We start from the raw sequence: 137,390 nt of genomic DNA on the forward strand, positions 1-137,390 counted from the left end.
TTTACTGAGCACTTACTATGTATCAAGTGCTATGAGAAATGGTCTACATTTTAAAAAAACTTTATTTTGAAATAGTTACAGACTCACAGAAAGCTGAAAAAACAGTTCACAGAGTTCTGTTTGCCCTTCATCCAACCTCCCCTAATAGTAACATCTTATCTAATTGTAGTGCAATACGTGGCCAAGAAATTGACATTGGAACAATACTTTTTAAAAACTTTTTTAATGTTTATTTTTGAGAGGGAGAGAGACAGAGTGAGAGCAGGAGAGGGGCAGAGAGAGGGGAGAGACAGAATCTGAAGCAGGCTCCAGGCTCTCAGCTGTCAGCACAGAGCCCAACATGGGGCTGGAACTCCTGAGTTGTGAGATCCTGACCTGAGCCGAAGTCAGACGCTCAACTGACTGAGCTACCCAGGTCTGGAACAATATTTTTAACCAGACCACAGACCTTATTCATTTTTTTGCCATTTTTTGCATGCATTCACTTGTGTGTGTGAGGTCCCATGTAATTTTAAATCGTGTACAGATTCGTGGAACCACTACCACAATCAGGACCAAGCACTATTCTATCATAACAGAATTCCCTTGTGCTATCCCTTACATTTGTGAGCAACACATGCACGCGTGCACGCGCGCACACACACACACACACACACACAGAGTCTCTGTCCTCTAACGCCACTTCTCCATCTCTATAGTTTCGTCATTTTTAGAATGTCATGCAAATGGCATCATTCAGTGGTTGACTTTTCTCACGTATTACTTATAAATTCACGATCTATTTTGAATTACCTTTTGCACACGATGTGAGGTTTAGGTCAAGTTTTTTTTTTCTTCTGGTGCTTACGGATGTCTAATTTCTCCAGTGCCATTTGTTAAAAAAAAAAAAAAATCATTCTTCTTTTTCTTTTAAGTTTCTTTGAGAGAGAGTGAGAGCAGGTAAGGGGCAAAGAGAGAGGAAGAGAGATAGAACCCCCGAAGCAGGCTCCGCACCGTCAGCTCAGAGCCCGGCAGGGGGCTCAAACTCATGAACCATGAGATCATGACGTGAGCCGAAGTCAAGAGTCAGATGCTTAACTGACTGAGCTGCCCAGGTGCCCCATCCGTCATTCCTCTTTTGAATTGCTTTTGTCTCTTTGTGAAAACTCGTATGGCCATATTTGTAGGAGTCTCTTCCTGGGTTCTCTCATCTGTTCCATTGATCTATGTGTCTATCAGTCCACGCTGTGTTGATTACTGTAGCTTTGCAGTGAATCTGTAGCTATACTACAAGCTTTAACATGAGATAGAATGATTCCTCCCACTTTCATCTTTTTTCAAAATGTTTTAGCGATTCTAAGTCCTTTGCCTTTTCAATACAATTTTAGAATCAGCCTGTCTGTACCTACAAAACCTCTTTCTGGGATCTCAAATTTTAATAATTTTGTAAGTCTTCTTCATTTAGGGGCACCTTTACATGTGTTCTTTGGACTTCACAGTAACCCTAAGAGGAACACACTAGCATTATTTCCATTTCACAGGTGAGGAAACTGAGGCATGGCTAGATTAAATCGTTTGTCCAACACCTCACAGCTAGCAAGTGGCAGAGCTGGAATTGGGACCTAAGCAATCTAATTCTAGAATACACGCTTTTATCCTCTGTGCTATGCTGCTTTTCTTTGAAAATAGTGATTTCATTCAAGAAATATTTATTGAGTGCCTGTTATGTGCCAGGGACTGTTCTGGGTGCTGGGACTACAGCAGCCATGAGTCAAACACAATTAAACTATGGATAAAACCAAATCCCTGTTCTCGTGAAGTTTATTTTCTCAGGGGCGGGTGGGGGTGGGGTGGGGAGGGGAAGAGAACTTACGGAATGAACGCAATCACTGTTGTTTTACTAACGTATTATTTCATTATTGGGTTTATGCTGGGGGCAGTGCCTCTCTTAGTTACAGAGGCTGGGGTCTCACCCAAAAGATACGCCTATTCACCACTCTTACCAACCTTCTGGGCTCTGGAATATCTCTCGGTTGGGACACAGGAACTGGTTGGAAGACCCAGGGAGACAGTAAGCTTAGCCACCAAGAGGAGAAAGCTGTCTAGACATTAGCTCTTGGGTGGTGGAAGATAAGACCACACCTGCTCCCAATATGTGTTCAAAGGCTTGAGAAAACAGGACATATATATGCAAAGTGCTTGGGCACTTGTCCAGTCCAAGAGTGGGCTATAGAGCATTCAAACCAAGCTTGTGAGTAAGTCAGCTATAGGACAATCAGGAGACCAGACCTTTCTGTACTATTTTCTAAAAAACATTTTGTTGAAGCATAGTACACGTATAGAAGAGTGCACAAATCCTAAGTATATACCTTGATGAATTTCCATCCACGCAACCAGCATCCAAATCAAAGAAATAGAACACCACTAGTACCCCAGGAGTCCCTGCGCCCCTTCTAGTCGCTAGCCTCAAAGACAGTTATTATCTTGATTTCAAACACCACTGATTAGTGTCGCCTAATTTGGAACTTTCGATGAGTAGAACCATACAGCATATCCCCTACTGTGTCTGGTTTTCTCTCGCTGAACATTGTGTTGCTGAGATGCACCCATTTGCTGCATGTACTACCCATCTTTGTGCTGTATACTAAGTGTTCCCTCACGTGAAGATACCCTAATTTGTCTATTCTATTGCAAATGGACGTTTAGGTTGTTTCTAGTATTTGGCTGCTACAGATACCTCTGCTATTAACACCCTAGCATATGGTTTTAGTGAACAGGTGTATACAAAAAAATGCACATGGGGTGTGTTCCTGGGAACAGCGTTGCTGGGTCATCCCATATATATGTGATTATGATGAGCTTTAGTAGGTACTGTCAATTTCCCAAGCCACAGCATTGCTTCATACTGCTTTCAACGATGTCTCCCTTATTTTTAGTCAAATCTTTTGTTGAGGACTCCATCCCATTTCATCTACAAACAAACGCTTTAAAATCTATGTTTGGGCTAGAGGATTGGTGAGGGGACAGCAAAGACAGGAAACCTGAAGACAGGGGGAACCTAGGACAGGTGCAGGTGTGTGTGGTCAGCCAGTTCTTCCTCTCTAGATATTCTCCTCCAAGAGCTAAGCTTTAGGGGTCGTGGTTTTGCTTCATAAAATACAACGTTCCTTCGCACAGTTGAATTGAATGGTTTTTCAGTGAATGCTAATTAATTGCCTCATTATTGATCGCCCATTAGTGATTGGGTTAAATCATTAAACCGTAAGCTTAGGTGGAAAGAGACCATGCACGTGTTTCAACACTGTAGCCTCAGATACAATAGAGGTGCCTTAAATGTTAGGGTGAATAAACAAATAAATAAATGAACGAGTTTCCTAAAGCTTCACAACTATGCATCATGGCCTGACGTATCATGCTTGGTTCATTCCGCAGATATTAATCCTCTGACTCAGAATTAAGGATCCAGGCCCTTCTCGCAAGTCTGTCCTAAACACCATGAGACGGTACGTGAGCTCTCTTGGGATTATGCACATAGGATCAGTCAGCTGGCCAACCACACTCCTTCAGGGGGTGCATCCTGGCCCCACCCTCACGGAGATCATGGTCAAAAAGCAGAGGCTCAGAGAGAGAGCCTAGCAAAGAGCATGCACACGCAGAATGCTGCCCTCTCTTCACTGTTCATGAGCACGAACAAAGGGCTCATTTACACAGAGTGTCACATTTAATCCGCTCAAAAGCCCTGTGGGACATGTTGTTATTGTTGTCTTCATTTTAGAAAATAAGGCAATTCAGAGAAGCGCGGTGACTTGTCCATGGTCACAACTAGTAAGTGGTAAAGCCCGCCTTTCGCTTAGATCTGTCTAAACCAAGATCCTGAGATGTTGTCAGTTATGTGTGCATACATCATTTAAAAATTAGGGGCGCCTGGGCGGCTCAGTCGGTTAAGTGTCCAACTCTTGATTTCGGCTCAGATCACGATCTCACGTTTCGTGAGACTGAGCCCCAAGCCAGGCTCTGCACCCACAGTGCGGAGCCTGGAGCCTGCTTGGGATTCTCTCTCTCTCTCTCTCTCTCTCTCTCAGTTCTCTGCCGTTCCACTGCTCATGCTCTCTCTCTCTCTCTCTCTCTCTCTCAAAATAAATAAATAAACCTTAGAAAAGAATTAAAGTTGCTTTGGCTCTCAAGTGTGGTGGCGTTTTATATTTGATTTCAATTAAGTTAAATACATTCTGTACGGAGCATCTACCATGTACGGAAGACCTATGTGTGACTTAAGCTAATATTAAATGCTATTTACTTTCTCTAAACACTCCTTCGGCTTCCCTGGTTAGGAGAAATCTGAGCCCTGAGTGAGAATTATTTGGCGATCATAGCAGAGATGACCTGAAGCCTGAAGAAGTGGGTCTTAAGGGTTCAGAAAGGCCTTTCCAGAAGCAGAGACACACAGGAGTTATGAGGGACGGGAGGAAGATGAGCAGGTAGAAACAAGGCAGGAGAGAAGGAAGCCAGAAATGATTTCCCATCAGAAATTGCTTTGCTTTGTTTTCATGACAGCCTTTGACTTCCCAAAGGCCAAAGAACGCAGGACATACTTGAGGGTCACTGGTAGGTCCTTGCATCGCCGGACTGCAGAGAATATAAACCCTCTGGTCACAGATGATGTGGCCGGCCACCTCACCCACACCTCTGCCATCTGGGTCCCGGTGATGCTGGCTCCTTGTCAGTGCTGCTGGCTGCTGTGACCCTGGGCTGCGGGGGAGGGGCAGAGCAGCAGGTGACGGGAGGACACTGCAGTACAAGGCAAAGCCGTGGGAAGAGCCGCGTTGTCCTGTAGTCCTTTGACAGGCCAGGGGACTGCAGGAATCCAAGGGTGGGGGTGGGGTGAGGAGGTAGAATATCACTGTTGCAGGGCCCTAGCCAGGAAGAAAATGCTTTAAAATTCAGCTTCCTGGCCTGGTTCCCAGCACAGCTAATGCCTGGAACTGACCAGTTGCCTGGAGAGTTTCAATTCTTTATTACATGCAGCTTATGCCTTAGCGTTCAGTTTTCTTTTGCCACTCAGTTTCAGATGGCCCACTGTGGCCTCTGCTCATGATTCAGACTGAAATAGCGGCCTGCTTTGCATGCTCGTTCAAGATACATTTCAGTTCTTGTTTCTTTGAAAAGGTCCTGCCTGGGATGCTGTATGAAATGTCAAGTTCCGGTCTGGTATTCCCCCACGTACCTTCAGGCCTGTAGTGTGACTTTTATGGGATTCCCACTCATACCCAGAATCCCTGCATGTTAATGGGCTTGTCTAATTCAGAAATGGCTGGATGATGTCATGGCCCCATGAGATCATACATTTTCACCTTACATCACCTTCCATGGACTAGCTGGAATCCAAATTACCTAGCCCATCCCATTCTCTATTAGGACATATCTATTACAGACAAAGAGTTATCAAGGCATTATAATCTTCTTCCTACAAAGTAACCAAAGGGACTTGTACAGATTTTTACAATGGTCTGTTCCCCAGACCCACACCTCTGACAGTTGGCTAGTCCTTTCTGATACGAACCCACAGCTGTCCTGAGACCGCTTAAGGTTAAGACTGTGTTTTCCTGTGACGGACATGGATAGATAATGGCTTCCCATAACTTCTGCAATGTCCCCAACATACCCCCTGGAAGTTTTCCCCACATATAAGACCACTTAGATTTTATGACAGCCCTGAGAAGCTTAAGTTCAAAGTTATATGTAAGACATTGGGAACTTAAACTTGGAGATTTTTTTTAAAGTTTATTTATTTAAGCAATCACTACACCCAAATATGGGGCTTGAACTCACAACCCAAGATTAAGAGCCACATGCTCCACCCACTGTGCTAGCCAAGTGCCCGTATGGAAATTCTCAAGACCTTAGTGCTTTGCTCAGGGCTACCTTTGTTGACTTTTCTGGCCATTGGAGCTGGTCATCCCTTTCAGAAATGGATGCTTCTCCTCTGACCCCATTTTTTCATCCCTCCACATTCTAAAGAAGAGTCCCTTTCCAGACATCTATATATTCTTTAATATCCCCTTTATTCAGAAAGCCCCTTTCTGGATGTTCTGAACAAACGACCCAGGTGTGGTAAGAACTGATTACTGATAGGAAAGTCAGGATCCAGAGCGATCAGTCAGAATTAGACAAGGACCCCAGTGAAAAATAAACGAACTTGAACAGTTCACAAAAGAGGAAATATACAGGGCTAAAAGACACGTGGGAAAATGTTCAAGTTCACTAATAACAAAAGAAATGCAAATTTTAAAAACCAGGTACCATTTTTTATCTATCGAACTTGCAAAGTTAAAAAAAGAAAAGAAAAAGAAGAATATCCAGAGCCGACAAGTATGCAGTGGAGGAGCCACCGCCATGCTCTGCTAGGGATTGTATACATTGATACTACTTTTAGAGGGACAATCTAGTGATGCGTATCATTCCGTTCCTTTCCAATTATCCCAAGAAAATGATCCAAAATAGATTAAAAACTTTATTCACAAAGATCCAGTGTTGTTTATAAGACTGAAAAAGAAGCTGGAAACAACTTAGATGTCAAAAAAAGAGATTGGTTGAATACATTTCAGTATCCTCCCACAATAGAACATTAATGCAGCCATCAGATAAGGCCTTTAGTCCAGTTTCTAGTAACATGGGGAAATGCTCTTATTGCGGTGTTAAGTAAAAAGAGAAAAATACCAAATCATATATATGTTATAATCTCAAATATGTTAAAAAAGAAAACCCCAAAACACAGAAGCAAGGAAGGGGATAAAATATACTGACTTATTAACAGTGGTTGTCTTGGGGTATTGGAATCACTGGCAATTTTTCCTTTTCCTTCTTCTTCCCTTTTCCCTCTAATGTTCTATACTGATAATATATTGTCTTTATAATAAAATTTTTATTTGAAAATAATTGGCTACAGAAATCAAGATGTGCAGTCTTGGCATGAGAATAGACCTATTGGTAGAAGAGATTAGAAAGGCCAGAAATAAATTGTTCCATTTATGGTCAATTGATTTTCAATAGGGCATTAAGAAAATTCAAGGGGGAATAATGGTCTATTCAATAAATGGTACTGGGACAACTGGATATCCACATGCAAAAGAGTGAAGCTGGACCCCTTCCTCACATCATGCATAAAAATTAACTAAGCTCGATCATGGACCTAATTGTAAAAGCTAAAGCTATAAAATTCATGCAAGAAAACACAGAAGTAAATCTTCATGACCTTACGTTAGGCGAAACCTTCTTAAATAAGACACCAAAAGCACAGACAACAAAAGAAAAAGGGACAGATTAGACTTCATCAAAATTAAATATTTTTTGTACTTCAAAGAACATGACCTAGAAAGTGAAAAGACAACCCACATAATGTGGGGAAATATTTGCAAATCATATATCTGATAAGGGAATTGTACCCAAAATATACAAAGAACTCTTACAACTCAACAAAAAGATTAATAATTCAGATGAAAAATGGACAAAGATTCGTGTAAACATTTCTCCAAAGAAGATATACAGATGTCTAATAAGAACTTCTTTATTCATTTCTTATTGCTACCATAATTAAAATACCACAAACTTAGTGGGTTAAAACAATACCAATTTATCAGAGCACCTGGCTGACTCAGTCAGTGGAGCGTGTGACTGTTGATCATGAAGTTGTGAGTTCAAGCCCCACGTTGGGTACAGAGATTACTTAAAAATAAAATCTTTAAAAAACAAAACAATGTATTGTCTTACAGTTCTGGAGCTCAGAAGTCTCATATGGGGAGAAATAGAGACTAACTGTTCCTGGGTACAGGATATCTTTTGGGGATGATGAAAATATTTTAAAATGGATTTTGGTGATGGTTGCACAACTCTGAATATACTAAAAAACATTGATTTGTGCATATACTTTAAATATATGGGTTGTATATATGTAAATTATATCTCAATAAGCTGTGAAAAAATAATAAATGAATCCTAGTAGGATCCCAAATCAGTTTAACAATAAATCCAATGCAAACTGGCTTAAAGAGTTAAGGAAATTTATTAGCTCATTTACCTGAAAAGTACAAAGGAAGTAAGGACTTCAAGTGCAGTGTAGTCTGGAGCACCCCTCCCCAGGAGCTAGAGCCCCAAATGTGCATGCCGGTATCCAAGGTGGGGAAGGTGGGATGGATGTTGTAGAAATATCACCCACTAAGGGCAGAGAGAAGAAAACAGAAGAAGGTCAAGTTCAAAGATACATCTTAGTGGGTGCCTGGGTGACTCAGTCGGTTAGGAATCATGATCTCACAGTTCATGAGTTCAAGTCCAGCTTCTGTGCTGACAACCTTGGAGCCTGGAGCCTGGAGCTTGCTTCTGATTCTGTCTCTCTCTCTCTCTCTCTCTCTCTCTCTCTCTCTGCCCCTCCCGCATTCATGCTTTCTCTCTCTCTCTCTCTCTCTCAAAAACAAACAAAAAATTTTTTTTAAAGTTACATCTTAGAGGCTGTGTGCATCAGGCTGAAGCTAGTGAGGGAGTTGTGTGCTAGACTGAGGCTTGAGAAAAACAGCTAAGGACAGTGATAAATGTTCTAAAATAAGATTGTTGTGATGGCTTCACAGCCCTGTAAATATAATTAAAAAACACTAAATTATACACCTTAAATGGTAAGTGAATCATATTTCAATAAGGTTGGTTTTTTTTTTAATGTTTAGAGCAAGAAGATAATTATTAATTTAGCACTTGGGCATAGGATGCTAGATTTACAAGTGACCGAGAGAAAAGGGTGCCTCTCCTATTTAGGGTTCCCTCAAGGAGAATGGAGTTCAGTGTGAAGTCCAAGATGTGGGAAAGATCATAAGCGAGCCTCTGTGTATTTTAAAGGAGTCCAAGACTCCAGAGCCCACATAAGTTACGTCTTAGGGCCCTGAAAGAACTTGTAGGTGTAGTCATTATTTATCCTATAATCTGTGAGAATTATGGAGAATTGGGGAAGAGAATGTTTTTTTTAATTTTTTTAACGTTTATTCATTTTTTGATAGAGAGAGACAGAGCATGAGTGGGGAGGGGCAGAGAGAGAGGGAGACACAGAATCGGAAGCAGGCTCCAGGCTCTGAGCTGTCAGCACAGAGCCCGACACGGGGCTCGAACTCACAGACCGTGAGATCATGACCTGAGCCCAAGTGGGACACCCAACCGACTGAGCCACCCAGGTGCCCCGAAGAGAAGTTTTGAAGATAGGCACACATACAGATTTATCATAAGTGACATGGGGAGGGTGAGAATGGAAGTTCTCCCAGAACCTTTAATAAAATGAAACCTGTTTCAAAGAATGCAAGCTCTGTATGGCAGGGACTTCATCTGCTTGTGCATAACTGTATCTTTAGCTCCTAGAACATTGCCTAACCCATTATAGGCACCCAAATATTTGCTTAAGGTTGAGTGTTGACTTCTTCAGGATAGGCAGTGGGGGAGAACCTGGGTACACAGTGAAAAGCATGGAAGCTAGGCTATACACAAAATGAATCTTGGACAAAAGAAACCTTAGTGAGAGTTTTGTTGTTGTTGTTATAAAATGGTTTTGGATTTGGCCAAATGCTTTTTCTGTATCTATCAAAATAATCATATGGCTTTTCTCCTTTATTCTGTTAATATGATAAATTACATTAACTGATTTTCCAATGTTAAACCATCTTGCATTCCTAGGATAAACCCACTTGGGAAGGCCATGTTATCCTTTTTATGTACTGCTGAATTCAGTTTGCTAGTATTTTGTTAACAATGAAGCCATCTGGGCCTAAGGGAAGATTTTTCATTACCAATCCAATTTATTTCATTGATATAGGACTCTTTAGGTATTTCATTTCTTCTTGAGTCAGTTGTGATCATTAGTGTCCTTCAAGGAATGTATCCATTTCATCAAGGTTTTAAATTTTCATTGGTGTAAAATTTTTCATAATGTTCCATTGTTGTCTTTTTAATATCTGTAGGGTCTGTAGTGAAATCCTCCCTTGTATTTGCACCAAAAACTAAATCTTGGGGCGCCTGGGTGGCGCAGTCGGTTAAGCGTCCGACTTCAGCCAGGTCACGATCTCGCGGTCCGCGAGTTCGAGCCCCGCGTCAGGCTCTGGGCTGATGGCTCAGAGCCTGGAGCCTGTTTCCGATTCTGTGTCTCCCTCTCTCTCTGCCCCTCCCCCGTTCATGCTCTGTCTCTCTCTGTCCCAAAAATAAATAAACGTTGAAAAAAAAAATTTAAAAAAACCAAAAACTAAATCTTGACCCAAGGTAAACAATAAACTATAGTAATATGGAAAAAACAAACAGACAAACCCTAAATCTTGGGACCAGAGTCAGATGTGAAAGTCTAGGCAAATTGCAGTTGGTTACTATGTCTCTTACATCTCCTATGCTTATTTTCCTTCCATTGCCAACCTTGGAGGATCCACTTTAGATTTAATGAAAGCTGCTAGGAAGAAAGGTAGCCTCCAGAAATAGCAAGTAGCAAGCTCGTTGTTGATCTTGGGCAAGATTCTTAGGTAGGTTTGTGAGGGATACAAAAAAAAAAAAAAAAAATGGTGATCGCTGAGAGTCATATATTCACTAAGAAGAATTTGGCTGTAATTCCTAATGGCTATCTATCTACCTCCCTTGACAGCTGGGATTGTTTAAACTAGTATTTACTGTGGCCCTATTTTGGACCATGTGTACCAGGTGCAGACAAAAGAGAGGGTGAGAAAAACTCCCTGCCTTTACCATAGTGAGGGTGATAGTCACTAAACCAGTAAGTGCATGAATATAACTGCAAACTGTGGGAAGCGCTATGAAGGAATTGTGCCAGAGTTTTAACTTAGATTGGGTGGTGGAAGGGGGGAGGAGGCCGTCCAAGGAGGCCTCCAAGAGGAACCCCCGTTGAAAGATGAGTCAGAGTTAGCCTAGGAAATAATGACAGGAAGAGTATTCGAGGTGAGCAGCATGGGCTTGAGTTAGGAAAGTGTTTGCTGAGTTTGAGGAACTGAGAGCAGGCAAGTGTTGCTGGAACGTAGTGGGAAAGTGAGACGCACTGGAGCCAGGGAGGTGGGAGGGTCAAAAACTATGAAAGCTTTAAAGGGCGATTACAGGGTTGCCTTCTATCCTAAGGGCACTAGAAAGCCATTGGTAGAGTTTGGGCAGGAATGTAGCACGATCCAGTTTTGTTTTACTCATTACGGAAAAATGTAAACACATATGACAACAGATACAATAGTATTAGGACCTACTACGGGCCCATGACCAGCTTCAAAAATTATCTTAGATACTTACCTGGCAGGGGAGATACCATGATCATCACGGAGGTGGTTTTCCCAGGGCAAGGCTTATCCATTGCACGCCGGGTGTGCTGACCTCTGCGATTTCCCCAAATGTGGGAAACTCTACCGCATAATTTGTGGTAGTGGGGGACTGCGTTCACACTTTCCCCTAGGGGGGAAAAAAATTACCTTAGAGCCGATCCTCAGGATTCCAGAATAAGAAGTAGAAATTCCTGGGGTCCCTGGATGTCTCAGTCAGTTAAGCATCCAACTCTTGGTTTTGGGTTAGGTCATGATCTCACGATTTCCAGTGTTCGAGCCCCGTATTGGGCTCTGTGCTGACAATGCTGCACAGCCTGCTTGGGATTCTCTCTCTCAGTCTCTCTCTCTCTCTGCCCCTCCCCCACTCGTGCTGTCTCTGTGTCTCTCAAATTAAATAAGTAAACATTAAAAAATAAAAAAAAAAGGAATAGAAATTCCTAGAAATTCTTGATATTATAAGCAATTCTGTGTTTTGTCTTAACGTTTATTCATTTTTGAGAGACAGAGCGTGAGTGGGGGAGGGGCAGAGAGAGAGGGAGACACAGAATCCAAAGCAGGTTTCAGGCTTTGAGCTGACAGCACAGAGCCCGGCACGGGGCTCGAACCCACAAACCGTGAGATCATGACCTGAGCCGAAGTTGGGCGCTTAACCAACAGAGCCACCCGGCACCCCAGCAATTCTGTATTTTTTATAACACTTTATTTACATGCTTTATATTCTTTAAAATTTTTTTAAAAACTTTATTCATTTGAAAGAGAGAGACAGAGCTCAAGTGGCAGAGGGGCAGAGAGAGAGGCAGACGTAGAATCTGAAGCAGGCTCCAGGCTCTGAGAGCTGTCAGAACAGAGCCCAACGTGGGGTTTGACCCATGAACCACAAGGTCATGACCCGAGCGGAAATTGGACACTCAAGTGACTGAGCCACGCAGGAGCCCTTTGCATGTTTTAAGTAATAGTGAATGATTGGGGCGCCTGGCTGACTCAGTCAGTAGAGCATATGATTCTTAATCTCAGGGTTGTGAGTTTGAGCTCCATGTTGGGTGTAGACATTACTTAAAAAAACAAAAAAAATCTTAAGTAACAATAATAATAAGTGATCATGATAATAAACAGTGCACCAGTTTTCTGTGATAGGTATCTACTAAAAGTTTCAGAGGCTTGCTATAAAAAAAAAACAATGTACCGGGTGCCTGGGTGGCTCAGTCGGTTAAGCATCCGACTTCGGCTCAGGTAATGATCTCAGGGTTCGTGAGTTCAAGCCCCACATCAGCCTCTCTGCTGTCAGCGCAGAGCCCACTTTGGATCCTCCCTCCCCCTCTCTCTCTGCCCCTCCCCTGCTTGCACTCACTCAAAAATAAATATTTAAAAAATAAATTAATTAAAATAAGTTAAAACTTAAAAAAGCAATGTAGGGGTACGTGGATGTCTCAGTCAGCTGAGCGTCCGACTCTTGATTTCCATTCAGGTCATGATCCCAGGCTTAGGATCCCAGGATTGGGCCACATGGAGCTCCGAGCAGAGCCTGGAGCCTGCTTAGGATTCTCTCTCTCCCCCACTTGAGTGCTGTCTTTCTCTCTCTCTCGCAAATAAACTTAAAAAAAAAAAGCAATGTCATAAATGCACATTTATCATTATTGTAAACCAACAAATTGTGACAAGATTCTATATTTCGGGGCGCCTGGCTGGCTCAGTCAGTACAGCATGTGCTTCTTGATCTTAGAGTTGTGAGTTCAAGCCCCACATTGGTCATGGAGCCTTAAATAAATAAATAAATAGAATTTAAAAATCTTTTTAAAAAATATTATATATTTCTTTTTTTTTTCTTTTTTTTAACGTTTATTTATTTTTGAGACAGAGAGACACAGAGCTTGAACGGGGGAGGGGCAGAGAGAGAGGGAGACACAGAATCGGAAGCAGGCTCCAGGCCCTGAGCCATCAGCCCAGAGCCCGACGCGGGGCTCGAACTCACGGACCGCGAGATCGTGACCTGAGCTGAAGTCGGACGCTTAACCGACTGCGCCACCCAGGCGCCCCAAAAATATTATATATTTCAATAACATGGAAACATGATCTCTACTTGATATAGTCATTGGTTGATAGAAAGTCCTAAGAGACAATCTAAAAAGTTAACACAAAAGAAACGCCAAATAAAAACTATGTAAAAAATTGAAGGAGGATGCTACAAATATTTAGCATTTAAAAGGTAGCATTCTTGGGGCACGTGGGTGGCTCAGTCAGTTAAGTGTCTGAACTTCGGTTCAGGTCATGATTTCACGTCTGTGGGTTTGAGCCCATGTGCGGCTCTGTGCTGACAGCTTAGAACCTGGAGCCTGCTTTGGATTCTGTGTCTCCCTCTCTCTGCTTCTCCGCAGCTTGTGCTCTCTCTCTCTCAATAATAAATAAATAAAAACTTTTTAAAAATTATTAAAAAATAAATAAGATAGCATTCTTAAAACGAAAATTTTAAACACACAAAGCATTAGTTGCCCTAATAGTCGCAATGTTTGTTTAATGACAGATATTCCAGGTAGAAAAGAAATTGCTTGTGTTTGCATTGATATCAGTTGAATTGCTAAAAACGCACCCAAAAGCATTTGTAAGTTAGGCATTAGGGTTCATGTTGCTTCATACAAGCTCATTTCCATTTATAACAATTTGGTTTTAGTGTTGAAATTGGTATTACTTTTGCAAATTCTGGTTTTAGATCAGTTTCTGATTTCGCGTCAGTGTATTTATTCTGCAACATTCACATCTCCTCTCTTTGCATTTCTTCTGTGCAAGTATTTACAGATGACCATAACCCACAGTGAATATTCAAACGTTTTAAAAAGCACCAATGAGCAAAAAAAAAAAAAAAAAAAAAAAAAGCACCAATGAACGTTATTGAGTAGTATTCAAATAATGCAACGTTCAGATTTCCTGGCACCACACAGAATCCCAGATTGAAGTTGCCAGCTGAAGGACTTAACTTTGACTACAAACCTTGTTACTTCTTGAATCACCACTCACTGGATTTCTGTCAAGCCAGTTGTGCCTCTAAGCTTATTTATATTTATTTTATTTACAAGAATACTTGGCCTGAGCAGCAGACAGAGCCACGAACACCCACTTCTCACATGGCGGTGAAGATAAATGGGCATGGACAGGTGCTTGCTGTTTTTGGAATCGGTAGAGGCCATCAAGACAGTGCAGCCCATTTTAACAGTTTCTATGCAGAACATCATCTTTTTGTTGACACTGGCGGTCTGAGTGGAACACATGGGGGTTATGAGAAATTAAGAAGGAAGTAAAATGGAATTGTTAGGCTGGGTGAGGACTCTCAGAAAGGAGATAGGGCGACAGGGCAAAACAGTCTTGTCTCTGTATAGGAGAAGTGGATAGGGAAAGCGAAAGCGGCTGGGGTGCTGAGGATGAGCCGTGATGGACCTCGAAACATCTTCTGGTAGGATTTCATCAGCACTTGGTTGGGTAACTTTCTCTCGTCACTGGGAAACCTGTGGGACTTTCTCCTCCAAGATCAATGTGGCCCATGCACTTGCTGCTTTCACTTGTTCCTGGTGGTTGTGGCTGTGTGCAATCTGCATTGGCTGCTTCAGGGCTCTCTGACTAAGTTAATCTAGTGGGAAGGTCTCACATTTATCAGTTGGCTCAATTCGATTTCACTCTTGGGTCACTGTTTTCTATGCTATAAATAGGCCAGAAGTAAAGTCCCTTCTTTGGTAGAGTCCCTTACTTGCCACTGTACCCTGACTTTTCCCATAGTTCAAGGCTGAGCTCTTTTTTTTTTTTTTTTTTAATGTTTATTTATTTATTTTTGACAGAGAAAGAGAGAACAAGTTGGGGAGGGGCAAGGGCAGAGAGAGAGGGAGACACAATCCCAAGCAGGCTCCAGGCTCTGAGCTGTCATCACAGATCCCGACGCCGGGCTCGAACCTAAGAACTGTGAGATCATGACCTGAGCTGAAGTTGGACGCTTAACCTACTGAGCCACCCAGGTGTCCTAAGGCTGAGCTCTTCTTATTCCCTTGATCACTGGATGTGTCAAATCTCTTTTTTGTTCAAGTTACTGGTTTTATGTATCCATGCAATGAATTACTATGTAGCCTGTATAACAAAGATGCATTAAGAAAAGGGGACGGGGGTGCCTGGGTGGCTCAGTCGGTTAAACACCTGATTTCGGCTCAGGCCATGATCTCGCAGTTCATGAGTTCGAGCCCCGCGCCGGGCTCTGTGCTGACAGCTCAGAGCCTGGAGCTATGTCTCCCTCTCTCTCTGCCCCTCCCCCGCTTGTGCTCTGTCTCTCAAAAATAAATAAATGTAAAAGTAAAAATAAAAAATCAAAGACTTTGAAGTTTAGAGGGGGAGAGAGACCAGAACACAAAGCAATTAAAGTGCAGTATGATAAATGCCTCAGAGGTATACCTGGGGATGCGTGGAGAGCAACAGGTTAAATATAAGTGGTAAGGAGGAGAGAAGAGGCAGGCAGGAAAAGCCTCTAGAGGTCAGATTCAACAGCAGTCTTTCATTTTCCCTATTTTCCCTAGGTTGAAATGATCTACCACCTAGATTCAACAGCTGTTAACATTTTGCCATATTCACGTAGCAAGCAAAAACAACCAGATACGCAAATGCTAAACCCTCTGAAACTTCACCCCTAAATGTTTAAGTACCCAACTCCTAAACATGACATTTTGCATAACCGTAATGCCATTTTCAAGCATAAAAATTAACATTCACTCCTTTTGATTACCTAACAGCTAATCCGTATAAAAAAAATCATCCCAGGCGTGCCTGGATGGCTCAGTCGGTTGAGCGTCTGACTCCTGATTTCGGCTCAGGTTGTGATCTCACGGTTCGTGAGATCGGGCCCCATGTCGGGCTGCGTGCTGACAGCGTGGAGCCTGCTCGCGATTCTCTCTCTCCCGCTGTCTGCCCCTTCCCCGCGCGCGTGCACACGCTTTCCCTCTCTCTCAAAATAAATAAATAAACTTAAAAAAAAAAAAAAAAAGACGAAAGTGAAAAAATCATCCCGATTTCGCCGAGACGTCTTTCGAGGATTGTTTTCTCTTCCAACCCAGGGTCCAGGCCAGACTCACACACTGCACATGGCGGCAGCGGTTTGGGCTAGGAGAACTTGGTGAAGCTGGAATTCTGTTTGCCAGAAGCTCCTCCCCTGGACGGTTTCAGGTCAGAGTAGGTCAAAAGAGGAATGTGCATGAGATTTGCAAGGCAGAAATGAAGCAGTAAGTATTGTTTCTGAAGGTCATTGTGGTTAGCTGTGGTGACAGTTGCAAACACAAGTGTTAGTGAGCTCAAGCTTGTCCTGTTTTGCTCTGATTAGTGTGCAGAAAGTCTTCCCAGCCGCTGACCCCGTTAGCCAACAGTGGCCCAGGCCCAGCTCCACGTATTTGCTGGTGGGTCTGCAAAGGTGGCGGCTGCATGAGCTTTCTCATCACAGTCCCATGTCAGGGAGATGTGCCTGACGTCCCATATGGGTGACTCCTGATTCCCTGACTTCTCTGCTTGTCCTTCACTTCCCCTGGTCCTTCCGCGACGGTGTTTCTGATAGAAACTCCTCCTCTCACAATTCATAGTGTCTCTGCCTCCCTGACTGCTATGCTTATTGGTACGGGCTGTGGTCTCAGGGAAACAGAATCTTCAAGATGGGAGTCTGGAATTGGTTCTCTGATCTGATGATTTTTTTATTTTATTTTAAGTTTATTTATTTTGAGAGAGACAGTGCAAGCAGGGGAGGGGCAGAGGGAGAGAGAGGGAGAGGGAGAGAGAGAATCCCAAGCAGGCTCCGAATTGCCAGCACAGAGTCAGACACAGGGCTCGAGCCCACGAAACTGTGAGATCATGGCCTGAGTCAGACGCTCGACCAACTGACCCACCCAGACACCCTGATCTGATTAAATTTAAATGTATTAATGACGATCGCCAGTGGTAAAGGGGACATTGGTATTCCATGGCATTTGGTGGCAAAACAGTCACTTAAATTCTTATCTGTAGTCATCTATGATAAATACTTACAGAAGCCAAGCGTTTGTGGAACCAAATATTTGCTGCCATAGAACATTTCAGTTGAAATAGTAGCATAACGAGGCTTGTTGGTTGCTTCTAAGTATGCTGGAGAGTTTGGAGAAAGAAAATGATGAGCTTAGGGCTTTAAATTCCCAGCTTAAGATCTGGGAAAAGGACCAAAAAAAAAAAAAATTCTTTGACTACCCTAAAAGAAACTCTTATCTCTTATAGCCTTAGGGTAAAGATTTCTCGTAACCAAACTAAATTTCTACTTTCAGAGAACTGACCTCCAATAAATATTGAATAACCTAGTAGGGTCTCATGTTAAAAATAAGACATTTACCTGGAAGGAATAAGAACCTGAATCTTAGGGGACATATGGACAGATTCTGATGAAGCTGGAGACCTTAAACTCCACATTCTGCTCACCTTCCTTCAGCAGTGAAAGTATAGTTAATCCTCCCTTATCTGAACAAGTTGTAATGGCTTCCCCAAGGTAGTTGCCTTCCAGGGGACTGCTGATCCTCCTGGAACGTAACCCTACCACCTCTTTTAGATATGTAACCAGATTCAAGTGACAGCAGGCCGTGGTGTGGCCCAGGAGAAAACACCACACACATCACAAGAATATTGAGAGCTTGTCAGTTTCTTTGGTGTTTCACTTTTTGTTTTGACATAACTTAAGCCTTACTGAAAAGTTACACAAGTAATACAACAATTCTCTTTACCTTAAAAAGAAACCTTTTAGGGCGCCTGGGTGGCTCAGTCCATTAAGCATCCGGCCTCGGCTCAGGTCACGATCCCACGGTTCGTAGGTTTGGGCCCCGCGTTGGGCTCTGTGCCGACAGCTCAGAGCTCAGACCCTGCTTCGGATTCTGTGTCTCCCTCTCTCTCTCTGCCCCTCCCCTGCTCGCGCTCCCTCTCTCTCTCTCAAAAATAAATAAACGTTTAAAATCTTAAAATTAAAAATAAGATTTTTAAAAATGTTTATTTACTTATTTTGAGGGGGGATGGGGCAGAGGGAGAGAGAGAGAGGGAGAGAGAGAATATACTAAGCAGGCTCCCAGCACGGAGCCCAACTAGGGCCTTGATCTCACAACTGTGAGATCACAGCTTGAGCCAAAATCAAGAGTCGGGTGCTTAACTGACTGAGCCAACCAGGCACTGCCCCACCTTTTTTTAAAGTAGGCTTCATGGGGCGCCTGGGTGGCGCAGTCGGTTAAGCGTCCGACTTCAGCCAGGTCACGATCTCACGGTCCGTGAGTTCGAGCCCCGCGTCGGGCTCTGGGCTGATGGCTCAGAGCCTGGAGCCTGTTTCTGATTCTGTGTCTCCCTCTCTCTCTGCCCCTCCCCCGTTCATGCTCTGTCTCTCTCTGTCCCAAAAAAAATAAATAAATAAATAAAGTAGGCTTCACGCCCAGTGCAAAGCCCACCCTGAGGCTTAAACTCACGACCCTGAGATCAAGACCTGAGCTGAGATCAGGTGAGATCAATACCTGAGTTGAGATCAAGAGGCAAATGCTAAACTGACTGGAGCCACCCAGGCACCACATATGATTCTCTTTACCTTGAATCAAGACCCCTCAAATGCCAATTTATATTGACAGAAACCTAGGGAATATGTATGAGAATAGATCCTAAAGGTGTTGGATCAGGATGAAAGGAATATAGTTTTGGATTGGGCTGAACGTATTAATATGGGTGCACTAAGCAGAGATTCTAAATTTAATGTATTTGTTCAGGTTGGCTGGGAATGACTCTAATCATTTGCTTTTTTAAAATTTTAATATTTATTTATTTGAGAGAGAGAGAGAGACAGAGCATGAGCAGGGGAGGGGCAGGCAGAGAGAGAGCACACAGAATCAGAAGCACAGAATCAGAACATCCAATATGGAAGAGAAAGGCATCCAGAATGTGAGAATGGATTTAGGTGAAGCCAGCCTCACATACTCCTCGGTAAGATCCCGAGGACACTCCCTTCAGCAGAGAAATTGCATTAGTGAGAAGAACACCAGCGTCACTGAAGGGCTCTGTGGTGGCTCTTCTCTAAAAGCAAAGCATAATCGTGGGAAATGCAGTCATCAAAATGCAGCTCTCTGAATTGATCCAACGGGGACGATGGGATACCAGGGTGTTAGGAGTCAAGTGCAGGCATTTAGTAACTAAGACAAAGTCAGTGTGGCGGCTGTAAAGGACAACAGGGTCAAAGCGGGCATCGGAGTGATGTGGCCTGCAGAGCGTCCGCACTGGCTGGGGGCTCCCAGCGTCCCTCGGGCAGAAATGCCCGGGCAGCCTACTGAAAGTCTTTCCTTGGTTTGAATAAGCGCAGCACCTGCACTCGCGGTGAACAGAAGTCTGACTTCTGACAATCGAGCGAGAGTCCTTCCACAATTCTTAGATTCGGCCCAGTTCATAAACCCCAACCCCCTGCTCTACTGCCGAAAAGTCACTGTTAATGTTCCTCCTGCCCCTTCCCGCACTGCCATTTACCAGGTGACGTTAGGAAGGGAAAACCACCAGATGTGGGGGAGATTACTGAACCGTGGCTCTGAACTGATGCTAATCCCTGGAGACTCAAAATGCCACTGTGATCTGTCAGAGTAGCGGCTTATGGAAGTTAAATCATCTTCGAAAGTTACGGCTTGGCTCCCTCTCTCAGCAAGCCCAGTGGTTCCCAGAACCATCCGATTGTTATTTCCTCAGCTCCAGAAGGTAGAGGTGGGTATGAATTGCAGCTCAGATATACTCAGGAGGTATCTGACTGTATACCCTGAACAGCTGGTAGACTCCCCACATTGGTCCTCTGACCAAGGGAGTAAAGGCGATGATGACAGAAAAGGCCAAGTACAAGTCACTAGAACCGTGTCCACATACCAAAATAGTAAACTAAAGCCAGTATCACATTTCTGGAAGGATTGAGAAGCTGAGTGGCACCAATGAGTTCTTGAAAGATTCAAGGGTGGGGCGCCTGGGTGGCTCAGTTGGTTAAGCATCCGACTTGGGCTCAGGTCATGACCTCGCAGTTGGTGGGTTCGAGCCCCGTGTCGGGCTCTGTGCTGACAGCTCAGAGCCTGGAGGCTGCTTCGGATTCTGTGTCCGCCCTCTTTCTCTGCCCCTCCCCCACTCATTCTCTCTCTGCCCCTCCCCTGCTTGTGCTCTGTCTCTCTCTCTCTCTCTCTCTCAAAATAAATAGGTAAACAGCTTTTTAAAATTTTTTTTAAAGAAATTAAAATTAATAAAAAATGTTCAATGCTTTAGTTACTAATTGCTTTTAAGATACCAGTAATAAACTTTTGCATGTGAACATAACCTTTTTATGAAGAGTAACTAGTTTCCAAAAGGATGAGACGAGTGGGGGAAAGCACGGCTCTGTTTTCTATTTTCGTAAATCCCTTTAACGTCTGGCTCATAGAAGACAGCTAGATTCTCATAACTGATTCGGCATAGTCTATTGCAATATCCCGTATCACGGAGCCTCTGGATGACTCCATAGTTCATTCTTGATGAAACAAGAGTGAAAGAGATAGTTTGGCATTATTTCGAAAATAGTTTTCATCTCACAGACCCTCTGAAAGGGTCCGAGGGGACTCTACGATTCCCAGACCACACCCTGAGAACCCCTGTTATATATAGCATTGGGCCACAAGGTTTTTGCTCTATTTTGCATTTTCTTTCACCACTAATGAATTTTTGTAGCTATTTTTCATTAACTACAAAGTAATTGATGCTCATCAGCTTTGCAGATGTTATAAGGTTGGAAGGGGAGGGGATTATTGTAAAAGGTGACAAGAATACAAGCTGACATGATTTCAGCAGACCAGGATCAAACAGAATTAAAGGTGGAATGACCTGTCTTAACATTTTGCTTTGTTTTTAATTGGTTGCACGAGAACTGGCAGCATAGGCTGGGAAGAACCGGCCTGACAGCAGCTCGTATGAAAAAGACCTGGCAGCTCGTGTCAACCACAAGCTAAATATGAACCAACAGTTTAAACATAACGTTAAGAAGCATCCGTAGGAGCACCTGGCTGGCTTAGTCGGTGGAGCATGCGACTCTTGACTTCAGGGTCATGAGTTCGAGCCCCACGTTGCGTGGAGCAATTACTTAAAATAAATTAATTAATTAAAAAAAAAAAAAAAGAAGCATCAATAGAAGTGTAACCACTGAGCTGGGGCAGACAGGTAGTGTTATTGACTTGGAGGAGAGGTGGGGGAGTCCCCACCTGGATTCTCAGAAAGCACAAGGGGAGGGGATAGGACGCGTGCAGCATTTGTGCTCTGCTAACAATGTGGGGTTTTTTTCTTAACGTTTACTTATTTTGAGGGAACGAGAGCACACGTGAGTGGGGGAGGGGCAGAGAGAGAGGGAGAGAGAGAGAATCCCAAGCAGGCTCTGCACAGTCTGGAGTCTGTGGGAGGTTCAGATCCCAGCTCTGCCACTTGCTAAATGCGCTGCCTCTGTTAAACTCTCTGAACCTCGGTTTCCCCATTTATGGAATCAAAATGATAATATCGTGTATATTAGGAAGATTGAATGAGAAAACCCATGTAAAGTGCTTATCTTAGTATCTGGCACGTGGTAATTGTTCATTCAACATTATTGCATAAAGTATATTTTATATCAGATATTTTTAAAGGGAAACAGAATCCGGAGACATGCCTTTCTGCCTACACACAGGCTGCTGACTTGCTTTGACCGGAGGAGTGGTGTTCGTGCCCACGGGCCACAGGCGGCCCCGTTTCAGAAGAGGAGCTCTGTTCTACATTTGCAGCACCAGAAGTCCCCTCCAGCAGCTTTCCTAGAAGGAAGATGGATTAACGTTTGCTTTGAAATGACAGTTGTTTCACAAACTTTTGCTTTAATTATGAATTTATATTTCTGAGCATATTTACTGAGCTAAGACAACTCACGTAATTCTTTTTTCCTTAATTTTTTTAATGTTTATTTTTGAAGGAGAGAGAGAGAGAGACAGACACAGAGCGCGAGCAGGGGAGGGGCAGAGAGAGGGGGAGACACAGAATCCGAAGCAGGCTCCCTCCAGGCTTTGAGCTGTCAGCACAGAGCCCGACGCGGGGCTCGAACTCACAAACCGTGAGATCGTGACCTGAGCCGAGGTCGGATTGCTTAACCGACTGAGCCACCCAGATGCCCCAACAACTCACGTAATTCTTACTGGATTATGCTTGAAAGCCCCTTTATAGGATGAAATGATAAAATCTAATTGTTTTATTCCAAGACTGTCCTTCAAATAGTCTTTTCTTTCACCACTGACTTATGAGTCCTTCTTTTTTTTTTTTATTTTTTTTTAACATTTATTTATTTTTGAGACAGAGAGAGACAGAGCATGAACGGGGAGGGGCAGAGAGAGAGGGAGACACAGACTCGGAAACAGGCTCCAGGCCCTGAGCCATCAGCCCAGAGCCTGACGCGGGGCTCGAACTCACGGACCGCGAGATGGTGACCTGAGCCGAAGTCGGACGCTCAACCGACTGAGCCACCCAGGCGCCCCATGAGTCCTTCTTTAGCATGTATTAAATTCTAGTTTGGGCAGCCAACAAGTACTTGTAAGCCTTGACTATGGGCCATACTATGGTAGGCATGGGGAAAAATGACAGAGGGTGAGTAAAAACATAGTCCCTCTCCTGACGCCTGGAGCTTTATACAAACGCCGACGTACATTTCCAGGTTATCTATTTGGCTCCACTGGTATCTCTACGACTTTTCGTCCCAGGGCCACGGTCGTTATCATCGTACTTGCCATTTATTGAACAGCTCGTAAGGGCCAGGCACTGTGCTGGGCGCTTCACACACAATATTTCATCGAACATTCATAACAGTTCTATAAATGGTATTCTTTTCCCCAGTCTACTGAACTCAGAAACTGAGGATCTTTCCCAAGGCGACTATACTAGTCCACTGCAGCCGCCATAAATAACCAAATACCACAGACTGTGTGGCGTAAACAATCAAAATTCTTTTCTCACAGTTCTGGAGCCTGGAAAATCCAAGATCAGGGTTCTGAGGTCCCAGAAGGGTTTGGTTTCTGGTGAGAGGTCTATCTTCGGCTTGCAGATGACTGATCGCTCTCCCTGACTGTGTTCTCACGTGGCCTTTCCTCTGCGGCCTTGTGGCAAGTGGGGAGAACCCATCTCCAAATACAGTCGCACCGAAGGTGAAGGCTTCGGCGTGTCAATTTGGGGGGGGGGGACCCAATTCAGTCTGTAAGAGCGACATGTCCAGGAAGTAGTGGCCCCACATTCAAACTTCCTCCAGGCCTGAATTCTTATTCAACGCCGTTTCTGTCTAATAGGGGGAAATCCCATCTAATTACACTTACTTTCTTGAAAACCAGAGAAAACCCAAAACAAAACGAAACAAATCGAAGCATCCTGATCCATGAATTCTTTCAGATGAATTTCACAAATCACCTCGACACGTTCTGCGTTGGAAAGAACCGATGTCTATATACCAACACATCGCTGCATCCGGGAACAGACTGAGTGCTGTCTCAGCAACAGGTGAGGGGAGTCACCTGCTTCTCCTCATCCGCGTCTCACGCACGTTTCTTCTTATTAAGGGTTTTCTGAGACGATTTCTTTGAGCTTAGTGCTTCTCAAGTTTTAATGTACATGCGGTCCCCTGGGGATCTTCTTAAACAGCAGACGCAGCGGCCTGGGGTGAGCCTGGGTTCCTGCATTTCCAACAAGCTCCCAGACGTGGCTGCGGGCGCGCTAGGAACCGTACTTGGAAAAGTAAGGTTGTGTTCTGAACGAGACGGTTTAGTCTAATATTTCAGAACTGGCTACTGTGATTATCCAGAAAAGCTACTGATTTTTATTTGACCAGTTTTGCATACCGTTTCCTTCCCCAACCCAGCAGGTTTCCTTGTGACTGTGGAGGCCGGCTGGAGCAGCCAGGGTCAGGGCCAGGGTCTGGGGAGAGGGGACCGCATGCAGGTGCTAAAACAGTTCTCTGGCATCCCCTGCCTGGAAGTCTGGGCAACCAGGCAGTAACGCCCTTCCCACCCTCACCCTTGCGATGTCACCTTTCTTTTTTGTTTTTAAGTTTACTTATTTATTTTGAGAGAAAGGGAGAGAGCATGAGCACGAGCAGGACAGAGAGAGAGAGAGAGAGAGAGAGAATCCCAAGCAGGCTCCGTCTCACAAACGGTGAGATCATGACCTGAGCTGAGATCGAAAGTCAGATGCTTAACCAACTGAGCCACCCAGGCGCCCCGTGATGTTACCTTTCCGCATGACTTAGACTCAGACCCAGTGTATTGTGCATCTTAGCCTAGAGTATCTGCTCAATGAACACTTGCTGGATAAATGAATCTAGAGCAAACTCCCCCCGACAAATCGTTCTGGCAGGTAGGGAAACTGAGGCCCAGAGAGAGGAAGCAAATTTTTGGAGCTGAGCTATGGGCCTGGCTGGAAAGAGAACTCAGGTTTCCTGCCTTCTATGCAGTGATGCTCCTCGCGCTATGCCTTGAGAGAGTCATCAAAGGGGCGTGGTCTCACTTGAGGAAGGCTCCAGAACCGCACAGCATTAGACCCAGGAGGAGACCTTAAGATCACATTATCCAGGGTTTCTTAACCAAGGTGTGTGTCAGAACCACTGTTTGCACGCCTGGGCCTCACCCCAGAAGAGTCTGATTCAATAGGTCTGCTGTGGGCACGACAGGATCCAAACAATCCCCAGGTGGGTGAATCAGATACACAGCCAGCTTCGAGAACCGCCGTCTGGACCCGATTTCCTTGTTTTACTGAACCGCAGCAGCTGGCTGATGGCCACGCAGCACCATTCCATAGGACTTCCTTGAGACCTGAGCTTCCAGAAGTTAGGAACCATGTCTAATCATGGGCTTCCTGAGCAGGAGAGGGGAGGGGGGAGGGTGACAGAGGGTGAGAGTGACTTGGCAGCCGGACCTGGCATCCCATTTCTCCAAGCATAGCGCCAGGCCAGGAAAAGTCTTGTGTGCGAGCAGGAAAGGCAGTCGTTTAAAGGCTGTAACCTGAGAGATGTGGAAGGCTTTCTCCCCAGCTTTAAAAAAAAAAATCACACGGCAGAGTGATTTAAAAAGCAGAGATCTCTCAAAGAGCCCGCGAGAGAATTCATAGCCCTGCTCCGCCACCAGTGTTAGCAAATTACTTCGCCTCAACCTCAGTTTCCCCACCTGTAAAACGTGGGCATCACCAGGACCCACCCGTAGAACCCAGAGGCGAAGCGTGTGACAGTTGAAGCCAGACTGGCTGGTTCAAATCCCAGTTCTGCCACTTGTCGGCTGTGTGGCTTTTGGCGAGTTATTTAAACTTCTTTGTGCCTCAACTTCATCACTTGTAAGATGACGATGATAAAAGTAATTTCCTCAGAAGGTTGTTGTGAGGGTTGCATGGGTGAGTACCTTTCCCTAACCTCTGAGCCCCGGTGCGTCTTGGGCCACACGGTCCGTCTCGTCTCTGTCTGCGCTCTTCCCGGGCTGTAAATGTCACCTGACTGGTGCCAAACTTATGCCTCAAGCTCCTTCCTTTCCTCTGAACTCTACGTCTGAATATCCGACCGCCTGATAGCCAGCTCCCCACTCTGCTCACCTCAGAGGCAAAACTGGGTGCGTGGAAATTGGTGTAGGCTAGTTTGGGGCTCCTTCTTCCCTCCCCGCTGGCACCTCCCCAGCCACTCTCTCTCCCCACCGCCCGGCCCTAAGGGTCCTCTCTTTGCGGGCCGACCGGGGCTCAGCCCCCCCAGACCGATCTCCAGGACAGTGAGTTCCACGGCCATAAGGCCCGGGCCAGTGTCCAATTTCCACCCACTGGGCTGGTTTGTCAGGCTCAGAGTACTGTGGCTTTCTCCACCCTACCCCAGGCCTGCAAGGGCAAAGGGCCCCACTTTGTTTCTGGGTCAGCCAGCAAGTAAACGGTGATGGCCTCTCTCTGAACTCTTGCTCAGTGGCATGCCTTCAGCACCCAGCCGGGGGCCCTGGAGCATCATGGGACTGGATCACCTGTCCAGAGGACTAGAATTTCCTCTGCCAGAGGTAGAACATTAGTAACGGTGACAGCTGATGCTCATTTCGTTTCCAGAACACCTTGCTTACTTGGAAGTAGGATTCTAAACTCCAGAGACTATTGACTCTCCTGTCATTCACGTGTTCATCCACCCAGTCACCAAACCTCTGTGGCCTGCTGTCCCTGCCCCCTGTGCCCGACACTGTGCGAGGTCATAATCTAGTAGAAAGGCACGTACACGTAGACAGTTGTCTCTACCACAAAGGGTAAGGCGAATGCCCACCCGATCCCACCCCCACCTAAGAAAACAGAAAAAGGCTAAAAAATTACTCTTACTTGAATGACTAGCAAACAAACGGTTGAGCACTCACTAGGCATTGGGCGTTTTCACGTACTGATCGCAGAGCGATGCGCACAATGTTCTGAGGTAGGTGTTTCCTAGTGCGTACATGAGGAAGAGGACAGACTTGCCCAAGGTCACGCAGCTACTGAGAGCCAAAGCTGAGATTCAAAGCCTGTGTTCTTTCTCCTGACCTTGCGGGCAGTCCCAGGGTAAGTACAGCATACCCAAGCCCCAGCAAGCCACCAGGGAGAGTCAGACTCCCCTGGGCCCTACCCAGACTTCCCACCACTTCTCCTCTGACCCACACCTTCATTCCCTCGTCAGTCAGTCAGTCAAAGACAATTACTGAGCCCCTCCTAGCTGCAAAGCTCTTGGGGAAAGAATGAATTATAAATGACTGTCTCAGGAAGCTCTCCACTCAATAGAGCATAGTACATAAAGAACTACAATGCAAAGTAAAAGTAAGAAATACAGGGAAAGTGTTAGATTCGGTTCAAGGGAGGAAATGATTGTTTGGAGTCAGGGGAATCTTGAGGAGGAAGGGACACCGAGGCGGCCCCCGGCCTCGAGGATGTTTAGGTTTGGGTCTGTGTGATATGGGGGGCGGGGGGGGGGGGGCGGGAAACGCCTAAGGAAAGGTGTGGGGGGAGTGGGGCACTCCAGAGGAATTAATTCTCAAGGTTGGAGGAAAGCTCACCTGAAAAGGAACCAGCAGGAAGTTAACTTTGGAAACTCACGGTGAACATTCTATAAATATTTATTGCCTGAAAAACAAACAACAGCACATCTGGGCCGTGTTACAGGGGCCTGAAATGCCAAGCTACAGCACCTGGCCCTTGTTTCCTCGCTAACAGGGAGATGCCCACGTGATTTTCCAATGCCCCCCCCCCCCCCTTTGGCAGGCGCTGCATCCCTGCCTCTCCAGAGCCGGCCCCACACTGTCAGCAGCCCTGTCTCCCACTGCTGTGTCATCATTTACTCTCTTTCAAGTGCCTGGCCCACGCCCAGCAGCCCCCACACTGCAGCCCAGAAAGCTTCCTTCCTGGGGCAGCGGGGCCCGGCGAGTCATTTGGAAACCTCTCTCAGATGAGCTCCGTGATCAAGGTGCTGATACGGCAGGTGGGCCGGCCTCACCGTGTCCCCAATCGCAGAGGTGAATGCGGTGGCGAGTTTCGTTGGCCCATCACCTCCGCCTTGGGCCTGGTACACTTTCACTGCCGCAGATGGGTGTGGATGCCTTTGACAAATGTCATTTCACGATCCTGCTTCAGCCGTTTCCTGCCTTTGCCTGTCAAGGCTGCTCCGTCCTGTGGACCCCACCCTGGGCCATCCGATACCAGGCGTCCGACCTACCCCCTCCTCCCTCCCTCTTCCCTCTATGGGGCTGTGAGGACGTAGACTTGGGCAAGATGAACTTTTTGCCATTTTGTCTGACATCTCGTCTACAACACGCAGGCTAAGCGGCCCACTGGGGGCCTGTTCATCTCGTCCTCGGAGGACAGAGCACCGGGTCTGGAGTCAGAAGAACTGGCTCAACTTCCTTTCTAAGTGGATATACTTAAGCAGCTCATGACATGGACCGAGGCCTGGTTTCCTTATAAATAAAAGAACTGAGAAATCCTGGTTGCCTTTCTCCACGGGCTTGAGATGAGGTTCTCCTGACACAAAGAATGAGAAAGGACTTCATAAACTGTAAATGAATCCGGGAGTGTGACGATGCTGGTTATTAGGTTGTGAAGACTGAGTTCACATTCTTTTTATAAAATTTTTAATGTTTATTTATTTTTGAGAGAGAGAGACAGAGCGTGAGCCTGGGAGGGGCAGAGAGAGAGAGGGAGACACAGAATCTGAAGCAGGCTCCAGGCTCTGAGCTGTCAGCACAGAGCCCGACGTGGGGCTCGAACTCACGAACTGCGAGATCATGGCCCGAGCCAGAGTTGGAGGCTCAACCGACTGAGCCACCCAGGTGCCCCTATATTTTAATTGTTTTAAGTGTTTATTTATTTTTGAGAGAGAGAGAGACAGAGTGCAAGTGGGGAAGGGGCAGAGAGAGGGAGACACAGAATCCGAAGCAGGCTCCAGGCTCTGAGCTATCAGCACAGAGCCCGACGCGGGGCTCGAACTCACAAACCGTGAGATCGTGACCTGAGCTGAAGTCAGAGGTTTAACCGACTGAGCCACCCAGGTGCCCGTCCCCGTTCTTTCTCTAAATGGCACTTTCAGATTTTTATAATTGGGAGTTATTATTATTAAACACAGAAGCTTGTTTAATGCCTGCCTCCCCTCCAGGGTGCAAACTACAATCGGGCACAAGTCACGTTTGGTTTTGTTTCTTGTTGCTTTCCCAGCATCCAGTTCAGTGCTTGGAATGCAATGGAGGCTGAAGGAATGATTTGTGGATAAGTTACATGAGGACCTCTCCACCCACCCATCCTCACTAGAAACATCTACTAGGCTAGACTATCTTGTTTGCTGCTAAACCTGGGCACACAGTAAGCAGTAAATAGGTGTGTTTTTGGAAGTTCGAAATGAACAAATAAATTCCCGCTTCGTTGTGAAGTTCTGTTGCTAAAGACTCTGCTCTGTTTCCCAGATGCTCTGCTACAATCTAAATGCCCAGACAGGCTCTCTATGCCTCTCAGCACCCGCTGTCCTTGCCTCTTGTCCTTTTCCCATGTCCCCCTCTGCTCCAGTCCAAAGTGCCCACCGTCCTCTCCCCAGCACATGCTCAGACCTCCTGCAGGCCTCTGCTGGGCCCGAGGCCTTCCCTTATCCCTTCCGTCAGAGTTCTGCCTAAAGGTCCTTCCTTTCCAAGCCCCTTTAAAAAAGTGGTGTGTCGGGGCGCCTGGGTGGCGCAGTCGGTTAAGCGTCTGACTTCAGCCAGGTCACGATCTCGCGGTCCGTGAGTTCGAGCCCCGCGTCGGGCTCTGGGCTGACGGCTCAGAGCCTGGAGCCTGTTTCCGAGTCTGTGTCTCCCTCTCTCTCTGCCCCTCCCGCCGTTCATGCTCTGTGTCTCTCTGTCCCAAAAATAAATAAACGTTGAAAAAAAAAATTTAAAAAAGAAAGAAACAGAAAAAGAAACGAGGATGCTACATACACCTACAAGGAATAAGTATTATTTGTGAAACGTGTGTGCGTAGGTACTTCTGCCAGCCAGGTTGTGAGGTAAAACGTATTTCTTACCGGGGGCCGTGGTCAAAGTGACTGGGTCACGCGGCACGCTGCAGGTTACCTGGCGGAGCGTAAGCACCACCAGTTGGAGCAGAGGCTGAGACCAAGCAGAGAGGCGCCAGAGGTGGGGGCCAGGCGGGCAGCGTGATCTAAATCTCAGTAGTGCCATTTTGGACCCCGGGGAGGTCGGGTGCTCCAGGGGAAGCCAGCTGTGGGTTGTGGTACCAGCTATGTGAGGGCGTGAGGTGTTAGCCGTTGTTCTAGAGAGGCCTCAGCTGTGGCAGCATCTGTGTGAAGAGGCTGAGAGCGGTGGAGGGGCGGGTTGGGAGCCCCAGGCTGGGACACCGGCTGTGTCGGGGCAAGCCATCCCGTGTGCCAATCCTGTGTAGACTAGGAAGCGGTTCTCAAAGCGTGTTCCCGGGTTGGTGACCCAGCCTCACCCGGACACTTGTTAGAACTGAGACTTCTCAGGTCCCACCCCTGACCTCTAGAAGTAGAACTCTGGCGGGGGGGGGGGGGGGGGGCAGCAATCTGTGATTAACAAACCCTCCAGGTGATTCTGAGGCATAACATTCGAGAACTCTTTTCCCGGGGGTGCCGTTTGGCATTCTCTGCTGCGTCTGAGAACAGCGATGCAGGGTCTGGTCCAAAAGCAGCCTTGTCGGAAACCAGAAGTGCTGGGCCTCCAATGTGGGGCTTGTGATATAAAACCCAGGGTTGTTTCCACAGTTTCTGTGGCACATTCCTGTGCTGCACTTAGGTGGGTGGGAACGGTGGGTTTACCCATCTTACTCGGTCACCTTCCGCACCGCTAGCCTCGGCCCGCACTGGGTTCGTGGATACGGTACATTCATATTTACGGCTCTGCAAATGTTCTCAAGTTGCACGTGTATGTGACAGTGCAAACCTGCATAGGTGTATCTGTTCTGCCTTCTCCGTCCGACAAAGTCCTCCCAGGGCAGAGGCTGAATCCCGCCACCCTTGATCTTCACATTTCCCCTCTGGTAGGGGTTCAGCCCATAGTACACAAACACCTGACCAAGCACCTGACTCACTCTCTAACCCTGGCCACACAGCCCACCCGTAGGCCGAGGTTCCCAAGCACACTCATGGCCCCTGTAACCTTGAGATAACCTTGATGTGCCTACCAGCACCTGCAACCCATTTCCTCCCCGCAGGACACCTACCTGTTACCTAATGAGAGAGGAGCTATGCGTGGGTGCCGCCACTGAGAATCTTTACCACCCCACTTCCTGTGTTGATTTGTATTGTGCTTTTGGGTCCCTGGTGCCTGAGTGAGCTGTTAACACTCACAACTACTTCCTACTAGTGCCTGAAGTTCAATTTCCACGTGTGTGATAATGTGACAAAAATACCTTAACACCTTATGAGTCTTCAGAGGATGGAAGGAAATAATGTGTGTGAATTTAGCACAGCTCGTGGCACATAGAAAGTACCTGACGAACAGCCCATAAAGGGTGTAGGCAGAGTTTTCTCCTCGGAGAGCCAGATGAGTGCCTACCTATCCTTTGCAAAACAATCTCTGAGAGAAGGTTGTGTGGCCTGGGGAGAGATCCTCCGGTCTGGGGTCCGCAGGGTTGCTTCCGACCCTCACTCCGCCAATTACTCTCCCTGTAATCATTCATGAGCGAGGACCCGAGCCTCTGTTTCTTCGCCCCCCACCCCTGTCCCGAAATATGGTCAGGGATGATGCCAATACCTCCCACACAAGGTGTTTTGAGGATTAAATAGGATTAAATGCGAAATGAAGTTAAATATGAAGTGAAATGAAATGTCAAAATTGCAGAGCTTTGTACAACGGTAAATGCTAGGCAAATGTCGTTGTTCTCTTTTGGTGCCTAGAGAGATGCCCAGTGCTCCCCCAAGGTCCACTCACTGGTCGGGGGTGGGGGATGAGGGGGAGGGGGGACCTGGGGAGCTCTGTTCTGAACAGCTGGGAAAAACTCGTAGAAAGAAGACAACAAGACCTCTGTCCAGATCAGAGAAGACAGCGTCTCAGGAAAAAACCCCAACCCATTCCCTGCACCCCACCCTCCGCAGAACAGCTTAATTTTTCTGTGGAATGTGGGAAATGAACTCTAAGACAAGTGATTGTATCTGGTGTCTGAAATAAACAGAAATGTAACCTAATCCACGAACTGTGAAGTCAAATAGCGGAGAAAGACTCACCTGAGCTAACCACAGCGGTCATTTTGATGAGAAGCCTGGAAAATAATTCAGCCTTGGGTAGGCTGCCCAGGGTGTGGGGCTTGGGAGACTACATAATAGAAATACAAGCACGTTGCACGTTGAAATAAAATTTGGGCTGCATGATCTGGAAGCTTTCCTCCTAACCCCACCCAGCCATCTGATTATTACACACTGGTGGAAACCGTGCTGTCCCATCTTTAAAGTCAAGAGATCACTGGGGCGCCCGGGGGGCTCAGTATGTTGAGTGTCCGACTTCGGCTCAGGTCACGATCTCGCGCTCCGTGAGTTTGAGCCTCACGTCGGGCTCTGGGCTGATGGCTCGGAGCCTGGAGCCTGCTTCCGATTCTGTGTCTCCCTCTCTCTCTGCCCCTCCCCCATTCATGCTCTGTCTCTCTCTGTCTCAAAAATAAATAAATGTTAAAAAAAAAATTAAAAAAATAAATAAAGCCAAGGGATCACAGCCTAGGCATTGCCTTCTCTATTTTGGGGGGTGGGGGGTGGGGTGCTAGTCTGACTTGATGGGTTGGAAGGTCATAAGACCATCTTTTCGACCAGAGGCAGTTACTCTCTGAACCTTCTAAGGCAATGTTAGAATTCATGGTCGAGAGGTATGTATCCATTTAGGGCAAACTGAGTTGACCATCAAAGGCCAGTGGCCGGGACAAGTGGGCTCTGGGGACCTGCAGTATGTCCCAGCATCTGGAGAGACAGGAAGGAACATCTGAATGGGTCCACGGTGCAAGAAGCATCAGGAAGTCAAAGGACTAGAAGGGAGTTTGGGGGACAGTCACGGTTCCCTCTGTCCATGAAACCCAGGTCAGCCATTGAGAAGCTAGTAGATACCTCTCTGCCCCACACCATCATGGCTGGAACTACTACCATAGCTTGCTGCTGCACTTAAGAAGCAGTCCTGAGCCTCCTCACAAACTCCTCTTCTGGGCCTGCAGTGCATCATGGGAAATGGGCAACTATAGGAAGAATAGGAGAGCAGAAGGCCCCAAGAGCAATTCCTATCTTTCCCCAGGCACACCCTGACCTCGTGCCTCCTCCTGCTGTCCTTCAACATCATCATCACTACCATGACCACACCCCCACGTATTTTTTCATGCAGTCCTCATTATCTCCCATGCCCCCTAGCCATGCACCCTCCCCTCTAGTCACATCAGGTCTTTAGTCTATCCAAACCTTCAACGTCCGGCTCATGTCCCACTTCTTCCACGAAGCCTTCCCTGGCCTTAGGGAACAATGGGCCTCTAATGCAGGAAGCAGAGCTCCGTGTTTGACGTTGTCCTGCCCATATTTTCCATCGGGACTCGGAGAGACCGAAGAACGGCATGCTTACCTATGTTGTTAACACATCATCAGATGACCGAATCAGGATTTGAAAAGTTGCCCTTCACAGGCTGAGATGATGCAGGAGAACCACCAAAATGAAGTTTGTTAGGCACGTTGTCAAGGGGAGCGGGAGCCTATAGGAAAGCCCATTTTAATCATGGTTATATACGTACGGAGTCTCGAACAAAGAAACTCTTATCTTTGTATGTTTTGTCCTAGACAGATAATATGTGGACCGATAACCAGAAATCACCCAGAGGCTGATGAGGGACTCAGAAATCACGTCCTCTGAAGAATGACTGGAGACACGCAGAATGTGTATTTTGAAGAGGAGAAGACTAATGCGGATGTGGGATCCGTCTTCAGAAGGTGCTTATTAGACAATCAGGACTAAGGCAGTGCCAGGACCCCCGGATGAGTTACAGGGAGATACACTTTGACTCAGCATGAGGAACATGCTTGCGATGATTAAATCACCCTGCCTTAAAACACCCATCTCTTGAGAGGAACAAGTTTCTCACCCTTAGTGATGTTTGTCCAATACCGGGTGACCGTGTGATAAAGATGTAGTGACAAGAATCTTGCATTTGCTGGGGGCAGGGGAGGGGGAATGAGAAGGGACTGGCTTATCTTCCAAATTTCCTTCTGGTTCCCATATGATTCTGTATGCTGTATTCCCTCCTGATCAATGTCCTTAGAAGTGGCAAAAACTAAGTTAAATGTTATCAGTGGTTTGGAGGGGCAGAGATGTTGGGGCGTGGGGCTGGAAGAACGGGGAGCGCTTAGCAAGCGTGGAACACAGGAAACATTGGGGCAGCTTCCTTCTGAGCATTTCAGGACTGGAAATACAGAAGAGGAACTCCCACCCCCTGTCCTCGGGTTCTTCCTCCTTGAAAGCAGTTGCCGAAGGCGGTGAGCGAATGAAGAGGGAAAGACAGGCCCCAACAGCGTAAACAGAAGCCTGGGTTCCTCAAGTTGTTGAAATCCAAGAAAGCTGTGTCTGTTGGGGGTGCAGCGGGGGTTATAAACGAGGCGAATAGGAGAGAAGGAGGGGGGATGAATATGGAGGAAAAGGTGAAGGAAGGCACTAGAAACGGTGGAGTCCCAGCAAATGGTAATCTGGCTGGAAAGGAAGCTGATGACAAGAGCAAAGAAGTGGCATGTCATGTGTGGGTACCCCTGTGCGCACAGTCACTGTTTTCACGACATTGTGGCCCAAGAGAGGAAATGCCCCGCTCCTGGAAGAAAGGGCCCAGAGATGAGGTGTGGAGAGGAAATTGATCTGTGCCTACAAAGGGGCTTCTTAAAGGAAGGGGTCCTCGGACAGGACAGAGTTGAGGGAAACGAGAGGGTCACATGAGCCTGTGAGAGTGGCAGCCTGGTGTATACAGAAAACTCTGAATGTGCCGTGAGGACACCTGGGTTCGGGTCCCCGCTCTGCCACTGGTTAGTTGTGGGTCCTGGGGATGTTCGTCTCCCATTCTGAGCCTCAGGACCCTCCTGTGTAAAACTCTGCTCCAGCTGGGTAGTGGCTGCTGTTAATAATTAGGTGCCAACCAAGTTAATGTGCAGCCGGAACATCATTCTTTTGAGTCAGAAGACGACTCGGTGCCTGTTTACGTTTTTGTGCTGGTAATTCGGGTGACTTTATTTTTGTCTTCCACTAATGTTTTAATGATGTTCCCTTTGAAAGTTTCTAACGTTTCTCTCCAGGACTTGAGCTGGAAAGGGAAGAGGTTTTGCCCTTGACCAGGCAAAAGGATAGCAGCGAGTCGGATGACCAAGCGTCCCCATTGGCCTGGGAGTGAGGGGTTTCCCAGGACAAGGGACTTTCGGTTGGTGGCAAACCGGATGATTGGTCACCCTAGTGGCGAGAGAGGTGAAGGCTTGGAGGTGACTTGGAGAGGAGGTCCTGGAAGGGCTCTCCTCCTGTTCCCTTTCTATGTGGAGTTTCCCTCATCGCCCCACTGACTGGTGTGGTGGTTTTCATTATAAGGTACAACTCCCTTATTGGGAGGTACAGGGAGGAGAGGCGAGGGGCAGCCTTCGTATCTGTCACAAGCCCCATTGAGACAACTATTGCCAGGAAAGAAGCCGAAATGCTTGACTAGCACTGATGCTATGGGGATTTTCCCTTTTTCTTCAAAAAAAAAAAAAGACCCAGTGGAAAAAAAAAAAAAAAAAGCGATGAGTTGTGAGGCAGACAGCGAGCGGGTCCTACGCGGCCCCAGGAGACAGTGCGCAACTCATTTGCTTAAATTTGCAGCTGACGGCTGCCACCTCTCTATAGGCACCAGGCAGAGAGCCTCTCAACATCAGACAGTGACCAGTCTGGTGACATACGGCTACAAGCATGAACTACCCCTTAACCCTGGACATGGACCTTATCAACTACAACCTGGAGGACATGGTGAGTAGAGACAGATGGTCACCCAGACCCCACTTGGAATTCTCAATTTCCTGTGCCCAGGGCTCAGGGAAGAGGGGACAGCTGTGGAGTCCCCTCCCGCTGTGGATCAGCAGAATCTAGACAGGCCCAATGGCACCTGCCTTTGAAGACTGTGTTTCCCCATTCCAAGGAGGAAGCAGATAAGTAGAGTTGTTGCTTTAAATAGACATCCTTTAGAGGGGATCAGAATTTTGGGTTCCAGTCCTGCATCCTCCCGGGCTTGCTATGTGACCTGGAACAAGTCACTTTGCCTCTCCATTCTTCAGAAGAAGGTCCTCCTCTTATCTTTTAGGGCTGGAATAAGGGTCTAGATGGGAAAGCACTTCGGAAGTGTTCTTACTGTCAGGAACCTGGTGCTGTTCCAGGGTATTTATTCATCACTTGCTATATATGATTGTATCATCCGGGCACTACATTCTGTGTTGAATGGAGAATCTGGAGCTCCTGTGTGTCGGCAGGAGAGGGCTCTTTATGAGGATCTTTGGGGAACTTCTTTCCTCCTTTCCTCCCATGGCCAATGGCACTTCTAGGGAAAGGACTTCTCTTTGTGCTACACTCTGGGCTGGATCAGAAAAGATCCAAATCCTTTCTCCCGATGCCCACTTGCTTTCCTGACCCTAAACTCACCCTGAAATGTTCTCCAACACCCTTCAGTTCCACCGGCTGGAATCCATGCCGGAACTCTACCAGCTGGGTTCCCAGCCGTGCTTGGAAAAGCCCGCCCACTTGCGCAGATCCCAGAGCTAGGAAGCCGCCGAGAATGTGAGGGGAAGAGCTACTTACCCCAAGTCTGGTCCCTCAGACCCAATCAGATAAAAGCAGAGCCAGAACCATCAGTCTAATCCGACCTGCCGCCTAGCCGGTGGGACCCAATACAAAATGAAAACGCAGGGCCCCTTGTTCAAAAATTATTAAGAATTTCAAGATAGCGATCGCAGAGCACTAAACCGAGCGTGGAGCTCTTCTAAGTACAGGGCCCGGCGTGACGGCACAGGCCACATGTCCATAAAGTTGGCCCCGAGAGAAATGACAGACTCTGGGCAGTACCCTCAACCGGGCTAAAACCCCACTGCCCTGACAAAATGCCAACCTCCCACCCTGGCCCCCAGTCTTGGCCCTGGCCTCACCCGAGTAGGTTAGTGGATGTTTTCCTCTGCCTACAGCTTTGAGCTGACCACGAACCCTGACCCAGTTGGACGCATAGTAACCAACCCAAGATCTGGCCACTCCTGGCTTCTGAGAAACCGCAAGAGTTTCCCCTAACTGCATGCGCCACTCCACTGCGTGACCTACTAGAGACAGGTGGTGGCAGAGGGCAGGGGACAACAGGGCGTGTCCCATATATTAAAGACCACCAGCAGCCCAGGGAGAGAGACCCGACTACTTGTTACGAACTGAGGGCCCTTGGCCACAGCCAGGTGTTGGTCATCCTGTCTTCCCTTCCGCCTCTTGAATTCTGAGATCAACTCCAGCCACTTGAAATGTCCATTTTTAAAAGAGGAGCAGCCAATCCCCACGAGTGGCGGACCCACACAAAAACTCCAGATGGCTGACTAAGCACAAGGAGCCAGGTCCCTGGGGTGGGTGTACCAGGGACCGATCCTGCTAGGAAGGCAGACCTAGGCAGACCCAGAAAAGTCTCTGTCCACAGGAACCTTGATCTTGACAGCCCCGGGGCCTGGGCTGGGGGACCTACAGGGGCTGGGCGTAAACCTCACCTCCAGCCCCACCACACCAGGGGAAGCTGCTAAAAAGCAGGACGAATCTGGTCCAACCCCAGGACCTGGACTCCCCTATCCTCTCCTCAGTGATGGTCCCCCCAAAACATTTCACTGTGGGCAGAGCATCACAGGCTACAAAGCCTGTCCACGTGTATCACCTCATTTCATCAAGGTGTAAGGAAGAGGAACCAAAACCAGCCCAGGCTGTCTCGGGCCATGCGTTGGGAGAGGGGAGGATCCCCCACCCCAAATAGGTCAAAAGTCCCAGAAGAATCCCAGTGGAGAGGGCCCCAACTGGAGGTGATTTGAGGAATCAGAGATGAGGGAGGTCCAGCCTGGGGAGGGTTCAGTGTTGGGGCGAATCTGGGCTCAGACATACAGACCGCAGTCTCCACCGGGAACTCTTGCCTTCCTTAAGGACACAGATCCCACCCCTCTGACAGAATGGCATAAAAGTGGCCACGGATTAGGCCCTGAGAATCAGGAGACAAGAACGAATAGTCTTTCAGGAATGACCGGACAAAATGTTTCAAGTGGGTGCTGACCCACGAGATGGTTGCTGTACAAAACCTAGGGTACACATCTACCTGTCCCTCAGACTGGGTGACTGTCCCCAAAGTGTAAATTGACTTTGGGGTGCCACATGGGGACCCTCCCCCAAAACCTAAAGATTCAGCGCAAAGATAGAAGTAGCTTTGGAGCACCTGCATGGCTCAGTTGCTTAAGCGTCTGACTCTTGGTTTCAGCTTAGGCCATGATCTCGTGGTTCGTGGGTTCGAGCCCCGTGTCAGGCTCTGCACTGACAGCTGGGAGCCTGCTTGGTACTCTCTCCCTCTTTCTCTCTGTCTCTCCCTGCCCCTCTCCCTCTCTGCCCCCACTCGTGCTCTCTCTCTCTCTCTCTCTCTCTCTCTCAATCAATCAATAAACATTAAAAAAAAACCAAAAACATAGAAGTAGCTTAAAGTCTCCCCCCAGAACCACATCCGGGGCAGTACCATGTTCCTAATGGCCAAAACCCTGGGTACAGAGGAAAGAGGAGCCTGGCGGCTTCACTTCTGAAGGAGGGGAGGGGGGAGGGGGGAGGGGGACAAACCAGGCCCCACATCTCTTCTTCCTTCAAGTGGCAAGCCAGAGTCTCAGATGGTCTTTTGGGAGTGTGGACCCTCAAAAGGAAGAATGGGATCAGGGACACAGACCCCCCCTTCGTACCCTTAGCCCGATCTCAATCCTCAAGCCACTGAAGGCTGGAAGGACAGATGCCCGGCTGACCCCATTCACAGCTCTTGCCTCTTGGTTGGGAATATCCAGACAAGGGCACAAAAGGAGACAGAACCTGTGGGTGCTGCCTAAGGCCAGAGCAATGACCTGCGTCTCTGTGCAGACGCATCCTGCGGCCAGTATGACTCAGGCCCCTGGGCTCCCGAGGTTCTGCCCAGATGAGCCACGGCACTCAGCAGGCCGGCGCTCTCTGGGGGGCTGAACGCCAAGGCTAGTCTGGCCACAGGACAGACAGCTAGAGAAGCGAAGCTCCCCCACATGTGCCGAGCTACCTGAAGATCGTGCTCATCCTTGGGCAGAGCACGACAGCCCGAGAATCCGAGCATCTGGGAGCTGTGAGTGAGGGGCACTCGAGGGCAGAGCCCAGTCTCCCGTCCAGGGCTGGAATCCCTTCCCAAATACTTGAGCTCATTCTTCCTCCTCCCAGGGGACCCCAACCCACCGTGGGAGAGTTCTGTCTGTGAGAAGCTCCTTTCTCCTTTGACTGAAACACCCAGCCCCCAGCCTCTGCCCATCCCTCCCCATCTGCCCTCGAGAGCCTCAAACAGTGAGCCCGTCCCGCCCTCTTGCCTATGGTGGTTCTTCCAGTCCTTGAAGAAGGCATCTGTCCTGGGCTCGGGTCTTCTTCTCCCAAGACTCTGCACCCCGGTACCAGAAAACTTCCTCCCAGGGTGGGGATTTCCAGACCCCTCAGCAAACCGGTCACCCTTGTCCAGACCAAACAAACTGCGATGGTGTCAGCTGCCCACCTACAGGTTTCTGTTCACCTAAGTAAGGTGACGGGAGCCTTTCTGGCAGCCGCGTCACCCTGTTGACTCATCTTAAGCTAGCAACCAGCAGACTCTCGGGCCTTTTTCTTCATCAACTGTCGGTAAGCCAGGTCTTCCCTAACTTGTCCCCCGACGGTTGAAATCTTAAACCCGAGTCTAGGTCTCTATATTTTCCCCAGTCAATTCCATCTGGTCAGCTTGGGCCTCTAGTTCCAGGCTGTGGAGGACGCTGCATTGCCTGGAAGGGTCCCCCAGCCGTGTCAGCTGAGACAGGGGGGAGAGTGTCAAAGGGGGGTGAGGGTCCGGGACAGACTCCGGAGGAATGCCCCGGTTAGCCCCTGCCCCACCAGCTCACACAGCCTAATCAGCAAATGTTTGCTAATCCTCACGCTGGCCAGTGCAGCGCCCCGATGCACCTGCTCCCCTCCTCCCCCCCTGCCCATCCTCTCTTCTCCTCAACACCAGAACACAGAATGTTCTAACTCCTCTCGCCCTGTCCCCGGTGCTCAGAGCAATTTCTACCTGGATTCCTGGCTCACTGCTCAGCTTTATCCTGCTCATCAGGTCTCCTTGCCTTCTCTGGGGCATGAGCCCCCGGCCTCTGTGCAGGCTCTCTGCTGGGTACCTGCCTAGGCCACATGCCCTCGTGGCCTGGCCTGGGCACGTGGCTGTGTCTCTACACGGTGCGCGCTGCTGTCAGAGTATGTGTGTGCCTGAGGGCCCCGGGTTCCTGCAGCTTTTGATGTCAAAGAATGAGTAAGCGCTAGGCCAGATTGCCTGCACTGAGCTCCCTCAGGGTGTGAGCCTTGGAGGGTTCCCTTCTGCACCCCACTCCCCAACGTATTTAGGATTCGACGTATTTAGGATTAGGTTCCTCATCTTCCCACCGGGCCAGAGTCAACCTTGCCTCACTACCTCTCTCCATGGTTCGGGGAGGGGTGGGGTGACTGATCCCCTAGGTATGGGAAGTGGCTTTCACATGTGCCACTTCTGAGCCCCCAAAATGTCTGTTTGACACCTCCTGCTGCGATGTACTAACAACTCCCAGCACCCCTCAAACCGGCTTCCTCCCATGTTGTTGCCCTCCCTGCCCGAGCACTTTTCCAAACAAATACCTCTTGGCAAGAAGGAAAAGATAGCTCCCCTCAACCCTCTTTGAAACCCAGCTTCTCAGGAGATGGGAGTTCTAGGGTCCTGGGGGCACCTCCCACTGCACGGATGTTAAATGGGCAAGAAACCAATCAGCCTGGATGCTTTAGAGGGTAAGGATTTGAGTGGTTCTCATAAAGGGCCTCCGGGGTCAGGTAGGCGGGCTGTACCTACACCGGCCAGACGTTGCCCAAGGGGCAGTGGGCCGCCAGGCTCCCCCCCAAAGGTAGGCGGAGTCCAGCCCCATTGACTGCCCCAGGCCCCGTATCTCTTCGCCCCCTGGTCTGAATTGCTTTGCTCACCACTCACCTCACTGTTTCCCCCGTGTACCTCCTGGTCAATTCCAATAGGAGTCAACGAGCATACTGGAAATAGCTCCCGGTATGGGGACAGAACCCAAGATGGGCTCTAGGCTCTCAAGGGTATTGGGAGGAGGCAGGAACCGAGGAAGGGTGAACAGAAGTGTTTGAGTCTCTGCAGAGGCACAGAGAGGGACTTGCCTCAAACTTTGGAATACAAGGGCCCCCGGCCCTCTCTGAGAAACTGCTCTCAGCGGTAGTAACGACACAGAGAGGGGTGCCTGGGTGGCTCAGTCAGCTAAGCGTCCGACTCTTGATTTGGCTCAGGTCACGATCTCACAGTTAGCGGGATCGTGGGATGGAGCCCTAGGTCAGGCTCTGTGCTGACAGTGCAGAGCCTGCTTGGGATTCTCTCTCTCTCTCTCTCTCTCTCTCTCTCTCTCTCTGTTCCTCCCCCTGCTCTCTCTCTCAAAGTAAATAAAGATGAAAAAACTTGGTTAAAAAGACGCAGAGAATGTAAGAAGAGAATCTAGTTCCAAGCTAGGAAGGAGGGAGGTAGGAAGGTGGGGCTGAGTGGGACCTTGGAGGAAACGTAGGCATTAATGAGACAGGCAGTCGTGGGGAGAAAGAATTGTTCTGTAAAAGGTAGAGTTGGAGCAAAGTCTTGGAGACGGGAATGATGAACCTGGAGGACAGGGCGCCTAAGGCGATAAAGTAGAAGGCGAGGCTTGAGAAGTTGGAGGAATATACATTTTGTAGACACGTCAAGCCCCCGTAGGGGAGTTCAGACGTCACCCTGCAAGCCCATGGTTTTCAAATGAAAGTAGAGCTGGTTTTTGTTTTTTTTTTTTAATTAAACGAGAGCTTCTGTGTGAAACACCACACGAGACAAGAGTGAAGAAGTTTGGTTCGAAGCGAAGGAGAGGAGCTGAGCCTCCCCCTCCCCCCCCCCCGCCCCCCAGCCCCAGGAAGCCCTGCAAGGACAGTCCCTGGATAGGATCACGCTGTGTGGAGTGCCCTGCAATCGGATCTGAAATGTGGCCGTGTGTGTCAAACCTCTTTCCCTAAGAGAACATGCAGTTAATCTCATTTCTTTTTGAGAACTACATCGTATTCTGTTGTGTGAATGCACGGAGAGCTGGCTTACGCCAATCTCCTGTTGAGTAAGTGCATCACAAACATGACTTCTTATAATTGGCTTTGCTATTAAATGTGAAACCGGGCGAGGGGGGTAAAGGTGAAAAGCAAACCACTGCTTACAGGTAACCGGGGACCAACGAAGGACTTTAAGCAGGACACTGATGGGATCTGCGGGTTGGAAAATTCCTCCTGTGTTTGGCGGATGGACAAGGGTGGAGAAGTTGCTGGCATGGGGCCATGGAGGCGGTAGGGTGAAGAAGGGCTGGACTGAGGCTGTGGCAGAGGGATGCTGGGGTGGGGGGAGGCAGAGGGCTCTGCCATCGCACCGATGTATCCCCCACCCCTTTCCCCCAGACCCACTTGCCCCGGGGACCAGAAGGAAAGACACAGGTTGGGGACCTGGGTCTGCCCACTGAGAGCGAATGTGTGACCCACAACTGGGGCCCCTGGGTGGCAGCGTAACCATCTCCTGCCTTGTGCAAGACCCTCACTCTCCTGGAAGAAGGGCAGTGTGAGACCATCTAGAGCTTCTGGGCAGAGTATCCTGTCCCATCCTCTGCCTCCCCGGGGCTCATCATTTATAGAAGTGTCTTTTTCAACCCACATAAGTTGGTTATAATTGGTTTGAAACCATGGGGAGGGGGCCGGTGGGAGGGGTGGAGAACAGGGCTGGGAAGTGAGGAGGAGCAGGTGCAGGGGGACAGCTGCGAGTGAAAGGTATGAAAACAGACACCGTGTCTTCCTTTGCGGTTAGCTGGGTAAACAACCTGAGCGCTGGTGGGGTGGGGTAAGGGGGGAGGAGGAGGGGGGGAGGAGGAGGAGGAGGGGAGGGGAGGAGGAAGGGGAGGAGGAGGAGGAGGAGCTTCCAGAGACAAAGTGGGCGGCGCATCACCCTCTCTTGGAACAGCAACACTCCTTCCTCTCTTCTGAAGCCAAGAAGGAAGCAGAGGAGGGAGCTCCCGAGTGATGGGCAGGAGCAGGGAGGGAAGCCCAGGCAGGGCTGCGTAGTGGTGGAAAAATCGGCTCTGGAGGGAGATCAACGTGGGTTCAAACACACCTGACCTTTGTAAGATAGGAAAATCACAGGGACGCCTGGGTGGCTCAGTCGGTTAGGCGTCTGACTTCGGCTCAGGTCATGATCTCACAGCGAGTTCGAGCCCCGTGTCAGGCTCTGTGCTGTCAGCTCAGGAGCTCAGGAGACTGGAGCCTGCTTCCGATTCTGTCTCCCTCTCTCTCTGCCCCTCCCCTGCTCGCTCTCCGTCTGTCTCTCTCTCTCTCTCTCAAAAATAAACAAACAGTAAAAAAAAAAAAAAAAGACAGGAATAGCACATACCTGAGCTTGTTATGCGGAGTGAACAAAGCAGGAGGCTAGCGCTACAATTTCAGCTACAGTGAAGACATTCAGGAACAGGGAGACGCATCAAGAGGAAGCCCGTAGGCCACACCAGCAGCTGCCCCCTCAGCAGGATCTTAGGTTTTAGCGCCCACTGCTCTGTTGGGAATTGGAGCAGACGGCCCCTTGCCCCAACCAGACCCATTTCCAAAACTGAAGTTCCAATTCCATGCCGTGAGCCGGCGGCCTTCCCTACCCGAGGACACGTAAACTCAAAGCACCTAACAGGTGCACAGCCCTTTAGAGTCCGTGAAGCCACGCATCTCCTTCCATCTTCGTCACCACCCCGCGAGGAATCAGTCCCGTTTACAGTCGAAACCTGCAGCTGGAAAGGGCAAAGCAATTTGTTCGTGGACACACAAGGGGAGGTGGGGATTTGGTCGGTGGGATGTATCGGGAGCCCAGGGACAAAGGCAGCGTGGGGGTGGGGAGGACAGGAGAAATCTACAGGGGACTCGGGGTCCCCCTGTGAGGGGGAAGATGGGTCCTCAGTTCCCCGCCCTGCTGTCTCCTTGCCCTTGCAGTACAAGGAACTAGGCAACTACAGCGACAGCACGGAGAGCCCCACGGTGGAAAATCACCTCTGCTCCACAGCGGAGGGGCCCCTCCTGTCCTCCTTCAAGGCCGTGTTCATGCCCGTGGCCTACGGCCTCATCTTCCTCCTGGGGATGATGGGCAACATCCTGGTGCTGGTGATCCTGGAACGCCACCGGCAAACCCGCAGCTCCACCGAGACCTTCCTGTTCCACCTGGCCGTGGCCGACCTCCTCCTGGTCTTCATCCTGCCTTTTGCCGTGATCGAGGGCTCCGTGGGCTGGCTCCTGGGCACTTTCCTCTGCAAAACTGTGATCGCCCTGCACAAGATCAACTTCTACTGCAGCAGCCTGCTCCTGGCCTGCATCGCCGTGGACCGCTACCTGGCCATCGTCCACGCCGTCCACGCCTACCGCCACCGCCGCCTCCTCTCCATCCACATCACCTGTGCCACCATCTGGCTGGCGGGCATCTTCTTCGCCTTGCCGGAAATCCTCTTCGCCAAAGTGAGCCGCCTCCATCGCAACGACTCTCTGCCGCGCTGTACCTTCTCTCAGGAGAACCGAGCTGAAACCAACGCCTGGTTCACCTCCCGCTTCCTCTACCACCTCGGGGGCTTCCTACTGCCCATGCTGGTGATGGCCTGGTGCTACGTAGGAGTGGTGCACCGGCTGTGCCAGGCCCAGCGGCGCCCGCAGAGGCAGAAGGCGGTCAGGGTGGCCATCCTGGTGACGAGTGTCTTCTTTCTCTGTTGGTCGCCCTACCACGTCGTCATCTTCCTGGACACCCTGGCGAGGCTGAAGACCGTGAGCAACAGCTGTGAGCTGAACGGCTACCTCTCCGTGGCCATCACCATGAGCGAGTTCCTGGGCGTGGCCCACTGCTGTCTCAATCCCATGCTCTACACGTTCGCGGGCGTCAAGTTCCGTAGTGACCTGTCGCGCCTCCTGACCAAGCTGGGCTGTGCCGGCCCCGCCTCCCTCTGCCAGTTCTTCCCTACCTGGCGCAAGAGCAGTCTCTCTGAGTCAGAGAATGCCACCTCCCTCACCACCTTCTAGGTCCCGGCCCCCTTCGTTTCTGCTTTCCTTGGGGGATGCGGTGTTACTGGAGCCCCTTCCACGGGACCTGGGATCCTAAGAGCTCGCCGTGGCCTGGCTGTGTCCTCACATGGGGCAGCTGGATGAACCAACCCCTCTCTCCAGGACATCCCTGCCATCGCTTCTTCCAGCCCCAGGGCTGGGCTGCAGGCCGGGGAGGGGAGGCAGCCCACAGGCAAGAGCAGAGGATACCTGCGCCCGGTTGTATCCCCCGGGGCTGAGATGACCCCCCCCACACACACACCTTGTTTCATCTTAACCATTGGAAGCTCAAGAAACAACTTTTACTTCTGCCCTGGCCCATTGCGGAAGTCAGTCCCCTCCCAGAATGCACTCCGTCAGCTCAGGGACCACCCACCTGCACCACTACCCACCTCTCCTCTCGCCCCACCTGCCGAAAGAAGCTAGAGGCTGAGCACCGGGGGATGGATGGAGGTCAAGGCCGAGGAAAGGCCAGCTGGCAAAAGAACATGGCCTTAATGTCTCAGTCACTAACAAACACAGACGTTCTGCCGGGCCACCAGCCCTGCAGCATCTTGACCAGGCAGGAAACTCAGACTGACCCAATCCCGGAAGCTGCTCCTGGCCCTGACCAAAATGGCCCCGGGCCAGCCCCGCGTCACTGGGCCCTGGGAGGTCTGCAGACTGAGGGCAGACTCCAGGCGCCCTCAGAGACCAGCCAGCCAGTGTCCTACAGAAGAAAGAAGGCCCAGCCAGCAGAGAGAAGCCACTGACAGGAAAGATTCTCCTTCCTTAGCCCCAAGGAGGCGCAAGTAAAAACCAAGGCCTGCTGTCTTCTCTGCCCAGCGTAAAGAGGGCCAGGGGCAGTAGGGTCCGGGGTCCCGGCGGGTCTGGACACTGATAAGGAAGGAGGCAGTCCGTTCCTTCCCGCCCCCCTCTCTGCAAGCTACACAGCAAAGGGGTCGCAATCGCACGGAGGGAGCACTTCGCCGAGAGTCAGAACGGAGATGGAGACCCGGCCCCCAGAGAAGGACGACAGACTGAAAGGGGCTTCTGGGGGTCATCACATCCAGCGCCCTGCCTGCAGGCCAAACCCAGAGCTTGCCTGTCTCTCTGGGCCTCAGCAAGAGCCATGAGGCATCCCCTTCGTCTAGGCAGGGTGAAAAGCAGGCCTGGGCAGGGAAGTCCCCGAGCCTCAGGAAGCCAAGCCCTGCCCCTGAGAGGATACTACTCAGATGGAACCAGAGGATGCTGCTCCGTGCCTGCCTGCCCAGAGAGGGCTCTCCCTCCCTCCTCCGCAGCCTCTGGGCTCGCCAGGGCGGGATGTCCGGGACCCCAGCACTTGCTGAGGGCACCTCTGGGTTGCCCGGTCCCGCTCAAGGCAGCTGGCCAAGCTCCCCGGGAGGCCCCCATGGTGGAAGTCAGAGCTTGTGACCCCAGGAGGGAGGGCTGTATCTTCACCGTAGGACCCTGGGAAAGCCCCCGGAGCCCCGCTTTTTCTCTCCCAGCATCCAACAGTAAGCTGGGCAGTCGAGTAGCCAGACACAGAAGCAAAAAGGCAAGAGGATGGATTTTAATTTTCTCTTTTTAATAAAAAGGCACCTATAAAACAGGTCAATACAGTACAGGCAGCACAGAGACCCCCGGAACAAGCCTAAAAATTGTTTCAAAATAAAAACCGAGAAGATGTCTTCACATATTGTATTTATATATTTATATTTATATATATATATTTATATAATGGTACAAAATGGCTGGGGGTATGGCCATGGATGGAGGGAAGTAGGCTGGCCTGTGGAGTTCACCTTGGAAAGCTAGTCTGGTGGCGGAGATGGGAGAAGAGAATGGGGAGGGCATTAGGCCCTTTGCGGTCTGACCCCTCTCTCCTCTGGGCAGGAAACACTTAGAGTCAGTTTGGGGAGTCTTGGGTCAGGGTGGGGGGGGGGGTGGTTCATGGGTACAAGGCCCAGGTTGAGGCAGGGTGGGCAAAGCGCCTGGCAGGATGGAAGCTAGGTGGCCCCCAAACACAGATGTCGGGGCCCTGGCCCTGGGCCCCCGGGAAGGTGCTGGGGGAGGCAGGGGCCTGCAGCCAGCCGGCCCCAGAGGAAGCGCTTGACCTGGCTGACGGTGGACTGAGGACAGCACCAGACTGGGAAAAGTGGGGCGAATTCCCTTTGTATCACAGCTGCCAATGCTAGACCAGACCCTGCAGATCAGGAAGGCTGGGGATGGGGCCACGGCAGAAGACCCCTGGTCTAGAAATGGCCCTCGGCCCCGGAGGCGGGCCACAGAAGGCCAGGGAACTGCCCTGCCATCTCACAAGGCAGGAAAGGAAGTGAGAAAAGGAGAAGTGTTTTACTCCTGGGGCCAAGGGGGCAAAACACTGAGTCTGTATGGCTTCAGCTCTGACCAGAGGCAGGTGGGGAGTTTTGGGAACGAGCAGGGGACTGAGGGGGAGGCAGTGGCTGCGCCTGGGCGGGCACAGAGCCCTGAGCCCGGGGCAGGGGGACCTTGCCGGTGAGAAGGCAGGCAGAGAGGAGGCGACAGGAGGCCCCCTGCTTTTCCAACACTTTCTCTAATCCATGCTCAAAGGACGGAGGCTGGAGAGAGACAGATCTCCTCAGCCAAACCCTTTTCCTTCCGCCTTTGGTGATAGGAAGTAGGTGGCCGTTCCTGGAAGAGACGGGGCCTGGGGGTCACCTGGCCCAGGGCTACCGCAGCAGGCACAGGACCACGCGGACCACCGTGCCACCACCCCCTGGCTCCACTCAAGGGGGCCACACAGCCTCCACCTCTCCCTCCTTTCCTTCATCCCACACTGGGGAGGGAGGACTTCAAGTTCTGGCCAAGGTGTAGCAGCAGGGGATACCAGCCATCCATAGCTGGGAAGCCAGGGCCCCGCGTCGCCTGTGCGGGGCGAACACACACGCCCGTGCACACAGTCTCCTGAATCATTCAGCAACAGACAGACTGCCACTCTGGGAGGCCTCAGCCCGGATGGGGCTCTCCAGGAGGAAGCCTCGGTGGTCTGACCTCAGTGTAGGTGCCGGGCTATCTTTCATTTCACCGTTTGGGGAAGGGACCGGAATGGTATCCTTACCGACCCAGAGACAATGCAAACACTGGGTACCTGTGTCAGACTGCATGGTCCTGAGTCCAGGAGAATGGAAGGGGCAAGAATTTGAAGAGGGAGGGAAGGGTTTTCTTTTATCCTTTTTTCTTTTTTGTGACTTCTATCAAAACACAGAAATACAGCACACACACAAACCGGCACAAAAGCGCAGCGCTCTATTTACAGCTGCGGCTGGCACCTGCCCACCTGGCCAGCCGCCTGCAGGGAGGGGTGGGAGAGGGGGTCAGCCACATCAGCAGGGAGAGGAAATGAGGCAGGAAGAGACAGAAGGAAAAACAGGTGGGAGCAGAGAAACCAAGAGGAGAGAGAAGCTCGCGGCAGAAAGGAAAGGGACAGAGTGGGGAGACCTCCTCCTCCCCCTCTCCCCCCACGGACGCGACACAGGACTCCGAAAGCACAGCTGCAGAGGGTGGGTGCAGAGAAAGAGGGAAGGGAGAGGCTCCATAGGACTGGGGAGGAACGGGCGAGGGGCAGTCCCGGTGGTGGCCGAAATGGAACCCCAATCCAAAACCCCCCACCCCGCTCTGTCACTTCCCCTTAAGCTGCCAGCACATCTGGTTTCCACAAAATGCCACGCCCCACACAAGCCCCTCCCACCCCCTCCACCCCACCCCTTGACCCAGGCCATCCCAACACTGGAGGGGAAGGAACTTTCTTAAGGTTATCATATTTGCAGTATCGCCCCAGCTCCGGCCCCGCACGGGGACTGCTAGAAGGGCAGGTTGGCCATGCTGCCCGGCGCCGGGAGGTAGCCCATCTGGCTGTCCAGAGACACGCTGCGCTGCCGCAGGGGATGGGACACCATGAGGTTCTGCTGGGGCGGGGGGCCCATGAGGGAGCCCTGTGGGGACAGCATGTGGGGGGGCTGGCTGTAGACCTCGCCCCCCACGCCCCGTTGCTTCATCAGCATGAAATTCTGCTGGGTCATGAGGCCTTGCGGAGGCGACATGACCCCCTGGTGCAGGCCGTGGGGCACCATGCCCTGCTGTGGGGGCACACCTGTCCTGCCCAGCAAGGACATCTGTCCGGGGTGGCACATGGACATGTTGAGCCCCCGCTGGACGCCCTGCTGGCCCGGGAGGTTGGGGGGCCGTGAGGGGGTCTGCTCCGCCATCATGTTCTGCAGGTTCATGAGATGCAGATTGGGGGGCTGGGCCTTGGGGGGCTGGTTCTCGCTCTTGGGGAAGTACTGGAGGGTGCTGCTTGGCTTCTCAGAGGGGATGATCCTCGACAAGTCGAACTCAGGGATCCCCGTCGGGGTGGGCCGGATCACCTCGCTCAGCTCGGGGTCGTTCAGCACTGATGCCACCCCGGGGAGCACGCCCGGCGGGTAGGCGTCGCCCATGCGCCCAGCCATGCCTTTGCCCATCAGGTGCTGCTGAGGGGGCATGGGGCCGGGCGGCTGGCTAGGCAGGTCCTCTGGGGGCAGGGGCATGCCTGAAGGGTAATGCTGCTGCAGGCCAGGCCCCCCACCCCCACCCCCACTGGGGGCCATGGCACCGTGGGGCTGCTGCAGCCGAGGAGGGAAGGGCATCATCTGGGAGGAGCTGGGCACAGGGCCGCAGGGGGCATTCAGGGAGTCTGGGCCCCCTGGAGGCAGCATCATCGAGTTTTGAGGGGGCCCTCCTGTCCCCTGCGCATTGGGGTGCAATGGAATGTTGGACCCCAGAGGGGTAGGGGAGGGCAACATGGTAGGTGGGGGTTCGTGGGACAGGGGCTGCTGGCCTGGCAGGTTCATGCCCATGGGGCTCTGGGCAGCAGCCGAGTTCAGGTGCATCTGGTTGGGCTGGTTATTGCTGATCCCTGTGGGGAGAGAGAAAAGAGGGTCAGAAGCTGTGTGCACCCAGCTGTGAGAGGGTGCAGAACTCAGTCCTTCCCCACTCCCCAGCCAGGCTCATGCCAGGAGGGGTAAGGGGCCTCCACCGTGGGCCTGTCCTGGCTGCAAGGGCATGGACTTGAGGCATTCAAGTTAGAAGCCAAGAGACCCAAGTTCTGGCCCAGTTTGCCATGGGGTCATCATTGGATGTTGGAAAGACCACTGGAGTGCTCTGGGCTTCGTTTCGCTAAATTGACGACAAGCGGGAACTTGACCCGGGACGTCACACCCCCATACCCAGGGCCCACTGGAAGCACACGAAAGCCAGCATAACCACAGGGGTGACTGCTGGCCATGGCATCTCTTCCCGTGCCCGGTGCCCACACCAGCTCTTCTCCTTGCGGCCCCCTTCCCGCCTCGCACCTGGCCCAGAGCCCTGCGGCGGTGGCGGAGGGGGGAGCAGGGGCCGGTCGGGCAGCAGCTCGTCGTCAGAGGTGGCGATAGTCTTGATGGCATTGTGGTAGAGCGGGGTAGAGCTGGGCATGGCGTACTTGGACATCTGGGACATCATCAGTGACAGGGGGTTCTGGGAAGGCGTGGGGTCTGGGGAGGAAGTGAATGGCAGGCTGGGGTTCATGAGGCCGCTGGGAGGGTTGGCGGGAGGCGCTGAGGAGCTGCTCCGGGGGCCGCTAGGCGGGAGGGCACCTACAGAAGCGGGGAGACAGAAAGAGCGGGAGTGACCGGGGAGGGGAAGACGAATTGGGCTGCTCACGTTGTGGGTGAGGGAAAGGCCAGCTCCCGAATCTCCCGACTCCTCCAAGCGCACCTCCGTTCCAGTGTTCTGCTCAGCACGCTCAACGTGGACCCCCGCTATCACTACAGCCCACCCGTCTTCAAGCAACTCCTGCAGCCTCAGGGGCCCAGACAGTGGGGAGACCCCAAGTATGAACCGCTCAAAACGCCTGGGAGATCACCACGGCGCTCCCTGCGGAAGCTCACGCCCAGCTGGTGACATGTGCCCCTTAAGCAGAGCCATCCACCTCTGCGCCCGGATACAGACGCCTTCACTCACTTGCCTGCCCCAGCCCGAACACGCCCCCCGACCCCGGGAGGTTCCCAGTGCCAGAGTCCAGTGCCTCCCTGCCTGGCCTGGCGGACTTACCCTGTTCCATGTTGCCCAGGGTGGTGGAAGAGTTCATGTTGAGAGGCGGCTGCTTGTTCTGGGGGACCCCAGGGCTGGGCATGGCTGTCTTGGGTGAGGCGACCCAGCCCGGAGAAGGCACCGCCATGGAAGGAGACTTGAGCCTGCTGGGCGAGCCAGTGGGCGAACGGACACTGAGAGAGGAGCTGAGGACCTGGGGTGACTTGAGAGGTCCCGGTGGGTTGGCCGAAGGCAAGGGCACCATCTGTGAGGGAGTCTGGGGTGATTTGAGGTTGGCAGAGGGCGATGTGACCAGGGGTGAGTGCACCTGGCTAAGGGTGGGCGACTTCAGGTGCCCCATGCCTGGTGAGCCCATCTGATTAATACTGATGGTGAGGTCTGAAGGCCGTCTGCCCAGCCCCCGACCGGGGGCCGAATGCACGGACCCGGGAGGATTGGACGCGGGGGGCAGAGGCATGTGGCTGAGCCGGGTGGTGCCCACATTGCCCATGGGCATCGAGCTCTGGTCAGGACTGAACATGTCTTGAGTATTGCCCATGTCCTGGGGCATGGCTTGGTAGGGTCCCTGGCCCCCAGAGAATCCCTGCTGGCCCTGGTTGGGAAACTGTGAGGGCATAAGCATCTTCTGCGGGCCACCCATCATGCCACTGCTGTTCTGGGCCCGCACCCGGGCCATCTCCTCAGGGCTGAGGCCCTGCGGCCCCATCATGTCCCCCGGGCCCCGCATCTTCTGCGACATCAGCATCTGCTGCTGTGGGGTCATCTGGACGTTCAGGTTCATGTTCATGTTCATGTTCACATTCATGTTCATGTTGAGGTTGCCTGGCCCCATGGGAGGGTCCACCTCTCTCAGCCCAGACTGCCCCATGGGGGGGCTCAGGAGGCCCCGGCCTCCACCAAACTCCATGCCCATGGGGGTGCCCGCCAGGCCCTCGCCACCAGCCATCTGCCCGGGGAATATGGCCGGATCCATCTGCCGATGCGCCTGCATCATCCGCTCCATCTCCATGCCCTGCCCCATGGCGCTGCCTGCCATGCCCAGGGGGCGTTGCATGCCCATCGACCGCTTCTCCAGCAGCTGGTGCCGCAGTAGCTCCTCCCGGACCCGAGGGGTCATGAATCGCTCTGCTTCGCCCTGCCCCCCTGGGTAGGGCACAGCATTCTGGGCAAAATTGCCGGGGCCCCCCATGGGGGGCAAGTCTTCGGTCCAGCCCATACCCGGCCTCACAGGCCTCTGCATGGCATTCATGGGCACCTCCATGGGCATACCCTGCATGCCCCCAAACCCAGGCACCCGTTGCATCTGGTTGCCGGGGAAACGGGGGCCGGGAAAGGGAGGTCCGCCCCGGAGCTGCATGGGATCTTGGACGTCCATGGGTCCCCGCAGCTGGGCACCCATCCCTGGTGGCCACTGATCCCCAGGCTTGCTGTGGTAGGGAGGCGGCGGCCCCCTCACCATCATGCCCCCCATGCCCATCATGTCCTGCAAAGGGCGGCCCCCGTGCAGCCCAATCTGCTCCTCCTTCCGCCGCTTCTCCTCGTAGTATTCTTCCTGCAGCTTGCGCCAGGCCACCTGCTCCGGCGTCAGGCTGTCCTGACCCAGCCTCTGCATCATCATGTTCATCTGTTGCCCCATGTCGCCGCCCGGGGGGTGCCCAGGCACTTCATGCTCCAGCGGGGGGCCCCCTAGGCTCTGCGTCTGTGAAATCATGGACTGCAAGGGCTCCTCGTACTTCTTCAGCCCGCTGGGAGGGGCCGCAGGGGGCTGCTGGGGGGCGGGAGGGGCTTGTGCTGGTGGGCCCCCCTCCACGGCTCCTCCTGGGGGCCCCTTGAGGAAGGGCTCGGTCTCCCCGCTGCGGAGCAACAGCCGCTCAATGTCTCGAAGCGTCTGGAGGGAGCGCTCCCGATGCTCCAGCTGCTCCTTGGACAGGCCTTCCGAGCCCACCAGGCTCCGCTGCCCGTTCCCGGTGGGGGCGGCCTCCCCCAGCAGGGCAGGGCCCGGGGCGCTGCCGGGGTCTCCTCCAGGAGGCAGCGGGTTATTGGCGGTGGCGGCTGTAGGGGTGTTGGGGTGGGTGCCCCCGGCGCCACCGCCCGTGCTGGCGGCTCCCACGGAGTTGGGTGTCAGGTCCTGACCGGTGTCCTCGGGAGGACCCTCCGAAGGCAGGGCGGGCGGTGCGCTGCCAGGGGCGGGGGGCGGCGGGGGCGGCGGCAGTGGCTGGGGCTGCGGCGTGCCTGCTGATGGCGTGCTTAGGGGTAGCGGTTCTGGGGTAGGTGGCACTTTCGGGGCCTGCAGGACGACAGAGGCAGAGTGTGAGACAGCTAAGGGGATGCGCCGGCCAATCCTCCTGTTCACAGAGGCGCCGCACCCACCTGGTCCAGCTTGGCCCGGGGCACGTTCTGCTGGTGGTAGGTGAGGATGGAGTCGGCCCGGCCCTGAAGCACCGCCTCAGCAGCCCTGCACGGGAGGGAGGGTCGGGCACAGAGAGCTCAGAGAGGGGGCGGGAGGGAGCCCCTGCCCTCCCCCAGCCCAACCTAAGCCTGGCTCCCTGCAGCCACACACTCAGAGCTGAGGGGCACTGGGGAAAGGGAGCCGGCTCGGCCTGCCCCGAGGCACTTACGTGTTGGCCAGGTGGGTGGTGAAGACGTACACGTACTGCGAGGGAGGCTTTCCGGGGACGCCCCCACCCCCGCCCCCAGGGGCATCAGGCCGGAGGCCTGGCGGAGGCCCGTGGGGGGCGCCTGGGGCGCTGCTCTCGCTGAGGGGCAGTTGGGCGGCTTGGCCGGGACCCAGCTGTGGGGCCGCCATGGCTGGGTCTGCTACATTACAGTCTGCTCGAGAGAGGAGAGAAACAGGGTAAGCAGCCCAGATTCAGAAAGGAGAGCCAGCTGGCACTCCCCACCACCCCATCCCAGAGATGCCCAGGGACAGACGGGCTCACTGTTCTGCAGCTCGTGCCGGCAGAGGCCGTTTGTTGTCACACTCTGGCGGTGTGTGTCTGGCTTCTATGCTTACTTGCCCGATACCAGTCCTTGACCACGACGGATAAATTGTGGGGAGCATACAGAGCCGAGGGGGAGGGAAAGTATGACCCCTCGCAAACAGGCTCCTGTGTGCCTGGCATTCTGCAGGATACTTACAGATGTGATTCCATCTAACCACAACGTCCCTGGGAGGGAGGTGTCACACACCCTACTTTACAGAGGAGGAAACGACTTTGGAAGGATGACATTACTCACCCAAGGTGACACAGCCCATCAGTGCAGAGCTAAAGTTTGAACCCAGGCAGGGACTGCAAAGCCCTTCTCTGAGCCACGCACTATAGCGTGTGTGTGTGTGTGTGTGTGTGTGTGTGTGTGTGTGTGTGTGTGCGCGCGCGCGCGCGCGCGCGCTCCAACGGTGGGGGTGATGGTAGGAAGAGGCCAAGAGGCTGTACAGATCGATGATTCAAACGATGAATGGTTTTGCAAGCGAATCCACCATTAACGGATGTTATGACCTTATGAACATGATAGTCCGTCCCCTTAAGCCTCAGTTGTTTCGTCTACACAATGGAAATACTAACTCCCACTCTGCACAGGAGGCAGGCCAAAGAAAACTGTTTTTACGGTAACTTCAGAACTGTGTCACAAACTAAAAAAAAAATCACTCCAAAAACAGAGTTATGAAAGGCTGGCATAGTGGATGCGCTCCCAGGGTAGACGGACCACCCTGAGTATGGACTGAAGTTTGTTCCACGGTCACAAAGTTGATTCTGAGTCCTAGCCTAAAAAAAAGATCTACATGTGGTCATTAATGGGACTAGGTAAGTCAGCCGACCCATTCCCACACCAAGAAAAACAAAAGTTAGGGGCGCCTGGGTGGCTCAGTCAGTTAAGCGTCCGACTCTTGATTTCAGCTCAGGTCATGATCTTATGGTTCGAGGGATCAAGCCCTGCATCAGGCTCTGTGCTGACAGTGGAGCCTGCTTGGGATTTTCTCTTTCCCTCTCTCTCTCTCTGCTCCTACCCCGCTCCTTCACGCTCTCTCTCAAAATAAATAAACAGACATGAAAAAAAGAAAGAAAAACAAATTTTACATAGAATGACAGAGCCAAAAGCTTGGGGGCCCAGGGAGGGCTTGAGAGCTGACCTCAATGTGCAGGGTTGCCCTGGGGAAGAGGAAAGTGCATATTTGGTATACAGAATTAGGACTCCCAGGTACAAGTTAGGGGAGGGAGGCAGGCTTTATTCCAATGAGGAATTTTCTAGTACAATAAGAACAATAGCAAAAGCTAACTGCTGTAAGTGTTACACATAACTATTCATTTTCTCTTCATACCAACCCTATGAGGTAAATACTTTTACAGATGGGACAACCGAGGCTCTTTCCCAAATGTACACAAATAACAAATGGGAGACCCGGAGTATGAACCAAAGCGGTCTGACTGCACTCTGTGCTACTCACCTCTACATTAGACTGCTCCCAACCTAAGAATTTGGGAATCTAATGACAGAACTGAAACAGCAACAGTGGTTGCCTTAGTTTGGGGTATTGGAAGCTATCAATTTCTCCTTTGTATTTCCCTGTTTCTTTCAATGTTTCTACATTCTGGCAGTCTAATGTTATAAAAGTGAACGAGGGTGGTGGGGGGGCTGAGGGTCCTGGGAGGCAGTGACCAGCCCCAGCTAACCCTCAGGGGTTCAGTGGGGCTCATGGACCACCTGGGCGGGGGTGGGGGGGAGACTTGGGACCAGATGACCTTTAAACTCCCAGACAGCTGCAGAGGCTTCTGTATTTAATCCCATCCACCGACACGGTCCATTCATTCCACAAACATCTGCTGAGTCTGTTTCCTCCTCTGCAATAGGCATCCTAAGAACACCTACTTCATGGGGCTCTAGGGATTAACTAAGACAAAGTAGCAAAGTAGCCAGCACATTCTTTTTCTTCCTTCTTTGTAGGGTCCCAGCCCTTGAGAAGTTCACAGTTTAACATTTCTCTGGCTGGCTTCTTCTGCATTAAGTTGTTTCACCCCTCAAACAGGTGTAATCTTGGAGGGGGCCGACCAAATAAACGCGTATGGGCTTCCCAAGGGCAGGACAGTATCTGGTTCTCCCCATTACGTGAGCAAGGCCCAAATACACACTGATCAATACAATAATGAGAGGAAGGGGCATCCACCCACACCCACTCCTCGTCCTGGTGACGCACTCTAGGCATTTGCCAGGAGTCAATTAGAGGTTGGGGAAGGGTGCCAGAGACACAGCCACTGTCAGCTCACACCCAGGCTTAGCGAGACTTCACGAGCAGAGCCAGTGTCTGGCTCCCAGGGATGCAGGACCCTCGCCACCCTCCCTCCACTGACCAGTAGGTGGCAGCAGAGGCCAGGAATTCACGGGAGGAGGTCTAGGTGGTGTGGCCAAGAGGGGCCACCCCACCCTACCTCTGTCCCAAGGAAGAGGGGGCCACTGAGCACCTGGAAGGCAGGGGCTAAGCTGTCACATCGCGGAAGGGACAGAGTGACAGGTAGGATGGGAAACAAGTAGCCTGGGCTCCTGACCCCTGCTCCTTGCCCAGACTCAACCGTCTAAAGCCCTAGGTGAGGAGAGGGAGGCTCCCTCAGGGCAGCCATCCCCCAGGGGCACAATGGGCCACAGCATCCTGGGATCAATGGGCACTCACTGTGGGTGGCCCCAATGGGCTTGTCGTCCTCCTCGCTGTCGGGTCCTGAACACCATTCGTCCCCACTGTACGGCTGCTTCCGCTCCAGCACACAACGCCGCTTACTCCGGGGTGCCACCTCTGCCCGGGCAGGACAGAGCAGGCAGGGGTCAGAAGGAATGCCCAGAGGCCCTGTCCTCCTACACCCAGGGTCTCCACAGGCCCATTCTCCCAGATGCCCCACCCCAAGAGGGCAATGCCCAGGACATGGTGGGCACTTTGCCAGCCCTTGGCCCCCACCACACCGCCATTTGTTTCTGATTTCTCTCTCCAGCCCCGCTGCCTGTCTCCCTTCCCCCACCCAGCACCAAGCACAGCATAATCCCCAACCACAACTGGTTCTAATTAGGGCTGGGGGGGGGGGATGGTGAGGGAGGGGGAAGGCGCTGCTACTCTTCCAGGCCCCAGAGCCTGCTCAAGCGCTCCCACCAGCTGGGATACTAGGAGGTTCCTAGGAGGTGTGTGGGTCTGCTCCTCACCCCAGAGCACCTCCCTCTCCCCCTCTGGAGGCTCTGGTGGGAAAGCAGAAGAGCAATGAGGCTGACCGGAAGCCCCATCACGCTGGGTGGCCCCTCCATGGGTGGCACCTAAGGATGAGAAATCTCCACCCTGGCCAACCCCACTCCTGAGAGAACGACCAAGTTGGTGGGTATAATGGGGGTAAGAGAAAGGCGACCCTGCATAAATGCTGGAGAGAAGCAAGTGACAGGAATCAGGCAAAGAGGGCGGCAAGCTTGGGCCTTGGACTATGGAACATGCTGGGGTCTTGGGGACCAGGAAAAGGGATACCTTTGGCCTCTGAATCCAGGGATGGGGTCCCAGCCTCTCGCTGCTCTCCAGAGTCCACAGACACGCTCCTCTCCCTCTTCACCTTGCCCTTGAGCGAGCTGAAAGGGGGCACCCCTGCCTGGGGGTTCTTCAGACTTGAGTTGCTAGGTGAGATCTGGTTGGCCTTGGCCCCATGGTTCCCCGCCCCCACGCCCTTCGAGCCCAGGTTGCAGGTGGGTCCTTGGTTCACATTCTGGTGCTGGGATTGGGCCCCGCCATTCCCTGTCTTGCCATGATTGGTCAACTTATTTTCTGGGTGCATTGGCTTGGCTGGGGCTGGGGGGCAGTGGCCGCGTGGGGAGAGCGGCGGGCTCCCTGGAGCTTCTCTCCTCCTGGGGTGGGGTAACCTGGGAGAAGGTGGGAGAGACATGAAAAGTTAATCTTGCTAGGGGCCTAGCGCACCTGACTTTGATGCCCCATCCTGCCTCACCTGGTGGTAGTGGAGGTGGGGGCTGAGTAGCATCTTAAGACCACCGGCTATTCCCTATCTCCCTCCACGGTTTCTCAGACAAGGGCTGAGGTCTTTCTCCACGTTGGGGAGTGAAGATAGGGCAACCCCCTCCACATCTCAGACCCCACGATTCAAGTGGACACCAGGGCCTTGGTTGGCAGAATCCGCCCCCACCCCCAACATCCATCACACTGCAAGCCTCCATGGCAACTCCCCTCCTCTAGCACCTGACCAACACTTAAACAACCTCTTTTAGGGTTTGCTGTTTTCAGACTCCTTCCAAGTTCCTACACCTCAACTTTCATGTGCCCCTACACCAGCAGGTAAGGGAAATGGGACCTGAGGGTCATTGTTCATGCCCCAGCCCCCTGCCTCAGGGGAAGTGGGGAAAAGCACACTGGAGAGTAGTGCCCACTGATCCAGACAGCTCCCCAGAGCAGGGAGGGGGGGAGCCTGAAGGGGGTCCACCGGCAGGCCTGGCAGGCAGGCAGGCAGGAGCAGGAGGAAAGGGGGAGGGGAGTGGCGTGTTAAGCAGAATGGAGTGAAGCTGGAAGCCAAGGATTCCTGCAGCCTAGGCTGCGGGCCCTTTAAGCTCCAGCCCGCTCCCCCCACCGCCTCCCCCTCCCCGGAGACCTATTAATAGCCGCTGGAAAGATCACATCACGGGAGAGGATATTTATCCCCCCTCATTCCACACCAGCTCAGATTTATTTCAGCTCTGCTGTCCTGCTGCTGCCGCCTGGCCCTGTCTGCCGGCTTCTCCTGGGGAAGGGGAGGGAGGCAGGCACCGCCCCTCCCTCCAGCTCCCACCCCCGGCTAGACTGAGGCCAGAGGGCGCCATTGGACCCGACAGTGAGGTGGGCGGGGGTCTGCTCAAACCGTTTTTTTAGGAGGCAAGGGCTGGAAGGGACTGGAGCAGCAGTCCTAGCTGATTGCCATTCGCCTCTGTCCCCTGGGCCCAGGCACTAAGGCCGTGGGCTCCTGCCTCAGGGCAGGCCTTCCCATTCTGACCCCCCTTTAGCCCACCGGTGGCCTGGAAGCCAAGTGCCCACAGGGCTCACTTTCCAAGCCAGCACCGCTCAGCCCCGTGACCACTGGGCCCTTCCCTTCCCCGCACTCCGCACACACACTTCCCGCCCTCCACGACACCCACACACCTTGTCTTGTTAGCCAGGATCCTCATGGCTCCCACACACAGTGGGGCTACGGCCCCTGTGCGTGCCCAGGGCCCAGCCAGGTACTCGGTACTGGAGCACGGACTGCAGCAACAAGCCCCAAAGAGAAAACTTGTGACTTGGGGAGGGGGTGTGAGAAGGGGAGGGGTGACGGGAGGACCCAACAGCCCTGGGACTAGGGAACTAGAGAGGGTAAGGTGGGAATGGAAAGGGAGGACTACTAGGTGGGGTCTCTATCCTGGAGGCCGGTCCTATCCCCATCCCTCCCGCACCTTACCCTCAGGGAGCTTGCAGTCTCTGGCAAGCACACACCCCACACCCCCCGCCCCACCCCGGGCCGCTGAGGCAGAAATCACTAAAAGGATAGGTTGCAAAGGTGCCCGCGTGGGGCTGCCAGGAGGTCTGCTCTAGCCCCCTGGGGGACTCCCGCTCCCAGGCACGCCCCTCACCCGGGGTGGGGACCTCCTCACGCCCCGCCCCCAGGGCGCCCGGGGCGTGGAGGGGGCCGGGGTGGGGGCAATGCCCCGCCCCGCCCCCAGCTCGAGGCCTAGCCCGTGCCCATTCCAGCAGGCCCGGGCGGGCAGCTAGAGGCCTGGCGGGGCCCCGGGGCTGCAGCTGGGCTCTTCTGGAGACCAGTAACGCTGGCTCAGATTCCTCCCCGACCGCAAGAATGCAGGAGCCTCCCCTCCCCCCCTCCCGCCCCTGCACCCCACCCCGCCCCCTTCGGCAGAGCCCGAGCGGAGAGGCAGAGCGAGCGAGGGAGCCAGCGAGCGAGCGAGGGAGCGGGAGACGGACAGGACTGCAGCGTGCCTCGCCAGGCCCCGCACGCGCCGCACGGACAGACAAACGGCCAAGTGCGGCGATGGGCGGGGCGCGTGCGGCGGCGGGCCGAGGTTCAACCTAGCGCTGGGCGCCGCCTGGCAGGGGCTCAGAGACTCACAAGCACCCAAACTGACTCACACACACTCACAGCACACACGTGGACGGGAAGACAAAGACACGCACGGAGCCCAGGAAACTAAAGGCGCGCCCACGCCGACCCCGAGGAGGTGTGCTGGAGGGCGAGGGAGGCGCTGGCCCAAGCAAGAGCACGGAATCAGCCTGGGGCACCCGCGGACGCCCAGGCTGCCCGACAGCAAGAGAGGGAGCGTGCCGACTCATTGAACAGATGAAAAGACTGAGGCCCGGCCACAAGGGAACCATGGAAAGTTGAGCCTGATAATGACAAAGAACCACGCGCGTGCGCGCACGCACACACACAGACACACACGCACACGGGGCCACAGATACACCAACAAACAGACTTACACAAGCACCACCGACGCCCCACCCAACCGCCCCCTACCCTGCCCTCCCCCGCCCCACCGACGGAGTGGGGGAGGGGAGGAGTCTTGGGCCTAGCTTTGCCCTCGTGATAGGCCCAGCCAGACACCGGTACACATTCTCGCCGCTCCCTGGAAGGCTGCTGGAGGCTGGGCTGGAGCTGGAGGCGAGGCGAGGCTCCCTCCCACCCCCCCGCCCCCGTGATCCTGTGGAAGTCTAACCCTAATTTAACCCCAGGCATATTGGCCTTCCCTGCTCTAGCTCTGTCTCCGGGAAGAGAGGCTGCTCAGGGGAAGGTTCCAAAGTCCAGGGCCTGGCTGGGAAGCCGCCCGCTGCCAGCCCGCATCTCCTGCAACAGGTCAGAGCAGGAACAGTTAAAGAGTGGGGCTGGAGAAGGCACCTGGGCTTAGGGACAGGCCCGTGGCTGACAAGTCTCGAGCGCTCCCTTTCACCACCGCGCTGATCCTCAAAACTACCTACCACCCAACGGGGACAGTATCCCCATTTCACACCCTGGAAACGGAGATTCGGGAAAAGGGTCTGGGTCATGTGACCGGTATGTGGGAGCGCCGAGACCCCATTCCTGGGGTGTTTCTCCGCACTGCAGCGTCTCCCCCCCCCCCTTTGGTGTCATGACGACGCATCAGGGCCTGCACCATATCGGTGGGCTTCTCACAGGCCACCTACTGGGCCCGCCCCCTGTGGGGCAGAGGGGCAGGGCGAGGGCCACCCACTACCTCCTGTGTTTACTTCAAATGTTGGGACCTGTAATAATTTGGGAAGGGGCTGTTAGAAAACTAGTCCTCTCCTGTGTCCCCAGTCAGGCCGGGGCCCCTCCTCAGAAGAATCTCGGAGTGACCCTCCCGACTCCCTCTCGGACTCCACCCCCTCGCTCCCACCCCGCCGCAGGGCGAGCTGAGTCAAGCACAGATGAGTCAGGACTTTCCCATCTCTCACACCTCCCCCCCGTCTACCCCTCAGGAGTCTGCCCCAGCTCCCAACGACCCCTCATCCTCACACGTTCACAGGCCCAGAAGAGACCTGGAAGGCCTGGGGATGGGGGTAGAAGGGCTAATTCCTGGAGGGTGCAGTTTTTCACCACCGAGTAAAGGGGACTTCCCAGCACTAGAGCAGAAGCCCCTGGGATGAGTGAAAGGAAAGGCACCACCGGGCTCTGGGAACAGCGCTGTGGCTCCCTCTTAGAGGGTAGGGTGGGGAGTGGTGACCTGTGCTCACAAACAGGCTTCAGTCACCAGAGTGAATGGCCAGGAGCACACCCTGAGAACAGAGCCCAGGAGGCAGTTGAGACAAAGAACCTCAGATCAGCTGCTTTGCTGGTTGTCTTCCTTGGGGGAGGTGGGGGCTGGGGGGGGGGGGGTAGCCAGCGGACCTGACCCCAGCTGGGGGAGAAGACCAGGAGGCTTCCACGGATGCTCAACACAGAACCGCCACAGGTAACAACAGGCATTCACACACCGGTTGGCAACCTGCTTATTTCCAGCTGCCCCCACACTGGAAGCCCCTGCTTGGTTCACCAGCCAGCCCACCGGTCTCATTGCCTAGCTCAAAACCATCCAAGAGACGCAGTGAGAAAATGGCTTGGGGGCTCCATGCTCCCCCCATACAGTGGGCAGACACCTCTAGAGAGGAAATGGGCTGCCTGGGCCCTCTGTGATGGCCGAAAGGTCAGGGCCCTGCTAGAGCAACAGGGGTAGGATTATTGTCCCCTGGCTCAGGGAGACGCAGCTCCCAAGACAACAAGGTCCGGGTGCCCCTTCCTCCTGGGTGTCAGGATACCTTGGTCCCTAGAAGCTCTCCCCTACCACCCAGGTCACTTCCTCTTCCTGAGGTGGTGACTCAGCCAACAGGGGAGGTCAAGGATTCATACCCCAGCAGGAAATCTGCTCAAGGACCAAGGTATTGCTCTGGGACCCTCTATGGGGACTCGTAGACTCAGAGGCCTTCCCCTTGCCCTAGTTCCTAGCAGCTCTCCCCCTCTCCCCCCACCTCCTGCCAAAGGAGACCATGCAAATCAACAATTTTTGTCTGGTTGACAAACCACCTCACCCCACCTGCAGCCCCAGGGTGACGCCAGGCAACCTCAATTCTCCAGGGACATGGCAACTTCTGGCCCCAGACTACTGTAGTCTGGGGGCTCTGAACAGGGTGCTTCGGGGGGGGGGGATGCTGCCCATTCTGGTGCCCACTGTCCCTTCTGGAGGCCGCAGAACAAGTGGCATTGCCTAGACAAGCTTGAAGTCACCTCACTTGGCTCCTTCAGCCAGTGCCAATGTGGCCAGGCCTTGGGACACAGTCATGCCCTGGCAGTGGGGTGCCCCCAAAGGCTGCTGCCCAATCCCTGGCTGCTCCCTCCCTCGGGGGGGGGGGGGAGGGGGAAGGGAGGGTGGGGGGCACAAGGAAACAAGACAGGGCAGGAAGCCCAGGCAGGCGGCGGGCACTCTGGGCCAGGCACAAACAGCCAACACAGGAAACCACAGCCCACCCCCGCCCACCCCACCCGCCCAAAGCTCTGGGAGAGAGGAGTTGCCAAGAGGCTGGTACCCCGACTGGGGCAAGGGCCTGGGGTTAGCCGGGGGCAAGGCGGGAGCAAGCAGTTCTTCAGCCTTCTCTCTGCCCCAGACCCTACCTGGGGAGGGGGAGAGGAAGCCAGGCTGGCAAGGGACGGTGCTGCCTCTTTAAATCCACCGAAATCCTGAGCTAGGCCCAACCCAGCTCTGGTTTCACAGGAAGGAAAGGAGCTCAGGAGCCAGTAGGGCAGGCGGTGGTGTCTGGAATTAGCCCCACCGGCCCAAATATATCTGGTCTCCGCCTGCCACCCCACTGGCACTTCCTGCCCCCTGGCACCTGCACCACGGTGGGGGTGGGAGAGGGTCTAGGTGCTACTCCCTACCCAGTGGGAGACCCTGGTCTCTGGAGTTGTCCTGTTGCTGGGTACACGTGGGTGGGAGGTGACCTCCCAAAGCCTTCCCAGAAGGGAGGAATAGGCAGGGTAGCTCCCTGAGGGCCCTCACCTGGCCTGTCCTCCAAGGGGTTAATCTGGCCCCTGTTGGGGGGGGGGGGGGGGGGTAGGGGTGGCCTAGGAACCTCCTCCAAACTGCCTGGCGGCTGGGAACAATGGGGCCATTGTGGGAGGACCGGAGTGCGGGCAGACTTGCTGGCACAGCCAGCCAGGCGGGACCTCACCCAAAGCCGGCCTGCCTGCCGCACTGCTCTCTCCCCCAGGTACTGCCAGCGGCCCAGACGTCCTCCCAACCCCCTCCCCTCGCCCGCCTGGCCCAGACCCCTGGCACCAGCAGCACCTGGAGGGCCCTCAAGCGCTGCCCACGTTGACATCCAGACTGCTCTGACCCTACAGGAAGCAGGGGCATGTGGGCCAGGGCCGGGTGGGGGTGGGGACTGACGAGACAGGATGTGTGCCTGTGATCCTCCTGCAGGGAAGACAGGAAGGCCAAACGGGGTTTCTGGTGTCAGTCCTGGCACCCTCAGGCCAGAAGGGCTTAGGGGATTGTGAGACCAGTGACCGGCAGGGTCCCCTGCCCCCGGGCCTCCTTTCCCACACTCATTCCATAAACCTGCTCCCTGAGGAGATCCTGCCCCAGCAGCCTCACCTTCTGGGGTCGGGACACTGGCGGCAGTGAGAGTGATGCAAGGCAGTGAGAACTGGGTTTGCAGTCAGACAGACAAGGTGCCAGTGACATCCCGCCCTTTCTGAGCTATGGGACTTGTCCCTCTGAGCCCGTTTCCTCATCTGTAAAATGAGGATACATTTACAGGGTGAGATACTGGTAGTGAAATAGCTAACAGAACACGTATGACATACTCAGCCCTCAGGAAACCACCTTTGGCCCTGATATCCCCTTCTTTGCCCTCTGCATAGCACCCAGATATGTGGGCATTTGGTAAAGGTGGGCATTTGCCCTTGGAGTATCCAAGGGAACGGGGCCTCTGGACATCATATCAATGGTACCAAGTACAAACGCTTGGCTCTTCCTCTGCCCTTCTGGAAGAGGCCAGCTCCCTCAGCTAGCACTCCCCTGGGTATCAGTAGATGTACACTTGAACCCAGAGTGTGAACCCCCAAAGTGATAACGTTCTCCGCTCTCTTAGCTTCAGGTGTGTGTCTCAAAGCCTCAGGAGGCAAGTGGGAGGGGTTTTCCTTCAGTAGTGGCCTGCATCCTCCAGCCAGGCATCCCTCTCCCCGTCTGACCCCTTGGTAGTATCCTGCAGGGTTTGGGCTGCAGGAAGCTGGGGCCTCCTTTCTTGCCATGCGCATCTTTAAAGGGTGAAGGGTCCAAGAGAGCAAGAAAAGCAACTGGCACAGGCAGTTCTGGAAAGCATGGGTCCAGGGAGAAGACCTGTCCTCTTCTCAACTAGAGAGGGCTGTCCCTCTCAGGGTGGCTCCCCGAGCCCCCAAAGGGTTAACAAGGCCCTAAAAATAACCTGCTCCCAGCAGGACCCGCTGATTGGAACCCTCCAGCCATCTGTTCCCATTTTCTCCTGTTCACATTGGAACATCTGAAACCAGCCCCAGAGCCCCAGCCCGATCCCAAAAATAGCCCCAGCCTGCCCAAGGAACAGGCCCCAGGGGCTGGGCATAGACAGCATGGCCAGCCCGGCAGTGAGGCATGGCCCAGGCCAACTCTGAGCCCTCACTTTCAGGCCCATAGAAGGGAGGCGTCCTCTCTGGTCCCAGAAGGAGGTGATGAGCAGAGCCAGGGTCTCCAGCCCACTCATCTTGGTACCAGGCCAGAGCAACAGGCCCTCATCTTGGTACCGACCAGCCAAGCCCAGGTCTCAGACCCAGGAGCCCTGGGATCCTAGCTCTGCCACATCTTAATCCTCTTTGTCCTGAGATTTGAATACTCGCTCCCCAGAAGATCCAAACCACCCGTCTGCAGAGCTCCCCCTGTTGTGGGTACCCCATGCCTGCTGCCTACTCCTGGGCTCTTCATCCAGAAGTTCCCAAGCCTCAACCCCTCCACTATCTCACTCCTACCCCAGGGCCCACAGGACCCTGCTCACCCAGGGTCACTCAGCATCCCCCCTGCCCCACGGCACACAGGGCTGAAGCAGAACTCTTTCCAGCACTGCCCACACTCAAGCAGCCCAGGAAAAGAGTCCTCTGGCCACGGTGGATGCCAATATGACCCCACCCCACCCCCGGGGGTTCAGGATGCCTCCTCCCTGCCGGCTTGTGTACAGCAGGTGCCAGGCAGGCCCATCTGGGCTTCTATACATATCCCGGGCCTGGGCACTGCTCTGCCACACTTGGGGAAAATGTCCAGGCAGGGTACAGGGAATCTAGGGGACCCTGGACCCTGGGGCAGGCCTCACAGCTGCCATCCAAGTCACAGCTCCACACTGCCATGGCTCTCCCCAAGGAAGGTCCCTGACCTCTTAGGCCAGGAAGGAGAGGAGGCAACCAGTTAAGCCATTTAAGGACAGAATGTAGCGTTTCAGCCTGGTGAAGAACAGAGCAGCAGGGATGGGATGGTGGGAGGGGTGCTAAAGTTGATCTGAGCCAAGCAGCCCGGGGGAGGGAAAGCTCAGCCTGAGAAGTGCTGGCAGACCGGGAGGGACATGTCCTAAGTCCCCCAGGCTCCTCTCTGGGCCTCTGGCTATTTGGCAAACTTGCAACCCAGATGTTGGTGGGCTCCAACAGTGGGGAAACTGAGGCAGCAAGAAAGTGAGTCTGGAAGGGTATTAGAATCCAGGAATCTGAAGTGCTGGAAAGGTTGCCCCCCCCCCCCCCACTCCTCCCACCGGCCATCAGTTCTTCCCTGCTAGAGCACCACTGGGAGGGTCGGGAGGGGAAGGGTCGGGGGTTCCTGCAGAAAGCCGTGACTAATAATGAAGAGAAGCAACTCTAGCATTTATTGAGCACTTGCTCTGTAACATCAGACTGCCCCTAATGCCTCACATGCATGATCTGATTTAATCCTCCCCATAACGCCACAAAAAAAGTACTTTCCTGATCCCCACCTTTAAGGCACAGGGAAGCTAAGTAACTTGCCGAAGGTACACAGTCCAGAATTGGAAGAATCAGGATTTGAACCCAGACCCGCCAGCAATTGGGTTCGTCACCATTTTGCAATACAGATTCACCCTGGATCGGCGTTGACGAGAGAACGGGTGCCCCTCACTCATTCCGCACACACTCCCTCCACGCCTGATGTGCGCCAGGTCCTGGCTAGAGGCCCCCAGTTCCTGCCCAGGGAAGAGATCAAAGAGAGGGCACCAGTCCCCACCCCCTCAGCACAGGTGCCCTGAGAGCAAAGTTCTCTAGGGCCCCCAGTCCTACCCACCCCCAATCTGCTAAGTCCTCACCCATCCTGGTCCCTAATAGTGGGAAGGGAGCCAAGCAAGTTACCATGACAACAGCACAGGGCCCCAGCTGAGAGAGGCCCCTAGGCTGGCGGTGAGTCCGCCGCCCCTCTCACTCACCAGGTGGGGGTCAAAGGTCAAGTGGGACTCACTAGTGAGGGTGGAGTCTAAACCCTGCCCCCACACCTGCTCAGCCACACCTGTCACTGCTCCCCTCTTTTTTCAGGGCTCCAGTTGGAAACAGGACCACTTCCTGCCAGTCCCTGAGGGGTAGTGGCCTCCAGCAGGGAAGGAGGGTGGGGGGATTAGAAGCCCCTCCCTCCTGAGGACAGTCTGAGAGAAGGGCCTCCTCCTGGTCCTCAGCCTTCTCCAGCTTTCCCTAGTCCGTCCAGGAGCCTACAGGCGTGTTTGTTGTGAATTCAGAGAGTTGTTGCTAAGTAAGGAAGGAGGGGAGGGAGGGGAGGGAGGGAAGGAGGGGGGTGGTAGTAGGGAGAGAGCCTCTCTGTGTGTGTGTGTGTGTGTGTGTGTGTGTGTGTGTGTGTGTGTGTCTAGAGGCCAGGGCAGAAACCACATTACGGTGGCTGGTAGCCACCCTGGCTTTGACTCAGCCAGCTGAGGCCAAAGCCGGGACAGAGCAGGGCAAGTACTTGGGATGACCAGGAAACTGTACCTTGCCCTCCAGGGGTGATTGGCCAGGAGCTCCCCACCTCCCACCGGGATGGGATCCAGCTAAGAAAAGGATTGGGACTTTCACTGGAGTGGCGCTTTAACCCTTCCTGCCCCGCCCCGCCCCAAGGCTCCGCAGCTCCCCTCCAATGGGTGTAAGAGAACGAAAGGAGAAGTGGGGGCAGAAAGCCAGGAGGAGGGCGCCCAAGACAAAAAGCCAAGCGGGAGACTCTGGCAGACAAGAGAGCAGCGAGGAGGCTGCGGAGGGCACACACAAGCACACGGAGCTCTCACCTCAGGAGCAAAGTGTGACGGGCTCAGGCTCAAGGGTGTGGTCTGGGAAGGGGGCTCCCTGTGGAGAGACGGTCAGAGCTGGAAGCCCAAGCCAGCAATCTCTGCCCCTGCTCCTCCCATAACCCCAGCCCCTCCCCCAACATGCACACCACATAAACGTGTACACACAGACACACAGCCTGCAGCTCCAGGAAGTCTCTGAGCAACTCGGACACCCCCACCCCCCCCCCACCAACTCCAGAACTTCTGTGGATTGGCTGGGAGCCAGGCCTGACCCAGCTGCTGCACCACACCGCTCCCCCTCCCTATCCTGGAAGCAGGAAAGGAGAAGGCACTGGAAGATGCCTTTGAGAGAGAGAGAGAGAGAGAGAGAGAGGAGGGGCCGATGACTCCCATGACCTGGCCTGAGGTTCTGGGGGAAAGGATGGATGGGGAGACCTGAGGACCCTGGCTTTCAGTGCCCGCCGCCCCCAGGGCTATCCTATGTCAGAGAAAAGAAGGGTGCCTCTCCTGAGCCCCTGTGTGGTCTCTTTGGCTACACCCCTTATCCCCTGAAGACGCAAAATCCCCACTGGCCTCGGTGGGAGGACCTGGGGTGAGAGAATCAGGCTTAGCCGTTCAGTCGGAGGGGGGCTGGGTGAAGCTCCCACAGGCAGGCGGGAGGGAGGCTGGTGGCTGGGCTCAGTTTGTACTGGGGGTCAAAGGGGAGTTCTTTTCCGAAGAATTCTGGGAGAGACGCCAACTAGAGCAAGCTGCTAACCACCCCTCCCTCTCTCTCTCTGCACTGGGGGCAGGGGGGTGTCCCTGCCAACCAGACTTAACCCTGTCCGGACTGTGTTGTTCCCAGGCCCAGGATGGGGGAGTTGGGTAGGAGACTTCCAGTTGAGCTCAACTTCCAGTTCAAGGGGGGCAAGTGTAGAGTTTCTGCCAGAATGAAGCTGGTTGCACATAGCCCCATCTGGTAGCACCCTGCCCTACCGCCACCTGGGTGACTTTTCTAGGCTCATCTCCTGAAGGTGTCTGCGGTGACGTGTGTGTGCGTGTCTCAGAGACAGAGATTGAGAAACAAACTGAAAATTCCTTGCCAAAGCCCTCCCCTTGCTGGGTCACTGAGCACTGTACCAACCTGTGCCTCTACCCCTCCCTTCCTCCCACTGTGTCCTGGGACCAGAGGCCATGGGGGTGTGGGGAAAGGACAGCTTATCCTTCTGCCTACCTCCTGCTGCTGTCTCCACAGGCCCTTGACTCCTACAAACAGCCCCTGCCGTGGCCCTCTTCTTCCTCACTGATTTGACCCAAGTGCTCCTGGAGGGAAGCATCCAACTGTAGCCAGAGATCCCAGGATGAGAAACTGAGTCATAGCGAGACATCAGGGTTTCCAGTGCCTGCATCCCAGGCTGACATAACAACATAACTCTGCTATCACCACCCTTGCTTTAGCCAAAAAAAACACCCCAAAAACCAAAAAACAGCCCCTCTGGCACCACCACCCCCTCCCCGCCCCACTGCAGAGCACAGTCTAATGCAGAAGGGACGGATAAGATTCAACATCAGGAAGGACTTCCCAGGATCCGAGCTACAATGGCAGCTGGCCCCACCCCCAATGCCTCATATTTCTGGGGTGAAACATCACACCCCTAGGATTCCAGCCCCTTCTGTCTTCTGTGAAGGTGGGAAACACAAACGTCTTGTGTCGTTTTACTGTCTGCCCCTAGCCAGAGAAGTCAACTTTCCTGAATCTTAAATTAGCCACCACCAAGCTCCCAGGTCTGATATGGCTGGATGTTCCTCATCCCTGCGGGAAGGAAGTGACTGGGGTAGAGGGGTAATCCCCTTTCCTAGTCCTTTCGGGCACCGGGCCTCCCTGTGACAGCCACCACCGTATCATCAGGTCAAGAAGACGGTGCACTGATAGTTTGGGGATCGCTCAAGATGCTGGGCATCTGCGAGGGGCAGAGGAAGAGAGGCCAGCCCTGGGGATAGTTTATCCCAAAGTCTCCCCACTCCACCACTTTCTCTCCAAGGACCAGAAGCCTTGGCCCCACTCCAGGAAACCTCCCTATCAAGGGACAGAGGACTCCATGTCCCAGGTCGCTGCAGGGAGACCTGTGACGACACACCCCAGACATGTTCAAAGGGAGGAGGAGCGAAGTGAGAACAGAAGCAGAGCACACACGTGCACAAACGCACACACATCCACACACGTACACTCATCAAAGAGACACAACCCCAGGCATACCCACTCCTTACAGATACTCCCCGTAGGTGCAACTGAGACACGGACACAATTCCCAAAGACACACATCCGAGATACCTCCTAAAAAGTAACCCCAAACTCCCTAAGAATGGCTCAAAACCCACAGAGGCTGCCATCCTCATAGAGAATGAGGAGATCTCAAGAATCACAAAACACATGGGCCAGTCACACAGAACTGCTGACAGAAGATACACCCACAGTGGGATACACACATACACTGGCGTGCACGCGCACGCACACACACAGAGTAGTATGCACGTGGCTGAGTGTTAGCACTCAAACTCACACACACATACCCTGGCAATGCACAGCGTGAGGTCAGATTAGAGGACTAAGTTCTGGGCTAGTGGGGAGGAGGGGAGGCAGAGGGGGGTGGAGAAGTACTCAGGGATTTCAAAACAATCTTGGTTTCGAAATGCTGGAAATGCTGGATTCAGGGCCATTCCCAGTTGAGGCTGGGGGGGGGGGGTGGGGAGTAAGGGGGAGGGGAAGACAGGCCGGTGCAGGGCCACCAGCCCTTTGGAGGAGGGGGTTGGACAGAGGGAATCCCAGCCTCCTCTGGGAGAAGGGGGCCTAGAAGAGACACCAAGGTTAGGAGGGGCAGGTGGTCCAGGACCAAGCAGGAAGGGCCTGGGGTGGAAAGGAGGCAAAAAAGGAGAGGGCTCCCCTTTGGCCACTGACTGAAAAAGTAAGAAGACAGGGAGGCCACCCCTCCCCTGAGGAGTGAGAGGAAGAGGGAAGCTGCCTGTGCCCACTTCCCCCAATTATGGGCAGTGGTAAACACCTTCTCCCCTACAGAGTAGCCCCCTGGCTGCCCTTCTCCACCAGCTAGCAGAGCCCCAAGGTGGGCCCAAAGCTAAGGGGTCCGAGAAGGTGGGGGGATAGCTAGGCCCTGCAGGGCTCAGAGATCTTTCCTGGGACCCGAGCCTCCCCATACTCAGAGCAGGGTGGGAGACAGCTGCCTGGGAACCAGGAGCTTCCCTCTTCTTCATGGGGGGGGGGGGGGGGGGGGAGGGGAGGAGGCTTTGGGGAGACTGAGGGAGTACAACACACCCCCGCACCCAGGAAGTCACCCCTTTCCTCCCAGGGCAGCAGAATGCCCTCCATGCCCCTCCCCCAACCTCTGGGGAAAGTCGGCAGTTCTCTCCCAGGGAGGGGAGGTCAGGCCAGGCTGGGGGTGGGGCTCTGGAGGCCTGGCCCTGGCACCCGGCAGAGGAAATTCCAGGCTGTAACTCCAGGCTGCCTTTAGGGCCGCCCATCCAAGTGATATGCAGCACCTCAAGAGTGCTAGTATGGGGGCGTCCTGGGGGCGTCCTCCACTGAGACCCTCAGCTCCCAGCCTCTGGCTACCTAGCCCTCCAATGGGCTCTAGCCCCAGCTCTAGTAGATAAAGGACAGGACCTGGGGAAACTTAGGACTCTCTGGGTGAGCCTCCACCAGCCCCATCCCGGCCCCTTGGCCACTCAGAGCCTCCTTTTCCCAGATCCCCGGGGGGCAGCCCCTACAGTGTGGCTAAGGGTGGGCAGCTGCCAGGGCTGGCAGGCAGGGGCACAGATGCCAAACTACAGCAGCCGGGCGCTCAACAGGTTGAGCCAGTCCCTGGAACAGCCAGCCCCACCCCAGGGAGAGCGGGCCTGGCAGAGGCTCCCTGCCCGCGGCACCTAGCCTGTACCCGCTTGGCTCCCACGGCTGCCCACTTTCCCACGGTGCCATCCCCCTCTGCCCCCTCCCCCCCGGGTCAGCACCCGGGCAGCGCCCAGGGCTCCTGGCGCAAGGAAGGGATGCCATTTCCCCGTCACCCCTGGATGCCAGGCTCTTGGGGTGCCTCACTACCAGCAACCAAGGAGCCCCAGAAGAGCAAGCATGGCATCAGGACAACAAGAACTCCAAAGTGCCCCCCACCTCCTTGCAGGCTTTTCCCGGTCCTGGGGAGACAGGACACTCAGACACCCTGGCTCCCTGCAGCTGCCCCGTCCCCTGGGCGCTGGGGCAGAAGTTCAGCCTGTGGCGCCAAAGGCAGTGTGGGGGTGCCCCCAGCTCCTGTCTCAGACTCCCTGGAGGAGGGGCTGCAGAGCTGGGTGACCGCTGGCCCCTTCCGCTCCTGCCAGAGCTTCTGCTACCTGCAGCGCTGGTCCCTTCCTTCCACCCCACTCCTGGGCTCCACGGAGCTCCGTCCCAGCCACTCCCCCACAGGCAGGCATCCCCCCTTTGCAGGCATCTCCTTTAATCTAAAGCAGGTGCCAGGCATTCCAGCCCTGGCTGAGTCGACACTGCCACCCACTAGGCCTCTGCCCAGAAGGCTACTGCCCTGCTCATTCATGGAAGTCGAGTCCCCAGCCCAGGGCTCCCGCTTAACCCAGGTACCCAGACACTGGGGTGGGGGCGGGGGGCGGGAACTCCCCGGACAGGCACAGGTGCCCAGCACAGGTTCAATAAGCAAGTTCACTGGACCCCACGTTACCACTGCTGTGCTAGCCCCAGATTTCTGTGGACCACCAATCCCTCTCCAGGACTCTGTAATCTCTTCCCGCCTTGACCCTCAACCCCAGTAGTTAAAGACTCCTTTTGAACCTCCACATGGACCTCCACGACCCATCTCCAGCCGTAGGGCCCCTGCTATCCCAAGCATAAGAGTTACTCTGGATCTAAGATTATGCCATTCTATCCCTGACCAGCACCTTCGGAAACATTAAGCTCCCCTTCCCCTAATCAAGAACAACACAGGTAAGCAGAGAACCTCTGAGGGAGGCGGCGAGAACCAGACCGGGTTCTCCAAGGCCAAGGAGCCTGATCTCTTAGGGGAGTGAGCACCTTCCTCCCTTACCAGACTTCCTCGGCCCCTCACCTTCCTTGCCCATTCTCACTGCCCATTCTCACTGGGTCCTGAGGCTTCTATCAGCAGACAATTCACAGATGACACCAGAAAGACAGGGCCTAATCACGCTCTTCCCCTGGGGCCACGAAAGCATGGTCTTGACCCAGAGAAGGCGAGAAGGTGCTGGGGGGGGTTGTGGGGGGCAGCAGAAAAGCCAGGCCCAACAGAAGTGGCTGCTTGCTGGAGAGGCTGAGGAGCAGGGAGAACCGGGGCAGTGGAAGCCCACCCACCCTGGAGGTCTCACTCAGAGAGCTGCCCAGAGGCATCAGTAGGATTCCAGCTGATACAGTGTGCAGACAGCTTTCCTAGGTAAAACAGGAAACCAAGGCCAAAGATCAAGCGGGCCTCAAGCCCCCTATCCCATGGCTCAGTCACATGCCCAGCTCACCTTTCCCAAGCAACACTTTTTCTCTCTGCAGCAGAGCACCCCCCCCCCCCACACCCAGACACAGACACACACCCCAAGCAGCAGACAGACTGAAGGAGGAGGGAGGAGGGGTGTCAGAAAAACCCGGAAGGAAGGAGGCTGGACAGACAGACAGAAGCAGATCCTGGCTTCACTGCTCCAGAGAGACACCCTCCAGACTCCCAGACTGTGAGGGACAGTCTCTTTCTCTGCTCCCAAGAGGGAGAAGGGGAGAGTAGACTTAGTGTCTCCTGAAACCAAATTCCAGTAGCTCTGGGATAGGACATACACCCAGACAAGTGAGAAGCCCTAAGCCTCACTTCTCTTCCCCATATTCCTCCCCCACGGTCTCCGGGGGGACCAAGGCAGAGGGAGCCTCCCCTTAGCAGAGCAGGGACACCTCCAAGGAACTGTGCGACTGCCCCACCCCCCAGCCAAGCCCACACCACTGAGAATCCTTGGCCGGGAGACTCCTCCAGTCACAGCCCCTGCTGCACCTAGGCACTGCTTGGGGGCAGAGGGTAACCCCAGCAATCCCCAATCCCAATGTACCTCTTTCTGGAGGCTCCCATTAGCCAGGGGAGGAGTGCTGGGGTGCTGAGACCCAAGGGGTTGGTGAGCCTGGGAGGGGGACTACATCTCCCAGAAGCCCCCAGGGCAGGGTTGCTGCTCCAGCTGGCCCAAGGCCGGCCTTGTTCTCTGCGCTAGGGTGGCAGGGTCCCCTTATTGCCCCTAAGCCCTCCCCCCTGAGCTCTGGGGCTGCCAACCTGATTGGGGGCCCAAGAGTAGCCACCACAAACCCTGAGGGCGTCCCCCACCCCTTAAACAGCCTAGGGGTGCTTGCCAGAGGGCAACAATCAGACTGTGTTCCCCCTTCCCAGTTCGAACTGGATCTCCCTCCTCGCGCCTCTGCCTGCCTGGCATGACTTTCGCCCTCGGCCCCAGCCCACCCCTCACCTCGCGCCGGTCGGGGGTCCTCACGCCAGGCCGGAGCTGGACACCATGACCAGGTCAGGGTCGGTGACTGGATTGGGGTGCTCCGGGTTGCCAGTTGGAGGTGCGGAGGGGGGCGGGCAGGCGGTGATCTTTTGATGCTGGATGCCTTGATCTCAATACCAGCCCGGGCCGGGAGAGGGTATCCGGGGGTCTCTGGGCGCCTGGGTTCCTGCCTCCCAACCGCCGAGCATGGTCTTGGGCGCCGGACACCGGCGGGAGAGCGTGCACACCCGCCCGGCCCGGGGCTCGGGGCTGGGGTCTCGGCCCCGAACCTCAGGGCTCCGGCTCCTGCTCCTCCTCCCTTCCTTCCTTCCTTCCTTGCTTCCTTCCTCCCTTCCTTCGCCTCCTCCTTTCACTTTCCCCGAGGCCCGCGGGGACGGCGGGCGCGGGGCGGGGAGGGGGCTGTCTGGGCGCTTATTGTTGGTCGGACGCCGAGGGTCCGGGTCGCAGCCCCCGGGCGGCGCGGCGCCGGGGGACCCAGGCGTGCGGGCGTCCGTCCGGCTGGCTCCGGGCGGCGGCGGTGGTGCAGCGGCCCCGGGTCCGGGGCATGTCCGGCCACTGGCTCCGCCGCGCGCCGCCGCCTCCCCGGGCTCCCCTGCGCTGCCGGAGCCTCGCTCGCCCCTCCACTCGGCTCCTCTCCCCAGCCTGAATAAGCATCGGGGCTCTCTGGCTGCCTCCTTCTGCCTTCATACCAGAGCCCGGAGAGGCCCCTGTCAAAATAAGAGCTCCCCCATCTCGCTCGCCTCCTCGCCCAACCCGGCTCCCCCAGCCTCCCAGTGGTCTGACTCGGTAAGGCGCCCGGCCGGCTGGCTAGCGGGAGGCAGGTTGGCCCGGGGGCGGGGAGGGGGTTTCTACCCTTCTCTCCTCCCCATTCCTGAGGACTGGGCACGAGAAGCCCCAACAACATCCCAGGCAACAGAGAGATTTGACAAACCTACCCTCCAATCTACACTGATTGGAAGGAGTGGGAGTTGCCTGGACTTCCCGCAACCCCCAACACACACACACACACACACACACACACACGCACACACACACAAATACTGGGTCCCCTTTTCACTGTACCCACCCACATTCATTATGCACTGAGCATCTCTTTATTCATCTTTCTTTCCTAGTAGATCATGAGGTCCTTGAGGACATAGACTGAGTTTTTTCATCTCAGTCCTCAGCCCAAAGTGAATGCTAAGAAAATGTTTGTGGAAGCAAAATCTTTGTCTTCGCAAAAGAACTCTCTCCTAATCTCAAAGTGCTCCACGCGTGGGTGCATGTGCACACACACACACACACACACACACACACAAGACCCTATAGGAGGATAGATGCAATGAAAAAGAAATTGTAAAGCCCTTTTAAAAAGCATTTCACCAATGTGATTTCGGTGTTCACCACAAGCCCGTGAGAAAGATGTTATGGCCCCATTATATCGGTGAGGAAACTGAGACTTGCATTTGTTAAGGACCTCCTCAGGTTTATACGGCTAGAACGTGAGAAGCCCAGAAGTGGAATTCAGGTCTCCTTATCCCAGGACACTTTCCCTGTATCCCACTGCTCCCACCTAAAATTAATACCAACAAGTAACAAGCAGGGGCTGCTTCAGAAAGAAGACCAGCAAACCTGTTTGCTCCTGATATTCAGTTCCACTGCCCTCTCTCTTCCCCTTCGAATAGATGGTCCCCAGATAGCTCTAGTCCTTACAGACCGCCCTCTCTCCTGACTACCTCTCCTTACATCTATGCCACTCAACCGAGTGCTTACTTAACGTTTTGTTTCTCCTGTATATATGTTTGGTTGCCCCAAAAGATTGAGGGCCCAGACCATGCTTTCTATGCCTCTACATTCCCCACAGCACTCAAATGCTGGGCTCATAGCAGGGCTTTCGTAAACACTTATTTGGTGGGTTGATAGTGCCAGCAGCTGGGGCCTGGGCAAGGTCTGAGGAGGCACAGGTGGAGATGAGGGACAAACCCTCAAAAACAGATAACCCCTGTGTGAGCCTCACATCGGTTTACAAATCATTTTCATGCACATTATCTCTAGATCATGTTTTGATCCAATCAACAAAACTTCCCCAAGTGCCTACTAACTGCTGTGCCAAACACCAAGCTGGGTCAGGAGTTGAATCATCACAACCTCATGAGGTAGGTATTCCCACTTAAAGGAAAAGAAGACTGAAGCCCAGAGAAACTGGGCTCAGGTTTGAAAGATCCTAGAGCCTAGGCAGTAGGCTAATTTCCTCTCCTCTCTCCAGGGTCCTGTGGATATACGTGAGCCACCAAGGCAAAAGGGCCATTTCTCAAACAGCGTGCTGGTTAGAAGGAAGGGCCCACCCCATTTGTGTGGATCAGTCTCCCCTTACATACATGACAAACCACATGGGCTTGTTATGATCCGTTTGGCACAATGCCCGGTTCACAGGAGGTCCAGAAAACTGTTCGCAGGAGTGAGAACTGTGTTGTAAGAGGTCTGTTAAATGTGGTACACAGTAAGTTCAAGCGTATTCGGCATGTCCTGTGGAGCAGCCATGTAGAGCGCTCCCCTGGGTGGGGCTGTGACTCATTGCCCCAGCGTAGGTTCCAGGTCGGGATGCGGAGCTGAGCTCCGAGCAGCCACGAGTTCTGGGTGGAACCCTGGAGCGAGCGAGGAGAGGAGAGGGGCCGGCGGCCCACTGCCGGAATCGAGCGGCTCCCTCTACTGGCGAACTCGGGGAATCACCAGGTGTTTCCGTGTATCTGTGTGTCACCGTGTCACGAGGAGGAGTGTCACAGGTGTGTCAGCGAGTGTCGGTGGAAGTGCCAGCACGGGTAGAGGTGAGTGAAGGTGCCTGCTCATGGAGCAGTGTGGGTGCGACAGTGCCATGCGGGCCTGTCTCTGCAACCACAGAATGTACACACACAACCGTATCATGGAATACAATTTACTTTGGGGCTGGAGGCGGAGGGGGAGTGAGGAGGGCGGCTCTAGGGCTGCATATTATCTGAGATTACCTCGTGAAGTGATTAGGACGAAAGTCGGTTCCAGCTGAGACTCCTCACCAACCTCATACCGATGGGAGGAATTCAGGACTGAAGAACAGTTCTTGGGAAGGCACTCTATCCCCTAAAGGAACTGACGACCCAAGAAAGGGTTAACTTTGAGCCCTACAGTGGCTTCAATCATTGGCTCAGAGCACTGTCAATCAGAGTTCTGGGGCGGGGTTCTCGGGCCGCCTGCGGACTGCCCAGGGCCCCTCGCTTGCCCCTAGACCCCTACATCATTTTACTTCTGGGCTGCGCCCACACCCCTATCTTGGTGGAGACACCTTCCTGGGCCTGGAGGAAGAGCAGATCCGGGCATCCTGGCTTCCCCACTCACTCCAGCTGCCTGGCTTCCTGATAGATGGTGATTATTATATAATAGACCTGCTGGACAGAACCGTGCCAGCGCTCGGAACACTTTGCCCCCTCCTCGAAGCGTGCCCCAAGGTCTGGCACCAGCCGCACCAGAGCCCGCTGCCCAGCTCTGCCGGCTCCCCCAGCACCACCTCCACCTCCGGGCGGGAGACCCCTGGGCCACCTTCCCCGGTGGACCTGGGGCCACGTCTTGGGATGGGGCGGGCGCCAGGCTGGGAGTCGGGCGGGCGCCCAGCAGGTCTCAGTGTCGGCCTGCAGAGTTTGGCTTTACCAGCGCCTCGCCGGGATTGTGGGACCCACCTGGCCCCTCGAACCTGAACTTGGAACTTGGGAGCCAAAAGAGGTGGGGATAGGGGGCGCAGGGGCCAGGGTGGAAAGGGAAAGAAGTTTGGGAAAGGTGCGGGGGCAGGAAAAAGGAGCCTGGGTGAGGGGGCCGGCAGGGGCAGTGGGGGAGGGACTCTTATCCTGACAGGGCTCCCGCCTTCCCCGACTGGAGGGTTTGGAAAAACTGAGCAGGCAGCCAAGGCTTGGCTGGAAATCCTGCAGCCCACCCTCCTGGGGACACAAAGCTGGAGGGCGGAGGCAGGGCGGGGGAAGAGAGCACGACCCCGGGGAGGGCAGGGCCTCTTTTGGGGCTGGGGGCCCAGGGGCCAGGTCCCTGGGGAGGGGGTTCCTGGCGCTGTCTCCCTGCAGTCTGTTTCCCCCTTCTCCTCCACTCCCCCTCTCCTCGCCCCCCCTCCTCCCCCTCCCCGGCTCCAGTCTTGCAGATTGCGGGCAGACTTAACTCCTTGAGTGCCAGCCTGGTGGACTCGGAGGTGGTGACGCTGGGAGGGAGGGAGGAGGGAGGAGACTCCGGACCCCACTCCCACCACTGTTTAACACCTTGTGGCCCGGAACGCAGTCTCGGGATCTGGGCTGGTCAGAGCCCTGGAAGGTTGCCTGGTACTCGAGGAGAGATACACAAAACCCGGCACCCGAGAGCTGCGTAATCTGGCCCATTCTGCTGCCAAATCTTAACCGTCTACACTCCCGCCACCCCAGTCCTCTGTGTCTCTCCCTCCACTCTTCGGCTGCCCTCCCCCCACTACCCGACCCACCAGTCGTTACAAAGGTCCCCGGCCGACAGAAGGCTCGTGAGAACCCGGAAGTCTGGGTTCTGTGGCTGCCCCAGCATTCTCTGTATCCTCTGTGAGGCCCAGCGCGGGTGACCACAACCCGTGCCTCTTTTGCCTCCAGGGGGCTCCTTCACCTTTCTGCGGAGGTAGCTGCCCAACTGAGGCAGGGAATGGTAGCCTCCGCCAGCCCCGGCTGGAACAGGGGCCTGAGTAACTGGAAACCCTGACTTCACCTCCACCCTAGCCCCTTTCTCGGGCAACACCCCCTGCGCCATCAGATTTGCCTTCCAGTTCGGCTCTGAATGACTCTGCCCGAGCAAAGTAAACCAGGCCAGGCAGGAAGGGGTTAACGGAGCTAGCCGACTCCGTGTGAGAGCCAGGTGAGGCACCGCCCATCTTGGCCCTCAGGTGTGTGTGGGTGGGGACGTGGAGGGACACCGACCTAGGGGCCGCTTTTTTGCCCCCTGGTGGCTAGATCTGGCCTAGCAGTTGCAGGCGGAAGCCGCGCGCCGCGCCGGTGGGGATGGGTGGAAAGACTTTGCAGACAGTTAGAGGACTCCTCCTGCGCGAAGAACACTTCCGGAGGGAAACAGAATCCTCTGGGAGAGCTCGTGGAAGCAGGGAACTCCCACAGGCCCTGCCATGTCCCCCTCACTCAGCGGGCTGCCTCAGCCACTTCCAGATCTTTGCCCTCGGGGACTCCACTCGCGGGTCTCAGGTGCCCAGGGACCTGGAAGAGGGAGGGGGGAGTGAAGACATAGGCTCTGTCTCAACCTAATAGAGGAGGTCAATCGTGGGGCGCTGCTCCTCACCTTCTTTTTCTTCTTGTGCCCCCAGCCTTCCCAGAACTCCCATTCCCTCTGGACCCCAGCATCATATTCAAACCTGTAGTCAGGCTTCCGAGCTCCTACCAGCTACCCTGGCACACCTCAGCTTCCCTCCCCTCCAGCCAAGTGGCCCTCTGGGTTTCTCCTCATAAAAGAATCCCTCTTGAGGGATTCTAGGTGCTCACAACCGCTTCCCCTTATCCCCCTCAGGGCTTGAGACCCTTCCTCCCCTCCACCCCAAGCCCTTCCAGGTTATTGAAGGCCTTGTTCTTGAGGGCTTCCTTCCTTCTTTTTTGCTGTTCCTTTCAATTGGCTCACTTCCCTCCCTCTCCCCATTTCCCATTATCCTCTAAGACTTTCTTTCTTTCTTTCTTTCTTTCTTTCTTTCTTTCTTTCTTTCTTTCTCTTTCTTTTTCATGTTTATTTATTTGTTTTGGAGAGAGAGAGAGACAGAAAGTGCATGCATGTAAGGGGCAGGAGGGGCAGAGAGAGAAAGAGAGAATCCCAAGCAGGCTCCGAGCTCACTGCCGGAGCCCAACTCGTGACCTGAGCCGAAATGAAGAGTCAGGCCGACTGAGCCACCTGGGCGCCCCAAGAATTCCTTTTTCTATGGGCACTTCATGCACACAGGGACCCTGACTGACTCAACATTTCCCTTTTCCTCCTGGAATCCTTCTCTGACCAACCCATGGACTTATTCATTCAAAAACCATTTTTGAGGACCTACTATGCACTGGGCACTGGATGAGATGATGAGTATATGTTGGGGAACAAGACAGATGTGTCACCCTCAGAGCCTGCAGTCTAGGTGGGGATGGATGGATAAGTGAACAAGTGATCTCAGTTCATTGTCACGAAGCCTTGGGGAGCATCTCGGAGAGACACCTATCCTGGACTTGGGAGTCTGGAAAGTTTCCGGCTTGGGAGCAACATCTGAGCTGAGACTTACTCTAGCCTAAGGTGTGGTTCCGCCCATGTGAACAGTACATCTCACTGGAGGCCTAAAGATAGAACAGGATTCCAACAAGGGACCTCACCAGATGTTATGGGGGGGGGGGGGGATCTCTAAGGCTGCACTCCCAAACAACCCATTTCTTTTTTAAGATTTTTTTTTTTTTTTTTTTTTTTTTTTTTGGGCGCCTGGGTGGCTCAGTCAGTTGAGCTTCCGACTTGGGCTCAGGTCACGATCTCACCGTCTGTGAGTTCGAGCCCCGCGTCGGGCTCTGTGCTGATAGAGATAGACAGCTCAGAGCCTGGAGCCTGCTTCGGATTCTGTGTCTCCCTCTCTCTCTAACCCTCCCCCACTTATGCTCTGTCTCTCTCTGTCTCAAAAATAAAATAAAACATTTAAAAAAAATTTTTTTTAAGATTTTATTTTTTATTTTTCTGACTTTCTTTGAGATTTTATCTTTTAAGAGCCCACAACCCCAAGATCAAGAGTCGCACGCTCTACCGACCGAGCCAGCCAGCTCTCCCCCAAACAACCCATTTCTAATAAATTTTCCAAGTCCCAAAAGAAAGAGGACTAACCTGAGAATCTAGAGTATGTGACCTTGGCCTAGTCACACCCAGTCTCTGGGCCTTAGTTTTTTCAAATGGAAATCAAGAGGGTTGGAGTTTATCTTCAGGCTCTTTATCAAGAAGATAGCAATTAAATAGAAGGCTTGGTTAGTTAAGAGAGAAATACTCACTTAACTCTGGTGGGCTTGGGGAGGGATAGCAGCATTCAGAAGCCCTGGAGAGGCTACCACAAGCAGGGGCCCAGAGAAAGCCATCTCCAACCCCTCACCGTACACGTTGACTAGCAGGTTTTTTTTTTTTCCTTCAATGTTTATTTTAATTTTTTTTATAACAACGTTTATTCATTTTTGAGAGACAGACCGTGATGGGGGAGGAGCAGAGAGGGAGGGAGACAAAGAATCCCTAGCAGGCTCCAGGCTCTGAGCTGTCGAACTCACAAACTGCAAGACTGTGACCTGAGCTGAAATCGGACATTTAATTGACTGAGCCACCCAGACACACCCTATTTATTTTATTTTTGAGAGAGCGAGGAGAGAGAATCCCAAGCACGCTCCACGCTATCAGCAGAGTCCGACATGGGGCTCGAACTCACAAACCTGTGGGATCATGACCTGAGCCGAAAACAAGAGCTGGCCACTTAAACGACTGAGCCACCCAGGAGCCCCATCGCCTGGCAATTCTGAGTGCTGGGAACATTTAATTTCTGCCATCAACTGAAGGCAAGAGCCTTTCTAAGACGGTGCTGGGAGGAGCGAGCGTGGGGGCAGGGAGCACACATAGGATACATTTAGTTGCCGCATTAATTTGCTCTCAAGTGTAGCACTCCAGAGCTTTTGTTTTTAAGAGATAGAATGTTCGCAAGAAAGGAAACTGAGGCCCAGAGTGGTGAAAGGACTTGCCCCACACCACGTGGCTGGTGAGCAACGGCTAGAAGCGATGCCCAGGCCTCCTGATTCCCAGTCCAGACCCTTTCCACCACACCACTGTAGCATTTGCTTCCAACTTTCCATTGGACTTCTTCCTGTGTCTGGCTCATTTCCCTGGGAGGCCACGAGATCTGGGAAGGCAGGCTTGGCCTTCTTATCTGGACATCCCCCAGAGCCTGGTGCAGAGCTCTGAACACAGGGAGGGGTGCCCAGATGCCCCAGGCACCCCCAGCCCCCCTTTTCTGTCTCATCGTGAGTCTCTTTACAGGCACGGAACTCTCTGGCCCAAGGGAAAAATGGCACCCCCGGATTGTGGACAACCCCCTGAACGAGGCATATCCTCAGTCCCAGCAGGGCCTAAAGCCTGCTCTGTGACTTCCAGAAACTGCTCTGTGATGGACTTCCGGGGGCCTTATTTTCCCCATCTGTCAAGACCCATAACCCCTTCTAATTGCTAGGGTACTTGGAACTTGAAGTCCCAGATGAGGAAATGTTTTTACAAGACGTAACTCTGAGGTAAGGGAAGAAGCTTCACGATCCAGTCTGTTTCGCAGAATCCCGCAGCCTCGGGACCCCGTCTGCTGGGACTAGGGTACCGCCTCACGGGGTGCCCACACCCTCGCACTGTGCCGGACCCCGCGGAAGTTGCAGGAAACGAAACCTGAATCTATTCTGCGATCCCGCCAACTAATTTCCCACAACCAAAAATAATTTCCACAAGGAATCCCAATTTTCGCTTGTATCTCTTCGGGCTGCTCCAGTTCATGACCTACAACGCCGCTTGCTCAAATTCCCTTCCGCGTTTTCTGCTGCACCTTGCAGCAGCTACCTGTCTCTCTGACTCTCTCTGTCCTCTGGAGTCAACAGAGCTTTGCTGCCTCTCTTTGCTCGATCTCTTCTCCTTAGCGTATGGACTGGCTTAGCCTGTCAGGCTTCATTATTTTCCGTTTCTTTCACCCATTACCCAGATTCTAACACACAAGGAAGCTGCTTGGTTCCTGCCTCCTGTTTCTCCCCGGCTATTCTTCCAGTTCTCTGTATCACAAAAGCCCTGGAACTGAGTGGGCCTAGACAAGATGGCCAACAACAGGTGAGGGATAAAATTATCTTGGGGTGGGGGCAGGGAGAGGGGAGGCAGAGGGAGGCTGGGAACAGTCAATGATGGATAAGTTTTGATCCTCTAACAGGCACCTGCCCTCAAGGAGCTTATGAGGTGGAGACAGTTAAAACACAATAAACGTTGCTAAATAATTAAAAGATGTGGACCTGATGTGATCAGCGCGGCATCCTCGGGGAGACCTGTGGAGAAAGAGGAGATTGACCTCAGGTCCAGGGGAGGGCAAGGGCTTAGTAAGGGGACGGAAAGAAGAAAAGCAATGGAATCACAGATCTTGGTGGGAAGGGGCCTCACCAAAGAACAACTACCTAGTTCAGGTTCTTTCTGATGCTCAGCTAACAGCCCTGGCAAGCAATGGATCAGTCACCGTCTTCTTGAACACCTCCAGCCGTGGGAAACTTACTGTCTCCCAAGGAAGCCAGTTCCATTTATGAACATTTGTGGGGTTTTTTTTTTTTAGTTTATTTCTTTATTTTGAGAGAGAGAGAGAGAGAGAGAGAGAGAGAGAGAGAGCTTGTGCACCAATGGGGGAGGGGCAGGGAGAAAGAGAGAATCCCAAGCAGCCTTCATGCTGTCAGCACAGAGCCCCATGTGGGGCTTGATCTCCTGAACCATGAGATCATGACCTGAGCTGAAATGATGAGTCAGACATTCACTTAACCGACTGAGCCACCGAGGTGACCCTGGCTTTTGGTTTTAATTAAAGTTATTTCATGTATTTAAAGTAAGTCTAGGCCCAACATGGGGCTTGAACTTACAACCCTGAGATCAAGAGTCATGTGCTCTACTGACTGAGGCAGCCAGGCAGCCCTATGAATGAGCATTTGTTTTTCCTTCCTTTGAGCTGAACTCTCTCCCAGTGGTCTTTACTTATTAGTCCGCACGCGCTACCTCCTCGGGTCACAAAACGTAAGACTCTAAGACTCGTTCTTCCTCCTCATGATAACCCTTCACTTATTTGAGCTTCAATGACTCCTGACTCTTCTCCTCCTACCCAACCTAAATATTCCCAGTTCAATAAACCCTCACTCCCATGATAACACCTGGCCAACTTAGAGTCAAGCAAGGCTGTCAATCCTCTCCTTTATTCCAAATACCATATCTCTATTAATACGACCTAAAATTGAATTTACTTTGGCAACCATATCATGCTGATGACTCAGACTGAACTTACTAAACCCCTCATTTCTGTGATTCTGTTTCACCCGAACTGCTTTTTCTTTTTTCTTTTCTTTTTTCTTTTTTTTTTTTTCACGTGAACTGCTTCTAAGCCTCACCATTGTACAATGCTGAGGTCTTACACGGACCTTTGATCATTTCATCTTGTTAAGTTGGCCTGACATTCTACGCATGGAGACGATTGGGGGATCCTTATCTTGTCCTTCAAGGTGTTTACTATCCTTCCAGGGCTATATGTGTGAAATGTGCTACTACGTTTTCATATCAGATAATGATAAAAATATTTAACGGGACAGAGATGAAGACAAAACTCTAAATGACACAGTTGTCCTCCTGGTTGATACCGGTCTGTGTCACACTGAGACGACGATACATGGTTTTGTAGGTGGGATGGAGTCAGATGGTAATGAGCCTCCAACAGGTAAAGAAAGAATAAGAAAATAGATTCAGAAGGTTTTTGAGCACAAGAGTCTTATGGAAACAGGTTGACGTAGCAAAAAATAAAACAAAACACCAACTTTGGAACTCTGTGCATCTGAAGCTGAATCTCAGCTCGGTCGCTTTCTCGCTGTAGAACTTTGAGCAAATTACTCTAACCACTCAGAACATCAGTTTCTTCTCTTGTAGAATGGGACAACGCCTCCTCGACTGTGGAGATGAAGTGAGATGATATATATGAAAAGCCTCATACATAAAGGCTCTCAATAAACTAAGAAGAAAAAGCGGGAGAAGGAAGGAGGAGAGAAGAAAGTCGCGTTGAGAACAGGCTTAGTTTCGGCGGCGGTGTTGGGGGGGGGGAGGCGGGTAGGGGTGGCAAATTTATGATAGGCCCAAGTTAAAAATCCAAGTGTAAAATGAGCCTCTGGTGAGGCCCAGATTGACTGGGTGCTTGGTCTAGGGCAATATATACGAAATGGCGGAGCGCTGGAAGTGGCTGTGGGTGCCATTTCAAAAGGAGAAGCGATTCACCTTGGATTCTGGCTACGTGTGTGGAGAATGACACAGAGGAGACACGGGAGCACAAAGAGAGGAAATGGATTAGGGAAGAAGGGTTCAGGGGCGTCTGGGTGGCTCCAAGTGTCCTACTTTGGCTCCGGTCATGAACTCACGGTCCGTGAGTTCGAGCCCCGCTTCGGGCTCTGTGCTGACGGCTGGGAGCCTGGAGCCCGCTTCGGATTCTGCGTCTCCCTCTGTCTCTGCCCCTCCCCGGCTCATGCTCCGTCTGTCTTTCAAAAATAAACATTAAAAATTAAAAAAAAAAAAAAAATAGAAGGGTTCGTGTTTAGAGTGGTGGAAGTTGGCAGGATAGTAGGACATCCCAGGGGGTATGACCAACGAGCGGGTGGAGAGATTTAAGGGGAACTGCGTGCAGAAGAAGGCAGAGGGAAGGTTAGGTGTTTCGGAAGCACCCTGGTAGCTGTAGCCATTGGGTCGGGTCTCTGAAGGTGAGGTGGGAAGGTGGGAATCGAACCGACAACAATAGCCTGCAGGACACCCCAGAGCTACGCTGATTTCCCTCCCCCCCCCACCACCTGTCAGAGCTGAACCGGAAAAACTCGACCTTACATTCACCTTTGCATCATGGGCCTCAGTCCAGGGCCCGCTGGGACCCGAACCCTGTCCCTCCAGGCCTCTCTGCTTCTCGGCCCTGATATCAGAACGCCAGGAGTTCTTATCTGGCCAACGGACTCTAGCTTGTTGCTACAATCATGGGCTGGAAAAGGGAGAGACGGGAGGGGACCTGCAGAGAGAGATTTGGACGGAAGCGGGTGGGGACAAATGGAGAGCGAGTGAGAAACACAGAAGCTGGGACAGGCAGGGCAAGGTGGGCACCATGAGGAGGTAGAAATGCGGGCTGATGGAGGAGAAAAAGAGAGACCGAAGGAGGGGGCAGAAAAAAAAGATTTGCCGAGAAACTGATGAAGTGCAACTGAGAAAACTGTTGCCATGGTGACGGGTCCAGAGGAGGGAGTAGGAATATCAATCGGATTACGAGTTGGGGGAACGGGGAGGGGATCGCTCAAGACCCAGAGGCAGTGCCCCCCACCCCCGCTGGCCGGCCCCAGCAGCCCTCCCGCAGCGTGAGGACCACCTTCCTGAGAGGCCTCCCAGAGGCCAGCCCAGGGAGGACCGTGGGGACACAAGCATGGGAGGGGCCCGGGGTTCTGGCACTTTCTCCCCTCCTCTCCAGCCTGGGCTGGCACAGATCTGTACCCCCCACCCCCCCACCCACCCCCCACTTCAGCGTGCCTCACTGGCTCTGGGACAACCTGCTCCACCCACCCTACTTTCTGTCCTCCCCACGTCTCCCTCCTCGCAGCCCCCAAGTGAAGCTGGGGGAGGGGACTTGTGTTAAGAACCTACTGTGTGCCCCGCACGGTGTTGGGCACCTCGCGCCGTGTTTCATCCGGGGCCTCACCGCAGCCCCGTGGGCTAGGTGCGCCACCCCCACTGGCAGACAGGAAACCCAGACCAAGGCCCCAAGCTGGAAAGTGGCCGCCGCCTAGCTGGCCCATCTGCTCCAAAGCCATTTTCTGGCCTCCGAGCCCCCTGCCTACCCTTCGCGGCCTGCTTTCCGCCCCCTCAGGCCAGGATGGGAGGTGCTGGGGGGGGGAGGCCCCGTTCAAGGCTCGAGCTCCATTCCTAGAGACAGAGAATTGGGGACACTTGAGGCAAATGTGCCACAGCCAGCGCGGCCTCCAGGCTAAGTGGGAGGCGCAGGGGAGCTCAGAGCTCAGGGCTAAGGGAGTGGGGAGGAAGGGCTGAGGGGGAGAGGACTGTGGGGCTGGGGGAAGCTCTGAGGCAGGCGTTTCCGGCAGAGCTGGGGAGAAACTTCCAGCAAGGCCCAGTGGGGAGCACTCAGGCTTGCAGCGTCTGAGCTGGTGAGTGAGTGTGACTGGGGGCTGGTGTTTGATTGCAGGTCCCTGCAAGTGGAAGTGGCTATGTGGTGGCGGCGGGGGGGGGGGGGGGGGGGGGGGGCGGTCTCCCTCCCCCTCCCTCGGGCGGCTGTACAAATAACAGTTTTGTAAAGGGCACCGGATCTGATGTGCATATCAAACAGGGCCTGAGGAGATGGGAGAAGGCAGAGTTCAGGGCTGTGACCCTGGGTAGCCGTGCCAAGACTACCCCTCCCTGCCAGAGGGTGGAGTGGGGTTCCAGAGGATTCTGACCCCTTCCCACACGCCTTGCTTTTCCTTCTGGGGGCCACCTTGAAACACCTCCCTGTTCTCTCTGGGGATTGGCTGGAGCCACAGCCTAACCCGGAAGTTGCTGGGGGTGGGGGGGTGGGGCAGAAATTAGCTCGACCCCAAGAGGGGCTAAAGGTCACAATTCTGTTGCCCGCCCCCCCCCCCCCACCGGTTCGCTGGGTTTGAGTTCCCAGGTCTCTGCCCCTCACCCCTGTAGAGGGGGATGAGGGGATAGAACCCCCTTCCTCTGCAGACGTGACCCAGGGAAGACTGACCCAGACCGGCTCACCCCTTCACACTCCACCAATATCCCGGGAAGCCCTCCTGACCTCCTTCCCCTGCCCGTGTTAGGTTTCTACAGACGACTAGAAGGGGACCCGGCCTAAGGTAAAAAAACGGGGGAGGGGGTGGAAGGGAGTCCCCCCCCCCCCCACCCTCCTCTTTCACACCTGCCCTCCCGAGGCCAAGCCCTTCCCTGAACCCCAGACCCAGCTCCACCCAGACAGCCAGTCCTTCAGCACCCTCTTGTCCAGCCCCGTTGTCCTCATCCACACACCCTCACTCCCAGACTGAAGCAATCTCCATGACTTCTACTTGCCAAAGCCAAGGAGCCCGCTTCGAATCTCCCTGGGGCCCTATGAACCAGTTTGCTGTGGGCCATGGGTCCTGGAAGCATTCTTCTTTGGGGACCTGGGACACCACTCCCTCCTGGCTCTTTTCTTTTTTCTTCTAGGGAAGCTTCTCAGTCTCTTTGGCAGGCTCCTCTTTGCCTTTGACCCTAGACCCTGGTGTTCCCCAGGCTCTGTCCTTGCTCTTGTCCTCTCGCTGGGCCGCGCTCCTCCCCCAGGCTGCAGCTGTCACACCAGGGCCCACAGCCTTCCTGAGCTCCAGACCGGGAATCGCAGATCTCCAGCCCCTCCCAGAAAAACCTCCTCCCACCACCACCTGCACCCCAGCTGGTGAGGGTGCCGCCATCCACCCAGCTGCCCAAGCCACAGCCTGGGAGGCATCCTTCACCCTGCTCCCCACCCCACCCCATAGCCCTCCCAGCCAAACCATCACCTTAGAATTTTCTCTTCGGTCATTTCTTGCCCAGAATTGTATCTCAACAGTGTGTCAAGAGACATCTAAAATATCTCCCAACCACTCATCCAACACAATCTCTACAGTACGACGAAAATCATGTTTATAAGATACAAATTTGATCATGACACTCTCCAGTTTTAATCCTTCAAGGGCTTCTTTGTGTCCTTAGGATAAAAATTAAAATTCTTTAAACGGGCTTACAAAGCTCTTCATCTGGTCCTGGCTGCTTCTCCAGTGACTTCCCCAAATTCTACTCTTTTTTTTTTTTTTTTTTAATTTTTTTTTTTAATGTTTATTTTTATTTTTGAGACAGAGAAAGAGCACGAGCGGGGGAGGGTCAGAGAGAGGGAGACACAGAATCTGAAGCAGGCTCCGGGCTCTGAGCTGTCAGCACAGAGCCCGACGCAGGGCTCGAACTCATGGAGAACTCACGGACCGTGAGATTGTGACCTGAGCTGAAGTCGGACGCTTAACTGACTGAGTCACCCAGGCGCCCCTCTTTTTTTTTTTTTTTTTAAGTAGGCTTCATGCCCAGCGTGGTGCTCAGCGTGGGGTTTGAACTCACGACCCTGAGATCAAGACCTGAGCTGAGATCAAGAGTCAGACACTTAACTGACTGAGCCACCCAGGTGCCCTCCATCAAATTCCACTTTAAACCTCCAGTCGCTTAATGAGCATTTGCAGCTCTTTCAGCCTAGAACAATCTCCCCTCTCCTTCCTCCCTCCACCTTCGCCCTGCTAATGCCTACTCAACTTTCAGATCTTCACTTATTTACTACTTCCTCCAGGAAGCCCTCCAGGACTGCCCAAGCCCATGTAAGTTACCCTTTCAGTGAGGAGCCTCTCGGGCAAGTCATTTAGTGGCTCTGACCTTAGTTTCCTCATTAATACAATGAGGAGAATAACAGTAGCCACCCACAGAGTTTGCTCTGAGGATTAAGCAAGAAAATATAGGAAGGACTTAGTGCAGTGCCTGACATGTGGTAAACACTCGATAAATAATAGCCGTTAGCGTTACTTTTTCTACTGAAATCCTGCTGCAGTGAAATAGTGGACTCTTCAGTATCTCCCATTATACCATAATTTTCCGGGAGAGCAATCGTACTCACCTCTGAATGCCCGGTACTTAGCACAGTGTCTGGTACAAAGGCATGTAAGAAACATTTATTGAATAAATTAATGCATATTCATTCGGGCCACTATTATTTCTTGGGTCGATTAGCTCTCCTTCAGGCCTAAGGAGAGGCTTAATTACCCCGCAGTCAAGCCTCCACCTTTCCTACAATACTGAATTTTGCCACTTCCCCGCTTAAACCCTGTCAGGGGCTCCTGACAGTCTGAAAAACATGGTGGGCCAGGCCTTTGCAGGGCGGTTGCCCAGAAGATCTGCTTCTTTAGATCTGCGCCTCCCCTCCCTCCCCTTCCACTGCCGTCCCTCCTTGCCAGGCTCTGCCCCACTGGCTACAGGGAACCCCTCTGCTTTGACAACCCTGCAGCCTCTATCCCTTCAGCCTCAAATATGCTTCCTCCTTGCTCACTAGCAAAACACCACTCCCCTTCCGACACCCTGTCCCAGAGGACACCATCTGGGGCACCCGGTGGCAAAGTTGGCCTCAAAGATGTATGCTGTTCAGTTTCACTGATTTGGTTACCTGCCTGGCCCCAGGGGTCCACAGCCCCTGTCCGACCTCACAATGTTGTGATCCATCCAGCTGCAGTGAGGGCCTCGACTTTCTCTCCCCAGCAGCCACCTGGATGGCCGCCACTCTCCCTCCTGTCCCCGTCCACACGCCCATGCTTCATTCGACCTTGACCTCACCCCTCAGCGCCCCACTTCCTGGCACATCCAGTCACTCCTTTCCGTAACTAGCCCCATCTTGTTCTCCAACCCTTCAGGCTCGCCAATACCCTCAACTTTCCGTGCCTTGAGTCTGGACAACCTGACAGTTGTATCATTTCTGCACTCAAGCTGTTGTGTAATTTGAAAAACTCCCATAATGTCAAAGTTAGTGTGATGGTTAGTTTTATGTGTCAACTTGACGGGGCCACGGTGCTCAGATATTTTGTGAAACGTTATTCTGGATGGCTCTGTGAAGATGTTTTTTGGGGCAAGATTAACATTCAAATCAGTGAATTTTGAGGGAAGGCAGATTATCCCGTGGTGTGGTGGGCCTCATCCAATCAGTTGAAGGCCCTGAACAAACAAAGACTGACTTCCCCTCTCGCCTGCCCCACAAAGAAGGATTTCTGTTGGTAGATCACCTTTGGACTCCAACTGCAACTCTTTCCTGGGTCTCCAGCCTGCCTGCCTCCCCCTTTAGACTGTGGATTTGCCAAGCCTCCACGATCACATGAGCCAATTCCTTAAAATAAACCTCTCTCTATATATACACATCCTGTCGGCTCTGTTTCTCCAGAGAACCCTGACTAATGCAGCCAGTGCCCCTGAAGACCAGTGGTCCCCAAGCTCAGCTGGGCCACAGCCACCAAACAGCCTTCCTCAAGGCCCCTGGTAGCTGTGTCCTCCTCTTCCCACAAATAGCTACTCAAACTCTCACCCCTCCTCAGGCCCAAGCCCTTCTCCCCACTGAGTTTCCTACTTCCCAGAGAAAGTGGAGCCATCAGGACAAGCTCCCTTAATTTGCTTCTTTTTTATTTAAAAAAATTTTTTTTCAACGTTTATTTATTTTTGGGACAGAGAGAGACAGAGCATGAACGGGGGAGGGGCAGAGAGAGAGGGAGACACAGAATCGGAAGCAGGCTCCAGGCTCCGAGCCGTCAGCCCAGAGCCCGACGCGGGGCTCGAACTCCCGGACCGCGAGATCGTGACCTGGCTGAAGTCGGACGCTTAACCGACTGCGCCACCCAGGCGCCCCTGCTTCTTGACTCCTCCTGTGGTTCTCCCCCCACCCTCTCTCCACAAAAGTATCGCATTTCTCTCCCTTTTTGCCCCATTAGTTTCTCTCTGCTTTGAGAGTGTCACTCCCATGGCCAGAGGCTAATGACTCCACCTCTGATCTGAACCCCATTTTCTCCCTCCTCCAGTCACACCCCTCTCTCTCCTACGTCTTTACCTTTTTTTTTTCTTCTTGATGCCTATTTATTTTTGAGAGAGAGAAAGAGAGAGAACGAGCAGGGGAGGGGCAGAGAGAAAGGGAGACAGAGGATCCCCAGCAGGCTCTGCACCATCAGGACAGTGCCCCATGTGGGGCTTGACCCCACAAACCACAAGATCATGACCTGAATCGAAGTTGGAGGCTTACCCACTGAGCCACCCAGGTGCCCCTTTACCTTTAAAAACACAGCAGGTGAGCTTTTTCTGACCCCAAACTCCCCTCTCCTTCCTTGTCTCCTTGTCTTCCTTTGTTTTACCTCTGCTTCTCCCCTCCCGGTCATCTCTAGACTCTTGCAGTCTGGCTTCTGTCTTCCTCACCTACAGGAAGCTGCTCCGAAGGATGTGTGTCCTTCAAGATGCCAAGCCCAGTGGACATTTCTCAGTCCTCCCCTTTGTATTAGTTGTCTATTACTACATAACAACGTACCCCCGAACTTAGCAGCCTGTGAGAACAAATATTATTCTGAGAGTCAGGAATCAGGAAAGACTTAGCTGGGCAGTTCTGGCTGAGTATCTTACGAAGGTGCAGTGAAGATGTTGACCTGGACCACAGTCATCCGAAGGCTTGACTGGGGCTAGAGGATCTGTTTCCAAGCTTGCTTATTCTCATGGCTCTTGTCTAGAGGCTTCGGTTCCAGGCTGGATGTTGGCAGGAGGCCTCAATCCTTTGCCATAGGGACCTCCCCGTAGGGGTGCTCCTATGCCTTCCAGAGTGAACGGTCCAAGAGAGAGCAAGAGGAAGGTGCAAGTCCTTTTATGATCTAGCCTCAGAAGTGACCATTGCCCCTGCTGAATTCTACTGGTCGCACAGACTAACCCTGCTACAATTTGCCAATCCATTACCTCCTGCCAATCCCTTCCCACACTGTTTCCAAAATGCTCTTTCCACAATTAGAACTCCTCAGAGGCTCTCTGTTTCCTTTAGGGTAAAAACCAAGCTCCTTAGTATAGGATCCAATGCCACCGGTGACCCAGCTGCTGGCGAGGGGTATTGTCCCACTCATCTTTGGAGACCTCTTTCTAGCCAAGGTGTATTTGTTCACGGTTCCCAGAAAGTGCCAGGATAATTCACTTCTCTGAGCCCTTTCATACGCTGTTCCCTTTTTGGAATATCCTCTTCCACTGATTTCTCTTTTTTTTATTAAAAGTGTTTTTTTTTTTAAGTTTATTATTTATTTTTGACATAGACAGCTCAAGTGGGGAGAGGCAGAGAGAGAGAGAGAGAGAGAAGAGAGAGAATCCCAAGCAGGCTCTGTGCTATCAGCACGGAGCCTGACGTGGGGCTCAAACCCATGAACTGTGAGATCATGACCTGAGCCAAAACCAAGAGTTGGATGCTTCACCGACTGAGCCACCCAGGCGCCCCATCTTCTTCCACTTACTTTAGCCAGGCTACCTCCAGTTCATTCTCCAAAACTCAGCAACTTGAGAGCAGGAATGGCTTCTCGTCCTCTCTGTGTCTCGCCTATCATGGCAACTACCACTGAGCGGTTGTTTGACAGATGTTTACTGAATGAATACACGAGTGAGCAGGCAGTTCCTGTGTGCCTGGGACCCCGGTGGCATGCTTAGCATACAAGGAACAGCTGGCTCACATCTCCGTCACCTTCCCGTTCACACTACCTTTCCTGCCCAACCATTTCCCCCTGCATCGATGCCAGAATTGGGAAAACAAATTCCTATTTCTTCCTTTTAATTACTTAATTTTAAGTAGGTTCCATACCCAACGTGGGGCTTGAACTCATGACTCTGAGATCCAGAGTCGCATGCTCTACTGATCAAATTCTGAGCGGCTCTACTGATCAAATTCTATCCCACCTCATTCCCTACTAGCTCTGTGACCTCAGGAAACTCATTTATTGCCTCTGAGCCTCTAGACTTCATCTGCAGTCAGGGTTAAAAGAGAAGATAAGGTGCATTGCTTAAATTAATATTTATTGAACCAGATATCATGCTAGGCACTCTTAAATAAATTAGCTTGAGTGATGGTCATATTAGTTCAGTGAGACAGATTTTAGGCCCTTTCTGCAGAGGAGGAAACTGCAACAGGTAGGTAACATGGTCACAAAGCTGGAAGAAGATTTGGGGTAAGTGGTTGTATCGTAGGGAGCATTACAAAAAATAAAGGAGCATCCAGGTCTCTTTCAACCCTGAATGACACACAGATTTTCCTTCCCTTCCAGCCTTTTCCTCCGATCTCAAGGATTGAGGCCCTGCCGTTTCCCATCAGACCAACATTTGGTAAGCCCTGCATATTACTTCTCGATCCAAGTCCCCAGGACTCCCCCAGTCTGCTCCCACCGACTGTGACAGTGATGGCCAATATTCCTTCTGCACCTTTATTTTAAAGCGTTTTTATACCTGTCATATCTTGCTAGATGATTGAGAAGGAATGAGTCTTCCCATTTTACAGGTGAGAAAACTGAGGTTCAAAACGGTATCACCTATCATCAGGAGGACAATAGTCCCCATCAGAGGCTCACATGCCCATGGAGTCAAGTGGACATGGGTTTTTTTTTAATTTTTATTTTTTAGTGTTTATTTATTTTTGAGACAGAGACAGAGCGTGGGCAGGGGAGGGGCAGAGAGAGAGGGAGACACAGAATCCAAAGCAGGCTCCAGGCTCCGAGCTGTCAGCACAGAGCCCGATGCGGGGCTCAAACCCAAGAACCGTGAGATCCTGACCTGAGCTGAAGTGGGACGCTTAACTGATTGAGCCACCCAGGCGCCCCAAGTGGACGTGTTTTTTACTGACTGGCAAGCCGAAGAGTGGCATCCGGAGCAAGAACCATCGGTATACCAGACAGAGCTGGGTTCCCATCTGAGATCCCGTGGCTGCAAAACTACTACATTCTAGAAAAGATAAAAAGTACCATAATTCAGAAAGAGTAGGTCTGCTTTAAGAGCTAACCTTTTAGTCCAGGCAGAAGAGAGAGGTTAAGAACTCCCTGAAGGCAGAAACTTATTTTGCCTTTGCGTACCTGGTGCCTAGCACAGTTCTGGTACTTAATAAAATGTTTGTTGACTTGAGTACGGAGCTTGGCAGGAAGGAGGCAGAAGAGAAAACTTGCGTGAGTTTAGAATCAAGAATCTGAGGGGGAGACAGCCTAGGAGGTGTGGGTCCAAGAGAGAAACTCCAGACATTTGTGGCCCTGGTTCCTTTACTCCAAATCGTGAGGACATCCTCCAGAGGCACAGGGTGCTGTGGCTTTAAATGACTTCCGTGTGTCAATGAATCTGCTCTGCTAAAAGAGTTATCCTCTTGCTCCTGCGCTTGGCCTCCCCCTCCTCGCAGCTCCCCAAACCCTTCTCGGCCGCTGTGATGGGATAATTAGATGCGAGAGCTCAGCACAGATGATGCTCCAGTTGCTTAGCAACTAATGGTTTCCATGGAGACCGCAAAGCACAGCCTCCAGAGCAGCCAGTGAGCAGCTCGGCAGGGCAGGGAGAAGACGCAACTCTCAGTTCCTCCAGAAACCTGGGGAGGGCCGGGTGGGGAAGGGGGGCTGGAGGGAGAAGGGAGGGCTTAAAGGCACAGGGCCCTCTTATCCCTTTAAAATCTGGCCAGGGCTCTGCCCTGCCCTACTCCACTCTGTCCCACTCATACTTTCAGATGGGATGGGGGCTTAGATGTGGACCCACCACAACGCACCTGCAAGAAATCCGACCTCTTCTTTCTGCTTCTTGCTTTATGAGTGACATGGGAAGACATACCTCCCAAGCCTGAGCATAAACATCCTTCCGGGTTAGTGATGGGATTTGAAGAGCGAGCATCAGGAAGATCCCCTCGCTCCTAGAATGCCACCACCTACTTCTTCCCTCTCTCCGAAGTTCTCCTCAACGTGCAAACAGTCCTCTTTCAGTTTGTAGAATGATGGTAGGATCTGATGGAAAAGAGAACAAAAGCCAAGGTGCCGGAAAAACAGAATTCAGTTCTTCACCCCAAGGCAGTCTGTTCTGGGAGACTGGGGAAACACACCTGCCCCTGATCCCCACCAGTGTGTGTGTGTGTGTGTGTGTGTGTGTGTGTGTGTGTGTACGGGGTGCAATATGGAACATCTGGCAATTCAAAGTGTGGGCCTCTCAGACTAGCATCAATTGGTGTTACCTGGAAACTTGTTAGAATGTGGACTTTCAGGCTTCACCTCAGACCCACTGAATCAGAAACTGCATCTCATCAAGATCCCTGGTGATTCATAGGCACATTCAATGTGGAGAAGCACTGGTCTGAGACCCTCTGACCCTCTGCTTGGGTCTGTGAGTTCTATCTTTACCCTCACCCCCACCCCCCCACCCCGGGCTCACACTCCAGGCTTTGAACCCACCCTTCTTCCCACCATCGGAGTAAGGACACAGCCCCACCAACCCTTTGCTTCCTTACAGGACCCTGGCCCTTCTCTGGGTCTGGGGAAGACAGAATAGTTCATGACACAGAGACCTACATCAGCGCTCTCCGTACAGCTCTTGGCCTCTCCCTGTGGAGTATCCCGCTTCCCACAGGTGACTTCCTCTCTGAGTCTGTTTCCACATCTGCAAAAAGGAGCCTGTGACATCTGCAGCCCCTTGGCTGTAGGGGTAAGTATGTTGGCTCATGTCCACAGTGGGCACTTTCTCCTCGTCTCTCCTTGCTTTCTGCTTATAACTCCCCTTTCACTTCGGTCTAATCCAGCACAGGGCTGGGGGATGCGGTCAGAGGAGTTGTGTCTCTTTTTCATTTTCTCTTACCAGGTCTGTTTCTCCTCTTTATTCTCAATCGTTTCAACAGTGGTTGCTGAGCCAGGCTGACTGTGCCCACCGCTGCTGGATGGGGTTGATGGCCACCCCTCCGGTCTCTCTGGAAGTCTTCCCTAGCGTCCCTCTGCCCAGCTCTCCGGAGGAACCTGGAGGCTCGCATACTCCCTGGCACCCACACCCCTCGGCCTCTCCCAGAGCAGCAGTACCTGGGCCTTGGTGGACACCATGAAGAGGAGCCCCTGGGTCTGCTGCCCCCGTCCCCTCCTACCAGCCTCAGTTTCCCTCCCATCCTCGCCCGGCCAAGGCCCTGGCAGAAGCCCTTCAGCGTTGCTTTCCTTTTCTTGCATGCCACGGCAATCTCATAACTCGCTGCACTCCCGGGAAGACTCCCATACCTGAGGGGGCCAGTCCTCCACAGGCCATGCCCCAGATGCACGCACAGGCAAGAATACTCAGGCCCTAACACGCGGGAGTCCCAGAAGAAGGGGTGATTTCCGCCTCCCACTTTAGTTACTCTGCCCCTCTGCAGTTGACTAAGCCAGCAAGATCCAGCCAGGGCATCCCCACTTCTGACCTGACCGCCAGCTCCCCATCCTGAAAAACCTGTCTGGGGGCCTGCCCTGAGGCTGTAGGACCCAAAGGGCAGGTTGGACAGGATTCCCCTCCAGCCACTCCCACCCCAAGACAAAATCAGCCACCCCGGGGGCCAGGCCTCACTTGCCTCAGGAAGCCTCAGCCTGCCAGCACCTGTCCCAGCTCCCAGCCCAGCTATGGCATCCCCGCTGCCCTTCCGGACCTTGGCCTTGAACCTGATTCTGCTGACTGTCCTGGCCCTGGGGGCTGCAGGTCTCTGCCTTCCCTGGCGGGGGTGTGGGGAGGGGAGGCACTGGGCCTTCCAGGGCTCCCAAAGCAGAGCTGGCCTGGCTGGTTGGGGGTGGGGAGCTGATGATGGCAGTGACCAGGCATCAGTCACTGAGCCCAGGGGACACTCCTGGTCCTCTTCCAAACACAGGAGGCAGAGAGATGTGCCGAAGGGCCCAGGGCTAAGGATTGGGGTAAGGTTGACCTCTGCCCCCTACTGACACCCAGAATCTGGCCGCTTGGCGGAGGCCCCGGCTTTTGCGTCCCAAGCCTGCCACCTGGTGGTCACACAAGCAAAGGCCTGTGTTCTGCCGGCCGACTGCAGCACGGCAGGGGAGGACTCTGCATCCTCAGAAATGGCCCCCAGGGGTCAGGGCCAGGAAAGGGGATTGCGTGCCCCCACCCCGAACTCCCTCTTGGCTCCCCAGCAGACTTCAACATCTCAAGCGTTTCTGGTCTGCTGTCCCCGGCGCTGACGGAGAGCCTGCTAGTTGCTTTGCCCCCCTGTCACCTCACAGGGGGCAATGCCACGCTGATGGTCCGGAGAGCCAATGACAGCAAAGGTTTGCTACCCCCCTCCCAAAGTGGCCCCCTAATCCCCAGAGACCTCTACCCAGGCCACCACCAGCACCCTTTCTCCCACTCCTGCCTTCCTGCCCCTTTTCTTTGGGGCCTCCAGAAACATGATCCTGACCTCACCCCCGATTTCCTGTCCAGTGGTGAAATCCAGCTTCGTGGTGCCTCCGTGCCGTGGGCGCCGGGAGCTGGTGAGCGTGGTGGACAGTGGGGCTGGCTTCACCGTCACCCGGCTCAGTGCGTACCAGGTGACAAACCTCGCGCCGGGAACCAAATACTAGTAGGTACCAGATCCAGGCCTGGGGCACCTGTTGGCGGAGGTGGGGGGTTGATAGGAAGAGAAGCTGAGTCCTAACATTTGGTGGGAGGTGATATGGTCAGCCTGGGGGAGAAAGTGAGGGTGCAGCTGACGGCGTCTAGAAGGGGCCTCTCTTGGAGGAGGGCACGGCTACGAAGGAGGGTGCCTGGGCTCCGTCTTCTTCCAAGTCCCAGATAATCACTGAGGAGTCTCCACTCTCTCTCTCAAACCCCACTACAAAAGCGTTTCCTACCTAGTGACGAAGGGGGCATCCACTGAGTCCAGTAGAGAGATCCCGATGTCCACGCTTCCTCGTAAGTAACATCAGGGTCCCCCAAACCTCCCCTGGCCCTCCCACCCCATCCCCCGGCTGCCCCTCCCTGTGCCCCCTTAGCTTCTTTGTACCTGTGTCCTCGTACTAAGCCCTTGGCACTTTAAGTGCCTGTTGGCTCGTCTCATAAACTAAAGGTTCTGTGCGTGTAGGGATGGCGCCCGATTAATTTCTGTACCCTCAGTGACCAACATAGGAGCTGCTTCGTAAATGTTTGCGTGATGGATGTGTGGATCAGTTGGCTGGTTGGATGAATAAATGGACGAAGGATGGCTGGATGAGACGGAGAGCGTGGGGTCAGGATAGGGGCTCTTCCTGCCCACGAAGGCCTCCCCGCTCTGTCTTCTGACAGGGAGGAAGATGGAATCCATTGGGCTGGGGATGGCCCGGACGGGGGGCATGGTAGTCATCACGGTGCTGCTCTCTGTTGCCATGTTCCTTCTGGTCGTGGGCTTCATTATCGCCCTGGCACTGGGCGCCCGAAAGTGAGGAGGCCCTCACCAGGCAGCAGGCCTCCAGAGGGTCCGCGACGCTATCCATGTCCCCAGCCCCCGGCTTTGCCCTCTGTGCCTGCCTCCTTTCCTGAAAACGCTGCCTGCTCCCAGACCTCAACCTGGAGGCTTTGGCCTTTTCAGTGCCTTCACCTCCCCTCCCTGCCCCCTCTCACTGGAGCCCTTTCCTCCCTCTGCCCCTCCCCTTGTCCCCAGTGCCTCACCTTCTCCCCACACTTCCTGTCATCCCCTCACCCCCACTCTTGTCAGAATTGGCGCTGCTTCCACTTCCCCTCTTTAATCTCCCCCTCCCTCAACAGTTCACCCCTCCCGCAGTGATGGAAGTCTCCAGAATAAAGTCTCATGCCGCCTCTGCTGTGTGTTTCCCTTTCATGTGCTCCACCTGTGTGGAACCGAATCCCCGAATCCCTGTTAGGCTCCCAGTCCGCCCTCCCTGCCCCCCTAGAACAGCCTAGTTGCTCCTCTCAGGAGGCAGGAAGGGGGGGGGGGCGGGATTAGATGCCAGGAGTCAAGAGTGGGCTGTGGGTTTTGCCCCCTCCACAGCAGGCCACCCAACCGGGGCGCGGTGCACTGTGTGGGTGAGTCTAGAGGCTGAGGGTGTGTGGTGTTGGACAAAGGAGTGCAGGCTCTGACTGGGGAGAGCCAGAGAGGGCTACCAGGTTGAGACCCCAGACAGGGTGCCGGGCGGTGGAAGAAATGGAGAATTTTCTAGAGGGGACCTAGGAGGAGGGCAGAGAAATGGAAGAAGCCTGGGTACAGGAGGACAACAGTGGTACAGTCTGGTAACCTGAGGGACAAGTAACTGGGAACTGAGGGAAAAGAGTAGGAGTGTTCTCCTTTCCAATACACAACTCTTATAAGGATCAGTGATCTTTGCATTGATCTTAGGGGAAATACCAGAACCTTTAAGGCGACCTTCAAGACCAGCCCTGGTCTCTCCCCTAACTGCCCCTCAGTTCTCACCGTGTTCCCTCCAATATCCTGTGTTCCCTCTTGCCTCAGGGCCTTTGCACGGACTATTCCACATGCCTGACTTGCCTTTATGACTCCCCCCATCCCCACCCCATTCTTATTTGCACAGGTAACCCACTTTCTCCAGGGAAGCCTCTGACTTCTACCCCCCCCCCCCCACATTGGGTTGGGTTCCCCTTTCCTGTCTTTCATAGCAATACCGTGGTTTATAATTATATGTGTATGTGATTATTCAGTTATCTCCCCAACCAGACTGTGTGTTCCAGGAGAGCAGTCATTTTGTTCCCAAAGTACCTTTCCTCCGCAATGCCTGGGGCATAGTAGGTACTCAGTAAATACTTGTTGAATCAGTGAACAGATGAAGGAATGAATAAGCCCCTGAAGAGAAGGCGGGGACTGGGCAAGTGCCACAAATTCTGTGAAAACAATAAAAAACAACACAGAGCTAGAAGATGCTGGAACAATGGTGTTAATGACCCCTTTATAGAGTAACATGAGAGCCTCGGAGAGGGAGGCAATGGAAGAGAAGAGCAACAATGTTTATTCATCCCACAAACATTAATTGAGCATTTATTATGTGCCAGGTGCTGCTAGAAGTGCTAAGAATAAAATGTGGAAGGACATTGTTCCTCCCTCCTGGAGTTGATGGAACTTAATGCAAGAGACAGATTCTCAAAAATGTGAACAAGTAAATAAATTAAAAATGAGATACATGCTGGGGCGCCTGGGTGGTTCAGTCAGTTGAGTGTCTGACTCTTGATTTTGGCTCAGGTCATGATCCCAGGGTCATGGGATCGAGCCCCGTGTTGGGCTCCACACTGACCGTGGAGCTTGCTTAAGATTCTCTCTCCCTCTCCCCAGCTCCTGCACAGGCCATGAACTCTCTCCCTCTCTCTCTCTCTCTCTCTCTCAAAAACAAACAAACAAAACCAACAACAATGTGGTAAGTGCTATGAGAAATGAGAGAGGAAACAAACACTGGAACTTTGGGTGGGCCTAACAGAGCTGAGGCTTAAAGTCAGGAGACACAGGCAGAGAGGACGTGCCCAGCAGAGAGAATGGTTTGGGCTGTTTCCCTAACGTCACTGCACCAGCCAAGGGGGGGTTGGGAGCCCAACCTTCCCATGCTGGGGGAAGACCAGTTTGACTGGGAGTCAAACTGCCCACTGGAATCATCTAGGGGGTTTTAAAAACCTCAACGCCTAGGCCATACCCCATACCAGAATCAGAATGACTGGGGTAGGAGCCGGGCATCAGTATTTTTTCAAGATCCTCAGGAGATCTTTTTTTTTTTTTAATTTTTTTTTCAACGTTTATTTATTTTTGGGACAGAGAGAGACAGAGCATGAACGGGGGAGGGGCAGAGAGAGAGGGAGACACAGAATCAGAAACAGGCTCCAGGCTCTGAGCCATCAGCCTAGAGCCTGACGCGGGGCTCGAACTCACGGACCACGAGATTGTGACCTGGCTGAAGTCGGACACTTAACCGACTGCGCCACCCAGGCGCCCCAAGATCCTCAGGAGATCTTGAAAGTTTGGAATATGCAGTAAAGTTTGAAACGTACAGATAAAAACATTTTTGAAATTGTGATGAAATATTCGTAACATGAAATTAACTATTTTAACCATTTTTTTTAAATGTTTATTTTGAGGGAAAGAGAGTGCAAGTCAGAGAGGGGCAGAGAGGGAGAGAATCTTAAGCAGGCTTCGAGCTGTCCGCGCAGAGTCCGATATAGGGCTCCATCCCACGAACTATGAGGTCATGACCTAAGCCAAAAGCAAGATTCAGATGTTCAACCAACTGAACCACCCAGGCACCCCTATTTTAACCATTTCTAAGTGTTCAGTTTGGCAGCATTAAATACATTCACAGTGTTGTGCAACTACCAACACTATGGGCTCCAGAACTTTTTCCTTACCCCAAAGAGAAATTCTGTATCCACTGAACAATATCCCCATTGCCTCCTCCCCCACCCTTATCAACCACCATTCTACCTTCTGTCTGTGAAATTGGCTGTTGTAGGTATCTCCTAAAAGTGGAACCACGCAGGATTTGTCCTTTTGTGTCTGGTTTATTTCACTTCGCATCATGTTTTCAAGGTTCACGCATGTTGCAGCCTGTGTCAGAGTTTTATTCATTTTTAAGGGTAAATAATATTCCATTGTATGTATAGACCACATTTTGTTTATCCATTCACCTGCTGATGGACATTTGGGTCGTTTCCACCTTTTCGTTCTTTCGAACAATGCTGGTACAGAGGTGCACAAATATCTGTTCAAGTCTTTGCTTTCAATTCTTTTGGAGAGATACCCAGAAGTGGGATGGCTGGATCGTATGGTGATTCTTTGTTTAATTTTTTGGGGAACCGCTATACTCTTTTTCCCTGGGGACTGTACCATTGTCCCTTCTCACCAGCAATGCACAGGTGTTCTAATTTCTCCACATCCTCATCCACACTTTTTATTTTCTCGTTTTATTTGTTTTTAAAAAAGCCTTCCCAATGGATGTGAAGTAGTATTTCATTCTGTTTTTAATTTGCATTTCCGTAACGATTAGTGACGTCGAGAATCTTCTCACGTGGCTATTGGAAATTTGTCTATCTTCTTTAGAGAAATGTCTATGCAACTTCATTGACCATTTTTAAATTGTGTGTGTGTGTGTGTGTGTGTGTGTGTGAGAGAGAGTTGTGGTTCTTTATATGTGCTGGATATTAATTCCTTATCAGATATATGATTTGTATGATATAAACATTCTTAAATGGTAGACTAATTTGAAAAGGGCTATAAAAGTGTAGATGCATTATAGTAAGTATTTTTAACAACACAAAAATGAAATACCCATATGGAAAATTTTTGGAAGTATATACATCAAAATGTGATCTATTATCTGATTGATACAAAGAATGATTTTTGCTCTATTGTTTTCCCCTTTGTGTTTTCTATACTTCTGAGTTTTCTGCATCGAATGTGTATTATTTATTTATTTATTTTTATTATTTTAAAAATTATTTATTTATTTTTAATGTTTATTTTATTTGAGAGAGAGAGAGCAGGGGAGGGGCAAAGACAGGGAGACAGAGGATCTGAAGCGGGCTCTGTACTGACAGCAGAGAGCCCAATGTGAGGCTCGAACTCACAAACTCCAAGATCGTGACCTGACCTTTATTTTTATTTTTTTAAGTAATCTCCAGGGGCACCTGGGTGGCTCAGTCAGTTAAGTGTCCAACTCTTGATTTCAGCTCAGTTCATGACCTCAGAGTTCATGAGATCAAGCCCTGAATCAGGCTCCATGCTGACAGCTCAGAGCCTGGAGCCTGCTTCTGATTCTATGTCTCCCTCTCTCTCTGCCCCTCCCCTGCTCACACACTCTCTCTCTCTTTCTCAAAATAAAAGAAACATTTAAAAATTTAAAATAAATAAATAAAATAAACTTTAAAAATACATAAACAAAAAATAAAAAGTAATTTCCACATCCAACGTGGGGCTTGAACTCACGACCCCAAGATCAACAGTCAATGCTCTACTGACTGAGCCAGCCGGGCACCCAGAACAGGTGTTATTTTTATAATTAGGGAAATTATCATTAAAATTACTATTATTGGTATTAAAGGTAGAGTCCTAGCAAATTTTTAAAAAGGGAGCTGTTGTTTTCAATGTAGTTAAAACAACATTTATTGAGGGTCTCCTACATGCCAGGTGCTCTCAAAGTTTCTGGTCTATTAGACAAGCCACAGGCAGCACAGTAGGGGAAAGGAGGAATCCAAGGAGGCTCCCACTGGCAAAATCTGGCACAATTTGAGGATTAAAATACATACCATTAATGAGTTATACTTCACTATATAGGATTACAGAATTTTATAACTATAATAAATTGCTATAATCAATAATTACAAATAATCCACTCTAAGAATCCTTTGGGTCCATACTGACAATAAACAAACAAATATGAGATAAGGGGGCACCTGGCTGGCTCAGCTGGTAGAGCATGTGACTCGATCTCAGGGTTGTAAGTTCCAGCCCCATGTTGGGTGTAGAGATTACTTAAAAAATAAAATCTTTAGGGGCACCCGGGTGGCTCAGTCGGTTGAGTATCTGACTCTTGATTTCAGCCCAGGTCATGACCCCAGGGGTTGTGGGATCACACCCCTCGTTGGGCTTGTTGATGAGCATGGAAGTCCTGCTTGATAGTCTCTCTCTCTCTCCCCGCTCATGCTCTCTCTCTCTTAAAAAAAAAAATTAATCAAAAAAAATAAAATCTTTACCTCTTAGAGTTAAAAAAAATCAATAAAAATAAAATAAAATATTTTAAAAAATATATGAGATATGGAAAAGCTCTTTCTTACAATAGAGTGTCAACTAAATAAATGGGAAAGGAGTGATAGATTTAGAAAAATCATTTTATTTATTTATTTTTTTAAAACTAAATCTTTTTTTTTTTAATTTTTTTAATGTTTATTTATTTTTGAGAGAGACAGAGACAGAATGCGAGTGGGTTAGGGGCAGAGAGAGAGGGGGGAGACACAGAATCTGAAGCAGGCTCCAGGCTCCGAGCAGTCAGCACAGAGCCCAATGCGGGGCTCGAACTCACAGAGCTGTGAGATCACGACCTGAGCTGAAGTTGGGCACTCAACCGACTGAGCCACCCAGGTGCCCCTAGAAAAATCATTTTAGAGGCACCTGGGTGGCTCAGTCAGTTAAGTGTCTGACTCTTGATTTAGGCTCAGGTCATGATCTCACAGTTCATGCATTCGAGTCCTGAGTTGGGCTCTGTGCTGCCCGTGTGAGGTCTGCTTGGGATTCTCTCTCTCCCTCTCTGCCCCTCCCCCCTCAAAATAAATAAAGCAACATTAAAAAAAAATCATTTTATACCATCATAGTAATGATTGATTCAGGCAAGGATCATAAATAGATAGGAATTAAAAGGCCCAAACTTGATGAGGAACAGGACTTTAGTTAATTTTATTTATTTTAGATTTTTTTTTTTTTTTGAGGAGCAGGATTTCAGATCAAAGTACCTCCCCACAGATTACTTAAATTACAAAATAGAAAATAACTACCATAGGGAAACCTGGTGGAGACCACTAAACCAAGTGATTGCAGTTAACGTCAATAATAATGAGATAAACTGACACGGTGTGGCTCTTGATGTGAGGTAGAGAAAGAAACAGCACTCAACAGCACTCGTGTGGTGTTCTTGCCAAAAATGTGTAAGTCGAATTATGAGGAAACATCAGACAAACCTAAACTGAGGGACATTGTACAAAACAAATGGCCAACACTCTTCCCAAAATGCCCATGTTATGAATGACTAAAAAGGCTGAGAAACTGTTTCACATGAAAAGAGGACTAAAGGGACAATGAAGAAGAAATGCCCTGCGTGATGCTGAACTCGATCCTAGACCAGAGAAAAAATTTATATAAAGGACATCATTGGGATGGTTAGTGAAATTTGAATGGAATCTGTATGTTAAATAAAGTACTGAATCAATGTTCAATTTTCTGGTTTTGATTATGTTCTCATTTCTGGTGATATAGGCCAGTATCCCTGTTTTTAGGAAACACACGCTGAAGTATTTATGAGGAAAGGGGCATTGTCTGTAAATTACTCTTAAATAGTTCAGAAAACAACAACAAAACAACAACGATGTCTTCAATATGGAAAGAAAAATTTTAATGTGATAAAATGTTGATAATTAGTGTCATTGGTGGATTATAGGATTTAGGCATACAGGAATTTTTTATACTATTCTTGGCATTTTTCTGTAAATTCGAAATGATTAAAAACCAAATTAAAAAACAAAACAAAACAAACCACCCTCCAATCCTATCGCCATAGGTGCTACGCATGAGATCTTCGATAAGCCATAAAATCTATCAGAAAGTAGCTATTAATACTATCACGGGATCCTTCTTAAGTGGTAGAGAAACTTACTAAACACAGGAAGAGCTTTGTGCAAATGCATAGCGGGAAGAGAGCCTGGGATCCCTCCCTTCTGGACCCCCAGGGTCCCCAAGCCCCCAAATGAAAGCGTAGGGGGTTGAGGAGAGACGTCGCATGAGTACCGGGTGGAGGCCAGAGGCGATTAAAGGCGTCAAATTGGGGACTCTCCACACCTGAGCTGGCGCCAACTAACCAGATCGAGCCCGTGGAAGTGAGGAAGTGGTGCGAGGCCTTCAGCCCCGGACTCTCCCACCCCCTGCCGGGCGACCTCTCCTCTCCCTGAAGGTGGACCTGAAACTCCAGCACCTCGACCTCTGGGCCAGCCTCCATGGCCAGGTTCCGGGCTTGCTGGACTGGGACATGGGCAACGAGTCGTTCCTGGCCTTCACCACGGCGCACCTGCCCCTGGCCGAGCAGAACCGTGAGTGCGTGGGGGGCGGGGAGGCGTGGGGGAGGGGCGTGGTGGGCGCCCGGGTGGGGTGTTCGCGGGGCTCCCGGCCCCTTGGCCCCCAGCCCCCCCACCTTCGGCCCTGCGGACTAGCCGGGCGCCCGAGTGCGGTTTCGGGATCCGCGCCCCCCCTCCCCCCACCGCGGCCGAGCGGGAGCCCCTCCGCGCCCCACCCCCACCCCAAGCCGGGCCATGGCGACGCTGGCCTCGACCCAGAGCCCCCAGGAAGCGGGTCCCGCCACGGCACACCGCCTGCCACCTCCACCCCCACCGTCCGCTGCGTCCCAGAACCTTCTAGGCCTCACCTCGGCCCTTTTCCCACGGTGCCTACCGCCATTTGGCGCGCCACGAACATTTTACTCGTTCTGTTTTTAAAATGTTACCGGTTTTGTTCGAGGCTGTACCCCCACCCCCACCCCCGTTAGTACATTGGCTGACACCTAGAGGTGCTCGATATTTGCCGAACGGATGGTTGACCGTTACGGTCTTTTAAAAAAATGATTTTTTTCTTTGGACCTCAAAGGCCGAGGCAAAGACCATCACCTCCTACGTTCGTGGTATATTATTGCCATCTGGTCAGGCAAGGTCCTTGGATTAACCCCTTACCCCCACTTCAGTGCACCCACCTCCGCCCCCACCCTGCCCTCCATCACCTCGCACACTCCCTTGTATCTACCCTAAGTGATTTAATGTCTTTAGATAGGTTTATCTTTGAAAACGATTTAACGTTATTTTATGTTTATGGACGACCTTCATTTACTTAATGCTCATTGCTTTTTTGTGCCTACTCGCATTGTTTTTGAGAGCTACTCAGGTTGCTGCATGAAGGTCTGCTTTATTATTTCTGATGGCTGGGTGGTATTCTGTTATCTGCATATACTACCTTTTGCCTGTACCTTGCTGATGGAGACCTGGATCGCCTCCAGCTCTCTGCCACCATAAGTAATGCTAAGGAATTCCTGTATCTTAGTTGATTAACAAATATTTATTGAGCACTTGTAATTTGCTAGGCAGTGTTCTAGACACTCGTGGTACATAATGAACAGAACAATCTATATGGAGCCTACGTTCCACTGGGGGCAGACAATCCACATAAAAATATATCTATAGTATAAGGTGATAACTGAGATGCGGGAGAAAGGATACAGTAAGAGGGCTCAGGAATGTGGGGAGGTGGCGACCACAGCCACGGTTTTAAATAGGGTCATCAGGTTGGGCTTCCTTGGGAACATAACCTTGGAGCTGAGAGTTGAAGGGTATTGAGAGGAAAAATTTCCCAGGCAGAAGAAATAGCCAGGGCAAAAGTCCTAAGGAAGGAATATGTCTGGAGTGTTGGAGGCGCAGGAAAGAGGCCAGTGAAGCTGGATGAAAGTAAATACAGAGGGAAGTTCAGAGCATGTGGAGCAGAGATCAGGACAAGCCCATCTTCCACTCTAAGGACTTTGGGGTTGACTCTGAGGTTGAAAGGTTTTGAGGAGTGGAGTGCCCTGATTCAGGCTTCCCAAGTGTCTGACCCATGTAGTTGCTTCCTCTGCTGGAGGAATAGTTTCTATCTATTACAGGATATATAGGAGGATAATTTCTAACTTGAGATCATTTTCATTTTAGAACAAGGAACCCCTCATTTTCACTTTGCCCTGGGCTCTGCAAATTAGGTAACCCGATCCTGCGTGATCTATACTTTGAAAAGATCACTTCGGCTGCTGTGTTGAGGGTACATTGTAAACGTAGAAGAAGCCAGCAGACTAGAAGGCTACTACTGTAATCCAGACCAGAGATGGTGGTAGGCTGGACCCTTAGGGTGGTGGCAGAGAAGGCAGAACCTGCTGGGTTGGCTGATGGATCGGATGTGGAGTATATGAAAGAGAGGGGACGGCTCCTCCAAAGTTTTTGGCTGATCCAGTGAAAGGATGGAGTACTGAGATGGGGGAAGCTTCTGGTCGGACAGAGAGAAAGATCAGGAATTCTGTTCGGGACCTGCTGGGTTTGAGGATACTTTTTAGATTTCCAAGCAAAAATGTTGAGTGAGCAGGTAGACGTGTAAGTCTGGAGTACTGGAGAGAGGTTTATTTTGAGAGTCCTTGGTATGTGGGTGGCGTTTAAAGGACGAGAAGAGAGAAGAGAGAGAAGGACCAAACATGAGCCCTGGGGACGTTCCATTGTAAAGATACTGGAGAGAAGAGAGATAACCAGCCCAAACTAAGGAAATGACCATTGAGAATCAAAACCAGGAAGAAAGCATGGTTTCCTGGAAACAAGTGAAAAAAGTGTGTCCTGGAAGGACTGGTCACATGAGAGGACTACCCCTGTGAGGTCAGGTGGGAGGTACACGGACAATTTGGTTTAGCAAAGCAGACATCATTGGTGACCATGATGATGGTGGGGTGGTGGAGACGAAAGCCTGATTGGCAAGGGCTTAAGGGTGGAAGGAGGCGAAGTGGGGTCCGAAAGAATAGGTAGTTCTTTTGAGGAGTTCTGCCTCAAAAGAAAGCAAAAACATAGGGCAGTGGCCTGGCACAGAAAACCAGGGCAAAAGGTCTTTTCAATAAGATGAGAGAATTAACATCATATTTGAATGCTAATAAGAATGATCCAGTAGGGGCGCCTGGGTGGCTCAGTCGGTTGGGCAGCCGACTTCAGCTCAGGTCATGATCTCACGGTCCTTGAGGGCTGTGAGTTCGAGCCCCGCGTCGGGCTCTGTGCTGACAGCTTAGAGCCTGGAGCCTGTTTCAGATTCTGGGTCTCCCTCTCTCTGACCCTCCCCTGTTCATGCTCTGTCTCTCTCTGTCTCAAAAATAAATAAATGTTAAAAAAAAAAAAAAGAATGATCCAGTAGTAAACACACACACACACAAATAACAGGAAATAGAGGAGTGGTTGGTTGGAACATTATCCCTGAGAAGGCTCAAGAGCATCTGTGCCAGGGAGGGAGGGAAACAGAGACACTATGCTCTGATCTCCCTGAGATCACCAACCTGTTGATGTCACCCTTTTTTTTCCTGCTCTCGAGCCCTGGGTGTTTTTCCTTCTTTAACCAACCTGTAATCCCGTGGTCAAACATGCTCTCCATCAATTCCTTTGACCCTCTCTGGCTTTGGAGCACTTGCTTGGCCAAACCACCACCCCGATTAAATCCAACTCTACCAAAGAGTACTCCAAAGCCATAGACCAACGGATTGGTGGTATCATGGTATCCAAGGATAGTTGGAGTGGGGAGAGAGTTAGCTGGAAAGATAGGTGAAGTATGTTTTTTAAATTTGTTTATTAAATTGGGGCACCTGGGTGGCTCAGTCTGTTAAGCGTCCGATTTTTTATTTTGGCTCGGGTCATGATCTCATAGTTTGTGAGTTCGAGCCCTGCATGAGCTTGGTGCTGACAGTGCAGAGCCTGCTTGGGATTCTCTCACTCTCCTCTCTCTCTCTCTACCCCTACCCCACTTGCTCTGTCTCTCTCTCAAAATAAATAAACTTAAAATTTTTAATTTGTTTGTTAAATCAGTTAATATCTACACCCAACTGATCATACCAGAGAAGGTTAGCATGTAAGTTCCCCTACTGACTTGAATAGACACACCCAGGAGTAGACCTTGATATCTTGAATCAGCCCTTCACTGTGATAGCACCAGCTGCTGTTCAGACCTGCAGTATGAGAAAGGATTCTTTTCTAGTTCCCTGCATCTTTGCCAACACTTGGGATTATCTGTTTTCATATTTGTCAGTATGATGTAAAGTGTTATCTCATTATTTTATTGTGTTCTTGTGACTAGTAAGGCCAAGAACATCTTGTTACTAATTCAGGTATCCCTTCCTTATGAATACTGATTCATATCTCTTGCCCACTTAGAGGTTTGTGTTAGCTTCTGCAAGTCAGTATGTGAAAGATTGTCTGGTAGAGAGCTGAGAACTTTAGGAGTTGAAATTTTCTTTTCTGGCTTTTTTTGTTGTCTATTGATTTTTTTGTTGTTCGTGGTTTTACTCTGCAGAACATTTTAATTTTTATGTATTATATTTACATAAAATGTATAGATTAATTTGAGGGTAATTGGTATCTTTTAATACGTATTATGTCTTCATTTATTCAAGGCTTTCACGTCCTTAAATAGTGACTGCATCTTTTTCCCATGAAGGTCTAGTTCGTTCTTTGATGGGTTGACTCCTGAATACTTTATACTTTTGGTTGCTACTGCAAACAGTACCTTTTTTAAAAAACTTAATTTATTTTTTAAATTTACATCCAAGTTAGCATGTAGTGCAACGATGATTTCAGGAGTAGATTCCTTAGTGCCCCTACCCATTTAGCCCATCTCCCCTCCCACAACACCTCCAGTAACCCTCTGTTCTCCATATTTAAGAATCTCTTATGTTTTGTCCCCCTCCCTGTTTTTATATTATTTTTGCTTCCCTTCCCTTATGTTCATCTGTTTTGTCTCTTAAAGTCCTCATATGAGTAAAGCCATATGATATTTGTCTTTCTCTGACTGACTAATTTCACTTAGCATAATACCCTCTAATTCCATCCATGTAGTTGCAAATGGCAAGATTTCATTCTTTTTGATTGCTGAGTAATACTCCATTGTGTGTGTGTGTGTGTGTGTGTGTGTGTGTGTGTGTGTGTATATATATATGTATATATATATATATATATATATACCACATCTTCTTTATCCATTCATCCATTGATGGACATTTGGGCACTTTCCATACTTTGGCTATTGTTGATAGTGCTGCTATAAACATGGGGGTGCATGTGTCCCTTCGAAACAGCACACCTGTCTCCCTTGGATAAATACCTAGTGGTGCAATTGCTGGGTTGTTGGGTAGTTCTATTCTTAATTTTTTGAGGAACCTCCATATTGCTTTCCAGAGTGGCTGCACCAGTCTGCATTCCCACCAGCAGTGCAAAAGGGATCCTCTTTCTCCACATCCTTGCCAACATCTGTTGTTGCCTGAGTTGTTAATGTTAGCCATTCTGACAGGTGTGAGGTGGTATCTCATTGTGGTTTAGATTTGTATTTCCCTGATGGTGAGTGATGTTGAGCATTTTTTTCACGTGTTGGTTGGCCATCTGGGTGTCTTCTTTGGAGAAGTGTCTATTCATGTCTTTTGCCCATTTCTTCACTGGATGATTTGTTTTTTAGGTGTTGAGTTTGATAAGTTCTTTATAGATTTAGGATACTAACCCTTTATCTGATATGTCGTTTGCAAATACCTTCTCCCATTCTATCAGTTACCTTTTAGTTTTCCTGATGGTTTCCTTAGCTGTACAGAAGCTTTTTATTTTGATCAGGTCCCAATATTCATTTTTGCTTTTGTTTCCCTTGCCTCTGGAGATGGGTTGAATAAGAAGCTGCTGTGGCCAAGGCCAAAGAGGTTTTTACCTGCCTTCTCCTCGAGGATTTTGATGGCTTCCTGTCTTACATTTAGGTCTTTCATCCATTTTGAGTTTATTTTTGTGTATGGTGTAAGAAAGTGGTCCAGGTTCATTCTTCTGCATGTCGCTGTCCAGTTTTCCCAGCACCACTTGCTGAAGAGACTGTCTTTATTCCATTGGATATTCTTTCCTGCTTTGTCAAAGATTAGTTGGCCATACGTTTGTGGGTCCATTTCTGGGTTCTCTATTCCATTGACCTGAGAGTCTGTTTTTGTGCTAGTACCATACTGTCTTGATGATTACAGCTTTGTAATACAGCTTGAAGTCCGGGATTGTGATGCTTCCTGCTTTGGTCTTCTTTTTCAAGATTGCTTTGACTATTTGGGGTCTTTTCTGGTCCCATACAAATTTTAGGATTGTTTGCTCTAGTTCTGTGAAGAATGCTGGTGTTATTTTGATAGGTATTGCATTCAATATATAGATTGCTGTGGGTAGTATTGACATTTTAACAATATTTGTTCTTCCTATCCAGGAGTATGGGATATTTTTTCTGTGTGTGTGTGTGTGTGTGTGTGTGTGTGTGTGTGTGTCTTCTTCCATTTCTTTCATAAGCTTTCTATAGTTTTCAGTGTACAAACAGTACCTTCTTTAAAAAAATTTTTTTATATGGGAATGCAAGCTGGTGCAGCCACTCTGGAAAACAGTATGGAGGTTCCTCAAAAGACTAAAAATAGAACTACTCTACGACCCAGCAATGGCACTACTATTTATCCAAGGGATACAGGTGTGCTGTTTCGAAGGGACACATGCACCCCCATGTTTATAGCAGCACTATCAACAATAGCCAAATTATGGAAATACCCAAATGTCCATCAATAGATGAATGGATAAAGAAGATATGGTATATATATACAATGGAGTATTACTCAGCAATCAAAAAGAATGAAATCTTGCCATTTGCAACTACCTGGATGGAACTGGAGGGTATTATGCTAAGTGAAATTAGTCAGTCAGGGAAAGACAAATATCATATGACTTTCCTCATATGAGACAAAACAGATGAACCTAAGGGAAAGGAAGCAAAAAGAATATAAAAACAGGGAGGGGGACAAAACATAAGAGATTCTTAAATATGAAGAACAGAGGGTTGCTGGAGGGGTTGTGGGAGGGGGGATGGGCTAAAAGGGTAAGGGGCACTAAGGAATCTGCTCCTGAAATCATTGTTGCACTATATGCTAACTAATTTGGATGTAAATTTAAAAATAAATAAATTTAATTAAAAAAATTTTTTTTATTTTTTCCAGTTTCTTCATGCTGCTATGGAGGAACAGTGATTAGTATTTGTTCTTATATCCAGCAAACTTTCTAGGCTCTTGTCGGTTCAGATAATTTGTCTATCGATTTTGTATGGTTTCTGTCTTAACATTTTTTTCTATAAATAATGCTAGTTTTGCCTTTTTCTTTCTCACTTTGTATCTGTTTCTTTCTTTTTTTTTTTTAATTTTTTTTTTCAACGTTTATTTATTTTTGGGACAGAGAGAGACAGAGCATGAACGGGGGAGGGGCAGAGAGAGAGGGAGACACAGAATCGGAAACAGGCTCCAGGCTCCGAGCCATCAGCCCAGAGCCTGATGCGGGGCTCGAACTCACGGACCGCAAGATCGTGACCTGGCTGAAGTCGGACGCTTAACCGACTGCGCCACCCAGGCGCCCCAGTATCTGTTTCTTTCTGACTTTATATCTCTTTCTACTTTTTCCTCTTTTCAATACTATGTTGGACATTATTATTAATGTAATGGGCATTCTTCCTAATGACTGAGCTCTCTAATAAGTATATCATCATTTTCCAGACAAAAACCTAGATTCAACTGCAATATGATGACACCCAACAGGTCCTTTTGGAGAGGGGGGGGTGAGGTGGAAATAGTTGCCAGTAACTCCCAAGGAGCCAGCATAGGGCCAAGCAGATAGCTCTAATATATACTCGATTTACTTTTTCTTTTTTCTTTTACTGTTCCTTTTTATTTTTTAGTATTTCATGGTACAGAGGGACCACAGTTTGTTTAAAGTTCACCCACTGGAGGACATCTGGGTCACTTCTGGTTTTTGGCTAATACGATTAAAGCTGCTCTGAACATTATCATACAGATATTTTTTTTAATTTTTACAAATGATTTTATAATTTTTTAAATATAATTTATTTTCAAATTGGTGAACATACAGTGTGTAAAGTGTGCTCTTGGTTTTTGGGGTAGATTCCCCTGGTTTTTCACTCACATACAACACCCAGTGCTCATCCCAACAAGCGCCCTCCTCAATGCCCATCACCCATTTTCCCGTCTCCCCCAGCCCCCCATCAACCCTCAGATTGTTCTCTGTAGTTAAGAGTCGCTTGTGGTTTGCCTCCCTCCCTCTGTTTATAACTATTTTTCCCCCTCCCCTCCCCCATGGTCTTCCATTAAGTTTCTCGAGATGAGTGAAAACATATGATTTACTCTTAGCCCACCACGTATTCATTCATCCAGTTAAGCTGAGCTCCTCCAGGTTAAGCTGAGCTCCTCCCATGTGCCAGGCAGTGAAAAAGACAGTCCTGGTGATTGGCTCTAAGCAAAGTAATTAGGATAAAATGTGTGTTAGGGAAGTGTTTGGACAGGCAGAGAAGGCCTGCTTTAGAAAGATGTTTCAACAGAGACATGATGAGTGAATAGCAATTAACTAGGGCAGCGGGAAGAGAGAAGAGTGTATCTGGCAAAGACACAATAGTTTGTGGGGAGGCCCGGGATCTAGAGTGTGGTCTGTTGGAGACCTGGAGAGCCTGGGAGGAATGACCCAACACTGATGAGGAGCCAGGGCCTTGCAGACTGTCCCAAGAAACTTCAGTTTGGCCCAAGGGTCATAGAAAGCCATCAAAAGTGTTTAAGCAGAAAGGTGACAGGATTGCATTAATATTTTAGGAAGATGCTCCAGCTGCAGGGGGACTAAGTTGGAGAAAAGCAGGTAAACAGACCATTCGGGTTATGGCTGGACTTGGGGATTGACTGGGTGTGGCTGGATGGGAAAGAGAAGGCAAGAACACTTCCGCGTTCCTGACCCAAGCCACTTCGGTTAGATGGTGGTGCCACTTGCGGAGACGAATAGAGGAGTGAGAGCAGGAAGGTGGAGTTTAGTTGCAGGAATGTGGAGTCTGAAGTACCTGCGGGTTATGCTAGGAAAGATCTCCAAGGCCCAGTGGTACTTACGGGCAAGCAGAGGAGTCTGGGCCGGAGGTACGGATTTGGAAGCCCTACGTTGATAGATAGTGGCTGAGGCCACAGGCATTCATGAATGGGCTCAGGGACAGTGTATGTGGAACGAGGTCAGAGAAGTCGAATATGGTGTCATAACGCCCCAGGGAGGGCCCACAGCCACGTGGTCCAGGACCCTGGGGCCACAGTGGAAATACTAGGACATTTTGACCCTCTTCTGTCTTTCTTTTTGCCAGTTGCCCGGTATAGACTTCGAATAGTTGAACCACCAAAAGTACCTGTGGGAAAAACGCCCAACTCTGATAAAGATGGTGAGTAGGGGGTAGTGGGTTTTCTGGCATGGTCATGCGGCCTGGGCCGGACCCCAAAGCCAGTGAGCTATGGCGCACAATCTCCTTTTTCTCTGCACAGGCCCAGCTCTTGAGCCCAACCTGTGGATGTGGGTAAACCCCAGCATCGTGTATCCCCCCGGAAAGCTGGAGGTCCCAGAACCTCATAAGGGAGAGGATCTCCCAGGCGCACTCCCCTCCCCTCAGCCAGCCCCCAAAGAGGAAGACTTTGCCAGCTGCTCAGAGGCCACGGCGGTGGAGTCACTGCCACCATCCTCGCCCTCCAGCGAGCAGTCTCCCCCTCAGAAGCGGTTTGCCTCTTCCCCCAGCACCTGGGAGGTAGGAGTTTCTGGGGTCCTGGGCTGGACTTGGGCTGGACTTGGGCTGTAGGCAGGGAGGGTGCAGGGATGATGCGATCAGAGAGGGATCCTTAGGGACCACCGAGGGTTAACGGGTTCAGAAATAGGCTGTGCCCTTGGGTTGGGGAGAAGCCCCGATGAGGGCTTCCTACCACTCCCCCTTCCTGCCACTGCACCCCTGGAGTAGAGGCGGTGGAGTTAGGACCAGTTCCTACTCTGTGCTCCTCTAGCTCACAGAAGAGGAGGAGGCTGAGGACCAGGATGACAGCTCCTCTGTGGCTCTCCCGTCCCCTCACAAAAGGGCCCCCCTCCAAAGTCGGAGGTTTCGGCAAGCCAGCAGCCAAGAGGGGAGGCTCTGGTCCCGGCCCCCTCTCAATTACTTCCACCTCATTGCACTGGCATTAAGAAACAGTGCCCCCTGTGGCCTCAACGTGCAACAGATCTACAGTTTCACTCGGTAGGTGCCCCGGGGCGGGGGCGGGGGGGGCCCTGTAAGGACGGGACGGGAGGGGGTCAGGGCCCTCAGACTGACACCTTCCAAGCTGCCCCTGGCCCTGGGCTGCTGCCTCAGTTCCCCCATCTAAGTCTGAAAGAATAAGTGTGTTCCCAGGCCTCCTTCCCCAGACACTGGTACTGCGCTGTCCCCAGGTGGGTGTCCACGTACCCTGTGTTAGGGAAGACATCCACCTCCACCCCCTTTCACGTCTAGAAAACCCTAACCGTTTTACGTCTTAGTCCCTTAAAACGTAAATTCGCCTGGGTCAGAAATTCTCCCATCCTCCCTGTCGAGATTATCCAGTAGAAAATCTGGTTTCGCCAGCAGTTTCTCACATGCTTTCCCTTTGGCTAGACTGCCTGGCACAGGTCCCCGCACGCCCAGGGGAGCAGGGGGGCACCCGGCTGAGAAGGGAAGTGCATTTAGCTTCGACAGTCGCCTACACGTGAGCGTGAGGGGTTTCTCAGACCCTTTCCCTCTAGCAGGAGAGTCTCAGAATATTAGTCCACAAGCGGCATCCTTCCTTGACCAGGATTCCTCTTACAGGCATGGGTTGGCCTGATTCTGGTCCGTTCACGTCACAAGTCACAGTCATGAGCCCTCAGAGGGAAGCAGGACAAAATGAGTCTCGGAACGGGAGCAGTAAACTGGGTTTATTTTAAAAAAAATTTTTTTTTCAACGTTTTTATTTATTTTTGGGACAGAGAGAGACAGAGCATGAACGGGGGAGGGGCAGAGAGAGAGGGAGACACAGAATCGGAAACAGGCTCCAGGCTCTGAGCCATCAGCCCAGAGCCCGACGCGGGGCTCGAACTCAAGAACCGCGAGATCGTGACCTGGCTGAAGTCGGACGCTTAACCGACTGCGCCACCCAGGCGCCCCAGTAAACTGGGTTTAAAAGACGTGGGTTTGTGGGGTGCCTCGGGTGGCTCAGTCAGTTGAGCGTCTGGCTCTTGATTTCAGCTCAGGTCGTGATCCCAGGGGCTTGGGGTCAAGCCCCACGTTGGGCTCCATGCTCAGCACGGAACCTGCTCGGGATTCTCTCTCTCCCTCCCTCTGCCCCTGTCCCCTGCTCGCTCTCTCGCTCTCTCTAGAATTAAAAAAAAAATGAGGGTTGGCACAAGCAACACACCGGGTCAGGCTTTGCCGCGTGCTCCGTCAGCAGAGAGCTGTTCCAGGCCAGCCTGCCACCGTCCACCTTGACAGAGGGGCCGAGGCTCCTGGCGCCTGGGGGACAACCGTCTCGAGATGGGGCGTCTCCCGAAGACAGCATATCTTTCCTCACCGTTCCCCCCTGTCCGCAGACAGCATTTCCCCTTTTTCCGGACGGCCCCGGAAGGCTGGAAGAATACCGTCCGTCACAATCTCTGTTTCCGAGACAGCTTTGAGAAAGTGCCGGCCAGCGTGCAGGGTGGCGCCGGCACACGGCCCCGCTCCTGCCTCTGGAAGTTAACTGAGGAGGGACGCCGCCGCTTTGCAGAGGAGGCCCGCGCCTTGGCCTCCAGTCGGCTGGAGAGCATCCAACGGTGCATGAGCCAGCCAGGTGTGAGGCCCTGGCACGCGTGGGGCCGAGGGGCGCCCCCCCCCCCACCATCCTGACGCGAGGGGAAGGAGACCGGGTCCCACGGTGGGGGCGGGGGACACCTTCTGTAGGCAGGGGAGGGGATAGCGGTGGTCCGAGACCCTGGGCCTGCCCCGGGTGGGACCCCAGCCACCCAGGCATGTACTTGAGGTCCAGGGAGTTGACGGAGGAACAGCTGAGGTGCAGTTGGCCTCACGGCCCGGCAGCCTAGGGAAAGGGTGGCGGCGCAGCGAGAGACGCACGGTATGAGCGGCGACGTGCAGAGGAGGTTTCTTTTCTTTTTCCGGAGACCCGGTGGCATTTGGGCCTTGAAGGGAAAAATAGGTCATCTGCCGCGAGGCGGGCCAGGATGAGGGAACGGCAGCCGCAAAGGGCAGGTAGATTCTGTTGACTCTCTTCTTTTCTTACAGATGTGATGCCCTTCCTCTTTGACCTTTAAATCCAAGAAGCAGGAGTCAGCCCATCCCTTATTAAAGTTACCTGCAGCAGCCTGGTGGTGTGTGTGTGGTCTCTGAGGGTGGGGACGGGGTGGAGGTGGAGGTCAGCTCTCGGGCTGGAAATGGGATGCCGTTGGAGCTGACGGATGCTCCAGAGGCAATAGGGCAGGTGCCTGGCGCGCCGCCGAGGGAGCCCCTACACTTCTTTCCTCAAAGGAAGAAAACACTCGGCCCCGTTCAGGAGCCTGGAGCAAATCCCATTTTTCTGGATTACGAGGATAGTCTCGGGAGATGCTAGCTCGTAGCGGCCAGCCCTGCCAAAGGCCCAAAGCAGCACGACCCGCGCACAGAGGGGATGTAATCAACTGGGGACAGTGGAGAGAAGCAGAAGGAAGCGCATCACTTGTAGGGCTGTTGAAGGAAAGGCAAACCCTCCTAGGAGGCCAAGAAGGAGCAGTGAGAAGGGCGAGAGGAAAGACTTTTGGAAAAGGATGGTCAGGCTCAAGCCTCATCCCCCACCCCCATTTAATCGTTCTGAGCATGGGAGGGGTGGCAGTGAGGGGTGGGAACTTGGAGGCAAGATGCGGTACCTCCCCGTGCTGTTTGTCTCCACCATGGCTCAGCAGAGGCCACAGCACTGGTTGGATTAGGAGTCCTTAGAGACTTCGGATCCCAGCTGGGCGCTGTGGATTTCCTGGCGGCAGGGGCGGTGTCCAGGGCAGGGCCAGATGCCAGCCTTGGGTCCGAGGGGAGTACGGAGATGCCCCGAGTGAGTGAGAGAGGAATGAGGTTTAAAGCCGCATCGGGATACCCCAGACATTCAGACAGTGCTTGAAGGCAATACTGAATTTCCCACAGGGCTGCAATGACCTTTCTCATTCCCTCTCCTGCTCTCCCCTCTCCCCCCAGGAGATCTGCACAGAAACAGGGCTCCACCCTCAGAACCCAGGGCTTCAGCTATCCTCCGTGCAGGAGGCAGTCTTTGACCTTGAAGAAGTGACCCTTCTACCCCAGGCCATTGGCCATGAGATCAGCCAAGAACCTGACCTGGGGTTATACCTAAGCAGAACGTATTTGTGGCACCATTTTAAGATACACTGAACTTTCCAGGAATGCAACTGTTATGTAAAATGAAGGATGATTGTGCTTTTTTTGGTTTGGAAGTTGACCAAGAGTTGTTTGCCATTTCAGAAAATCACTTCACTGACAGCAAAGCTGCTCTGGTATTTAAGTCACCAATACCACATGCCTGTATCAGATTGTGTTTGTGTCTGCTGCACTCACGGGGATTCTGCATGTATAAACAAATCTTTATTACATCCAGGCAGCCGATATAAAGACAAAGTATTGTCAATAGTCGTATGACTGTCAGCTCTTAAATCTGAGCTCTTCACTGTAAGTATGTACAAATTTCCGACTATCTCCTTTTCAAATACAGTTTATCCATTGAAATACAATTTCCCTTTATTTTTCTGTTCTGTTGCAGTTAAAGTGTTATATTGATCTTTTCAAAATCGCATGTGTAGGTCAGTTATTTTATTAGTAAGATTCATTCCAAGGTGGTAAAGACAGTCTACAGAATGTCTGCTCTGTTCCTCGGGTGTTAAGGCTGATGGGATAGAGAACCACTGAACCAAGCAACATATAAAATAGAGTCCCTGCCCAGAGGTGCTCACCCACAGTGACACTGCTAACCAGTGAGGACAATGGAATAAATCATGTTTATGTCCACCCCCCCAAAGCCTATTGGCCTATTGGGGCCTGTTAGGCAGTAAGAATGCATTATTTGTGAGGTGCCTGGGTGGTTCAGTTGGTTAAGTGGCCAGCTTTGGCTCAGGTCATGACCTCACGGTTCATGAGTTCGAGCCCTGCATCAGGCTCTGTGCTGACAGCTCAGAGCCTGGAGCCTGTTTTGGATTCTGTGTCTCCTTCTTTCTCTGCCCCTCCCCCATTCACACCCTGTCTCTCTCTCTCTCTCTCTCTCTCTCAAAAATAAACATTAAAAAAAATGCATGATTTGCCACTAGTGACTTCTCTAACAGGCAGCTTCCATATTCTCTGGAAGCACACATAACAGCAATGAGCTCTGTCTAGAGCTAGGGAAGAATTCTCACAGGAGGAGTCAGCCCTGGGTCTTTCCCCAGGTCTACAAAACGATAGCTGGCACTTGTCCAGAAGCACCCAAAGCCAGCCATACTCTGCGGGTAGCTGCTTCTGCTCCTCTGAGGCAGAGGTGGAGGCTGGGAGGTACAGAGGAGCAGCGATGGGGTGGGAAGGAAAAGTGGCCTGTTCCAAGGAAAAGACAGGACAGACACATGCAGGTGCACGGTCCGTGCAGAGCCCGATGGGGTCTTGAACCCATGAACTGTGACATCACGACCTGAGCCAAAATCAAGAGTCTGACACTTAACTCACTGAGCCACCCAGGTGCCCCTATCCAGAAAGTCATTTTAGAGACCTTCTTAAAACCAGAGTCTAGAGGATAAATGGAGCTGAAATAGACCAGACACTTGGAAACCAGCTAGAGAGATTTTATATGAATCCAAGTAAGAGAGCAAGGGAATTGAAACAAGGTATACTCTAGGAGTAAAAAAAAATAGAGAACACGCTTTAAACATCTCAGAAATCCAGGGGCACCTGGCTGGCTCAGTCGGTTAAGCAACATGACTCTTGATTTTGGCTCAGGTCATGATCTCACAGTTCATAAGATCGAGCCCAGCATTGGGGCTATTAGCATGGACCCTGCTTGGGATTTATTCTCTCTCTCTCTCTCTCTCTCTCTCTCTCTTTCTCTCAAAATAAATAGATACAAGAAATCTCAGAGGGGTGCCTGGGTGGCTCAGGCAGTTAAGCATCCGACCTCGGCTCAGGTCATGATCTCACGGTTTGTGGGTTCAAACCCTGTCTTAGGCTCTGTGCTGACAGCCTGGAACCTGCTTCAGATTCTGTGTCTCCCTCTCTTACTTCCCCTCCTCCACTCATTCTCTCTCTCTCTCTCTCTCTCTCTCTCTCTCTCTCTAACATTAAAAAAATAATAACGGGGCGCCTGGGTGGCGCAGTCGGTTAAGCGTCCGACTTCAGCCAGGTCACGATCTCGCGGTCCGGGAGTTCCAGCCCCGCGTCACACTCTGGGCTGATGGCTCAGAGCCTGGAGCCTGTTTCCGATTCTGTGTCTCCCTCTCTCTCTGCCCCTCCCCCGTTCATGCTCTGTCTCTCTCTGTCCCAAAAATAAAGTAAACGTTGAAAAAATAAATAAATAAATAAAAATTAAAAAAAAATAATAATAACAAAAAATAAAAAGAAATCTCAGAAATCCAAGAAGACAACTTGGGTGGGGTGGATATGGGGACTGACTAAAAGCAAGTGTCAAGATAACCCTCCCCCAAACTCCAGGCTTTAGCTTGGCTGTATTCAGTGGAAGCATGATAATAGGGGATGTTCTGAAGTGGAAGACGTTGAGTTCCATTTCACACAAGTCAAGTTCAGTGGGCAACTGAATGAACACTCGGTAGTGGAGAACTTTAGGGAGACGGCTTCGAAAGCAAAATTGCAGAGGGCTAAGAAGGTAGAAGTCGAAGCGATGTAGACTAAGTAGCTTTGGAACAAATGAGGAAAACAGATGACTGGGTTGATCTGCATTTGGGGTTTGATGAAATGAAGTTTTGGAAGGTCAAGTAAAGTAAGAGGTTGCCATAAAAGTATGGTAGAAATAGTCCTGGGATCCAGTGGGTAGAGCAAAGCCAAGGACCTAAGACCTAGACCAGTAATTTTCAAACTTGCTTGATCATCAGAATCACCTGAAGGACTCATTCAACTGAAGCTTGCTGGGCCCCGCTCCAGAGTTTCTGATTCAGTACATCTGTGATGGGCCCAAGAATTTTCATTTCTAACAAGCTTACAGACTCTACTGTTGCTGACCCGGAGGCCACACTTTGAAAACCTAGACCAAAGTCGCTGGTAGATACTGAATAGTTTTCTGAGTGAATTGATTAGAGTGCTCATCTTCCAGAATGGAAGACGGTGGTCGGAATATAACTGCAGAATTTGAATTCAGAGAAGGAGCAATTTTGGGCAGACAAGATTCAGGATGGACCCTCCCAGGGAAATGATGGGAGGTCAAGGAATCGAGTGTTGTGGGGTCTTCAAAATGAGTCACATCTGTCAGAGGCCTGAATCTAAAGGGGAGCTCAAAGAGGAAGTCAAGATCTGAAGGGGAGTCTGGCTACTTTCTGGGCCTGAATTAGGTATAGTTAACTGAATATCCACCTACAGACATGGTGGCCCATCCAGGTTAATGCACCAGTGCTGGTAACAAATGTAAGGGAAATTTGGGACTCTGCTAGTTTTGTGTGGCACATTCTTTTTCTTATCTTTTTTTAAAGTTTATTTATTTTGAGAGAGAGCAAGTGGGGGAGGGGTGCATAAGGAGGGGGGGGAGAGGGAGGGAGAGAGAGAGAGAGAGAGAGAGAGAGAGAGAGAGAGAGAGAGAGAGAGAGAGAATCTCAAGTAGGCTCCATGCTGCCAGTGCAGAGCCAGACACAGGGCTTGAACTCACAAACTCTGCAATCATGAGCTGAGCCAAAATCAAGAGTCAGTCACTTAAATGACTGAGCCACCCAGGTGCCCCTGTCGGGCACATTCTAACAATTTTTTTATTTTATTTTAATGTTTATTTTGGAGACAGAGCACGCATGTGCATGCGTGCCAGCGGGGGAGGGGCAGAGAGCGTGGGGAGGGGCAGAGAGCGTGGGGAATGGAGGATCAGAAGCGGGCCTTGTGCTGACGGCAGAGAACCCCACGTGGGGCTCGAACTCACAGCTAAATCATGACCTGAGCTGAAGGTGGACCCTTAACGGACAGAGCCACCCAGGCACATTACACATTATGTAAGTAAGGTCTGCGCTGGGCCTCAGGTTTTTTGGGGGGGGGTGCTCTAAGGTGGAGATCACAGCCTGGGGATTCCAGCCCTGTAAGGGAGCAATTCACCTTAGACCCTCAGGCTTAGGGGAGCAGGACAGACAGGAAGGCTGTTCTTTCTGGGAAAAGCAGCTTGTAAAGAATGAAAATTCCACTAGATGAGCATGTTTACAGAATAAAAATGTCTGTTAACCCTCAGCCATGATTCTGTACCCTTTATAGCTTCCCCTTTACAGGAACAGCTGCTCAGAATACCCCGCAAGGGTACAGCTGTGATTAGGTCTTAAATTAAGGCCACCTCCAGCATGTCTTCCTTACTGCCAGCTGGTACTGATGAACACTGAAACCCAAGGTGCTGCCTTTGATGCTTAACACCTGTGCAACCTTCCACAAAGTTCCTTTCTCTCCGTGCCTGTTTTCCCATCTGTAAAATGCCGGTAATCGTGCGTCACATTGTTTGGATGAGGTTAGGCAGGTAATGTAAAGCTCTGGACATTAGTGAGCATCCTAATAATACTAGTTATGATTTGTTGCAGTGTCTGATGCGGGTCCTTGACGATGCCCCGACATGCGTGCGATTTGTGGTCCTGCGGTGTCACCTGTTGCGTGTGTCCTTTCCGTGCATCTGTACAGTGGTGCTGCCACTTTTTCTAGGTAGACGGCATCTGGGGATCTTGAGGATGGCTGGGTCTGCGCGTCTACGGGGAGCCCGGGAAAGGACTGGCGCAGCCGCAGAAGGGCCTGCAGTGGCGCCTGCCGGCCGCTGGGGGCCGCAGGGGCCGCTGGGTTCGCCCCGCCCCCGAGGGGTCAGGGGTCACCGAATGGCCGGAGATCGGCAGGTCGTCGCGGGTACGCAGTCTTGGGCCCATGGCGCCCGCGCAGCGTTGTCCTCTGTGCCGCCAGACCTTCTTCTGTGGTCGCGGACACGTGTATAGTCGCAAGCACCAGCGGCAGCTGAAGGAGGCTTTGGAGCGGCTCCTGCCCCAGGTGCGGGCGGGAGGCGGAAGGGGGCCGCGGACCGCCTGGGGGCGGGGATGCGGGCATTGCGGTGAGAGCGCGAGGGTGTGGGGTGCGGGGGGACCCCTGGGGTCCTACACGGCCTCTCCCCGCCGCAGGTGGAGGCCGCCCGCAAAGCCATCCGCGCCGCTCAGGTGGAGCGTTACGTGCCGGAGCACGACCGGTGCTGCTGGTGCCTGTGCTGCGGCCGTGAGGTGCGGAAACACCTGAGCCACGGAAACCTGACCGTGCTGCACGGGGGGCTGCTGGAGCATCTGGCCAGGTGAGAAGCGGCCTGGGAGCCTCATCCAGCCCACTCGCCTACCTGTGTGGGAGGGAGGGTTTAGGAGTGGGGGAGAGGAAGAACGCTGTGATGGTTTGATGAGGGTAGATGGAGTCACCTTTAGGCATTGCATTCTTTAGGGGTAGAAGGGTTTATGGCTTGCATGGCCCCAGTGGTAGTGGCGGGAAAGCCAGCTGGGTAGCTGGCTCGGCATTACCTCCCATCGTCTATCAGATGCCCCTGTTTTTCTTGGAAGAGGGAGACTGGACATCTGGAAGAGACTGATAACAGTATCGCCAGCCTTGCCCAGAGGCAGAAACCCCGATGTCAGTGTGCACTACGCATCTGATGTCTGCATAGCTGAGTAATATTTTGTAATAGGTCATTGAGATTATTCCTTCCTTCTCAGCCCGGAGCACAAGAAAGCAACCAACAGATTCTGGTGGGAGAACAAGGCAGAGTTCCAGATGAAAGAGAAGTTTCTGATCTCCTCCCAAGACTATGCACGGTAAGTCATTGGTAATGAAAGGTGAACTAACAGAATAGGGCTTCTCTGGGTCTGTGTCAGGTTCTAGAGCTTCCTCTACTAATTGGAAAATTCAGTAGGGACTTCTTAAGTATCTATCGTTTTCATAGCACTCATGGTGCCAGGCACTATACTGGACACATAAGTATGACAGTCCTTGAAAGGTTTATGTCTACTTGGGGGGGTGGGATTTACAATGCTGTTAGCAAATGGAGAATAGTATGTAACAAAAATTGACTATAACCAACCATTTAGATGCGTGGTACAGAGAAGATAAAGTCCTTTAGAAATAGAACAGGCTTTTTATAGTGTGCAAGAAACTGGTACTCTCCCAGCGTCAATAGTTTTAGACTATTTTAACTGGCCTCTGAAGGACCCTGAGAAACTGGAGTGCAGGAAGCTGGTCAGCACGGAGTGGGGGAGTGCTGACTGCTTCAGGAAGAGGACACAGGCAGCCTCACACTACGTCTATTGGGACTATATTGAGATTATGGGGTACAGAGCCCAAGGGGATCCCAGAGCCAAAGTTACAAAAAAACTCATGTCTGTTCTTCTCAGTGTGGAGAATAAGGGGATGATAAGAAATGCCTAAAACTTGCTACCTTGCCTTCAAATCTGTGGCTCATACAGGCAGGAGATGGGAAACTGAGGCCAAAAAGCACTCACTCCTTACATCCTGACCCAGCTCCAGATGGTTTTGGTGGGTGAATAAAGGATAGCTGAGCAGAAAAGGTTATAATTGAGAATTGCGAGGATGGACACTTTGAACTTTTTTTTTTTTAATGTTTATTTATTTTTGGGACAGAGAGAGACAGAGTGCAAGTGGGGGAGGGGCAGAGAGAGAGAGGGAGACACAGAATCTGAAACAGGCTCCAGGCTCTGAGCTGTCAGCACAGAGCCTGATGATGCGGGGCTTGAACCCACGAACCGTGAGATCATGACCTGAGCTGAAGTCGGACACTTAACCGACTGAGCCACCCAGGCGCCCCTGAACTTTTTATTAGTCTTGACTTTTGAATCTTATAAATTTCAAGGTCACATGCACAAGGCAAAACCAAGCCTAATTTGACCAGTAAAGATACCACGAGCCCTCTTTAGACTGTTCATTACATACACAGCAAAAAGAATACACCTCAAGTGCCCACTTCCCAGGTCCTTGCCCCACCCACCAGAAAGAACCACTCTGAAACAAAAAGAGCTAGCTAACAGCAGTGTGAGCATGAGACACCCTGCTGCTGGGAGCCCAGTCTGGCCTACAGCTTTAATCTGAGTGGGCAGAAAGCAGCATACTGCCATCAGAGCCCGGAGGTGATGACAGACTCTCATGACAGCCTGGGGGTGTTGGGGGAGATCAGGAGGTGAGTGGCAGATGGCCCCACAGCAGCTTTTCAGCTCTCCCATCCTCTTGTATTCCAGGGGCATCACACAAGCGTTCGGCTAAGACTCTGATGCTACAGTTCTAGGCTTCGCCCGTATGGATAGACACAAGGCTGCCAGGGCACCGTGGTAGAGCCATTCCTTCAGCGTTTTACATACTCAAATCAGGCCAGAAAGCAAATCCTAAAATTAATTGCAAACAGTGACAAGTTATCATAGCTGTATATAAATTGGTATCACAAAAGAGTAAGAATTTAAGTAACTTGAACACAAAATTCTGACCGTATACCCTCAAGAAGGCTATTTTCTAAGGACTAAAAAACTGCAAAGAAATTGAGGCTTGCTTAGTTTTTTTGTGATAGTGGTATCAGTAGTATTGGTATTATTCTGGTACCTTTACATGTGTATGTAAGATAAAAACAACTGCAAGTATATTGGTGGTGTTGCAAATATGGACCAATTCAAAAGGATAATCGATCAAAAAGGATAATTGATTTTTTAAAAAAAATGTTTTGAGGACACATGTGCACGTTGGGGGTTGGGGAGAGGGAGAGAATCCCAAGCAGGCTCCATGCTCAGCACAGAGCCCAGTGCAGGGCTCGATCTCAAAACCACGAGGTCATGACCTGAGCTGAAATCAAGAGTCGGACCTTTACCTGATCACCCAGGTGCTCTGATCATTGATTTTCTTACGTATGGTAATGGTTTCATGGTATCTTAGGCTCTTCCTGTTCTTAGGTGCATGCCGAAGTTTTCAGTTAAGTCTCATGATGTTCTAAAGCCCATTTTTTATTTGGAAAAAGGAAATGTTTGCATAGAAGAGAAGTGGAGCCAGTATGGCAAAATGTTAACAGTGAATCTGGTTGAAAGGTACATTGGTGTTCTTTGTTCTATTTTGATTTTGAAATTACCAAAATTTAAAGAAAAAGTGATCTGAAGGTCTTTTCACAACTGACAGGGATTGGAGTTCTTGGCTGACTTGCCCTTTTTCTTTAGATTCAAGAAATCCATGGTGAAAGGTTTGGATTCCTATGAGGAAAAAGAGGATGAAGTAATCAAAGAGGTGAGTTAAAAGAAAGGCCTCTGGAGGACCCAACCTTACGACCTTGTACCTAGCTAAGCAGCCTCTCTCCCACAGATGGCAGCTCAGATCCGTGAGGTGGAGCACAGCCGGCAGGAGCTGGTTCGGTCTGTCTTAGAGGTTGGTTTCCCTCGGAGGAGCCAGAGCAGTATCCAAATCCATTTGATCCCTGGTTCTCCCAGGTCCAGCATTTCACCTACCAGCTCTTCTAAGAGAACTCATGGACTCCATGCTTCATCTGCTCAGCTTGAATTCCCTTAACTGTCTGCCAGGGGGGCAGGCCTTGTCAGTGGCAATGTGGGCAAGGCAGGGAAGGGGGGAGGGAATGAGGGAGGGACGGGGGGGAAGTTTGCGAGGACAGTACCCTCCATATGCTAGTTCCCTTCTGAAGGGTGGGAGCATGGCCAAGACAGACTGTTAAAGGGTCCTAGACACATTTATTTTTCCTGAATCAAACTCAGCCTCAGGCAGTGCCAGACCCAGAAGAAGGCTCTTCAGCACTTGGAAGCTGGAAAGGGACCAACAGGTAAACTTGTTAAGGACTCTTGTTGAGAGTCTGACATGTTAGATCCTTCTGTAACTTTCTGGCTGGGAAATGGGAACAAAGTTCATCTGTGCCATCCTCATGGCTCAAGGACCTCATCTGCCAGCCCGGCTCCTGTCTGTCTTTTTCAGTCAAGTGGCCTCCTCCTCGCAGCAGCCTTCTTACTTGGACCTGCCACCAGCCCCGGAGCTTGACTGGATGGAAACAGGACAACCTTTGACATTCATTGGCCATCAGGTACAATGGATAATAAGCCAGCCAGGAAGGGCCAATGCCCCCTTAGTTCCCAGGACACCCATCTCTCCTGGGTTTTGTACCTATTCTAACCCTTCCTACCTTCTTTTCTGTGTTGTTCCATAGTATGTTCTCAGACACATTTCCTCACCCTCCAGTGATCTCATCACACCTTTGCCCCAATGCCTAAATCTCATCCTTTGCAGAACCCCCAAGTCCCACTCAATGTAGGATATCTATAAATATCCCATAAGCACTTGAAGCTAACCTCTACCATTCTATTATTCTGTTAACTGTGGATGAGTTATTTCCTCTTCCATCTCCTACCTCCTGTCAACAAGGTCTGTTTTATTACCTGACTAGAAGATGGCCTCCAGATACATATACTTTCCCGCAAGTTTCTATTCCTCCTGCACTCCTGTCCCAAACACAGAAAGTCACTGCTTCACCTATTCTTATGTTGTATACGCCAGCCATATTGTGCTTCCTGTTTTTGCACATGTAGTTATCATTGCCTTAAATAATGTTTACCTTCCTTCAGCCTAGTTCAAATGTCACCTTTTCATGGAATGATTATCTGAACAGGTTGCCTGTTGTAAATGTACTCAGTACCATGTAAAAAGCTGCAAATATAATGTGTGATTTATGCTTAATTCTCTTCCCCTATGATACATATGCCCTGTGAGTAAAGGGTTTTGCTTACCGGCATCTAGCAGGCATTCTATTTTTGGTCATCTTCGTTACAGAGACCCAGAAGTCTCTTGAGGACAAGACTGTTTCTCAGTTAGTTATCTGTGCTCTTAGGATTTAACATCAAACCAGGGCACAGAACTAGCACTTGTAGTGCTTCCACTACCCCTCCCCCCCTCCTGTGGTTTGTCATTTCTCTAGCTAGGAGTATCCACACTGTCGTGGCTTCTCATCTGGGATTTTTCCCCTCCATTTCTAACTACAGGACACGCCAGGAATTGGTAATATCCACTCAGGTAAGGCCTAAGGCAGTGTTTCTCAGATGGTAAGAAACAATTATTTTAAAGAATAAAACTGATTAAGTACTACCAGGGGCCCCTGGGTGGCTCAGTCAGTTAAGCTCAGGTCATGATCTCATTTTGTGAGTTTGAGCCCCATGTTGGGCTCTGCACTGACAGTGCAAAACCTACTTGGGTTTCTTTCTCTCCCCCTTTCTGCCCTTCCCTTACTCGCATTATCTCAAAGTAAATTTAGAAAAAAGTTTAAAGTACAGTATGGAGTACTATCTTGTGGATAACAAGATAGAGTTGTATCTTGAATACATGAAGAACTCTCAAAACTCAGAAGTCCTGTAAACAGATGCTCATCAGAGTGGCTAAAATTAAAGATGCACTGTGTTAACGCTCATATACTGCTATCAGGAATGTAAAATAGCAGAACCAATTGGAAAATGGCTCAGGAGTTTAAAAAGTTAAACACATACCCACTGTTATAGGATACAGCCATTACAAGATAAAAGAAAGCTTACCTGCACACAGGCTTGCAACACATGATCACAGCTTTATCTGCAGTACCTCCAAGCTGAAAACGACCCATACGCCCCTCAACAAAGCAACGACAGAGTAGTGCCCAACAAGGAAGGAACTATTGTTAAGTGCAGCATAGATAAATCTCAAAACTGTTAGAAGCCAGACCAAAACCAGGTACGTCCTAGAAAATGCAAACTAGAGTAACAGAAGCAAACCCATGGTTCCCTGGGGCTGTGAACAGGGATATGGGGAGGTACAGGAAATATTTCTAAAGGTTTTTCTTTTCAGATTGCACACTTTCAATGTGTGCAGCTGTATGTCAATTATGCCTCAACAAAGGTATTAAGTATCAGCACATCATATCACATGTAAGGTGTGTTGCTTTAAATTCGTCCCGGGCCCTCAACTTCCCAAGGTCCTGAGTCTTGTTTTTGAACATTTCTAGTTATCAATCAGTGAAGAGCTTTTACCTAGGACAGTTTCACAGTAGCCTAAAACTTTAGAGTGCCTTAATTTCTGCTGAATGGGTCTTTTCCAGGAGCTACACCTCCCTGGATGGTCCAAGATGAGGAATACAGCTCTGGAAACCAACAAATAGGGCCCTCCTATGAAGAATTTCTTAAAGAAAGTAAGTAAAAAAAATTCCAGAGTGGGAATGGGTTAAGTTTCCCTACTCAAATAAAACTGTTTACTTCTTTGTAGAAGAAAAACAGAAATTGAAGAAACTCCCCCCAGACAGAGTTGGGGCCAACTTTGATCACAACACCAGCACCAGTGTAGGCTGGTTGCCCTCTTTCGGCCGCGTCTGGAATAATGGACGCCGCTGGCAATCTAGGTATGGGCCCAGTGCCAGGACCCCAACCCACTACCCCTTTGGAGAGATCTCAGCCTTCATCCTGTTAACCCTTCCCTTTCTTTCAGACATCAATTTAAAACGGAAGCTGCGGCAAGGAGCAAACAGTCACATAAAGAAAAAAAGCCAAATGTTTCCTGATACTTTTCCAACCACCATGGGGCACAAAGCCAAGCCAACAAACCCATACCTGCTCTTCTCTCTTATCCTTTGTAACTGCTTTTCTTAGGAAAAGACACATACCCACTTATTTGATTTAATAAAGTTTTATTTTCCAAAATGTACAGTTGGTGGTGGAATCTGCAAAAGAAAAAAAAAATCACAATTACAAAGCCTTATGTAGCAGGGGGATGTATACTTTCTACACCACGAGCCCGTAGGTTCTTGCCTACCTGTTCATGCATCTTCACCAGCAGCTGGGGCATCTCCACCCTTGGTGTTTCTGGTGTAAATTACTTGAGCTCTGTGCTTTGAGACGAGTTTAATAAGTCCTGGGGAGAAAATAAGGATAAGGTTTTCACATAATCCTATGAAATAAATACTTCACAGACATGAGAAATACTGAATTTGAACATGAGAGTTTAATAACAAAGGCAAGCATGCCTATGTTTCTTGGTGATAATCTGATTTATCCTTTCTAAATGAGGGACCCACTATCTGCTCTTGGGATGGTTACCCTTATTGCACTTTAATAAAACTTAAAAGTCACTATATTTCCATACTAGACACTCCAGGGGCTTAAAATATACTCCTATTAAAGTGAGATTATGGGGGCGCCTGGGTGGCGCAGTCGGTTAAGCGTCCGACTTCAGCCAGGTCACAATCTCGCGGCCCGTGAGTTCGAGCCCCGCGTCGGGCTCTGGGCTGATGGCTCGGAGCCTGTTTCTGATTCTGTGTCTGCCTCTCTCTCTAACCCTCCCCCGTTCATGCTCTGTCTCTCTCTGTCCCAGAAATAAATAAATGTTGAAAAAAAAAATTAAAGTGAGATTATGAGTAGACCCACCACTCGATTTTTAAAACACAGAAAAAATGATTTACTATCAAAGCTTTTAATATTTTAGTAACTGTATTTCACTACATTTGGGTTACTTCTGTAACTGTATTTTCAGAGAGACCAAGAGAGTGTGAACAGAGAAAGGAGAGGGAGAATCTCGAGCAGGCTCTGCACTGTTAGCTTAAGCCCAAAGCCTCCCATGAACTAGGAGATCACAACCTGACCCGAAATTAGGAGTTGGATGCTTAACCAACTGATGCCCCTATTCTGTAACTCTTAAAGTGGATTTACTCACTTGAGAACACAAGAAATCCCTGTGCTTCACCAAAATGACAAAGAGGTACATGACACAAAACTGGCCAAGAACCCCGCTTTGAGGTCTACCCTAGAGATAGCATGTTAGAATATTACAATCACTGGTTAGCCTGTGCCCGTTTTAATAAATTCCAGTAAAAAACACATTTAAGATGGCTAACATGGTCAGGCCAGTTTTACATGCAAAAGCACACCAGTACGATTTATCCCTCTCACCTTTACTAAGGAGCTCCTGAAGGGCTGCCCTGGCCAGGGAACCTCGAATCTTCAGTCTCTCAGAAACGACAGCTGGAGTTATAAGCTTATAATTGGGAACTTCCTTACAGAGTTTGTCGTACGTTGCTTTATCAAACAAGACCAGGTTATTGAGCTTGTCCCGAACTTTGCCTTTGGACCACTTCTGCTCCCAAAAGAAAAAGGACAGTCAGCGTTCCCTGGAAGAAATTACTCTTTCCCTCACCAAACCATCTGTGTCACCGCAACTTTTTTTCCATGGCCATAGGAATATACTGCAAAGTTGTCTGTTCTTGCCCTGCAGAAATCTACGAAATTTAGAATTTACAGCAACTCTGCAAACGAAGATTCAAGTAATCTGAAACCAAGATACAAAAAAAAGACCCCATTGCCATTTACGTTATCCAAGATAAGTTAGATTAAAAAGAAAAAAAACAACCACCCCCGAACACATCTGCAAGAGTTTCGGGTGTAGGCTAAGCCCCACTAAACCAATTAGAAGAACACCACGTGACCATCAGACTACATTCACACTTAGTGTGTACCACCCCATTCTTCCAAACACAAAACGGTTTGAGAGCACAATTCTAGTCCTCGGACTCTAGACGCCACAACCTTAAAAACCATTTGCTATACACGTCATTTATTACTACAGCTACACGGGCCCGGCGTCCCCAGTGTCTCCCACTCTTGGAGGACTCCACGCCTACCTTCTTTTTGGCCTTGCCCCCAGATTTGTTCACTGGGTCTTTGTCTTTTTTGGCCGATTTCCCGGCATCTTTCTTCTTCTTGTCGTCCTTGGGCGGCTGTGCGGAAAAGGGAGAACGCAGCCAGATCACACGGCAGCCCCACGCTCCCTCTGCAACGGCGCCCCCACCCCGCCCAAACCTCACTACCTGAGCACATGGGTGAAGCAATCCCCCCGCCCGCCCGAAGCAGCCCGGCAAGTCTGGGGCCCTGCGTCTGGTGCCGCCTCCACCCCGTCCCGGCGCTTCCCGGCTCTCACAGCCGCACCAGTTTCCCACTCGGAAGAGCTCACCATAGCGAAGCTCAGAGAGCAACAGCCAACACCGCAGCCTCGCTAAGATGTCGGACAAAAAAGGAAGCGGCGCTCACGCACGGGCCCAGAAACCTCCACCCTCAGCAAGCGTTTCCGGGGCAAGGGGCGGAGCCAGCGGCGGAAGGTCGTAGGTCCAGCCCCCTCGTCCAGCGGGCAGCAGGGAGGGTGGTTGTCCTTCCCCAGCCGCGCACCCCGAACACTGTCCGCGGCCTTTTGGACTTTGCCGCTAGTTGTGAGGTAGTCACACGTCGCTATCCCCTGGTCCTGGAAACTAATAAAGAGAGAAAACAATCTGCCAGCCTCCGTAACTACCCCCACGATCCCGCTAAGCGTGGTGCTACAAGTGCGCAGGCGCCGGCTTTGGGAGGCTGGGAGGAGGGGGCGAGGGGCGGGTCCCGGGACTGCGGTTCCGGGGCGGGGCCGTCTGGAAGAAGCCGAATCCCCGCCTCTGAGGGGCAGCGGCTGCAATGGCGATTTTTAGCGTGTACGTGGTGAACAAAGCTGGCGGCCTCATCTACCAGTTGGACAGCTACGCGCCACGGGCCGAGGCTGAGAAAACTTTCAGTTACCCTCTTGATCTGCTGCTCAAGCTGCACGACGAGCGTGTGCTGGTTGCCTTCGGCCAGCGCGACGGCATCCGGGGTGGGCTAGGATTGCGTCCGATGGGCGGGCCCGGTGCTGCGGAGTGGGCTGGTGTCTCTGCTGGGCAGTAGGGTGGGGGGAGAGGGGGTGAGGCCGGGTCGCTGGTCCCATCAGCGGAGTCCCCACGCTGGGGCTTCGTTGACCCTTAGCTTCACCTCTACAGTGGGCCACGCAGTGCTGGCCATCAATGGCGTGGACGTGAACGGCAAGTACACGGCCGATGGGAAGGAGGTGCTGGAGTACCTGGGCAACCCTGCTAATTACCCGGTGTCCATTCGGTTCGGCCGACCCCGCCTCACCTCCAATGAGAAGCTCATGCTGGCCTCCATGTTTCACTCGTAAGTCCCCCAACCCTGTCTAGTGCCTTTTGGCCTTCACTTGGCCCTTAGGCTAGCTGGATTAGTGTGGTTCTGCGGGAAGTCTCCTGAGCAGCAGTGCTTACCTTTCTTTGCCTTTTCTTTTTTTTAAGCTTATTTATTTTGAGAGAGCACGCGCAAGCAAGGGAGGGGCAGAAAGAGAGGGAAAGGGTGAATTCCAGGCAGGCTCTGCAGTGTCAGCAGGGAGCCGATGCAGAGCTCGAACCCAGGAGCCAGGAAATTGTGACCTGAGCGGAAACCAAGAGCGGGACGCTCAACCAGCTGAGCCACCCAGGCGCCCCTCTTTGCCTCCTTTTAGGTCATCAGTTCTTGTGTTATGAAAAGAAAAGGAATGAGTCCAGTATAACTAGGCTTTAGATAATACTGGCAATGGTGTGATCTTGTGTAAGTCAACTTCCCTCAGCTTTAGTTTCTAAGTCTTTAAGGTAACTGAACTAAATGATCTTTAAGACCTTTTCCTGCTCTCAACTATAGTATGACATATGCTGGATAATGATAGTCATGGGGTAAGTAACCCTGGCGCATATTCCCAGTGTTAATTTCACCCAAAGCTTTCAAGGTAAGATGCTTTACAGCAGAGTAGGAGTGTAAACTACATGCAAAGTTCAAATGAATTTTAAAGAAATTTTGGTGCTTCTGCTAGGCAATTGAGGAAGCTGCCTCTTCCTTTTTTTTTTTTTTTTTTAATGTTTGTTTATTTTTGAGAGAGAGAGAGCTCCCAAGCAAGAGAGGGAGGGCAGAGAGAGGGGAGACACAATCTGAAGCAGGCTCCAGGCTGAGCTGTCAGCACAGAACCTGACCCGGGGCTCAAACTCACAAACCATCACACTGTCTCTTCTGACCTCTCAGAGTGTAATGTAAACTCCTCAGCAGCTAGGGTTACTTCAGTGGAAAAGTTTGAGCAGCACCCCTCCCTTAAAACAGTGGGGTGCATTCCCAACCTTACCTCCTTTGCAAATAGGCTGTTCGCAATCGGTTCCCAGCTGTCTCCAGAACAGGGCAGCTCAGGCATTGAGATGCTGGAGACCGACACGTTCAAACTGCACTGTTTCCAGACACTGACAGGTATGCGTCTTCAGATAGGCCAAAGGGATGCACTGGGGGCTGGTTGGGGGAAGGGACTGACCAGAGACAACTTTGGTAAGCAAGGGGTGGTGGTTAGCTTTTCCTGGGACAATTGCACAGACACGTCTGTTTTGCAACTCCAAAACCAATATTTAATCCGATGCCAGTTTTGCCCACACCACCCAGCACACTCGGCCATGGTTATCTTGTGTGCAGATAAAACCTTAATGTTGCACATGTTTTGGTAAGTGTTTCCAAATGAAACTTGAATGCCAAATGGAAATGACCTTCGGATCATGTCGTTGCCTCACTCCCTTAATGGGGATAATTGAAAACCTCCTGAATTTGTTTCCTGCCTGGCACTTGCTGCCGAGGGACCACATGACTAGGAATTAAGTGACAGAGCTAGAAATCAAAGCTTGGTCTCAATCAGTTGGGTGATATGATAAAGTCATGTTACTGCTCTGGTCTTACAGATCCACAGTCTTGGTTTTCCTGCTTTACGGAGCAATAGGATAAAAGTAAAAATGGGCTTATGAAAATGCTACACACACACAGGATGATGTTATTTGCTTTTCTCCACTCTTTGGTAACCATTCCTGGCTCTTCTCCAGGGATCAAGTTTGTGGTACTGGCAGATCCCAGGCAAGCTGGAATAGATTCTCTTCTCCGAAAGATTTATGAGATTTACTCAGACTTTGCCCTCAAGAATCCATTCTACTCCCTGGAAATGCCTATCAGGTAGGTAGTCGCCCTCCCCAGATATTGGTCAAAGCATCCTTGCCCTTCTCTTTGTGCTCTTCCCCAAAGACATTTTTCAAAAGTGTAAGAAGAGTTATTTTTCAAATAAAACAAAAGTAACTAGCCTTTCCTTGCTATTTTGAGAGACTAAAGACTTTCCTATGGGGTTCATATCCTTCTTCATGGAAGAGTTTCCACTGGCTCTACCTCGGCACCCAAAGTGGGGAAGAGTCTGAGACTTTACACTTTGTCCTCATCTGTGCCACTTGGGTCTGGCCTAGGTGTGAGCTGTTTGACCAGAACCTGAAGTTAGCCCTGGAGGTGGCAGAGAAGGCTGGAACTTTTGGACCTGGGTCATAGGCTGAGCCTGCAGTGGATCTCCCAAATTTTGAGAGATCCTGTAGCAGGAAGTCTGCTGTATCCACTCCGAAGGAGATCCTCACAGCTTCCTTAGTGCACTTGACAATGGGAGGGTGCAGAGCCTGATGACACATACTGATCCCTGAGCCTTAATACTGCTCTCTGCCCTCCCGTGTCTATCGTGGGCCTATTTCCCAACTCTGTACAGACTTATTTATGGAGGGAGTAGGTCCATAAATGCTAAATAAACATTCCTTTGATCTGTGTTTGCTATCCTAATTGATGGTTTGGGGGGAAAGGATCTGGTGGGTAGACAGGAATGAGAAAAGAATTCTGAGATGAGATATGTTCCAATAGAAAAAAAATAAGTGTTCATTAAATGAATGAACTTGGGGCTTTAAGTCAGGACCTTGGTCTAGTTCCAGAATTGCTGATTTCTAGGGTGATGGTGGAATATTTATCAAATGTTTATAGCCAGCCTTTACTGCTTTATCAAACTTAAACCTCACCCTAATCTCAGGGGGTACATTCTCCTATGGACAAGAGATTTAGCAAGGTACAGACACTCTATGCCTCAGAGTCTCAAAGCTAATTACTAACTGCATGAGTTTGAACCCAGGCTTTCTGACTATGCTATCATAAGCCACTGTTCGGAGCGCCTAGGTGGCTCAGTCAGTTGAGTGGCCGACTTCAATTCAGGTCATGATCTCACAGTTTGTGAGT

At 51.6% G+C, this 137,390-nt stretch overlaps 8 protein-coding genes, 1 long non-coding RNA gene and 1 other non-coding gene across 23 annotated transcripts in view; 7 read left to right on the plus strand and 3 right to left on the minus strand.

Moving 5' to 3' along the window:
- The first annotated feature begins 11,266 nt into the window (after positions 1 to 11,266).
- Positions 11,267 to 11,433, plus strand: LOC125147302 (U1 spliceosomal RNA). Its single transcript, XR_007145131.1, has one exon. It is a non-coding gene; the product is annotated as a U1 spliceosomal RNA (small nuclear RNA).
- Positions 11,434 to 35,653: 24,220 nt separating this feature from the next.
- On the plus strand, positions 35,654 to 46,881 carry CXCR5 (C-X-C motif chemokine receptor 5). Its single transcript, XM_047824041.1, has 2 exons — positions 35,654 to 35,803; positions 44,117 to 46,881. Exons 1-2 carry the CDS (start codon positions 35,747 to 35,749, stop codon positions 45,182 to 45,184), a joined length of 1,125 nt encoding a protein of 374 aa, XP_047679997.1. The 5' UTR covers positions 35,654 to 35,746; the 3' UTR covers positions 45,185 to 46,881.
- BCL9L (BCL9 like) lies at positions 46,752 to 76,807 on the minus strand. Of its 5 annotated transcripts, none has more exons than XM_047824036.1 (10): positions 74,574 to 76,807; positions 68,079 to 68,136; positions 59,433 to 59,534; positions 57,786 to 58,171; positions 56,958 to 57,077; positions 53,914 to 54,124; positions 53,666 to 53,750; positions 51,296 to 53,582; positions 50,557 to 50,838; positions 46,752 to 50,120 (listed from the first exon to the last, which is right to left on the minus strand). In XM_047824036.1, the coding sequence occupies exons 3-10, from the start codon at positions 59,456 to 59,458 to the stop codon at positions 49,027 to 49,029; spliced, it is 4,491 nt and encodes a 1,496-aa protein (XP_047679992.1). In that variant the 5' UTR covers positions 59,459 to 59,534; positions 68,079 to 68,136; positions 74,574 to 76,807; the 3' UTR covers positions 46,752 to 49,026. The 5 variants fall into 5 exon arrangements, with proteins under 5 accessions (XP_047679992.1, XP_047679993.1, XP_047679994.1 ...); XM_047824037.1 differs by lacking the exon at positions 74,574 to 76,807 and adding an exon at positions 69,295 to 69,401; XM_047824038.1 differs by lacking the exon at positions 68,079 to 68,136.
- LOC125147072 (uncharacterized) lies at positions 76,801 to 85,835 on the plus strand. Of its 2 annotated transcripts, XR_007144999.1 has the most exons (3): positions 76,801 to 78,347; positions 82,662 to 83,483; positions 85,317 to 85,835. It is a non-coding gene; the product is annotated as an uncharacterized LOC125147072 (long non-coding RNA). The 2 variants fall into 2 exon arrangements; XR_007145000.1 differs by lacking the exons at positions 76,801 to 78,347; positions 85,317 to 85,835 and adding an exon at positions 83,581 to 83,650 and having other exon boundaries at positions 82,009 to 83,483.
- An 11,665-nt stretch (positions 85,836 to 97,500) lies between these two features.
- Positions 97,501 to 99,745, plus strand: UPK2 (uroplakin 2). Its single transcript, XM_047824042.1, has 5 exons — positions 97,501 to 97,658; positions 98,105 to 98,236; positions 98,391 to 98,529; positions 98,791 to 98,861; positions 99,231 to 99,745. The coding sequence occupies exons 1-5, from the start codon at positions 97,583 to 97,585 to the stop codon at positions 99,365 to 99,367; spliced, it is 555 nt and encodes a 184-aa protein (XP_047679998.1). The 5' UTR covers positions 97,501 to 97,582; the 3' UTR covers positions 99,368 to 99,745.
- A 6,722-nt stretch (positions 99,746 to 106,467) lies between these two features.
- Positions 106,468 to 119,987, plus strand: FOXR1 (forkhead box R1). 6 transcript variants are annotated; one of them, XM_047878797.1, is made up of 7 exons: positions 106,468 to 106,724; positions 115,603 to 115,677; positions 115,778 to 116,034; positions 116,285 to 116,511; positions 117,855 to 118,093; positions 118,543 to 118,628; positions 119,479 to 119,987. In XM_047878797.1, the coding sequence occupies exons 1-6, from the start codon at positions 106,664 to 106,666 to the stop codon at positions 118,569 to 118,571; spliced, it is 888 nt and encodes a 295-aa protein (XP_047734753.1). In that variant the 5' UTR covers positions 106,468 to 106,663; the 3' UTR covers positions 118,572 to 118,628; positions 119,479 to 119,987. The 6 variants fall into 6 exon arrangements, with proteins under 6 accessions (XP_047734753.1, XP_047734752.1, XP_047734754.1 ...); XM_047878794.1 differs by lacking the exon at positions 106,468 to 106,724 and adding an exon at positions 115,114 to 115,387; XM_047878796.1 differs by lacking the exons at positions 118,543 to 118,628; positions 119,479 to 119,987 and having other exon boundaries at positions 117,855 to 118,339.
- Positions 119,988 to 124,259: 4,272 nt separating this feature from the next.
- Positions 124,260 to 131,159, plus strand: CENATAC (centrosomal AT-AC splicing factor). Of its 3 annotated transcripts, XM_047877774.1 has the most exons (12): positions 124,267 to 124,473; positions 124,602 to 124,765; positions 125,175 to 125,273; positions 127,407 to 127,538; positions 127,665 to 127,731; positions 127,807 to 127,869; positions 128,211 to 128,275; positions 128,425 to 128,530; positions 129,483 to 129,513; positions 130,565 to 130,654; positions 130,729 to 130,861; positions 130,948 to 131,159. In XM_047877774.1, exons 1-12 carry the CDS (start codon positions 124,354 to 124,356, stop codon positions 131,018 to 131,020), a joined length of 1,143 nt encoding a protein of 380 aa, XP_047733730.1. In that variant the 5' UTR covers positions 124,267 to 124,353; the 3' UTR covers positions 131,021 to 131,159. The 3 variants fall into 3 exon arrangements, with proteins under 3 accessions (XP_047733732.1, XP_047733730.1, XP_047733731.1); XM_047877775.1 differs by lacking the exon at positions 127,407 to 127,538 and having other exon boundaries at positions 124,270 to 124,473; XM_047877776.1 differs by lacking the exons at positions 129,483 to 129,513; positions 130,729 to 130,861; positions 130,948 to 131,159 and having other exon boundaries at positions 124,260 to 124,473.
- On the minus strand, positions 131,130 to 133,601 carry RPS25 (ribosomal protein S25). The gene is made up of 5 exons (XM_047877778.1): positions 133,462 to 133,601; positions 133,133 to 133,228; positions 132,405 to 132,588; positions 131,272 to 131,370; positions 131,130 to 131,179 (listed from the first exon to the last, which is right to left on the minus strand). Exons 1-4 carry the CDS (start codon positions 133,462 to 133,464, stop codon positions 131,276 to 131,278), a joined length of 378 nt encoding a protein of 125 aa, XP_047733734.1. The 5' UTR covers positions 133,465 to 133,601; the 3' UTR covers positions 131,130 to 131,179; positions 131,272 to 131,275.
- SLC37A4 (solute carrier family 37 member 4) overlaps positions 131,130 to 137,390 on the minus strand; it is a 13,129-nt gene continuing 6,868 nt past the window's right edge. The window contains exons 8-12 of one of the 2 annotated variants that reach the window (XR_007156239.1): positions 135,448 to 135,622; positions 133,462 to 134,181; positions 133,133 to 133,228; positions 131,272 to 131,370; positions 131,130 to 131,179 (exon numbers count right to left, since the gene is read on the minus strand). The gene's annotated coding sequence lies outside the window, so the exon portion shown is untranslated. Of the gene's footprint in view, positions 131,180 to 131,271; positions 131,371 to 133,132; positions 133,229 to 133,461; positions 134,185 to 135,447; positions 135,623 to 137,390 lie in introns of both variants that reach the window. The other variant, XR_007156238.1, reaches the window with a different exon arrangement.
- Positions 133,950 to 136,933, plus strand: TRAPPC4 (trafficking protein particle complex subunit 4). The gene is made up of 5 exons (XM_047877777.1): positions 133,950 to 134,124; positions 134,288 to 134,462; positions 135,463 to 135,566; positions 136,181 to 136,307; positions 136,589 to 136,933. The coding sequence occupies exons 1-5, from the start codon at positions 133,950 to 133,952 to the stop codon at positions 136,665 to 136,667; spliced, it is 660 nt and encodes a 219-aa protein (XP_047733733.1). The 3' UTR covers positions 136,668 to 136,933.

This window comes from Prionailurus viverrinus, chromosome D1, assembly GCF_022837055.1.
Source record: "Prionailurus viverrinus isolate Anna chromosome D1, UM_Priviv_1.0, whole genome shotgun sequence".
Classification (NCBI taxonomy): Eukaryota; Metazoa; Chordata; class Mammalia; order Carnivora; family Felidae; genus Prionailurus; species Prionailurus viverrinus.

Bases quoted from the DNA above. Each gene is read 5' to 3' on its own strand.
- CXCR5 (XM_047824041.1), top strand. From the start codon at position 35,747: ATGAACTACCCCTTAACCCTGGACATGGACCTTATCAACTACAACCTG. The intron at 35,804-44,116 runs GTGAGTAGAGAC...TTGCCCTTGCAG, and splicing joins ACTACAACCTGGAGGACATG to TACAAGGAACTAGGCAACTA.
- BCL9L (XM_047824038.1), bottom strand. From the start codon at position 59,458: ATGAGGATCCTGGCTAACAAGACAAG. The intron at 58,172-59,432 runs GTGTGTGGGTGT...ACCTTCTCCCAG, and splicing joins ATCCTGGCTAACAAGACAAG to GTTACCCCACCCCAGGAGGA. The intron at 53,751-53,913 runs GTAAGTGCCTCG...CCTCCCGTGCAG, and splicing joins ACCACCCACCTGGCCAACAC to GGCTGCTGAGGCGGTGCTTC.
- UPK2 (XM_047824042.1), top strand. From the start codon at position 97,583: ATGGCATCCCCGCTGCCCTTCCGGACCTTGGCCTTGAACCTGATTCTG. The intron at 98,237-98,390 runs GTTTGCTACCCC...TTTCCTGTCCAG, and splicing joins GAGAGCCAATGACAGCAAAG to TGGTGAAATCCAGCTTCGTG. The intron at 98,862-99,230 runs GTAAGTAACATC...GTCTTCTGACAG, and splicing joins CCCGATGTCCACGCTTCCTC to GGAGGAAGATGGAATCCATT.
- FOXR1 (XM_047878793.1), top strand. From the start codon at position 115,231: ATGGTGGTGCCACTTGCGGAGACGAATAGAGGAGTGAGAGCAGGAAGG. The intron at 115,388-115,602 runs GTACGGATTTGG...TCTTTTTGCCAG, and splicing joins CAGAGGAGTCTGGGCCGGAG to TTGCCCGGTATAGACTTCGA. The intron at 116,035-116,284 runs GTAGGAGTTTCT...GTGCTCCTCTAG, and splicing joins CTTCCCCCAGCACCTGGGAG to CTCACAGAAGAGGAGGAGGC.
- CENATAC (XM_047877774.1), top strand. From the start codon at position 124,354: ATGGCGCCCGCGCAGCGTTGTCCTCTGTGCCGCCAGACCTTCTTCTGT. The intron at 127,732-127,806 runs GTGAGTTAAAAG...TCTCTCCCACAG, and splicing joins AGGATGAAGTAATCAAAGAG to ATGGCAGCTCAGATCCGTGA. The intron at 130,655-130,728 runs GTAAGTAAAAAA...ACTTCTTTGTAG, and splicing joins TGAAGAATTTCTTAAAGAAA to AAGAAAAACAGAAATTGAAG.
- RPS25 (XM_047877778.1), bottom strand. The intron at 132,589-133,132 runs GTAGGCGTGGAG...TTTTGGGAGCAG, and splicing joins GGGGCAAGGCCAAAAAGAAG to AAGTGGTCCAAAGGCAAAGT. The intron at 131,371-132,404 runs GTGAGAGGGATA...TTTTCTCCCCAG, and splicing joins TCAGGAGCTCCTTAGTAAAG to GACTTATTAAACTCGTCTCA.
- TRAPPC4 (XM_047877777.1), top strand. From the start codon at position 133,950: ATGGCGATTTTTAGCGTGTACGTGGTGAACAAAGCTGGCGGCCTCATC. The intron at 135,567-136,180 runs GTATGCGTCTTC...GCTCTTCTCCAG, and splicing joins CTGTTTCCAGACACTGACAG to GGATCAAGTTTGTGGTACTG. The intron at 136,308-136,588 runs GTAGGTAGTCGC...GGTCTGGCCTAG, and splicing joins TCCCTGGAAATGCCTATCAG to GTGTGAGCTGTTTGACCAGA.